Here is a 105,859-nt window from a genome sequence, read left to right on the forward strand (position 1 = left end):
GCCCCCAACTAGCAGCAATCATGGCAATAACAAAAGCCGCCAACTACAGGTCACACAATGCATTGTTGCTCAATGTAGATTTGGTGTTGTCTTTGTTAAGGCTTGGAGTGTAGTCAATGTTGGAACCACAAAACTGGGCAAAATCAACTCTTATTTCAAAGGGTGATCTTTTGCAGTTAGGCAAAGTCTTTAGGAATACATGCTCTGGCACAAAAATAATCAGTCCCTTTTGTTAATATATTTATTTAGAAGTACAGAATCCAGCAACCACAAATGTTTCAGGAGCCATGCTGCTTCAGTGCCCACTGGATAGACAAAGGGATTCAAATTTGAATGGAAAACAAGAACCATGACAAGGTGTTTCGTATATGTTGGGAGTGTGGGCAGTAGGGGGGTGGAGCAGCAGGGTATATTACAGCAAATGACAGCAGCCATGGGTAGGTTTGACATATTCACACTTCTGAATTTAAGTCCAATATTCTTTTTCCAGAATCTTCACCTCACTATTTCCCTGAATCCTTCATTCTACCTACCTACCAAGTTGAATCACAAAATCCACACACAAGAGGTGGGCTGAACTAACAATTGATCTAACCTAACATCCTGTTTCCCACAGAGGTCAGCCAGATGTTTCTGGGAAGACCACAAGCAAGACCAGAGGGCAACCCCCGTCTTTTGTGGTTGCTTGTCCCAGCTCTGGTGCCTAAGGCCTCCGAACATGAAGGTCCCATTTAGCTATTTCTCCACAATGTTGCCTCCTGAGAAAACAAGGCCTGTGGTCACTGTTTTTGACCAGGCCTCTGTTTTCTTCCAGTGTCTTGCCAATATCACTGAATTCCCTTTCGCATCCCTAGTAGATTCCTCATAGCCTTTCCATTGCCACAGACGGCTCTCTCTGACTATAGTCTAACAACCAACCAACTTTGCTACAGCTTTTGTAGAACCTTTGTCTAGCATTTCTGCTTAGGACGAAAATAATTTAATTGTTAACTGTAGCCTTCAAGAAAAGCAAGTTACCTACTGCTGAACTCATTTTCTCCCACCCCTGCCCCTTGGTGGAAGTGTCTGTCTGAGTAATGAGTCATTTAATTAGATTTGCACTGTTTGGTTGTCATTGTGCATAAAATACAGGTACAGAAGACTATTGAAGGAACTGATGCTGTTAAGATGCAGGGGGCTTCTGCCTCCCATTAGTAATACCTGTTAAGATAAACGGCATTTATGTATATACATCAAAGGAGATCAGTTCCTCATTTCTACTGGGGTGAATCAGGGATGGTGATCCATTGCTTATTAACAAAAAACAGTATATACATATCAATATATTTTCCTCACATACCAGTAATTTAAACAACACACGCCTATCTCAAATAGTGGTTTCCAAACTCTGTTCCTGGGCAGCTGGGGGTTCCTTGAGAGTTTATCAGGGATTCCTCAATAGAAACATTTGTGACAACCAAGGATAAAGCGTTTGAAGGAGAACTTGTCTGCCATTATTTATCATCCTGGTAAAATGCTGGAGAAGTGCTGAATGTGTCCTACAACATGTCCTCGTTTCATGTGGCACCCCCAAATGAATGGAGTGTGCTCTTGAACATGCCCCAGACTCTTCTGCAAAGAGCCAAGGTTTGCCGCAAGGTTTCTTCAGCTGGCAAACCAGTTCAGAAGGGCTTACCTGAAGGAAGTTTGAAAACCGTTCTTCTACATCTACCCAAGTTAAAGGGATTGCTCCTTCCCTACCAAAGTAGACAGGGATTTGCTATTTAGGCAGATTGCTTCAGATCCAATAGAAGGACATCCTCATCTTTTGCCTCCTGCTTGAGCACTATTTTTTCAGGAGTAATCACTATCTTCTCTTCGGCCTGAGAAGGGCCTTTTAATCCACCACCTTTGTCTTTCTTCACTTTGGTTATTACCTCTGTGTAGGAAATTTCTTCAGAGACTGGCTCGGCATCCCCACTGTCAGCTGTTGTTGTTGTTGTATCGCCGGTAGCCTCTTGGGTTCCATCTTGACCTTCAGCCATTGCCTGCTCTTTAGGTTTCTTCTTCTTCTTGAAGGTCTCCTTGGTTGGTGCGGCATTGGATATATTTTTCTTAAATCTTATCCCAGTTTGCCTCAGCCTCTCTCCTGACTGCCTTATTCGCTCTCTCCTCTCTGGCGTTACTATTCTCGTTCGGAGCCTGTCCACCCTCTTGCCAAAATTTTGCCTTGTCTTCTGGAGGTTCTCTCTGGAGAAGGCCTTTTTTATATTGTTGATACGTCTCATGCCTGACTTCTTAAACCGGGCTGCTTTGCTTTCTTCTATGTAATACTCCTCATCGGAAGAGAGATCGTCAGGTGGGCAGAAGGCATCTTCTAGGCGTTCCCCTTGTGTCCGGTCTTTGATAACTGACAGAGACAATGGGCACGGAATGTCCTCCTGCAAGTGAAAGCACAATGTGTCAAAAAGGGCTTATTGTTGAAGGAGGAAAGGAATAAAGGTGCTTCCAGATGGCCAGCTCCTTAGCAATTGCTGCACCAAAACAAAATATACCTCTAAAGGGCTTGGCAGGCAGAAGGTCCCAGATTCAATCCCTTAATAGCCACAGCCAGTGTAGACAAAAGACTCAGTACTGTATAAGCTTCCTGTGTTCATTATCATTGTTTTATCTTCTGTGCTGCCTCCTATGCTAGCTCCCTGCCCCACAGCCAAAAAAAAGGCATTAGGGTTGTTTTGTTTTTTTCTCCCTGGACCAGGCAGATGTAACACTGATGATCAATAAGAAGTGGACCATGGCATCGCATGTTTTCTGCCATCTTCAACTCGTATCCTCCTCTTGGGCACGAGCCAAATTCCTGGTTAGTCTCTTACAGACATTTAAGAGTGTCACTGTCACCCTCAACCATGGCTAGGAGAATCGGTCCAAAGAATCGATCCATTTGGTAAACCATGGTTATGTCACACATAGTACAACAGAGCAGCATGTCTAATCACACCTAGTGGGTTCAGTGGCTCAAAAATGCAAGCAGAGCAGCAAAGCCTTAGAAGGATAAAGTAGGCAGAGGCTGGTGGGGCATTTTGATGTAAGTAAACTGAATATATTACACACAGCACCAATATTTTATTTATGCTTGCAGGGGAAGTGGGAGAGGGCCTTCTTGGTGGCTGCTCCCAGAAATTTGACTAGCTCCCTCCTTGTAGAGGATGGACTTTCTTGATCCAACAGGAACTGACTGCTTTTAATGAAAGGGCTGGTGTCATGCTGTTTTTATTGTAATTATTACTTTTATAAATCAAAGTTTAATTGTTTTTTAATTAATGCTTCCCCCCTCCAATGTTTTTAGCTGCTATTACTTTTATCTGTAAGCTGCCTTGAGTGTCTGTCAGAGAAAAAGGTGGGACATCATCATCATCATCATCATCATTATTAAAATTTTGATAATCTGCCTTTTGGTCTCCAAGGACCACCTTGGCAGCTATTGCAGTGTGCAATGGGACAAGCTATTCCTGTGTGCCCATCCCAGTTTTAGTAAATGCCATGCACTGATTTTGCTCCTGTCCTTTTTAGCTAATGCTAAAGTCACTCCAGGCCTCCAGTGCAAAACAGGGAAGCCACTCTGTAGACTTTTGCACATTCCAGGGCCCTGCCCTGCTGCATACAGCATGAAAAACATCTGAATAGATTGCAGGAACTGGGTGCAGCATCAGCTAAGAGGTAAAAAGAGAATGCTGGATACTCTTTTTGGACTGTGAGGGAGTGGATGGGGTGTCATTCACAAACCTGACTGTTTGTATAAACATTTGGCTAAAAAAAAATCACACGGCATAGTCTGTGATTACTGATCACATTTGATCAATAATCACATAAGCACATTTGATTTATCAATGTAGTTTAATTTTTTCTAAACATGACTGAGGGAAAATGTGATGTTATAAATGTACCAAAGGGCCATTTCACACATTGTATAGCCCAAAAACCTGTTTGGCTACTCAACCAAGTGGACACAGCTAATACCAGCGTTCTGGCTGGTATTTGTGACTGAACACCCAATTGCCACATCAACTCATTATGGCAGTTAGGTGCACATTATTTTAAAAAATGCTCTAAAACATAAATGAAACTAACAAAGGCCTAACCATTGCATGGAATATTAAAGAACAAAGATGTCAAGTCGCTGTGTAGAAACAAAGGAGAAAAAAAATATACAGGAAGATTCAGAAACATGCACAGTTCAATCCTATCGAGACTTCCTAAGGAGTAGGAGAATCTAGTTCCAAGTAAACATGTGTAGGAGTGCCCTGTAAATTTCCCTTTGGAATAAATGGAACTTTAAAGTTTTGATCCTATCAAAAGCCAGTGGTAAAGTTGGGCAATTTTAGACTGGCTGTAATGGTTTAAGGGAAGGGAGCTCTGTAGATGGCATTTTGCTGCATGGGGCCCCCAAACATCTGCCCCAAAGTCCCTCTGTGACTGAACCACTATCAGAATCCCTCACCACAGTAAAGAAATTGCATAGATAGACCATTCACTCGCATATATATATAGTACATTTAAGGGAGGGAGGACTATATGTCTTGAGGATCTCAAGTCCTTTCCCTGAATGTCCAGTTGTCATATTTGTAAGTCTCCGTTCCCTTTACATTACATAAGAAGATGAAAGGGGAAATGTGCAACTGCTTTGAAAATCTGCACCTTTCTGGTGTTCTAGCTAGGGATGGCAAAATTGTTGGAGATGAATGACAACAAGCACTTGGCACCTTGTTCACAGCCTACTATTCTGCAACTGGCAGTAGCTCCCTAGGATCTGGGGTAGGAGGTTTTTCACAGTCAGCCCTGATACTTGAGACCCTTTCCACCAGAGAGACCAAACCTGGGATCTTCCTATGCAAAGCATGTGCTTGGCAACTGAGCTATGGGCCCATCCCAAATTTCTGGCCAGGCAGCTGTTTTTTTCTACAGAGAACACTTCATTCTCCACAGGCACAATCTACTGCTCGGGGATTGGAATAGGGAAGGAAGTGCCTCCAATTAATTGCCTGCCATTAATTTTGAGAATATTTCCAATATTTGCAAAAATATCATAGGTGGTAGAATCCAGATCATCTCATCTGAGATCTCAGCAGGATTATACACAGGCCTCATTTGCATGTGACACTAAGCCATAGTTTAGAGCAGGGGTCAGCAACCTTTTTCAACCGTGGGCCGGTCCACCGTCCCTCAGACCATATGGTGGGCCGGACTATATTAAAAAACGACGACGAATTCCTATGCCCCACAAATAACCCAAAGATGCATTTTAAATAAAAGGACACATTCTACTCATGTAAACACACGCTGATTCCTGGACCGTCTGCAGGCTGGATTTAGAAGGTGATTGGGCCTTAGGTTGCCTACCCCTGGTTTAGTGTGTCAAGAATGTGCCACATAGTGTCCTTGCATAGTTTCCCATCAGAGCTGGAAGGGGTCCTAACAATCATCTAGTCCAACCCCTTGCAATGCAGAAATTTGCAGCTGTCCTATATAGGGATTGAACCTGCAACCTTGGCATCATCAGCACAACTCTTTAATCAGCTGAGCTACACCCACCACTCCTCCTCTGGGGTAGCTGCAAGGAGTTCACTTCTGCCACAGTCTAGTGTGTCTTCTGAAACCTTAATGGAGTTTAATGTCAACTTTGGTTTGTTTAAACAAGCCAGCCTCGGGACCCATGCTCTGAAGTTGGCTTGAACCAAATGACAGCTACCCACAGCTAGTGTGTGCTATAAGTAGCATGCAACGCTCTCCCCATCAGTGCCCCATGTTGCCAAGTTTAGCGGAAGGCAGGGATGCAGCAGGCTTGACTCTGTGCCAAAGCTAGGCGCATAGACCATCCTGTCCAGTGAGCATGCTGCACATTGGCTATGTACTAATATAGTAAAGGTTGCTCTTGGTCTCCAAACATCAGTTGATCCCTGCACCTCACAGGAGAGACATGCCATTGGGGTGTAGAGCTACTAATATTATAGGTTCAGTAGTAACTTAACTATTAGACTAGAAAATTCACACTACTTTCTTTTGCCTAATGTTCTACAAATATATTTTCAAGTACCTGTAGTTTTTTTGCCAAGCTTGTGTGTGTAGAAATGACTAGAGTCTGCAATAAGCTGTAATGTGAATGGATGATTTTAAGAGGATTTTTTTGTCAATCACTTTTCACTTTTCCCTTAAATGGCTGTTTTTACAAGGAAGAAAACTGATGTTATGATGGCAAGATGCTAAATATTCTCAGTTCTGGGTGCCCTTATTGAGGATCCTGAATATCTCTTAAACACAGCACTGCAGATGCAGGAAAGATCACTTCTGTGCTCCTGCATCTGAGCACAAAAACTAATCATTTGGGCACACTCAGTACATGAAATATTTGTGTGTGCATCAAACACCTTCATTCAGCACAATAACTTTTCATTCCTTTCCACTTCACACCATTCTTGGGGTAAGTCATTTTTAGATAAGCAGTTCCAAAGAAATCCTGAGAATGATATGCAAAAGAGTCACCCCAGGAAGAGCTTAGAAGTAAATCACTGGGGTGGGGGGTCACAACTTACAATAAGGTCCAACAACCAGTAAGCAAAATATAAATCACCTTTTTGGAAAGCACAATTAATGGAAGGACTACTTTGTGCAGAGAAATTCAGAGGTTTAGCACTCTAGTTAATTCTCTGGAAAAATAACAGGGATGACAGTCAAGCATGGAATACTCTGTCAAGATGCCCAAGCGCCTGCCTCAGATTGCCTTTCACAGAGGCAACAAATAGTCCTTGCTGATCTACAGTTAATCTTATGCTGGCTGCCGGAGAAGCCTCTTGACACTAATAATAGACCGAGTGCTTTGCCACTGGCAGATTCATACTGCAACACGTTCAGAGGCAGAAATCAATTTTTTTCTAAAAATTAAATAGATCAAAAGGGTATCACACACACTTGACATCGGAAAGTCTGCTTTTACCTCCCTCTGGTTTGTTAAACAAACAACAAGGATGTCAGAAACGGTGATGAATGCAGCAGAAGCGATTGCAATTAAAACAAAACCCAAACCCCGTTTACCTGATAAATGACAACACGAAACTTGTTTTTCCGCAGCATTTCCTCTTGCTTGGCCTCAACCTTCTGCACGTTAGTGTTCTGCTTCTCGACACGTGCCCGCACTTCTTTGACACGAGCGCTCACTTTGCGGGTTTTCTCCAGCAGCTTGTTGACTGTGTAGCCAGTGTTGCTGTGGGCCTGAGCGAGCTTCAGAAGGTCTATCTGAATGGTCTTGATGGCATCCTCCATTTCTCTGTGCCTCTCTTCGATGCGTTTCTGACTCGCCTGCACACTGTCCACAATGGTCGCCACTTTGTCCAAGACTCTGACAATGGTAAAGGCGGCATCTTGCTCCTCCTCGTCGTCGTCCGTGACGCTGGGCAGGCGATTCTGGTGGATTTTATCCGCCTCCAAGGTGGCTTCACGGTGATCCATACTGTCCGCTCTTCGGATCGCTCTGCAGGAGCTGAAATATAAACGCCTCGCAGCAGCTGCAGCTCCAACTCCAGCGGGGCAATACTGGCACTGAAGCAAGAAGGTTGCTCGACAGCTGGTTTTAGGGGATGTTCAAAAGCAGGGTCTGAAACTTCAGCCCAGGAGACTTGTCAAATATTTATAACCACAAAACAGCCTCGCAGGATTGTTCAAGTGCTTTCTGTATGCAACATGAAACCTCTAAAATTAGGAAGCAAAGTTGGGGAAGGAACATACGTTCCAAGAATCACATATTTCTACCAATCAACTTTCTCGAGTTAATCCAGGAATAGTTAAGCAACTTACTAATTAAGCCAAAGAATGAACCGGCATGCTGTTAAAATCCACTGTTGCTTTTGTTTTAATTAAGCTCTTTTCTTGGGTGCAGGTGACGGGAGGGCATTCAACGTTTTCCAATGGCCTTTTGGCAACTGAAACGGAAAGTGCTGCCACTATCTTCCAAACCTTCCAGTAAAGAATAAACAGACTCAGAACAGATTAAATATCGTGGGGAAACATTGTATTGACATTTCTTTCCAGTTCAAATATTGAAAGCCTTTTTATTGAACAAATTATTAAATCCTACATGCAGAATTGGAAAGCCTAAAACTACATGTTGAACAGCTGGAACACACCCTAGTTACATTTTAGCTCTGGATCTTCCAAACAGCTACTAACATCCTATTAATATAATAACTACAACCAGCAGACTTTATATGCATGAGACACATTCTTAGCTCTTGAAAAGTATTCTAGACAAGAGCTCAAATCTTTTATGGTATTTAATTTTTTTTTCTTTTTTGCATTTTAATCACAAAGACTATACAATTTATTTGTTGATGTGAAAACAGGTATCCTCTTTAGAAAACTGTAATAAGTATGAAAGCATTTTAAATAGTGACCAACACAGGCTTAATCCCAATCATGTGAGTTTTCTTATTAAACATAACTTAAAAAAAATAAAAAATACACAAGTCTACCGAGACCTGTTTCTGCAGGGCAAATGACCTTTGCTCTACTGGGCAAGCTTTCAAATTCAGAAATGTATATTATTATCATCATCATTATTTTACAATTTAAAAATAAAGTGTCAAATATTTATGAAGACGGTGGTGCTTTGACCCAGTCTATACATATTGGGCTGGATCTAGACTAAATTAGTTGCACTGAAATCGTAATGACTAACTTGTTCAACCGATTTCAATGAGAATTAAGTGCAACTGAATCAGTCTAAATTCAACCCACTATAAATATGTAACAACTACACACAAGTACACATCTTCACAAGTCATGCGATTGGCAGTGTCTAAAAAAATCAGTTACTAACTTTCAAAAACATTTAAATATCTACGGTATTTAAACACAGTGTCTTCTAATTCCTTGTAAGAAAAGTACGTTGTAAACATCTTTACCCTTATGTCATGCCTTGTTTGCTAAGAAACAGGATGGGATCCATTTTGTTTTTTCTACAACCATTGGTGAAATGTCTTGGTTCTCAAAAATGTTACATTCCGTAAGTAAAGCACGAGTCTATTATTATAACCATGTGATACAATACAGGAAATAAACTACCGTATCTTCCAAATCATGAAATGAGAAGTTACTAGAGCAGTCCGTCGCTGTCAGCTGCTTTTGGAATAAAACAAAACAGAGCTACACTAAAAAAAAAATGTCCAAAAATAAGGCCTCTGAAATAAATATTTCCATTCTTTTAAAAAAAGATAATAAAATTGTACATCACATGGGCATTGTAGGTATAAAAATTGCTCTAAACCATTCTGGATGACGTATCTGAAGTAAAGTGGCCTAGATTTTGCTTCTGCCGTCGTCCTCTGTTGTTCTTTGGGCATTTCCTGTTACGGGAAGCAGAAAAAGGGGGAGTGGGGGGGGATGGGATGAGGGAAGAGAAATGATTTATTAACTGAGTGTATTTTAAAAGACCACTTCACGATTAATTCACAGACAAAAGCCTCCAGAACATTAAAGGCTGCATCATCCATCATTGACATTTGCTGCAAAAGCCACACATGTTGTCCCTTTGGGGTTTACACACCAGAGGCACTACTAAGAATCACACTGTTTGTCATTCCCCCTGCTCTGCCTGAAGCAGAGGGAGCTTGTGTTTCAAGTTGTACACTACAGGATGCTTCCGCTTGCACATTGAGCAGCATGGGAGCCATACCCTCGCCAACATTTCTTCGATGAACAGGGACGTCCTGAGGAAAAGCAGGACATTCTGCGATAAAATCAGAAACTGGGACGGCTTCTGTAAACCCATGTTTGTCCCTGGAAAATAGGGACTCGTTGAGGGTCTGTGGGAGCTGCTGCAGTGTTACTCCTTCCTACTCAATAACACTGCAAGTATGCAGTCACATGGGAGGAATCTTATACAGAAACTGAAAAATTGTCATCTAGTACAATGGTGACCCACAGCAGCTGCCCAGGTTCTCAGAGCCAAATCACACCCTACATTTTAAATTCCAGTACGAAAGATACCATAGCTAATATGGCAAAATACGCATGCTGTAACATCAATCGTAAATGGGGCAAATGGGTTAAATGGCTGCTTTCCCCTACAAGAAAACGTGTCTTAATTCCTTCATCTCAAATCACAAAAAGCAGTTCCAATTTAACTCAGAAGATGCTACAACCCATTTGTGGTCTGATGTAGGGCTAAGTTGGCTGTGATAGAAGTTGTGTATATATTTATTCCATTAGTCCACCCTTCCTTCAAGGAACTCTGGGTGACATAAGAGAGGGTGCCCCCCCTTTCCTCTCACAATAACCCACGTGGTAGGGTGGCTGAGCAGAAGTTACCATTTTGCCAAAGAAAACAGTAGTCATGGTTTAGCTGCAAAGTTACCAAATTCTATTTGGTAACAAATACAACATTGTGCCACTAATGGCACTGAGCTTGATGCACCAAGATTAAAATGGTCTCTTGGCTATTTGGAAGTCACATACAGTGGTACCTCAGGTTACATACGCTTCAGGTTACAGACTCCGCCAACCCAGAAATAACACTTCAGGTTAAGAAATTTGCTTCAGGATAAGAACAGAAATCATGCTCTGGCGGCGCAGCGGCAGCGGGAGGCCCCATTAGCTAAAGTGGTGCTTCAGGTTAAGAACAGTTTCAGGTTAAGAACGGACCTCCGGAACGAATTAAGTACTTAACCTGAGGTACCACTGTATTGCCCTAGCTAAGGCATACCAATTCCTTGGCCCTCTGGCTCAAGAGACTAATGTGGGCAGCACCTGTTGGAAAACGCCCTGGGGTGCCCCTGCAGCCCCCGGTATGCGCAGCTCTGGAAAAGTCATTTCCCTTCTCCTCTAGTGCGCTTCAGTGACATATATCAAATGATATATGCACACTAATCTCCTAGCATAACACAGCAAGAAGCAGTTACAGGTAGGTAGCCATGTTGGTCTGCCATAGTCAAAACAAAATAAAAAATAAAAAATTTCCTTCTCAGCCAATCACCCATTCCCACCACCCTTCTGAGTCATACCCCTCCCCACTCTCTCACTATATATGAGGGTCTGGTGACTTCTGTTTCAGTGTATCTGAAGTGTGCATGCACAACTTAGTTGGTCTCTGAGGTGCTACCGGAAGGAATTTTTTTATTTTTTATTTTGTTTTGACAGCAAGAAGCGTGAGACTTCGTAGAGCTAATCTACGTATTTATTTACACACTATGTACAGACAAAGGAGTCATGGTGCCCTCTCTCTCCAGCTCCGAGAGAAGAACAGACAGAAGTAAAAACAAAAGTACAGTACAATAATACATTCAACGGAAGAGATAAGATTGTCTTCTGTTCCCACACTCTTCCCAGACAGGCATGTGATTTACACCAATCTCATCTGCAGCATCGGAGACGTGAAATACTAACATCCCCCCCCCCCATTTCAGGTAACCGATGCTGCATAGGCTAACGCAGCAATAAGTGAAGTAAACATACAGTTGTCATACACATAGTATACCCCCTGTAGCACCTGTCCCACCTGTGGGACTACCCGCAACTGGCCTGGCCTTGTGCCTGACCACCTTGTACTTCGGGTTACCTTCCTTCCATGGGACTAGAGCCCTAGCTCTGTTCCTGTCTGAGGAATAAGTGTTGACCCTTGCAACCTTTGGGCGTGATTTCGCGTCCTTTTGAGGACAAACCCTGTACCCCTTGCAAGACCTCGGGTTTCAAAACCTGTTTCGAGCTACTAGCCACAGCTATATTTACAAGAGCTGTGTCAGCATACTCTCGAGCATACCTAGTGGGTGGCTTACCCTTTGTAGCATCGGAGGTGTGAAATACAGCAACATTTGCCTCTGACTCAAAATTAACAGCTGGGGAAACAGGAGGGGGGCCATTCAGAATGAGGGCAAACAAAACTTTTGAGGGATGAAAAATCAAGCACCTCTTAGCCAACGAGCCACTATGAATCATGCTGAACACATTTTAAACATGATTATCAGCACAGAAGCTTAACAAAACATCCTTCTCTCTCCCTTGATAACCATATGTGGCCGACAGGTTGTGCCAGATGAAGAGCTGGATGAAGAAACCTAAAGACCGGTATGAAAAGCAGAGTGAAATATGACATACTAAGGCTGTATTCCTAAGTGCAGTTTACTTGGGACTAAGCTGCATCTTTTCAGTGGGCTCATAAACGTGGTCTGAGAAAACCTACCTATGATGTACCTACACAGGAACTATTACTGGAGTCTTTCTGGATTCATTTTTTAGTCTTGATGACAAAGATCAAATACATGTACTTACTGACTTCCGTATGATTAGGCAGCAAAATACATCTAAACCTTTTACCTCTAATCCGCTGAAAAAAACAACTCAGGATTGCTTGCTCCAGGATTCATAGGCTGCCTCATTAGACCCAAGCACTCAAGATTTCAGCAGAGTGCAGCAGCAAGCATGATGTTATCCCATTTTACTCAGCAGCTGGTATGCACTTCCGAATTTTTTCCAAACTCTCTGCATTTCATTTCTTTATACTAGCCCGTTTTGGCTTTGCTCCCAGAATGCAGTCCACTCCTCATATAGTATTAAGAACTACAAGTTCCAGCCAAATCTTAAATGACGGGTGGGTGGGTACGTTTCTGCCTAGCTGCAACACTTCTACTGACTGATATCATGTTGATTTCAATGACTGGAGGTGTAGACTGTCTTAGGCCATTTGTTGCCACTTTCAGGCCCTGACACATGATACAGCCAACTGTGGGGAAATGCTCCATCCCATCCTGCAAACTTAACAATGCCAAACATCTAGCAGCCTTATGATTAATTCACCAAGACCTTTTGCTGTGGGACATTTCCTTACGAGGTAACGAGCAGAATCTTATTTTGAGAAGTTATCATCCTGTTGGCTACCTTGTTTGTGGGTTTTAGTTTTTCTTGGTCTGGGAGGAACCAATAAAAGTAGCATTGTTGAAATCGTAGACCTAGTTACAAAATTACGTGGATGATTAGGACCAACCCAATGCTCCAATCTCCATGATGAGAGGCATGTCCCCCCACTTCTACCATGCATGTACCATTGCATGTGCGGTGAACACGATGGCTTGGCTTTGAATGATCCTTCAAGAAGTGGCATCATGCATAATGGCCTATATTTACAACCCCAGCCCCATACTGGCATTACATTCCTGGTGACACGTAGGGACTCAAGGTGTTCCTCCACTGTGAGAACTGGCGCTAGTTCAGTGTAAGCCAGTAGACCATAAATGCAGAGAATGCTATCTTTGATATGGGTGTGGATGAGCAGGAAATGGTCCTGTAGAAGTATTTTACGCCATGGCATGTATAACAGGAGAAAGGAGAGGTGTATATGAATATCATATCCCAGAGGAAAGATTGCCTCTCTACCTCTCTGCCGTGTCTAATCCATCTCTGGAGCTGAGCCAGAAGGAAGCAGCCAACATTCCACCCTGCTATGGAAAGATATTCAGCAGATTTTGTGGTACATACAGAGTTGGAAGGAGGGGACATAATGAGAAAGTTTCATACTTGGAAGGCTCAGAATTCAGTGCCAAAACACTACATGTGATGTCAACACTTGTACCCATAGTGGCAAATACCTTAGAGATAGGCTACCTAGTTTTTCGGGTGTTTGAAGCATTACTTTATCTTAGCAATTCTTACAAAACATCCTGCAAAGTATCATGGCTTCTGTGTGACAGATTTGTATGTGTGCACAAAGAACCGTGTCTTTCCTAAGACCATCTTGTGAGTGTGTGATTGAGATTTGAACCAGGAATATCCAAACTCATCGCTCACACAATTAGCCACTACATCATAGCAGCTCCCAGCCTGAAGTCTTCTCTGCTATCCAGTGCATCACCTTTCAAACCAGAATCCTGCTGAATCAAATTTGTAAGCCCATAAATCCCACTGGAAGCTGAATGAATCAGGGCCATAAAAAGATATGGCAATAAGATTCCAACTGTGGCAGTCATGAACTTCTAAAAAGGGCGAAAAGCACCCCTTTGTACTTTCCCCCCAAGCAACTTACCGAGTTATGCACATCACAATTGCAACAATAATGGCAATCTGGACAGCTCCAATTATTGCTGCAATGAGGACATGTGTGAGTTTTTGCCTACTCGGGACAACATAAAGTATGCTAAAGTCCGTCTTTTCACAGTGCTGTCCTGTGTATCCAGATTCACACCTGGAAGAGAAGAGAGAATGTTTTTGGAGGAAGTGTCTATTCAAAGTTCAGGCCATTACACAGACAGTGCTGGACTGCAACTGTGAGACAACAGTGAAAGACTCAAGACATCGAATCACATATTCTCAGAAAAAGCATGAGAAAAAGCACACAAGGATCATCTATAAATTGTAAGATACAGAGCTATGTGTTATAAATGGTAACAGTGGACCATTACCATTTAAAATGCTGGAGGCAATGTTTTTAGGGTGTGCCTACACTACTTGTGCCAGTTTTATACCAGTCTGATTATCATGATTATCTTCTCCTGGAGCCTTAAAAAAATATATCCTGGGAAACATTGCTTTCTATGTTGTTAACATTTTGGCCTGACATTTAAGCCAAAAATTTAAGCCTGAATTGCATACGATTTAACAGCTTGTTTGAGTCTTTTAAAGTTTATCAAAATAAAATGCAGTTCCACTACTGCTTTGAGGACCAATCTGGACACAGATGATCAATCAAAGAGCACAATGAAATGTGCTCCAGTGTGTGTACAAGGATTTCTCCTCCCTCCTCCTCGTTTCCTTTCAAAGCAGAATCAATTCTGCTGCAGAAATCCGTATGGGTGCACAACTGGACCCTGTTTCCTGTCCCTTTTCCCAACCCTCCTCTTCACTTGCTGAAGGTTCTTAAGCTGCCCCAGATAAGGTGCCTAAAGACTTCTTGTTCCTGGAAGGGGTGGGATGAGAATTTAAAGCAGGGGTGGGCAGTACGCACACGCGGAAGCAACACAGGTACACCCACCTCAAGAAGGTTGTACGCATTGATTTTGCTAGCAGGTGTTGGGACAGCTGGGGTTCAAAGCCTTGCAAAAGGACAAGGGCAAAAGAGACACCTCATTGTGGGGAAGAGGCAGCCGATGAGAGGATCTGAGGGCACTTCCTCCATCAGAGAAAGGGATGCTGGGCAGCATCTTTTGCCACTGGGTCAATCTACACATCCCCAAGATCCCTCGCGGGAACTGATGCATCCCTTTCTCTGAAAGAGGTCCAATCTATGGACCTCGCCTGCCTTCATCAGAACTCTCCACTACAGCTTTGTTCTTCCTTCCCCAAAGTGGCTTCCTTGAGGGAAGGGGGTGGAGTAGTAAGCAATAGAAAGCTGGCATCAGTTGGCCCCCTTGTGCATTCAAAGGGAACACCCAAAGGGGCTGACTGATTTTCGGGGCGAGCACCAGGATGTTCAACCATTCCTAGTGCCTAGCAATGCCTTGTCATGCTGTGGAGGGTGGGGAGAGCAGGGAAACAGCTCTACGGAGGCTCACACAGAAAGCTGCACCAACATGAAAATGAATTGTGTCATCTTGTATTACATTTCCCTCTCATTTTGTTTTAATCATAGGGTTTACATTGTTCACTTAGCAACAGACAAGAACAGAACAGAGGTTAAGAGTATAGCAACCTATATTTAGAGAATATTGGTATAATTTATTCATTCAATATTAACAGAAGAATGTGACACTCTTTTGGCTCCAGTGACAAGTTGATAAATAGTTAATAAAAACAAGAAGAACAAAAACTGGGCTTGCATAAACCCCATTTATTTCATGCTCACTCGGAAAGGGGACACTTCAGATACGGCTGTTTCTGCTTGGATCATCGTGCATGCCACGAAGAAATTATACGCTAATTGTGGAGTTGAGCACAAATTTCCAATTTCCAAATCTTCTTGGTCGATTGACTTACCGACAGGAAGCCTTCTGTGTAGAATAAATGAATTCACATTTCCCGTGGATGCAGTAACCACTAAAACTTTCCGAGCAAGGAATATGGTTTCCAATGTAGATGTCTTCTCTTTGATCACTTGCATCTTTGCGGAAAAACAGAAGAATGGTAGAAATTGAAGGAAGATTAAAAGCTGCTTATCTTTACTGATTTCGTTGGTGTTTTGCCTGCTTTGGTTTGGGGTTTTTTGGGAGGGGGGCCTTTATTGCTCTGTTATTTTTTTATTATATTTTATTGTACTTAGATTATTATTGTTTGCCATCTTGAGTACCTTTTGGCAGAAAAGCAGGCTATGATGTCAACAACCAAATAATTTTTTTTCACTCACAGTAGTATATAACTACTGAAAGGGGTCCATAAGTTCAAATTTGTCCCATGAGGATGTTTCTCCAGAACAACACCCACCTGCCTCACACCTCATGCCATATGTGATATCAGGGGCAGGGAAGATAGAGATGTGGCTGCCAATGCAAAATTGGGAGCTTCAAAGTGTATTCTCAATTGCACATTGACAAGGGAAAGGCCCATAGGATCAGTTGCGTGTGTTGCTTCAAAGCACCTAGTCACTGGGCATCATTGTGATGTCAGGCAATTGAAAGGTGGGCAGCCCTACCCAGATGTCAAATTTAGTGCGATAAGGATTTGGCTCACAGAGCCAAAAAGATTCTCTACCTGTGCCTTCTGCCATATAAACAATAGCCATAGATGACTCTGCAGAGAGTTTACAAAAGTTAAAATTAATTTATATACAGTATATATAATAAGGGAGGTGGGTGGCACTGTGGTCTAAACCATAGAGCCTAGGGCTTGCTGATCAGAAGATCGGCGGTTCGAATCCCTGCAACGGGATGAGCTCCTGTTGTTCGGTCCCAGCTCCTGCCCACCTAGCAGTTCAAAAGCACGTCAAAGTGCAAGTAGATAAATAGGTACTGCTCTGGCGGGAAGGTAAACGGCGTTTCCGTGAGCTGCTCTGGTTCGCCAGAAGCGGCTTAGTCATGCTGGCCACATGACCCGGAAGCTGTCTGCAGACAAACGCCGGCTCCCTCAGCCTATAGAGCGAAAGGAGTGCCGCAACCCCAGAGTCGTCCACGACTGGACCTAATGGTCAGGGGTACCTTTACCTTTATATATAATAAACTAATGCCTCTCTTAGAGCCCTCTCCCCAAAGGAATATTCCTAAAATACAAAAGAAGGACTTTGGATAATTCAACAGAGCAATAAATGTTAAATGTGATTCAGGTTTTAAAATAATATAAAATCAGAATAGTTTACTGTTAGAATTATGTTAAATGTTCACTCAGCAAATGACATCAAATGAGTCAAATACATGAAGAGCAGCAGGTTAGCTAGTGCTGCTCTAATCTCTAATCAATATTAAGTTCCACCAATGAAAAAGTAGAATTTACGAAAGTACATTGATGTGGGCAGGATAGCAGATGTTCTCCTAAGCCAGAAATGTTTGTGAACTTATTTACAAAGTTGCCTTAACATGTTTTCTTAAAAAGCAGCAAACTCCAAAGTCAATTGCTGTGACCACCTTAAAGTTTAACAAACTATTTTAAAAGCCTTGGAGACAGAATTGGATCTCATAGTCATTGTTGCTATGTTCTGGCTGATGGAAACTTTGCATTCTCTGCTGTCCCCTCCTCCTCCCTGCTTGAGTGCCTGCACAACAGATGATAATTACATGGTAGGCAAAACAATTTTCAGCCTGGTTTGTGTTTTGGGTTTTATTAAGAAAGGTATCCCCCCACCCAAATCTTGCATAACAGTCTGTGTCTGCAATGTGAACTACCTCCTCCTCCGCCCCTCACCCCCAAGCAAATGCCTCTCAGGTCCCAAGGTTTCTATCTCAAGCAGAAAAGGCAAGGAGAAGCTAACTGGGGCAGAACGGAAGAGAAACCCAGCAAAAAAATCATTTCAGTTAAGTTCCCAGGAATTACCGACATCCCAAGGCTCCGAAATAGACCTTGGAGGTCAAACTTCTAGATAAAAGAGAGGTTGACAGGTTCTACAAAGTAGCTAAACCACTGAAGTTTCAACTTGTACTGGCTCTGAATGCTGATCCTTCAAAAGGAAGGCGTTTTAGCTCAGGAGATACAAAGGCAGGCAAACCAAAGCGGCCTGGAAGCAGAGAGAGCCAGGAACTGCAGAACCAGAACCAGAAAGGTGCACAAGTCAGTTTTATTCTGGTTTCATCTATTAGGTTCTCCTATCTTAAAAAATGGGGGGGGGGGGTTTTGCAATGGAAAAGGCCACAATCTCAACTGGCTTGAAGCAGGGATGGAAAAATTAAGAGCACTCCCTGGCAAGAGCAGGGAATTCCAGGCATGGTAAGTGTGTGTGATTTTTTTCACCTTTTAGTGTGAACTTGGGGAAATAGGAGACGAAGTGAGAGTGTTGTTGTCCCAGTGATAAATGCATACTTGTATAATTGGTGTGTGGATCTGGTAGTGTCTGCTGTGTTTCTACGTTTTGGATCTCCTAGTAGTTGTTATGGTCCCAAAATGTTAGTTATTTTTCATTGTACCTAATCATTCTGCTCAAAACAGTCGAACGCATATTCTAGCTTGCTTAAGACAGGAAAGTTGCTCCTTACCTGTTCTGATACAAGACGGAAAGTCAAAGAGACTAACACTTTCAGTTTATGGACAAGGTGTAATAATTAATTAATCCAGACTGAAATAATCAGAAATTGGAATGATTCGTTGATGTGCCCACACAGAAATGTCCCTCTATCCACAGCCCCAAAATAAGTTCAAAAAAGCCCAGAGGCTTCTCCTTTAGCACAAATTTATCCAATAAACAATAAAAGGGGGAGAGAGAAAATATCAGAAGGAGGAAATTGCTTTTCTGTAGAAATGGTTTCTTTCCTTAGTTTCTGCCAGCTTTAAAAGTCACCTTTAAATCTGAAGTGCAGAACACAGGAAATCTATTTTGTAGGAATAAGTCATCCTTCAGAACAATACATGAAAGCTTCCTCTTCCGTGTTTAATAACAGGGGAGTGTTTAGCATTAATGTAAGAAACACATGAGAGCTTGGGCACAATAGAACAACATCATAACTCCATTCATGGAGCAAAAGGAACACAACATCAGTTCATTTAAGACTATTTATATGCTAAATTTTCCAGAATAAATAAAAATGGCTTTATTATACAAAATGTCTCGTCACACACAGTGCAAAACTGCCAAGGCCATCAGAAGTGCTTGTAAAATGGTATTTGTTCAAGCAAAAATGCATTACTTTGAAACAGATTGGATGCGGCAAGTTATTTTCACAGGTTTAACTCAATTATTGAAGGATGTCTATGCCCTTTCCAATAAATATTTTCTGGAGGGAAGGAAATGCTTCTCTCTGTACTTAAAGAACAGCAATGTACGTGTCTTCATCAGGACCTGCGAGAACTGCCATCCTGCAAAAGAAAAACCTGCTTCGACAACCTATCTAGTCCAGCATCCTTGCTAGCGCTGCAGACAGAAGGGCAGTCCAGTGTTAGAATCGTACCTTTCACATCCGGCCGATACTGCATTCCATCATCTTTTTTCCCCAATAAGCTTGTGTCGTCGGAGTCTATTTGAGGAAAACCATAAAAAGAACCAAAGATATTTATTGCTTTGTTGTATTATTTTGATACCTAAGAAGGCCACTGAACAGCAAGTAGGTGGTGAAACACTGTATTTTTTTCGTGCAGCTTAAGAAGACAATATTGTCCAGAGTTGCCCTTACGTATTTCTTGTATGTGGGTTAATGTTTGAACTCCAGGAGATGCAGAAAGGGGAAACTAAGCAGCAAAACGTTCCACAGATTTGGTACGTCTCCTTAGATAAGGGGAGTCAAGTGTGGTGAACAAATGTGGCCATGGTATCATGTTTTAAGGTTAGTTGTGATACTTTATCTCAGTCCCAAACTGAATCAACCCTCCAATTATGATGCCTGGACAACATACACACTTCTTCCTCTTATTACCATAATACTTTCATTCTCCAAGTATCACAGCTTTGTTCTTTCAAATCTCCTAGCTGCAGAAACAGCCATTGGGGAAAGATTATGTTCAGTCTCCAAAAGCAGGCTATAAGCTGCATGGGCTTTCTCTGCAATGTAACCCTCTGAAAAAACTCCACCATCTGAAATCTCTCTCTCTGTGTGTTAATTCTTCCACCTATCTTCCTTTCACGAAGAGGGAACCTTGTGGCTGTGTCAGATAGCCTGGAGGACCCTAGACCGTGAGAACATACCTCTATTCTTTTCCAAACCATTTTGATAGTAAATGCAGTTTTCATTGTGGAACACTGGGCCTTTATGTGTGGGCATTGAAGTGTACCCAACTGCATTTTATCCTTGGATATTCCTCTAAGCCCTGAACCACCAGCAAATGTTGTGGGAATGTGAAAGGAAGAGGAGCCTTGCTACTCTTTGCAACTTTTGCTGGATGAGTGCTCCAGTGCTCAAACTGCACAGCAGGAGAGCGTAGAACCACTAAATTCTTTTTGTTAAAAAATAAAGTTCACACAACAGCATGTGCTTCGTTCTCAATGGTGTCACGGACATTACCCAATCAGAGCAATGTTGCCTGTCTAAAAAAAGGTTAGATCCCTGCAACAGAATCCAGTCTGTCTGGAAAATCACCAGCTGAGGGCAACAAATCACATTTATTATGCAAAAAGAACTTATTGAAAACAGGGTTGTGTGTATTCTGCACTTAAAATTGGGGTGGGTGGGTTATCACAATTCTGTACCAAAACAAACTGAAATTTGTGAACTATATAAACTGCACTTTAAGCAGATTTACGGTACATGATTTCCCTTCTTTTGCAGACTATATTCTCCATTTTTAATTTATTCTGCAGTGGGTGGGACAAGGTGCTATACAGAAATGCACACACACATTTGATGAAAATTGAACCTCTTAGGCAACTCAATCCCTCACATCTTTTCTGTGCTTCTGCAAATCCCTAATTCAGAACCCTATTTCTAACTCTGATGTTAAAAAGCTGTACAATTTGCTGGTGGACATCATTTTCTACTGAAAATAAAATTTGGAGTACCTGAGCAATGTCCAAGGTGTCTGATATCAATCTGTTCTTGTCTCAGGCAAGATGCTTCTCGAACAAAGCATGGGTTGTTATAGGAACTTCCGTCAGATGCGCAAACAGGATTAAAACTGTAGCCGCTGCAGTCTATGTTGCAGACGCACCTATTGACACAAACATGCACTTGGATGAGGACCGATTAATTCAGCACTCTGCATTTTGTACAAGTGGCACACTTGTATCTGCACGCTGCGTATAAAAGGCAACCATTGTACTCATTAACACAAATACATACTTTGTTTAATAATATTAGTGTCAAACCATCTAAAATGCACCCTTGAACCCATGGCCCCAGGCCCCCAACAGCACAGCACATAATACTCACAGCCACTCTCACTCCTGTGGCCATCCTTCAAGAGATGTCCACTAGTTTGCACTGACATTAGAACACCAGGCTATCTGTGATTTCAAGGCCAACTTGCCAGTCACTTTGGTGATCAGTTGAGAACTAAAGTGATACAGGTGCCAGGGACAGACTTTGGTCATCTTCCATAATATGGCGCCCTGTGCAAGGCGAAAATTTTGTACAAGCACTTCAGATGAGGACTGGACCGTGTGAAAAATGAACGTAAGATTTTAGCTGCAGTTCATTCACTTTCAGCTTTGCATTCTTGTCATAAAAAAACGCCTCTAGACATTCCTATTTCAGTTTCTAACACTGCTGGTATTCAAAGGCAAATAGGGATGGGACTACACAGAAAAACCTCTTAGTACGCACAAATTCCTTCTGTGGAATCAGTGCTATCATCTTTCAATGTCTAAGAAATGGTCCATTTAGTAAAGCCCATCTAGTCTCAGAGTGGCCAATCAGATGTCTGTTGGAAGCATGCAAGCAGATCCTAAGTGCAACAGCACTCTGTCCATGCACAAGTAACTGCAGTCCCATTGGTTTCAATGGAACTAAGTGCATCTGGATCATAGGGTTATATTCAGAGCACATTTGGGGACAATGTAGGACGTGGGGGGGGGGAGATGTCCCATTATGCAAGCAAAAGTTCTTCTGCTCCCATATTTTTTTACCTGAATACCAGCCATAATAATCAAACGTAGACTGAAAAATGCAGCTTTTTTAAAAAAGAAATGCAACACATTTTTTCTTGTCAGGGTGGCACTATCACTAGGCAACAGACAAAAGGTACCACTAAAAAGCTGCAAACTGTCAATTATTTAGTTTTCTCTTGTATTCCCCCCCCCCAACTAGGGTAGATGGAATCTCTGTCTTGTCTCCCAAGTGGCTTTTCCTTATGGGACACCTCAGATCTTGCCGTTGCTGAAAACCATTACGAAGAAGATACAACAGTATAAACTTCTGTTCCTTACTATAAGTCAGGAAAAAAGTTGTAGTGGTTGTTTTCTTTTAAAGCAAAATAAATAAATAAATTTATTGCTGCAGGGCGGGGGGAAAGCTGCAGTAACAAAAACATTCATTCATGCTTTTCAAAACCCTGTCACATTGGTTTGATTATGCTGTTCTGAAAAACAGGATTATGCAATCTGGATTATTTCCTATCGCATTCAGCTAAACCACTAGAAGGCTTTTCAGCAGAGTGTTTCATCTCACAAGCAACAGAGAGTTGCAAAAGAGAAAGCTTATGCATCCAGCATCCTGATGTAGGGGTCAAGAGTGCCTCTAGTGCAGCCTTGCACAACTTCCGACATTCCCCACCTCCTCAAGAATGCCGAAGACTACTGTATATTGCATCCTGGCAGGTAACTGAGACCCATTCAACCATCTCAGAGGGGCACCAAAAACAGGGATTATTCAGGTGCTGCAGAGCCACCATAGCTATGCAGGCCTGAAGCTATGGACAGGCAAAGCAAGGTCTACTCCATTTTCCAGGAAATGGGTTGAGGCCTGGAAGTAATCAGCTTCGTAATAAAGATTGCATTATCTAGCATTGCTGGACATCTATGGGAGAAGAAAAGGCTCAGGAGTAAACCTTGCACAAATCCAGAGTCTCTCTAAGACGGATGGATGGCGTCTTGTACGCCTCCTCCCAACAATTCCTGAGCCAAGCTGGTGCCAAACGCATTGCCCTACTTTCCTTCAGACCACATCAGCAAAGTTGAAAGGGGGGCCTTGTCGTCTGGGCAGCCCAGGACCTCCATACACACTGTCCAGGCTTGCGCCCCTGGAAGGTAGTTTGACTTCGCACACTGCATTGTTTATCGACACTACAGATGCCAACAACAAGCTAGCAGTGAAGGTTCACGGTTGCAAAGTATACAGGAGCTCCATTCAAGTACTCTGAATGGTCCTCCCCTCCACCACCAACCTTCATATGTTGAGCAGGAAGGTCTGAATAGGGCTGTAACTGCATTTGGTTGGACACAGTTACAGTGTCCCCTGCAATGGTGAGACCTGATTGTACAAGGTTCCTATAAACACATCTGAGCACATGTGTGTACAATCTACTTTCAGTCCTTTATCCTCCAAGTGGGAGAAGGGGCCAGAGCACATAGTTTTCTGCTCTCTATGGGACATAATTTCAGAATGCCTGGATGGGAAGATCAGATCAGAAGAATCTTTGTTTGCATCAGCCACTAGCCATAGCAATAAAATAAAATAAAATAAATGTACTGAAGACAGAGGTAAAAACTTAACTATACAAAATACATTTTGGAGGTTTACATCAATAATCAAATAATAGATCTTATTCAAATTGCCCCTGCTAAAAACCTTGCAGTTTTTGCTGTCACCTGATTATCTTGATCTGCTAGTAGAAAGGACACAGTAGCAATGGTTGAGTGACCTGGTATGGACAGTAGCAGAAGGGTAATAATCTCACTCCTCGAATCTTTATAAAGAGTGCAGGCTAGTAGTACATGAGCCACTGACTCAATACTATCATCTCCATATGGGCATAACCGTCTTTCCAGTGAAATTTTCCTGGATGGGAAGCATTGATGACATGAATGTTTGCATATTATATACATAATTTAAGAGGGAGGTGCAACATGAAGCTATGGAGTACTGATTTCTTACCTAACTTGAAAACATTCTTTTGGTGGGGTCAGAAGAGGCCAGATAAATGCTCTGGGGTCATATCTAGCCAGCAGCCAGCCAGCTGAATGTCCCTGGTCTAAACAATCAGAGTAGAGTGTATTGGTCTGGACTGATACTGCTCCAAGGTATCATCAGAATCCATATTTGCCCTCAAAGGATTTGCAACTTGTGGATCAAGAGAAACTGGTTAAGTTGCAGGAAGCAGAGAGTAGGAACAAATGGACAGTTCTGTGAAAAGCAAAAGAAGCTTTGGCAAACCCCTTCCTTTTTATCCCCTACAGGAAAAGTTTTGCCAAATCCTCTGGTGCTGTTCAGTGTTGAGGAAATGGGGCTAATGAGCATCGGCTGCATGTACACCAAACATTTAAAGCACCCCGCCAAAGAACCATGGAAGTTATAGTTCGTTAAGGATAATGGGAGCTGTAGCTCTGTGAGGGGTAAACTGAAGTTTCCAGAATTTGAATGTGTGCACTTTAAATGTATGATATGTATGAAGTCTGAGTTGCTGTGGGAGTCAATAAGTGGGTGGGGCAAACTTTGCTCACCATTCAGTCCTTGCTCAGTTGAAAAGATAGCTGCCCACCCTCCAATTAAATATTAGTTGCTGACACAGTTTATGAAGAAAAGAAACCTGAGCTAGATCTGACGGGTGTAGCTTTCCCTCTGTAAAGACAAAAAGCCACATATCACAACGGTGTCAAGTGGAATTTCCACAGCAGGCTATCCTAAAACCACAGCGGCTTGTGACTAGAATATCGGCTTCTTCCTCTCAGTAGGAAACCAAAGTTGCCTTGAGAGAGGTGATGTTCCATCCCAAGGGTTGCCATGGATACGTCCAGTCACAAGCTTCCAGCTGTGGCGTTCAACCCTGTCAGTGTCATTTAAGGGTAATTGAAAACAACAGGTCACTAAGCAAAGTGGCACAATTTGTTCAAATGCCCATTTGCAGGGGGTCACTCTGGCTAAGCATGGAAGAAAGCTGCCTTGCTCATCTTCATGGACCTCGGCAGAGAAACATGTAGCTTAAGAAGAAGAATATCTCTCAGGAAACATACTTATTCGTGACATTTGCATCCTTCCTTAACCTCCTAGGAGTCTGAGACAAGAGTCAATCCTTCTAATTAATCCTCACAACAATTTCGTGAGGTAAATTCAGCTGAAAGGGGATTAGGTGACTGAAGGTCACCCACTCAGCTTCATTACTGAAGGGACATGAGAGTTCAGGTCGACCCTTTCTGGATAAGGCCCCACAGCCCTCTGTCAGGCAGAGGGGAAAGCTACATTCCACACATGGTACTTCTAGTTCTAACAAACTGGGTGCACCCCCCCCCCAAATATCGAAATGTTTAGCTCTGACAATGCTTATCAACTTGTTTTGTGAGTTTCTTGCTCCATATTTAAATGGAATTGCCGATGACTCGAACGAAGCCAAACTGAGATACCTACTGAATGATGAAGACCCTCCAAGATCACTTACGGTTGCCAGATTTCTGATCACCGTCCTATCCCAAAAGAAGAAAAACGGACTTCTGGGCGGATTGGACATTCCTTTTAAATCATGACTCAGGATGTAATTATGTGTTACCTTAATTGATGTTTTTATAATTTTATAAATAGGGGGTGATGCTTTGTGTTGTAAATTTACTGCTTAGTCTGTTACTTTAAAGTCCTTTCGAAGTTCTAAGTAGAAAGGCTAAGTATACATATGTTGTTTGAAAAATCGTGCGTGATGGGCCAATGGCCGAAATAATAAATATCTATATCTATCTATCTTGTTTTGTGGGTAGAAGTCTTGGTAACTTGACACCCTCACCTCCTAATGGAGTAACACCACCAAAGCTCACAGCACCCTTCCATCCCTTCGGCAGGAAATAGCTATGTGAGAGGATCTCTGAACAGATGCCAGCATGACTCAAGTCCTTGGGTTTCTGGGGCATCCCAAAATCTGTGATTGTTTCCCAACTGACCAGAGAAATCTATGGCGTAGTTCACATACAGACATGCATGCTTTGATGACTGCCCTCTGGTATATCCAGTGGGATTTCTGGATCCCACCCCTTCACCACCCTTTGAACAAGACTCCCATGCCATATCATATTGCAAGCTTCTTTTGCAAGCCTCCTCATTTTCAAGAAAGATCTTATTAGCCGACATTGGTGTGTGTGTGTGTGTGTGTGTGTGTGTGTGTGTGTGTGTGTTGGTGTTGGTGTTCGAGAAACACAAAGCCCAAAGAGACCTTTCACATGTGGAATTGTTTGCACAGTTCATTGGAGCAGAGCCATTTGTTTGGCTTTTGTATATGTCAGGCACTGCACTTTTTGCTTTTGTAACCAAGCCAACACTCTACATAAGAACATCCAGGGACCCTCACAAAACTTAACATATTTACATTGGTGTTCAGGAGTGCAGTAGGAAGCTGTAATGCCATTGTTCTTGGCACAGCTGGTTTTTTTTAACTATAGATGCAGAAAGCAAACAAAATCTCAGTGGCTCTTATGATCCAGTAATGCTTTAGCAAGTCTCTATCAAGTGCCATTTGTTTCAGTGATTAAAAAAATCTAGATCATTATCTGCTCAGTCTGTGATAATGTTAATCATATTTTGAAAAACCTCCTTGCACTTGAAAAATAGCAAATCAAATATCTTAAGACAATTTTAGGGCATGACTGGAAAATAACATGTGTCAAAGCAAAACAGGGAAGCACCTGATTTACCATGATACTTTGCTTAAAAGGTAAAGGTAAAGGTACCCCTGACCGTTAGGTCCAGTCGCAGACAACTCTGGGGTTACGAGCTCATCTCGCTCTATAGGCCGAGGGCGCCGGTGTTTGTCTGCAGACAGCTTCCAGGTCATGTGGCCAGCATGACTAAGCCGCTTCTGGCAAACCAGAGAAGCGCACGGAAATGCTGTTTATCTTCCCGCCGGAGCGGTACCTATTTATCTACTTGCATTTGACGTGCTTTCGAACTGCTAGGTAGGCGCCACCTGCGTCCCAATACTTTGCTAGGAAACCTAATTCTTAGGATACACTTCTGCACACATTTAAAGATTTTGTCACTCTAGTCATGAAATAGCTCCTCCCAAAACCTCTACTTCCATCGAGGAGGTAGAATTCAATGCAGGTAAGGGACTGAGGGAGAGCAAGATGCTCAGACCTTATTTGTAAGTTTCTTCCTATGCTGCTCTGCAGAACACTGGAAGGCCCAGAAAGATGGGTGTCAATGGCATGCTTGCATCCTATGCTGTTGTTATACTGCCAAAATAACCACATAACCACCAGCCTCATCCACATGTTCCTTCAAATGTAATTAGAGTTGTGTAGCAGCAGCTATACCACTGCTGGTAATGTTTGAATAAAGTTTCTGTTAACTATGCTTGAAGATCTCTAGATCAGGAGAAGTTGGATTTAAGTGCACCTAGTTGTGTGTGTGTAACCACACGAATTACTAGTACTGCCCTACAGCTCCAAACCCAGGTCTGAAACATAACTCTATGTAGGTCACCTAAAGTGGAAAAACAAAGCTGGCAGGAGACAGTTTCAGATAAATACCAATTAATGAGGAAACTGCACCCTCTCCACCCCAATTTGAATGGGACAAGCAGGAGCTGACCTGTGGGCACATATTATGGTTGAAATATGGTTGGGAAGGCTGAATTTATTGATCTGAAATGACTAGCCATGCCATGGGTAGCAGACAAAGCTACATTACTTTACTTGCTGGCAATATTTCTCTCCCAATTTTTCTTTCCTGTTTTCATTATCAAACTCCACTTGGAAAAACTCACACCTCTGCTATCCCTAAATCCAAAATTCATAGTGTGGCCCAAGGACAGCTGTCCAGTTGTGGTACATGCTATGGTTGGAATTGTTATGTAGGTTGATGTGGGTATGCAGCTGGAGGGGAAGGGTTCTGTTGGACTGCACTTAAAATAAACGTTATGAGAGTGATGATCTGGTTTTCCTAAAACTGAAAATAATGCAATCCAACAGTGAGTCCAACAGTCAAGAAGGTGGTTTCTGCATGTGGTGTAGAGGGAAGTGAGGGGCAGATGGGGCTCGTCCACGTGGGAAGGTAGCCCATCTAGAAGGACAGCTCTGGTCCTAAGCCTCTGCTGCCTTGCCAAAAAAAGCTGAGGAGTAAACCCTGGCCTACACAAATCCAGAGTGGAATCTCTAAGACTGTTGGATGGCCCCTCACATAACTCTTTCTGGCAACTCCTGCAGCCAAGCTGGTGCCAAATGTATTGCTTTGCTTTCTTTTGGAACACATCAATGAGTCCGAGAGAGGGGTTATTGTCTTCTGGCCAGCCCAGGACCTCCATATACACTGCCCAGGCTTGTGCCCCAGGGAGGTGAGTTTGGTGCTAAGAATGCAGAGGTCTGACTTCAACCCTGGAGGTATACTCCATTGTCTCTCAAGACAGATGGATGCCAACAATAATAAGGGAGATTTTTTAAAGAAGTACACATTATCAAGATGCTTCTTCTGTGTATTTGAGGATCTCGAAGCAAGTTATTTCCTTTCTCCCACATTATCATTTATTTATTTATGAAATAAAAAAACAGGGATGAATTATAATTTGGAGATATTTTCTCAGCAGGAATCGCTCACATATTTATATGCAGGAATGTCACATACTGTACTAATTTGAATCTATCCAAATGTTAATTTTCCAGCCGTGCTGTGCAGCCCATGACAACCACCTGCTCAAAATTCACATCTTTCTCTTAATCAGCCCAATAAACATTAAAAGAAAGCACCAAAAGAAAAAGAAAAATCTGCCGAGATAATAGAAGTGATAAAGTTGTGTATATTTCTGTGCTGAATGTAATATGCTGTGGTACCCCTGGCAGTCTAATTACAGAATACTGCTTAGGATGAAAAATGCAAGTTTGCAACCTTTTCTAAGGACGCTTTTAAAGCCCAGAATGCAGAGCTGAGGCTGCTCCACCATAATGGCTGCACATTTCAATAGACTGTGGGAAAGCATATGTTCTCTAAATACAGGTGAACATTTTACTTTTGCATTGCAGGAATAAAGGTAAGCAATTCAGCCATTTCCCACATCCACTTAGCTCTATGACCCCCGCCCTCCCCAAAAAAGTTGCCTCAAGGACGTATGGCCGTGCAGCTACAAATGGCTCCCCCAACAAACCGCCGGCTAAGAGTCACTTGTCCCCCTTCTGTGTGATGTTCTGTTGTGTTGTTGTTTTTCTGTGTTTTATGTTGGAAGCTGCCCAGAGTGGCTCAGACAACCCAGTCAGATGGATGGGATACAACAAATACACCATCTACATCTAACCCTTACTTACCCAACATTTTCTGCATCTTCATCACACTCAGCCCTATACTTGCAAACTCCACACTTGGAATGTTTTCTTTGAACTTCAGTTCCAGATCCTTCGTATTCTAGAGCAAGATCAAGTCAACACAGAGTATTGTTTAATTAAATAAAAATAAAACAACAACAGAGAACACATTTTCATATTATTGACACTTTTCCTTGAAAGCGGCTTGCATGGAGTCATCCTGTTTTGTCCCCACAAGGTATCCTATGGGACTGAGACATGCCAACTAACCCACAGCCAGCCCGGTGAGCCTCATGACCCAACTGGGGAAGCTGACCCCACACCTCTCTACCCCATTGCTCTTTCCGCTATACTACACCAGCTCACATCATTAGCTAAAATATTTGTATACTCAAACTTTTTGCCAATGGAGATTTAAAAAAAAAAACCTGCATGCTGGTGCATAGCAGATGCAATTTACTCTACGGTAGCTACCTAATCTAAATATCTGAATTTGCTGCCGTTCCGAATGACAAAATGGAAATGTTTCACATGCATATATTACTGCAAATTGATCGTTATACTGAAGTTTTCCTCTGCAGTCAAATATCCAAGAATACAATGGAAGCCAGGTTATTATTATCCAAAAGCAGCAAGCGCTTTTGCTTTATAAACCAGGGGTTGGGGACAGAACTAAGCTTGGGCATGCTGAATGAAACCACAAACACCTGAGGAGGTCTTTATGCAGAAAGCACCATGCAAATGCCAGATTTACACCAGCACAAGCATGACTGATAAAAACTGGTATTTCAATGTTTGAAATTTTTATTACTGTCATTGTTAAACATCTTTGAGTGCTCAAAATGTTTCACATAAATTATCTTACAATACTTACAGCAATTTTGTAAAGTAGGCAAGTGGCATTATTCCCACGTTACATTTTTTAAAAAAAGTTATTTACAGTGGTACCTCGGTTTACGAACTTAATCCGTTCTGGAAGTCCGTTCTTTAACTGAAACCGTTCTTAAACCAAGACGCACTTTCCCTAATGAAGCCTCCCACCGCTGGTGCCCTTCCACCGTTCGGATTCCATTCTTAGACCAAGGTAAATTTCGCAAACCGGGACGCTACTTCCGGTTTTGCCGAGTTCGTAAACTGAACAGTTTGTAAACAGGGCTGTTCTTAAACCAAGGTACCACTGTATTTGTAACATTTATATTCTGCCTTTTCTGCAATGAGCTTGAGTTGGCAAACTGGGTGGGAGCCTGAAAGTGCAGCTTGTCTGAAGCCACTTAAGTGAGTTTGTTTGCAATGGCACATTTTTGAACTGGCAGCTTCCACATTTGGCACTCTTGGCCACTGTACTACACCAGCTCCCCTATACATTACTCTGAGGCAGTGATCACATGTCACACTAAACCATGGTTTAAATTGTACTGGAATGTGCATGGGCTGCAGCGAGCCTCAGACTTGTGTGTGTCCTCTCTCCTCTCAAGTTTCTAAAAGGAAGAATTCAGAAGCTTTTGCAGTAGCTCATTGGTACAGCCACAGACTACAGTTCACTGGTAGAGAATCTACTTTGCATGCAGAATGTCCCAGGATAAATCTCCAGACCCCTGCCTTGGGAATGTGGCACTGCAGGTCAATATAAACAATACTGAGCTATATGGATCAATGCTCTGATTCAGTACAAGGCACAGCTTCCACATTTAGTTAACCACAGTTTGCTGTTTTGTCTGGATCCAGAATTGCGGTTAACCCTAACTATGGTAAGTTTCAGGCAGTCAGCTTCAGAATCCACAACTGGAAGTCAGCTTGCTTGAAACTAAAAGCAGTTAATATTAGTCACATTTTTGTCACATGAAACAACAAAACAAAGTGTGAAAGCGAAAAGCAAGCACCTGAGCCCAGGATGTACTGTGGCTCATTCCTGCTCATGTACATCGCACTAAATTAGCGGGATGTACAAATCTGGCCACTTGTATCACTGGTTCAGATTCAAAATACTTTAATAATAGAATTATACAACTGATGTGGAGGACACAGTGAAAAAGGTACAATTTCAAATTTGTATATATGCTTGGAATTATACCAATCCCAACCTGTAACTGCCACAATCAACTGTTGTGTGTAACAGACAGATGGCAGTTAGCTGAATAGTGCATACTGATTATCAATTTATTAATTACTAAAAGCAATCTGCCAGGGACTTTAATCACCACCATACTTTAACAACCAAATTTTGGAAAGAGGGACTCTGAAACAAATTATTTCAATAATAATTAACATGACGATCTGTATTGCAAGCATGCCATTTCCCTAGCTTGAAAGCCTAGACTAATCAATTGCCATCTGTCCACAATTAAATATGGGTACTGTATTTTTTTAAGTGCCTAATTTAAACTTTGTTTAGGTAAACAAGCACTCACTGTGGTTAGTGTTAAACAAAAAGAATAAGAAATGAAACTGCATGGCAATTAGCCATTGAGGAAGCACTGAACAGGTTGCATCCTGGAGATTCATCCTCTCTTAACAGCCCTGCAGCTGTGAAAGAGGCTTCTGTCCCATCATGCACACTCCTTCAGCCTGCTGGGAGGAGAGAGCTGCAATTGGACTAGGATGATTCTCTGAGGTCATCTGTAACATTTAATGCACTGTGTTCCTTGTTGTTCTGTGCTTGGGAGAAGTCTGATCAATATAGGTTAGCTGTGATCAGTCATGGCTAAGTCTGATCAATATACGTTACAGTAGCGGTGAGCAGTCTTGGTTAAGTCTGATCAATCTAGACATTACTTGTGGCTGATCCTTCCTCAGGATTGCAACGTATGGCTTTGAAGCTGCCTCCTGCTCCATAATTTCTGGAGCATTTTAGAGTTCCTGGGCAATACCAGCTGGGCTGATCTTGATGATCTAACTCAGACGGTCTCTTACCACAGTGACGTGAGGTGCTGCCCTGCACTTCCTTACCGTGACCAGCGTGCCTGAAAATAGCTACGGTAAGACTGGAAATAACAACTCCTGGCTAAAGGAAGGAAGGGCTGGGAAGAGTGCCAATCATATGACTGCCAGTGAGAAGAGAAACTCCCATGTTGTCCCATGGAGACAAGAGTTTAGTAGGTGCTCACTCTCTCCCATCATACCTCACTCACCTAGAGCTAGAATATTAGCTGTGTACACCAGCCATGTGTCTACGTAACTCTCCTGATATTGAGGAGGATTTTTGGCATTCCTTCCCATGTGGTAGTGGTAACGAACCTGCCAGCGCCTAGTTGATGAGTATGGGCATTTGGGGACTCTCGTCACTCCCAAGGTTCAGAGGCACTAGCTATAAACCAGAGCATGACCTGGTGACGTCACGCCATCAACTATGGAAAGCAAAGAATTAAAGGAGCAATCCACCCCACAGCAGTGTGACTGCTCAGGCAGTGCTCAAGGCACTCACTCACCTGATCACAACAACAGCAAACACTAGCAAGACACCTGGCTAGTGAGCTACTACAGAGTAGACCCATCAACAAACATTAGCAGTTTTGCAGGCCATTTGGAACACCAACAGCACAAGTTTACATGTCAGACGTAAGGCCCACTGAGCTTAGTAGGGGCTCACTCCCAGGAAGGGGGTAGAGAATTGAAGCCCAGGTGAAACGTCAGCTGTTTTATTTATTAAACTACTGAAACCTTCATCCAAGGATCATAGGGCAGTTTACAATATAAAACACCAAATACATAAAATTGTAACAAGCAAAACAATACCCTACAGGCACACAGTTTAAAAGACCACAAATTGTTTAATTGTGGTTTTTAAGAAACAAGAAGACATATCCAGGTAAAAACGGCTGCAGGAAAACCCAGACACACACAATAATCATTCATACCTTCCTTAGAAATATACGAACTGACAACTTAAACTGAGTTAAAGTATCAATCCATTCTAGCCTATTGTCTTCTATAGCTGGCAGGGGCTCTCTGAGGACTCAGCTTTCCCACCTCTGCAAGCCAAGATCCATTTTAAATGTAGATACTCTGATTAAAGTCATGCAACACATGCACTCCTCCGCTGAGCTGTAGGCTCTCTCAAAACAAAACAACCTAAGAAGTTAATTTGCTCTCTCATCCAACAGAAGTTGAAATTCCATCCATTAGAACAATACGGAGTTAAGAGGTACCACTGATTTATATCTGAGGTTTTTCTCATATATCGCATCAGGGGCAAATTGCCCGCTAGTGCCCCTGTGATGGGGTGGTGGGAAAACTCCATAAGGGCAAATCTCCACTGGCTGCGGGGGAGGAGTGTTTTTTCCTCCCTTCATTAAAAGCCAGTGCAAAGCCCCCCACCCAAAAGGCAGGCAAAACTGAGATGCAGAACGCTTCCCCTCTCGCAGACTTGGCAGGAGGGGGTATTCCGCAGAGCTCTGCCAGTGGCTCCTCTACCCCTAAAGGCTGGGGAGACCAGCTGTGAACTGGGCGGTGGAACAGGGGTGCTGCCCCTTGGGTGGGTACCGCCTGAGGCAGTTGCCTCGCCCTACCTAAGGGGGGGAAGGGCTTTTTAGTACACATATTGGTGCATCACTGATAGAAAAACAAAGGGCAGAATCCAGTAAAAGTTATGAAACTTTTGTTTTAATGGGAATAATTTAAGCAGGTGCTTATTCTCCCATTGAACAAAGCTTAAATTTGGCTATTGAATGACATAACTTTTTTTAAAAAAAATGTTAAGGCTCCTGACTTGTCTTTTTCAAGGAAATGGTGGAATTGTTCACAAACTTTTCAGATATCACCTTTTGCCAAGGAAAAGCAATCTATGTAGTTGTCTTTTTCTGCAGTACGTGCAAACATTTCCAGCTAGGATCCTGCATTCACACAAAAGAACAAAAATATCAGCAGTACTCACCCCCTTCTCCTGATCCAGAACCATTATCTGAAAAGAAAAAAAATAGAATTATCTGGGACTGCATTTTTTTAATTTTAATTTTCTTTATTTAAAAGCCTTTATAAACAGCTTGATTGTGTTGAATGGGCAAGACCAATTGAATGGAGAGGAATAACAAGCAGCACTGGGAGGCAGGGAAGATAAACTGGTGTGACTAAATACTCTTCAGGTTCATAGTTCTTACTCTGTTCCCACTCCTATATGATAATGTATTTTCTTGCTGAGAAAAATCCCATCAGCAGCCTGATCCACAAAGGCCAGGAGCATTATCACAAGATGCTCCAGGTTGTTGAGTGCTGGATTCCATGAGGCCCATAGTATCCACCGGCAATTACCCCCCGGACTCTGTACTTCTTCTGCCTGCTTAGACTGCCAACCAAAGCCTTATGTAAACAGCTGCAGGGATCTAGAACCCAGGCCAGCAAATTATTTAACATGGATGCTTTCTGAATCAGCCAAGTGCAAAGAGGGGTCAACCAGCACTGGCTTTACCCACATGAAGCAAGACTCAAGGTGTTCTTCAACCTCTTTCTATCTGCTTTGGCAGAATCTCTCCCTTTACTTACCTTAGCTGCTCATTCGAATTTCCTGCATCTACCCACCTCACAGAAGACAGCAACCAAAATGCATATAGGAAGGAGTCTGACAGCAGCTAAACTACTTTTTGCCTAGATCTCGGCCCAGGAAAAAGAGGCTTAGGAGTATGAAACGGGTAAACTGTCCTTCAGAAATTCCAATATGATAAAGGAGCAAGGAAAATTAGAGTTATAAAATCCTAGTACGGTAGATGATGTCTGAAGTGGGTCAAGAGGCAAACAAGACTAAAGGAGACGGTATGCAGGCATTTCTTTGTGGCCCCGGTACATTTAATGCCATCAAATAAGAAACTTCATTTCATGTGTGTATGTCTGAGTTCAGTTCCCTAACACAACCTTCCCCAGTCGGGTGTCCTTTAGATGTTGTTGCAGTACAACTCCCATCATTCTTGGGTCACTCTCTATGCTGGCTATGGGTGATGGAGTTGAGATTCCCAACATTTTTAGGACTCACCCTGTTCTTTGGACTGTAAATGGTTTTAACTGCTTTTAATATAGTAATTCTATATCGTTGTAACTTATGGTGAAGGACAAATCTGAAGACAACATCTGGTTGAAGAAGGTTGCCCTTACATATGGCCCAGAAGGACATATATAGCCTTAAAGATGGTCCAATCAGTGGTGAAGGATGCATTAACTCATAATGGGATAAGTGGGGGAATCCCAATTGGACCATAAAATGACGGCCATCAATCTCCTTACTCCTTTTAGAGCCACAGCCATGACTTGATGGATGTAACCCAATGAAGCGATGGCAAGTCACTTAGCTCCCCTGCTGAATTTCTTCCTGCCTTCCTCCCACATATTCCTTTTCTCAAATTCTCTGTCCTGATCCTCCCTCATCCCTTGCAATTTCCCCTCCTCTGAATGCAGGGCAGAGCATGCCAAGGAGTTGCTTACAGTGACTTTAAAATGAGTCAGTTATTTGCAAAGAATAATAGAGACATCATAGCCAATCCACTACAGAGTCAGAAAACGCAGCATGAAAAGAAAAATTCTACATTTGAAGAGCAGTTCACATCAAGCAACTTAACCGGCTGCACACAACGACAACAAAGCACTTCGTATGTTGCCTTGCCTTTCAGAATTACAAGATTTAGACATGTCTGGTGAATTGGTTTTAACCTTAGTCATCTTATGACACTCTGAGTAAGTATTAGGGCACTAAATTTTCTGCAAACTGTGTAATGTCCTCCTCTCCTATTCTTCCTCATTCTAAAACAATGAAAATAAAACAGCAGAGCTGGTGAGAGGGGAACGGACTCAGGACCTTGAATGAGAACTATTGATTGCAGAATACAGAACATGCCTCCAGGGTAGATGCGCAATGGAAAATGCTGGTATGTATTAACCCAAAGTGCCACAAACACAAACATGAGTCAATTCCAACTTTTCTTTGGGGAGTCAATGAAAATGGGGGGGACGGGGACGACTTCAGTTTGTGATTTACTTAAGATTAAATTCTTCTCAATTTCATTTTGAAAAGTGAGTAAAATACAGGGAAACAAACTGTAGGTCCCCTGCCCCTTTTCTTTGTACCAGGCTTGTTGCATCAAATAGTAACGGGAAGACTAGAAAGCGGTTTTTACGCTTGTCTTTTTCTGCCTTTGGTACCTTACATCGTGCTAGCTTGGGGACTGCTTGAGACCTGTCATTTCAACGGGTTAAATGATCAGACGTTAGAGACATACTGTCACCCCTTCCCTCCCTAAATACTGAGGGTGGTTTCTGCCCAAGAGCTCTTAAAAACTCAAATGTGAAACGTCTTATCTTCTAACAAAAATATTTAACCTGTCCCAAAGAATGGCATCCATAGAAGAGGACTGGAAAGGGGTCAATGTAACAGTATTTTTAAAGGGGGATTTCATACCCTCCAACATTTCTCCAATGAAAGTAGTGACTTCTCATTCCATAATGATTGTTTTACTATTTATACCCCACACATCTTACTGGGGTGCCCCACCCACTCTCGGAAACTTCTAACATATGTAATAACATAATAAAACATTAAACATTAAAAAAAACTCTTCCCTATACAAGATTGCCTTCAATTGGCTAGGGGGCTTGATAACTCCAACATTTCTCCATGAAAACAGCGACATCCTAAGGAAAAGTGGGACATTCCATGATCAAATCAGAAACTGGGATGGCTTCTCTAAATCAGGGACATCCCTGGAAAATAGGTACTTAGAGAGTCTTGGATTTACGGAAGATCTAAGAAACTACAGGCCTGTTAGCTTAAGGTCTGTCCTGAGTAAATTGGTGAAAAGCATTATTAAATATAAAATTATCACGCATACAGAAGAACAACATGGAAAGCCAGTGTGGGGTACAGCAGAAGCGAAGGTGTCTGCACAATCCAATTAAGCATTTTCCATATATAAAAGTCTCTGTAAGCTAGAGCCTTGCCTTAAAGAGAGAATGAACTGTCCACAGTCAGTATCAAAAGGCTATCATGGTCCACAATGCTTTCGGGTGGGTTAAAGATGATGTTCTAACTCAGGAAGTAACTGTGTTTGGTCGGTTCCACTGCAGATTGTGGCTAGTGGAAGCACATTATGGAATGCTCCCTCCCCAATAATTTGATGTACACAGAAACTAGGTGTCAGATGAAATATATTTTTGCCTAGCCTTTATCCTGATTCTTAGCACCACTTTAGTCTTCTTCCCATTGTCTTTATATCTCCACCGCCTGTTTAAAGCCCACTGTGTCTGCCGGCAATTACCCTAAAGTCACAAGTGTCCTCAGGAGGGTTGCTACCTAATTGCCCAGAGCGGTGCAGACTCAGATGGAGCCTTAAACTGTTTCTTGGCAGGATACAAACAGTAGCTGATCATTCTTTCATCCAAATCTTGGCAAAGTGTTCCAAAAAATTCACTCTGAATGCTTAAAGCACAGTAGCTTGCTGTTCAGTTGCAGGAAGCGCAGGCCGTGTTAGGTCAAGCGTAAGCTCTTTCCATAATACCCAAGGCCATTTCACACACTACACAGCAACATACCTGGGCTAGTCTCTGAGAAGCATACCTGTATGATATGTCTTTTCACAGTGTTTTGTTGCGTTCCTTTTCCTAGATGTGCACTTGGGGGGAAATCTTAGACATATGCCTTTTAAAAATAATACGTGAAGAGACCCTCATCTACACACCCTGCCTTTATCATGCCTGACAACTGTTTCTGCACCCAAGGAGAGATAACTATATTAGTTTACAGGTATATGGGTTAAGTCAGAAATGAGATGTCTGCCTCAGAGAGAGGGAAGGCCGGTTCACAGATTATAGGAGCAAGTTTTTTCTGCTGCATTCACACTGGTGTCCCTTCTGGGGGGCAAGTACAGTGGTACCTACGGTTGCAGACGGGATCTGTTCCGGAGGTCCGGTCGGATACCGAGGTTTCCGCAACCTGAGGACCGCTTCTGCGCATGCGGCGAAACCCGGTCAAATACTTCCAGGTTTGTCACTTTCGCATCCTGAAGTTTACGTAACCAGAGGGTTACGTAACTGGAGGTACTACTGTAATGTGTGAAAACACACCACTCTGAACATTGAGGGGCAATGCAGAAGGTACATATTAGGAAGTCACAGCTGTCTTCAGCATTGGGGATGGCACCAGGTTTCGGACGAACTAGGAAAAGTGTCCTTGTGGTTCCCACTTTACCACCACTCCAGCAAGTCTGCGGGCAGCGGTGTAAACTTTAACACACACACCCCAGTCCAGCAATGGTAGAAGTACTCAGTATGGTGGCTGCAGCTCCAAGTGTCTCTGTTTTCTGGGCCCTGGTTTCAACTTGGTCTTTCATCTATCGGCTACAGGACAGTCAAAAGAAGAAGGAAAAGGGTTGTTGTTTTATTGCTACCACCTATCACTATAGGCCATGCATGGTGGGAGAGGCACATCTTCCATGTATACTTTAGGTGCTCCCTGTGAGAATCAAGAGCACAGGCACAGCAAACACTCCTGCAAAGTGTGACCAGCTCTTGGGCAGAAAAGAAACAGGCAATGCCTGTGAATCAGAGCTCAGCACACATATGGGGCTCTCATTTCCGGACTGCAGCCTGAACTTTAGAGCAGATGGTGACCTGAGAACACATGGGGCACCTTCCCCTATCACTGCTGGCAAAAGGGACATGTGTGTCTGTATATAGGGGCTGCTCTGCTGGGCTGAGGCCAACAAGGGTCCTGTCTCATTGGCAAGATTTAGATCCTGGTTTGGTGCTGGTTATGAACCTCTCAGCTATGGTAGGAGGTTTGATAAGCAGAAAAGCTGATATCTGGAACCCCCACCCCATTCCCATTTTATTATTCCAAAGGCAAAGTACCTAGGATTTCCTGCTTAACAGCGATGAGATTAAATTGCACCACTGACTTTATTTCCCCCTGCCACCAAACACAGTATATCGTTGTAATTGCATTTCCACTACATAAACAAACAGAGACTGTAAAACCCCGGCTGCTCAAGATTCATAATAAGGGCTTGATTACTTCAGATTGAGGGACACTAGTTCAAAATTAAATGTAGCCTTGAGAGTCTCTGCCTTCCCTGCAGTGAAATGTGTTATGAAAGGAACGAGAGAAGCTAGCAAACACCTGACATCTCACAGAGCAATGGTGTTTGCTCTTAATAATACAAATACAGCACGAAGGTTGGTTTGTTTTCCCCCCCCCAACTTAAGAGTTTAATAAGGGAGCCAAGAGGTGGTACTTCCCAATAAACAGGTCTCTCTGAAGGTGCAGATTCAGAAATCCATTAGAAAATTAAGCTGCATGCCCACTGTGCATGCTTAATTTTACAAATTTAGCAGAAGTCAGTCCTGGGAGCAATTATATTTGCTACTGTGGTTAACAGCAACACACTGAAATGAAAATAAATCAGAAGAGTTTAACTTTTATTGCTAATTTGCCAATAAGATATGTAAGAGAAAATGGCTAAGGGCCTATTTCAGCTATGAGAACGGAGAAATGCTAATGTTGTTTGTGCAACTAGGTGCAGTAATTTTGGAACTACTGGATAGCAACCACAGAATTCACAGAGGGCAGGTATTCCCAGTATCTTGTCTATGATGAAGTATCTTATCTATGATAAAGTGGAGCAGACCAGTGAAGCTGGAACAACTGCAGGATCCATTGGCACAAAATCCCTGCAAAATTTAGCTCAGTTTGGTTGTTTATTTTATTTCATAAAATGTATGCACTGCTTGATAGTTTAAAGAAAAATCGCTCAGAGTGGTTTACAAAGAGATAAAAATCAAAGGGGGGGGATTACAGTATTTTAGAACATACTTTGTCAGCATTTGAGACTTGGGTCTGAAAACAAAGAGGTTACTGCAAGTCTGCACACTCACTTCAGAAAGAGAGAAAGAGAGAGAGAGAGAGAGAGAGAGAGAGAGATGGGGTTGACCCAGAACATGATCTGAGGGCATGAGATGTGCCCACCCTGAGCTCTATGATGGAAAAAGGCAGGATGTACCAGTGCTGTACAGGGTGGTGCTGTGGTCTAAACCACAGAGCCTAGGGCTTGCTGATCAGAAGGTTGGTGGTTCGAATCCCCGCAACAGGGTGAGTGCCCGTTGCCCGGTCCCAGCTCCTGCCCACCTAGTAGTTCGAAAGCATGTCAAAGTGCAAGTAGATAAATAGGTAGGTACTGATCCGGCAGGAAAGTAAACGGCGTTTCCATGTGCTGCTCTGGTTCGCCAGAAGTGGTTTAGTCATGCTGGCGACATGACCTGGAAGCTGTCTGCAGGCAAACGCCAGCTCCCTTGGCTTATAGAGCTAGTTGAGCACACAACCCCAGAGTCGTCCACGACTGGACCTAACGGTCAGGGGTACCTTTACCTTTACCATTTGCAATGGCAAGTTTTCTCCTCAGCATTTGATGAAGTAAGCCACAACTTATGAAAAGTCATGGCACAATAAACATGCTACAGTTTCACAGACCCCTTTGTTGTTTCTGCTGCAACCACTCAACCTATCAGTGCTTCTGAAAACCTCATCCCAGAAGCCCATGAAAAACAAATGCATCCTCTCTCCTCCCTAAAAGCAGAGTCAAACCGCCTCTGAAAGGTCACTTTCCCAAGAAGGTTGTTTGAGCCGATCTGCCTGAGGCAATGGAACAATTTTGTACTGGCAGCCAGAGATGCTAATAGTCACAGCCTCCAGCGTTTAACTGTTACTTTGCCCCAGCAGTGCCCCTGGGGACTGACCCTATCCAATATCCTAGAAAATGCATTGCCTGCCTGAGTCCAGATCAGCGATGTTAAAACAAAAGCTTGCTAAGCTTCCTCTACCAGCTGCACAAATAGCTGGTCCTTTATGTCAGGGATGGCCAACATGGAGTCATCCTGACCACTGGCTATGCTGGTTGGGGCTGTTGTTGCCCCCTGTTGGCTACTTCGAACCTAGAAAGCTGCAAGTTGTGCAGACTTACTTGGGTGCTTCAAGGAAGCCCCTTTGCTTTTCAAACAAAAAGGGCAAAAGCCAACCCAAGCTGAGCATTTTAAATATTCAACATGGCTGCTCACACATTTTACAGGTCTGCACTAACGTGTAACAGTGTTCGCTGGTTTAAAAATAAAAATGATAAGTCATGTAGCAATATAACACTACATTATCGTAAGCATTCTGAACACTGAAATGGCCAAACAACACAACAAGGAGCTACAATAAGCACTGGGCATTAGTGTCCCATTTTTCCGATTCACGTTTAGGCATTAAAATAATTTAAGGGCAGTAACTGGATTCTCAACTTGCAAAACAACCCTTGGTGTCCCACTTGCTTTGCCCCACCAGTGTGGTGAATAGCTGGTTTGCCCATAATATGCTAGGCTAAAAGATGGCTGATCTTGTCAATGAAAGGCCTTTCAACATTCCCCAACTATGGCTAAACCAAAACAAGGCAGCTTAGCGAACGGTGTGGACTTGGAATAAAAAAAGAAGGTCCCTGCAGGACCAATTTACTACTAGTAATATTACTATTGCTGCTATTCATAGGTCAGCCAGCCAGTATTTTGCTGATTCAAGTGGTGGTATTCAAACTCCTTCCAGCCTCCAAACATGGCTCACCAGATTCTGCCTTGGCCCCTCCACTAACCTACCAAGTTCCTCCAGGCTCTCAACCAAGCCCTGAAAGTTCTGCCCTGGTCTCATCCACGAAGGGGCAATATTTCTGAAATCAGGAGAGGGCAAAGGCTGACATTCTAATCTAGGCAGAGTTCTTCCAAGGTTTATTTGCCTTTGTTCATGAAAGCCCTAGAAATGTGAAATAGGAGCTTTGTCTCCAGTTAGAGGAGAACAGCAACAAAGCCTTCATCCAGATACAACGAAATCCAGAGCCACCTACTAACTCAACTAAACTGTATGATGACACTATCTACACAATCAGGGCAGACCTTGGTGATACGGCACCCTGGGCAAAGGCAAAATTTGACACCATCTCCAGTCCTTGACCCGCCTTCCCAAAACTAGGTAAGAGGCACTGGGCTTTGGGAAGAAGGTGGGAGGGCTCTGGCAAGGTACTAGAGTTCTCCTTTCTCCTTACCAAAGCCCATTAAGTGCCTGCAGGGCTTTGAAAAAGTGCCTTGCTTGGCTGCATGCCCAGTGTGGGCACTGCCCTAAAATCGCCTCTGACACCATTACCTAGTATGCACACACCGTAAGCCAAATTGTGACTTACTGGGACATTGCAAATGGACACGCTTGTGAAAAGGAGTTTGCCACCACTTTGCTTCTGCCAGGTCACCTTTTGCTGACATACCACACTGTTCCTAGCTGCACCTCGTGTTTAGCAAGGCAAGAGCTTGGCCACAACATTAAACCAAACCTTGACTTAGAAAAAATGGCGATGCATCAAAAAAGGACTGTGGTGTTGGTGCTTACCATGTCATGCAAACCATTGCTACCACAATACAAAGTTTTTAAAGCGTATTAGCTGATTCTCAGTCTCAAAGGGGTTTTTAAAATCAATATTTTTTATGTGACTCGCAAGAAGTTGAAAGTGGAATTAAAAATAGTTGTTGCTGTTTTTAAAACAAGATTGGCGTTTTAGTTCTGCACTGCAACATTATATGCAGAGATGAGCCCAGTTATTTAATGGATGAAGTCAAAATAATATTTTAGAAGATCTTGTATTTATTATATTATATTCCTCAAAGGCTACAAAAACGTATCAACTTCCCATGGCATTCTCCTGCAAGGAAGATAATATGAGGTGCAAGGACGATAGCACAGGATTGCAAGGAAATAATAAAAAGCACTAGGCAGATGTGCTTGAAAATACAAAAGAGGTAACAGGGTATAAATCACCAAGAGAATATCTTGTTTGCTTTTAGGCAAGCTCAGTGATGCGAATCATATTAAGAGCTGCAAAATAATAGGTAAAATCTTGATTGCAGTCTGCTTGCTAGTGGCCCGATATTGAAAGAAATATCAACTACCAACAAAAGAAAATCATGGCATAGAGCGATGCATCTATCCACCAGCAAAACTGGCTTCCTCTTGTGCAATGGGACTACCCCTTCCTCTCCTCCTTGCTGCAGCCCCTCAGGCCCTTGGATAGGATTTGGAAGGGGTTGGAGGGGCTGCAGTTGGGAAGAAAGGAAAGAGAATACTTGCGGTGCATGTGGGAACCTCCTTGTCCTATGGTGAATTTCACCCATAGGATTTTAATGTAAGAAATAGCTTACTTTAAGAGACTTTGGGAGAAGTCTAAAACTAAAAAAGGACTCTTTAGATAGCTGGTTTACATACTAAAGGGGGGGGGAATGCAGAAAATGCCTTGAAATAAGCCAACTTAATAGGTTTATTACTGGCAATTGTTGAGTTGATTTTTAATGTAAGATTCAAGAGTTCTTATTTACATTATGACCTAATAAGTATTTCTGAATGGTTATGTGTTTCTTAAATAAAAATCATCTAGTTCCTTTAACACATATGACTTAAGACTACTGTAATGAACACTTAAGGCTAAGATACCTTATTATTGATTCTTAATTGCTATTTTTTGTTTAGTGCCTTTTTGACCTTATTAAAGCTTTACCAACAAAGAAATGAAATGTTGGCAACCCTTATCAATCAGCAACTCAAGGAGGGACAAACTGGTGCCTAGCATTTTATCCATACAGGGGGAAAGGCCCAGAGAGAGGGGGACACACACACACACACCATGGATTCATAAAAATGTGGGGAATATTGTGTTAGCTTCCCTGATTATATTGCTAGTGCTTCTGCCCCATATTCTAGTGTTTTTGCACAAAGTGGTACCAGTTGCATTATGGAACTGTAGCTTTTTGACCAAAATACCAGAACATTGTGCATGGTGTGGCACAATCATGAACATCATTGGACAATTTTGCCACTCCATCACCAGTTCCGCACATGATCTCCCAAAAAAACTGAAGGAAATAACTGTGTGCCGGTATACTGTCCCAAATTTCATGACTTTACTCACACAATTTTCCAGGTTATGAAGGCTGCAGACTGTTTTTTTTTCTAGAGTAAAATAACATGTCAGTGCATGTTAAACATGCACTATATTCTATTAGTTTTCTAAAGTGGCTTTCATGTCACATGAACGCTCAAATGTAATGCAGAAATGAACAAGTTAGGGGAACATTGGGGAAAGAAAACATCCAAGAATAGGGCTAAGCAGAGGTAATGGCAGTCAGAGGAATAGTTCAGCATCCCTCAACGGCTGCCATTTTATGTGGCCTCCTGCAGTGCCGACATGCAGTTGAAAATTATGGGTGTTTCACCATTGCATCTAGCTCCTCTAGCCCCTAGAGACTGAGGGATCATGTCCAGATTGGGCATAACATTTCAGTACAGAAGTGGGCCCTTGATCACTGAATCCTGGTCCTAGGAAAAACACTGAAGCATCCAACAAATGAAATAAAAAAGGCTGTCCCATTAACTGCTGTTTACTCACCTGAGTAACAAGGCCCTCTAGCCACCACTGTTATCTCTTTCTGATGCTTGCAAGCAGCTCTCCTGAGAAAGCATTCATTTTGGTAAGTGTCTCCATTTGAACCACAAACAGGAATATATTTTGTGTGACACTGCAAGGGAGAGGGGGAAAAACAAGAAAAAGAAATTATTTACGCAACCCTGTGTATAGGTATTCAGCTGGGGTGGCAAAGGTGCAATCGGAGAGTTTGATTTCGTGGCTCGTGGCTTCCTTCCAGAGGCCCATTCCATTCAGCTGCAAAAACAAACCACAGCAGCCCAAGGAGGAGCAGCTACAGCAGCGAGACAGAAATGCACAAGCAGAAATTGGTATTTTCATGTCCCCAGGATGAAGAAAGCAAAATACAATCGCTGCAGGCTGCAGCAGGACTGCATAGAATGGCAACAATGTACAGAAAGTTTTTTGTTTAATATTAAAGTGCCTATCCACAACACACTGTTGCAAAAAAATAAAAAAGATAAAATCTAAATATACCATTCATGGTTACAAGTCACAAAACAGTTTTTCCTTCCTAATGGCATGTGTTCACAAATATGGTACCAGGTAGCAGTTTGCATTTGTTGGAATTTTCATATTTTAGTTTTTTGCTTCGTTTCCACACTTAATAGCTCTTACTCCCCAATTAAAGTGTAGTGGTTGTTTAATAATAATACAACAGTAAAAGTGAACAAATAAGGCCCTCAGGAAATGGCTGCACAAAGGACATGCAGACCACACATTTCAAAAGAGGGAATTAAAAATGGGCAAAATATTACAGATGCATCGTTTGCATTGTTTCTTAAAGATATAATGAAAACCTGAACACAGAGTATTTTCTTCCCTCCAGATGCTAATGGAATGAAGACTGTTTCTTGGCACTGTAACACAAAGCAGGCGTGGACTTTGGTCTTTCAAATTTCAGCAGCACCCTGTGCAAGGCCAAAATTCAGTGCACCTCTCGCCTTCTGTTGTGCTCAATTCACTACTGGCCAGTGGGTGTATAGAATGCTGTTGAAATATGCACATTCCTTGGGGCCTCTTAGAGGTTTTATATATTTGATCAGGAAATGTGTACAATTCCCTCTTCATGGGCAGATTATGCACACCTTTTCCATGAGGCCCAGAGAATGTGCACAACAGTCAGTTGTTATGCACATTAACTGCTCTATTCAGCCTCTGAAGAACATGCTACACCAAGGCTGGATCTAGACACATCAAAGAAGTGTTTCAGTTAAGCGCGTTGTAAACTCATGCAGGGAAATCCAGTACGGAAAGATGGGACTTCACAGTGCCATCTGGTGTCGCAGTGTTATATCGCATATACAACGCATATAAAACGCTTTTTCTTTACCAAATTAGCTGAGTTCCAGATCATACAAATGGGTACACGAGTCAAGCTCTCAAACTGACAGTTTTTCAGAGGACCTCATTATTTTTGATATTAGATAACAAAGGTGAAAATTCCTTACCAGAAATTGGCATGCACACGTCAAACTATCTCCTTCTTCCTTACAAACACCCCCATATTTACACGATGATTCATCACATACTCTCACATCCGATTCCTTTACATTTAGTTCTGAAAAAGGAAAGATTTAAATAGATTATGTGTTATGCTTTTCTTTAAAGCAAAGTCAGTTGTGCAAAAAGGAACTTGACAGCCCCCCGCCCCTTGTAATAAAAAGCAGCCCTGGGAACTTGTTTTTTTAACAGAGGAATAGATGACGGAAGTGCTTAACTCTCCCCCTGCATGCCATTTTGCTGCTCAAAACCAATCTGCTCCAAGTTGCTCCCATCCCCATGTTCTAGAGGCTTAAGCACAATTTTTAAATATGCACCTGAAACCTGTGGGAGGGGAGAGCAACTTGGGAGGAAGAGTTAATTTGAAATGGAAAAATGGCTGGCAGGAAAGTGCTACGCACCTGATTCCTTGCTTGAAATTGTTTCCCAATATTGCTTTTCATTTAAACCAAGCACAGTGGATGTTTGCAACCCGCAGTGCCTGCAACCCGCAGTGCCGCGTCTGCGCATGTGCAGGTTGCGATTCGGCACTTGTGTGCATGCGCAAAGTGTGGGTTAGTGCTTCTGCGCATGCGCGAGTGCCGAAACCCGGAAGTAACCCATTGCGGTACTTCCGGGTTCGGCGCAGAGCGCAACCCGAAAACGTGTAACCCGCAGCATTCGCAACATGAGGTATGACTGTAACAAAAAAATACATTTGGAGATTTATTGCACATATTTGCAGATAATGTGCTCTTTGCCCCCACATAAAGAGAAGAGCCTAGCTCAGTGGTAGAGCATCTCAAGGTAGGGCTGAAACCCTAGAGATATGCTGCCATGTGGTACCAACAATCATCAGCTAGATGGACCTGCGGTCTGACTTGGTATAAGACACCTTCCTATGAACTTCAGTTCAGTTTGTTCATTGACTAGCAAAAGCACTGAAGCAGGGTGGTAAAGTAAGCTGGGTGGTAACTTTTAAGAAGCAGGCACATTTCATGCTGCAGGAGAGTAGAAAGAGAGAAGGCCAGGAATATGTGCAGCCATTCAGTTCCATGTCTATACAAGCAAGATAATAGGTCTTCCCATTTCAAAGGAATACTTGAAGGATAAAAACATTAAAAATTGACAAGCTGCCAAATACTGCGGCTAATGAGAACCAGAGACGTATCTTACAGAGACAGACAGCGCCTGTTAGGATTTGAAATGTTACGCACAAGTTGCATGTATAAAACATTCAAACACAACGGTTGCCTGTCAGTTGGCAATGCACTTCCCCCTTTGACCCTCAAACCATCTGGAAAACCCTCTTTCTCAAACAGAAAATATCAATAATGGCGAACACTCTGCTTCAACCGTCAGTTGCTCTGGACTGCAGAAGCCAAGGGGGAAAGAGCACTCGGGTCTCATCTATCAGCCAGCGGAAGAGCAGCCACCAACCACTTAGCCAAGCAAACACGCCTGTAGTGTGACAAACACTTATCTGGAAAACCCAGGCGTGGGGAAAGCAGCTGGGAAGCAAGCTTTGCAGGTTCCCAATTTTGGTTCTTTCAGCTTCTCCTTTTTCCAATCTTGTTGTATTCTTGTTTTGATGTTAATTTTATTGAATTTGCTTTACACTGCCATGAACAGTCTTGGGAGCCTCAATGAAAGGTGACATAAAAGTGTTTAAAACAAGTAAGATGCAGTGTTGCTTTAACAATGGGAACTATACCAGCAGGTAAGTTACATAGGTATTTGCTAGCCAGATTTTAGCCTGACCAGATGATAGGGAATTAGTACCAGTGTCTCAAAGTGTGCTTGAGCTGCTACTAATAAGGTACAGGGAGGGGAGAGGGAGGGAACTTAAGTGCCTTGAAGGAAGATGACAGGGAAGAACAAGGCAAAGGGAAAGGCACTGAAGAAGTCCTCAAACCTAATGATGTGACTGCTGGTGTTTTAAATGCAGAAAATTAGGCTACCATGAACTGCCTTTCCGCAGGAAAGGCCTCCATTTACAAGGAAGAAGAAAAAGGACAGATTTAACAAGCTAATCCCTCAAAGACTACTCCAGGGTCCTTTTGAAATGTATGTAAAGCAGAACCCAGCAAAATCTTCCTCGGAGATTAATAAAGAGCAGCCCCTGAGTGGTTTAAGACATGCCGCTACAGCTCCTGCGTGCAGCAGGTTCATATCTAATTCGCTCTCACAAAGAAGAGCAGCCTTACTCCACACATATCAGGAAAAATGGGACCTGACCTCCCTCTGAACGTGGCTTGGAAGTCACATTTCGGTGCAGAGAAATGAGTTGCGCCATCTTAGCTCAGCTCTCTAAAACAACGCTAGACACTGTAGTCTTGAGAGAGTGGTGAAAACCTGTTTCTTTGGCTCCAGAGGTGGGATAGTATAGCCCATGCCAACAGCTCAGTTGAAACAAAACTACCATTCACTGCCATCTTGCCCTTGCTTCTTTTGGAAGCCATTCCACCAGGCTGCAGTAGAGGGAGATGCATAAAGACTGTCATCTTCCACAGCTGTTGACCCCATCCTCACACCAACTCCAAGCTCAGAAGACAACCTGGATTGAGGTGTCTCCATCCCCACTACCAGGGCCTTCCAGACCAAACACAACTTTATTGGACTCACTGGGTTCAAAGAACTCTTCCAATGCAAACCTTGTCGCCCCCTTGCTGAAAGGGCCAATGACTATGGAATATGGCAACAAACTTATAAGATCCCAAGTAGCATCTCAGTTGAAACGCAGCTAATAGCATAGGCTGGCCTTTATGAAGTCTCAGAAGGCATTTGCACCCTGCTGAAACAACAGCCTCCCTTGCTACTGGGTGCGGAACCTTAAACCAGTGATATTTCCAACATCCCGAGCAACAGTATAGTTAATAGTTTGAATATGCTCCACCTGCTGAGTCCAGAGCTGATGAAGACTTCGGTTTGTCCAAACGTATCTTTATGTTGCCTACCAGAATCTGACTTCGACCTCTGTAGGAACAGCCTTACTCTTGGTGCCAACCATGGTAACATGCCAGAGGAGGGCACTACCCCAATCTCTTGTACTTCAAAACCAACATGGCAAGTGGCTACTGAAACAGAACAGGCACAGAGGGCATCCAGTCCAATTAAAGTGCTGATTCTGCCCCGGCTCCTCAGTCTGAACAATGAGTTGCTCAAACAAAGACTGAGCTGCTTTTGTATCACCTTGCCTTACCTCCTGACTGACATCCCAGTGCTCAGTAAAAACCAGTGTTGTCACCCCGGGTACACAACCCGGAGAGAAAATGTTACCGTACTTTGTCTTCAAACAGATTGTTAGTTCACATTTTTACCCTAAAAACTGATAACCAGGGAAGGACATCTGATTAGCAAAGTGTCAGAGGGTTAGCTTGGCATCTTTATTCCAAAAACTCAGCAAACAGCCAGTCTGTCAATTCCATTTTGCAATGAGAAAGTTTGACAGTTCTTCAGCAAAGATTTGCAAAAAGCATGTTCTGGGAAATTTTCCAATGAGTGGAAAACTAGGCCAACCGCACACACAAAAGTAAATAAAATATGAGGCAAAAATATATCCAAGCAAAAACAGAAAGAGGAAAGCACTGCTACTATTTGGAAGTCAAGACCAGGTTTTACAGCACAATCACAAAACAATGCTCTCGTGTTTCCCCAGTGACATATACGGATATGTAATGCAGTTAAGGAATGGAGAGTCACAGGTCCTCTAATTCAAGGCTATGAAGACTATTATGGCTTCCCCAAAGTCTGGTAATTCAAAAGTCTGGTTCACATACACACCCCAAAAACAACTCTTTTAAAAATGTTTTTAAATTAATATTATGTTTTAACAATATGTAGCAAAACCACTGTACATCAAACATGCTTGCTTCTCATGTAAAAAGAAGAAAACAAGTCAAACAAAAAAGAAAAGAAAATGAAATGAAATGAAATGAAATGAAATATAAAGGAGAGGGAGTGGAGTGCAAGAGTCTTGGGGGGGGGGAATGCTTTGTGTGTCCACTTGCCCCTTTCTAAAATTTATTTATTGGTGTGTGTTTGGTATGCCCTTTTGGAAATTATCAAATAACAAAATAAAATCAGGATTCAGAGGTGGTTTTTTCATGGAGGGTATGTGTGCTGTGCCCTGTTGGTGTAGTGGTGATGAAAATGCTGGGGGGGGGGGAGAGCAAAAATGGGAGATGGGTCGAGGAGGGTCTGTTGGGGGGGTGAGAAATGTCCAAATTTATACCTCAAGAATGTTGGAGGGTATGCTGATGTCTCCCTTAGCCATGGTTAAGGTAAGACGGAGGGATATACTACTCCTGGAGAGAGAAAATGCACCAACAAGGTAGGACTTGGTCCCAAAGCCTGCTCCCCTTTCCTTAACTGCAGTTACAAGAGCCCCAGTATTATGTCGGCCCCTCAAGTACAGAGAGAACATCAAGGCTTCAACTCAATGCTCACTATGCTTATATATTACCAAACTGATGGGAATTAAAGGTAAGGTCCGTTAGGTCCAGTCATGGACGACTCTGGGCTTGTGGCGCTCATCTTGCTCTATAGGCCGAGGTTAAAAGGTAAAGGTAAAGGTACCCCTGACCGTTAGGTCCAGTTGTGGATAACTCTGCAGTTGTGGTGCTCATCTCGCTCTATAGGCCAAGGGAGCTGGCGTTTGTCCGCAGACAGCTTCCGGGTCATGTGGCCAGCATGACTAAGCCGCTTCTGGTGAACCAGAGCAGTGCACGGAAATGCCGTTTACCTTCCCGCCAGAGCCGTACCTATTTATCTACTTTCACTTTGATGTGTTTTCGAATTGCTAGGTGGGCAGGAGCTGGGAACGAACAATGGGAGCTCACCCCATTCAAACCGCCGATCTTCTGATTGGCAAGCCCTAGGCTCTGTAGTTTAGACCACAGTGCTACCCACGCTGAGGTTAGTGAGTGCCAAATAGTAAAGAGAACTGTGAAGTTGCTAGTGACTGCTATCAGTGTGCATTTGTGGGGAGAGGGAGAGAGACGTTGGTTTCAACACAGCCACTTGCCAGGGTTATGAGGGACTCTCCTTCCCTTAATAATGGAGCTTTCAGGTTTTGTGTCAGATTAGTCTGATTAGGTCTAGAGACAGAGGAAGCTGAGCCAGTCTCTTGGTAGGATAATACTTGTTCAGTTAAGATATTTATATTGACCCGTTGGAACAAGCAGACTCTCTTTGAGTCTGCAACTCTTATGGTCACTGACAAAACTCAAGGTGCTTCTCCCCTGCTGGTGTGATTCCTTCCCCAGGTTAGCAGATTAAATTGTAATATTGTTTGCATTTCTAATTAAAAACTAAAGGTTGCATTACCACTGACTAAAGAAGACACATCATTGAAACTTAAATGTGCTTTACTGGTGAGACCTACACATTGAGAAGGAAGCACTGCGGACTTCAACGGAGCTTATCCCAGGGTGCATAGGATTGTAGCTACGTCACGCAAAGAGGTTTAGGGTGCTAAACAGCTTTAGTTTTATTCAGAATAGACCCATTTTAATTAATGGACATGCCTAACTATTGAACACTTTCCAAAATGATAACGGGCAATCATATTATAAAGAGCTTATAACCCACCTACTCTCAGCAGCCGGAAGCATCAGGGAGACCTGTCAGGAGTGAACTGGTACCAAACTGTATGGAAACAGCCTTACTGGAAAAGCTAACCAACAGACTGAAACAGACACTGGGACAAATAAGAGAGAACGCCTTCACCCCAGTATTGCTCTCCTTTATTACATACGTAGCCCAACAGGACAACAACAAGAATTCACCAAAAGCATACGAATCAATATTCCTAACTTGACCCAACTATCTCTCTCTCCCCTCCACCCCAAACACACGTAAACAACTGTCACTGCAGTCAAATAAAGACAACCAACCATGCCTTGGCTCACTCCACTCAACTTCTCTCACTGCCAAGAGAAAATAATAAATGAATAGAAAGAGAACCTACCCAAATGAACTGACACAAAACCCCCCAACACATACAGTAACTCAAAGAATATAAGTTTTACCAACCCACCCCCTCTCTTTCCCCCCAACCTTATACTGCATCAAACACTAATGCAGGGATCCCCAAACTAAGGCCCGGGGGCCGGATGTGGCCCAATCACCTTCTAGATGCGGCCCGCGGATGGTCCAGGAATCAGTGTGTTTTTACATGAGTAGAATGTGTCCTTTTATTTAAAATGCATCTCTGGGTTATTTGTGGGGCATAGGAATTCATTCATTCTGCTGAAAAAGTTTGCTGACCCTTGCACTAAAGTCTCACATCAAATGTAACTGATTTGTAGAAAAGACTCTATGACCTGAAAAAGGAGACAAAGCACGTACTTTTGCAACCAGACCCGTCTCTACCCTGTGGCGCAAGTGGCGCATTGCACCAGGGCGCCAAGCTCCGGAGGGCGCCTGGTTGGGAGTCCGGGCTGAGTTGGAGTAGACCGGGACTCCAGGGATCAGCCGAGTAGACCGGGACTCCAGGGAAGAGCCGAGCTGAACAGAGCTCGGAAAGAGCCCTGCAGTGCCCGAAGCTGCCACTGGGGGCGCAGGGAGTCCTCCGCCGGCGAGCGGGGCTCTTGCTCAGCCCCAGCATAAAATCCTGTCAGTCGGCTTTTATTCCCACGGCAGCAGGGGTTCACAAACAACATCCTGCTGAGGTTCAGGATTCCACCCGGAATCAGACCCCTTTAACGGGTAATATTCCCATAAATTCTTATAACACTTTACTTTTATGTTTTTGGAAAGAGGGCTAGTGCAAAGTTGGTGTGTCTTTTTTATTATTATTCTCCGCGCTAAGCGTGCATCATTTATTTATTTATTTATTTATTTATTTTTGAAGCCGAGAGCTGGGGTCATTCATCGGTTTGGAGGAGGAGGAAGTGTGTGGGGGGGAGCCTGCTTGGCCGCCCTGTGGCTCGCTCCCCTAGCAAAGAAAGGTTCTGGAAACAGACTTTGATGAAAAGAGAGAAATCTGGGTCTGCATGAGCCATTCCTCCAATACCAAAAGTCAATATTGCAAGCCGTTTCTTCCAGGTTTCTTTTTCTTTGAAGGATGGATTTGTGTGTGTGTGTGTGTGTGTGTGTGTGTGTTTTATGTTGCATTGGGGCTTGACCCCTGGGAAGCAAGCCATTGGCAGTTTTTTTTAAAAAATGGCTAAGTGTACATTTTCCAAGCTACCTCTCAGGATCTCTCAAAATAAGAACAGTTATTGCCACCATCACTTGTTTTTGAAGCTCTGCTTGTTCCTTTGTGGCCCTTTGGAGAAGGCTCAGCCATGTTGAGAATCCCCAAAGTTGGGCTTCCTGCCCCTGGATGGGCCCCCTCTGCTCTTGTACACCCCCCCCCCCCAGCAGCAAAAGAGAGTCATGCCTGTGATCACTTCTGCAGAACTGTGGTCTCCAACCTCAGCAACCCCCAGATGCGAGCTCTCCCAGTCCCAGCTACCTATTTCACCTCAGACTGCTGACCCCCCCCCCCCATGGACCTGAGATCGAAACCATGTGATCCGCTTCCACTGGAAAACTGCCAGTAATACCGCTTTCCTTTTTTTCTTACTTTTTCTGCCGGTTTCTTTACCAGTGCATTGGCTTCTGACACCACTGTTGTACCTTTATATGGACGCAACAATGTGAGTAGGATTGGGGGGGGGGGAGAGACGGTTGGCACTAGGTTGCACCTGGCTGTGCAGACCCAAGGAACACGGTGTACTTTTGCCAATAGCTCCAAAGCCAAGGCTACCTTAAGAAAACCTCGATTGCTAGGTGGGCTTTGTTGGGTTATGCTGTATGGGGGTGTGCAGATGGAGGTGTCCTTTGGGCTAATGCCCAAAGATACATGAATCTCAATACATTGTGGCTCATGCCATTTCTTAACTTCCCTGTACTTTGCCCTCGTCTGCCTCCGTCATGCCGTGCCGCCATGCCTGGGGGTGGGGGGCGCCGGAGGGATCCTTGCACCACGGCGCCAGATAAGCTTAAGACGGCCCTGTTTGCAACCAAAGAAAATATTTAATAAAATTTTAATAAAAAGAATAGACGTGCCTAACTTAGGTCCATTAATTTTATTGTGTCTACACGGAGTAGAACTTGGTTGGATAAATGCATAATCGTTAAAGTGCTACTAGACTCTTTCTTGAAAAATTAACCATCTTCCTTCAATTCTCTAGTAAAATATATTGGACAGAAAATTAAAATTGGTTATCTTATTAGCCAAAAATTGTATTTTCCCACATTTTTATTATTAATCTAGATTTTCAAGGTAGCCTGCAAAAGAGAACCATAAAATATAAAATATATAAAAAACATCAGAAACAAAAGCAATTATCATAGCAACAGTAAAAATACAAAAAGCAGAACATTTTGATGAACATGTTGTTCATTTTCTTTTCTGATTTATGTAAATTTGTTTTAATATTTGAGCCTCATGAGACACATGTTTATGGGAGAGGAATGGATATTTCTAAAAAAGAAAAAAACCTGTCAAAATCTGTAGAATTGAAGGTTTAATTTTTTTTAAAAGGGGATTTCATAGGTTCCTCAATTTCATTAGACTCTGTGAATACAATCCAGCACGTGCCTTTCCAGAAGTAAGCCCCACTAAATTAGAGGGCTAACTCCCACTTGTGGGTATAAGATTAGAACCCAAGTCAAACTTTAACAGTCAATATCTGTGTTGATATATGCATATGGTACTGTTGCCCTACCATAAAAAGGTAAAGGGACCCCTGATCATTAGGTCCAGCCGTGTCTCGCGTTACTGGCCGAGGGAGCCGGCGTACAGCTTCTGGGTCATGTGGCCAGCATGACAAAGCCGCTTCTGGTGAACCAGAGCAGCGCATGGAAACGTCGTTTACCTTCCCACTGGAGTGGTACCTATTTATCTACTTGCACTTTGACGTGCTTTCGAACTGCTAGGTTGGCAGGAGCTGGGAGCTCACCCCATCGCTGGGATTCGAACCGCCAACCTTCTGATCAGCAAGCCCTAGGCTCTGTGGTTTAACCCTACCATAGTGGGACTCAATTTCTAGTATCTGGCTGTGAAGTCAACACTTGGCTTCCAATTTTTTTGGGGGGGGGGCAGACTCCTGTATATGTGGCAAGGGCGCCCCAATGTGCATCCCTTTAAACCTACTTAATGTGTAAAAGTTGTTGAATACAACATCCACTGCCTTCTTCATTGCTTCCGTGTAAAAATATCTCAAGACATGGAAAATATGTCTTCCCAGAAATGCACTGTGTGATCACCTATTTCTGTGCAACCAGAATGTGTTGTTTCTGACATGCTTTTTAAAATGGTGTGCCTTTTCATTTATGCTCGTATCTAAATGCTTCATTTGCCAACTTAGACTGTGGAAGGCAATTTAATTCCCTTCACTACTGCGGAGAGGGAATAATTTGGCTTGATTCTGGCTTGATGTTTCTCTGAAAATACAAGGCATAAATGTCAGACTCTGCACTCTTCAATTCATATTCTTAAATACATGCACGTAGCTCCCAGTAAAGCCAAGAAGACTTTTATCTTGGGAAAGTATTTTGGCTAAGAGCCAATAATACCTTCTTTGCTAAAGTAAATCTTGGAACATAATACTGTATCATTTTCGTCCTCTTAATCAGAGAAAATGGCATTCATATTTTCTTCTTAATCCTAATAATCTCCTTTTAAAGAATGAATTAGCCACCTTAGCAATGGTCTGGTAGGAGAAAAACTGAAAGCTAAATCTGGAAGAAGTTAAACATTCTTAAAGGACCAAACTCCATATTATGCTATATGTATAATGGACAGCTACATCTTTGCTTTTTCTTTAATTATAGGCATGGGGAGGGAAGAGTCATGGAGAGTACAGTCTGAAGGGAGCTTCCTCCAGCTACAACTGGAATGAAAATACCCCACTCCTGCACAGCTGTGATGCTTAGGAGGAAAGTTCTTGATAGTGTCAATGGGAACCTTTTTCTAAACCTCAAGGCTGTGCCTTGCGGGGTGGGGGGGGGGGGGTGCGTGGGAGGGGCAAACCTCTCCTCCCTGCATGCTGTAATCCCCACTACTCCCCCAACCACATCTGAATTTAGTGAATTTAGATGCTGCTGAGTGCTATGCATTCACTGTAATGTGTAGTTTGACCCTAAACCCCACTAAATCAGCAGCGCTTGAAGCACTTAGGTTCCTTTGATTTTAATGGGATTGAAGAAGCATGCTTAACTTGCTAATGAGCAAGTCTGAAGCCTGTTGGAATTCCCAGACTCTGTGCAGAAATTATAGCATGCCATGCTGAAGTACAGGATCCAGGGTCATTCCTAGCCCATTGGTAGCACAGGCATGTGAAGTACAGTGGTACCTTGGTTTGCAACTGTTTTGGATTACAACCGTTTTGGATTACAACCACGTCAAACCCAGAAGTGTGTGTCCCTTTTTTTGGATTACAGCCCATTTTTTTTATTACAACCATTATTTTTTTTTGAGGCCCTATTGGCGAAAGCACACCTTAGGTTACAACCTGTTTTGGTTTACAACCGGACCTCTGGAATGGATTATGGTTGTAAACCAAGGTACCACTGTATCTGCTAACTGGTTACTGGGTCATGCCCAACATGTGGGATGTGGCAGAAGCAGTAAACTAGTACCCAGGGTAGCAGACCTTCACCTTCAGTTCATCATAGACTTTACTAGCTAAAGCCCTGTTAAGGGTGGTGGGTGGGAAGATGATTTCTAGATTCCCCACCCCCCACCCCCGCTCTGTTTACCACCATAGTGGGTAAGTTGAAATGACTGTCCTTACCATGACAATGTTCATGAGGCTGTGGCAAAACATTCCCTGTTCTACCTGATGAAGAAAATTCCATGAAGGTTGACATCTCAAGTAGCTAGATCTCAACGAGGAGAATTGCCCTTCTAATGCACTGCCCTATTACCTCCCTACAGACCAAATAAAAAAATAAATAAAAATCCTCCTTGTACTATGGGTCAACAGCACCAGAGGAAAAGGAAGGATTTTCTTGTTAAAAGTCTCTAGCCATTTTAATTTCCTCCTTATAAGACTATGGAACCTTCAGTGACCAAATATTATCCACACACCCACAATCTTCTTCCCAATTTTACTATGGTCCAAAACCCAGGAAATCACCAAGGAGTTTTCCTTCCCTCTACCTCTTTATTTCTTCTTCTAGAACATCATCGACAGCCATGCTAACAGGAAAAAACCCAGGTTAGATTTTTCTTTGAAAAAGAAACTCCCCCACCCCCACATGATTATATTATGTAAGTAGTTTATATATATGTGTGTGTGTGTGTGTGTGTGTATAAATAATTTGCAAAATATGCATATTTTCTATGATGAAAGTCATTCTTTCCCAACCTGGTGCCTTCCAGATGTTTGGGACTACTACTCTTAAGAGCACCTGCTGGCTGGCAGTCATAGGAGTTTAAGTCCACAACATCTGGAGGGCACAGTTAGGGATGGCTGCTGCATGTTCTGCTTCTTTTGGTCATAGTTTGCCACCCTAACAGAGTGAAACAGGCTTTCAAATGTAGATTATGCTATTTTGCACAGAATCATAGTATTGTAGAGTTGGAAGGGACCCTGAGGGTCATCTAGACTAACCCCCTGCAATACAGGAATCTCAACTAATGCTTCTGTGACAGGTGGCCATCTGATGTCTGCTTAAAAACCTCCAAGAAAGCAGAGTCCATCATCTTCTGAGGGAGTTCATTGCCCTTTCTTAGGGCCTTTGGATGAGATTTCAGTTTTCTTGGGCTACCTCTGACAAAACATTCTGGGCTACCTCTGTCATGTCTAGCAAAGCTCTCCCACTGGATAAGGTGTGTCTCCTGAGCTCTCCACAAGATCAGTATCATAACATCAGATTGATAAAAGGGTTTTAAGAAAGGCACATTCTCCAGTATCACCTTTATCCAGCCAGATTTAAGCAAAATTCTGGCCACTCAGCTTCAAGTCTCTTTCACAGGCCTTAATACGCCTGTAAAAAGCAACATCAGTACTACTGAAAGATGCTTTGAATACTAACAAAAAAGACACCTCTGGGCTCCTGTTATGTCCTAATGTACTTGTATTAGCAAATGTTCCAGTACCTTAATTCAGTTCAGAGTTTTATTGCTCAGAGCTTGGTATTTCCTGCAGAAATAGACCCACGTACATAAACACTTCTGCACTGAAATACTTCTCACAAAGCTGGCCATTTCTTTCTCTTCTAAAAGAACAAGCAAAGCATCACATGCAAGCTAAACTATATATGAAAATTCTTAGGTTTCTTTTAAAAATAAAATAAAAGTTTCTAGGGTATTTATCGCTTCGTTTTGCAAATTTCTTGGCAGTCTCTCTAATTGGAGCATGCAAAATTGGGGAGGGGGTGTATTTAATAATCAACAACTCTGCCTACCCGCCAGAGGCTTCAACAACTGTCCTGACTCTATTCAAGTCTCCCGCCCAGCCATCGGAACTTCATCCTAAGAGACTGATGCCCTCTGGACGGCTGTCTCCAGGCACTTTTGGGCTTTAATGTATCTCATCTGTCTGCAGTGCCGTAACCAGTCATTTTGATCCCAGAGGCAGGCTCTCAATTCCACGCACATAAGAGCTGGCACGAGTTAAGAATGGCTTATGAACTGTTGGCGAAGCTTGCAAGATTTCATTGCTGAGGCTTCTCCTCTGAAGCTCCTGTGCAGAAAAACAGCTGGCTATAACCTAATGTTTAAACTCCAATTTTCTCCTCCCACAACAGCAGTATCTGTGTACTTTAGGCTGTGATCCTATACCCACGTACCTGGGAGTAAACGCCACTGACCTCAACAGGAATTGCATGTGAGTAGACACATATCCATGTATCTATTGGCACAGGACTATCCCTTGGCCTAATCTGCTATCCCTACTAAACCTCAAAGCTGCAATGCAACTTGGAATAGCTTTATTGAACCTATAAATAGAGGTGGTACTGGTCAGAATTCTCTACAATCCACATTTTTGCCAATAAGTAATAATCAGTAGTAATGTACGGAAGTAATGTTCCCAGTAGTAATGTACGGAAGTGAGAGCTGGACCATAAAGAAGGCTGATCGCTTTTGAATTGATGCTTTTGAATTATGGTGCTGGAGGAGACTCTTGAGAGTCCCATGGACTGCAAGAAGATCAAACCTATCCATTCTCAAAGAAATCAGCCCTGAGTGCTCACTAGAAGGACAGATCCTGAAGTTGAGGCTCCAGTACTTTGGCCACCTCATGAGAAGAGAAGACTCCCTAGAAAAGACCCTGATGTTGAGAAAGATGGAGAGCACAAGGAGAAGGGGACGACAGAGGATGAGATGGTTGGACAGTGTTCTCGAAGCTACTAACATGAGTTTGGCCAAACTGCGAGAGGCAGTGAAGGCTAGGCGTGACTGGCGTGCTCTGGTCCATGGGGTCACAAAGAGTCGGACACGACTGAACGACTGAACAACAACAAATAATCAGTCATCTATTTGGTTTCTGGGTACAAGCCTCAATAAGTGGTTTCCTGAGGGTACATGAATCAATATGACTTGCATGTACTAATGTTTTGTTGGTTCAATGTACAAGATGATCCTGCACTGGTTTGAATAGTTAGTGTTTGGTGTTTATGGGTGGAAGCTCCACTTATGTAATGGAGCACAAGTAAGGATCTACAGGGGAGATGAGAGGAGAGGGAAGTGGGAGTCCATTTCACTTGTACAAGGGCAGCTTTAGATACAAGCCTACATTTGTCCTGCTATTGTTACAAATATTATCTTTAAAAAAAAACTTTTCATCTACTATTCTGTATTGAAAAGCAAATGTTACACAAGTTTGCTTCATTCTGACAGCTATTACTAGATGCTCACTTTGCACCCTTACCTAGGTTGTGTCCAGGACAGGTGCTAACTATAGCCCCACTCTAGTTACTCAAATGCCAATCTGCCGCAAAAATCCTGGAGCATTTATTCATAGTGTGGATAGACGTTCCTGTTGGCCTTTATGATTTCCAGTGATCTAGAAGACATGCAAATGAGACTGGCAAAATCTCTGGAAGCAGTAAAATAAAATCAGGGGAGGGAGAGAATCTCCCTCAAGAAGAATATGAGCGGTCTCAACAAATCAGCGGCCATCACCACACATCTTGAAGTGGTGAATTATACGAGTGCATTGTACATTGTGTGATGAAGTACTTCCTGTTGCTCGTACTGAACCGACTCCCAATCAGCCTCATTGAATGGCTTCCCATTCTTGTGTTATCAGAGAGGGATAAATTCTTCCTGCTGCTAATGGAGTTTGCGCTGCAAGAAGAGAGGAACTGTCAGCCCTCTGAACATCCCCTAATTAAAGCAATGGGTGTCCAAGCCAGAAACTAGAACTTAAGAAACTCAAAGTGGCTTTCAAGAGGCATCTTTTCATATTCAGCTCCTTCCGTTATGCCGATACCAGCTCCCTGCCTTTTCTTATTATCAGAGTCTCACTTTATTCCTGCTCATCGGTCTTGCTCTCTCTTCTGGTCTGATGCATTGCCATTATTACTTGTTCGGCTGTCTCCCACGTGTAACGCTTCAAGAGCATTAGCTAAGTAGCATATTCTCATTGACTGGCAAAGACATTTACCTCCTGAAGAGGTAAAAAAAAAAGCTACATGGAAATTGATGAAGGACAGAAATGGCAGTGGAAAAGCTTGAAAGCCATAAGGGGGGTGGGGGAGATAAACCTGCAGATGGGCACAGTGGCATTTATAAAGATGCTCCTATGGCTTAAAGTGCATTTTTCTGCATCAAGGGAGCCATGAGCCTCTCTTTCTGTGAATGGTGAATTGTGGAGGTACTGTATACGGGTTCCCATTATGCAGACGTTTCACATATGAGCTGGAAGAAGATTAGCAGACTGAACTATGAATCAGGAAGGCTCGTTTGCATCTTGCTTCTGGTATTAATTCATTAGATGGCTTTAGAACAAATCTGTTTTCCTCAGCTTCCCACACCACCACTACTATTGGGGGTTTGGGATAATGGTATTGCCCAACCATGCAGGACTGGCATGGAATCCTTGCAAGAATTACAAGATAATGTGTGCTAAGCACTTTGGCTGCAATCCTATACTCACAAAGCCAGGAGGAAGCCCCACTGAACTCATAGAATACAGTACTGTAGACACATACCAGACAACACTTTTTGAGTGTGCTGAAGCACCAGGTGAACACAAATTATTGGATTGTTTTTAGGACCAAAGCAAAATAAAATGGCAAGCAAAAATTATAGAATTGAGGTATAACAAGAGAGCCAAATGACAGAAGCAGCATTTCCTTGCTAATAAAAAAGTTTTTAGTTTTTGCTTTATAAACCTACTGTTTCTGTTTTCTTAAAGGAAGCCAACAGAGCAATCCAAACCTTTGATCCTGCATGTTGGAGGAAGTTTGGAGGCTATAGATATGTCCTTCCAAGCCTCTCTATTTGTCCCTCGGGTGTCTCCCACTGTTCCCAGACCACATCCTTCACCAGTCCTGTGCTGTGTTCTTCTTAAGTGTGTTTACCTTACTGGATTGCTTAACTGTGGTCATGCATCTTGCTTGCCTGAGTCCATAGGGCCCTAGTCATCACCTGTGTGAAGTCTCAAGAAGGTTCCCCATATAGGAATGCTGCCTCTGGACTGAGAAAGGTTCCCCAGTCCTGGCTCAAATCTTTTCCTAATCCATGTAAAGTTCTGTGGAAATTCTAAAGGCACGTCACTCTTTCTCCAGATATTTTTTCCCTACAGAGAACCATTTGTATGTCACACTGAATATGGAGTAACTGAGGTTCTATTAGGCACCCTAGGGCTGGCAAGTATCAGGCAGATGGGCAGATGACCAGCCACACCAAGATGGAAGTCGGGCTGGGACTCCCGGGGCAGACAACCAGTCAAGTATTCCTGCAGCAGATGAGGATAGCGTGGTGGCTTCCCTCAACACGCTGCCCACATGGAGCAGTAATTACCAATCTGGGGGCTTTATTCCACACAGGAAGGACTTACTGGTGTCCCCTGATTTTCAGGCCCAAGAGGATTCTCTATCTGTGAAGATAGGATCTCAGCTCAACTACCTCCAGTTCCATCTGCAAACAGCAGTCTCACAAGTCTCTAGTGCCTCCAGACCCCATTCTATGCCATACATGTGAACAGGCCTTAGACCAACAAATTAACAGATTTTTATGAAGACGGAGAATAAAGTTTGTGCGACAACTTAAAGTTAAAAGTGGTCAGTCTGGAAGCTCGTTTGACAACTCTGCTGCTTAATAATGCAGACATGTCTATGAGGAAAATGGATACAAAAATCCAATTTTAAATTCTGTCTGCTACATATCCCAGTGAAGGAGCTGTTCTTTTAGCTGAAAAAGGTAACAAACTTTCCATCTTATGTAACTAACCCTGTTTCCCCCAGCCAATTCAAGTCAAGATGAATAGAGAATAAAAGAGAACAAAACCTTTTGAACAATAGTGTTCAATCTCTAAAAAGAATATTAAAATGGTAATTCAAAACACAATGTGCTTCTTCTACATTGTATTCCAATTACCCGAAAGTACTAAATTATAACTTCTGTATACATGGGAGGCATATGTAATTAAGTTATTCTCCTGACAGGTTTATTCATCTATAATATCTAAATAAAGGCCAGTTTGTCACTGCTTTATATCATATGGATACAAATGGTGTTATTTAGAACAAGACTAATTTATCTGGATAACTCCCTCAATATTTTAATGTAGAATTTATGTATTCTATATAGCAGTAACTCTATGTAGCAGTGATGGAAAACCTCAGAAAGTAAATCTTTTCACAAGCCTTTCTTCTGCCTCACTTCATGACATGGTAAGTATCTCCCTGAGAAATCCCCCAGTGTCTTTTGGGCTTTTATACATTTACTGACATGACTTGGTTGCTTTTAAAAAAGCTGACCTGTTTGCAAGTTCCTACTGCTCCTCTGCAATAAACACACAGTGACCAGCCCAAAGAACAGGTTCCAAATATAGTATTGAGAGTCAATACAGACTTTTCTTGCATCACAAAGGCTCTGAATAGTGGTAAAACACAAGCAATCCATGTCTAAATGGCAAAAGTATCTCTCGACATCAAACCAGACTGCTTGTTCACAAGTACACAGAATCCTAGAATTGTAGAGTTGGAAGGGAGCACAAGGGTCATCTAGTCCAACCCCCTGAAATGCAGAAATCTTTTGTTCAACATAGGGCTCAAACCCTGAGATTAAGAGTCTCATGCTCTACTGACTGAGCTATGTCTTGTTTTCCTTTAAACCAGAGGGCCTGTTGATGTTTTGAGTGTGCTTGAGATTAAAAAAAAAAAATAATTTACTTTTGCTTAATTAAATGTAGGGATTTAGGCACCAATGCTATACTCCATTAGAAATTAAATTCAGTCCACATTTAAAAGGTGACTCTGTCAGATCTGCACTTTGCAAAATAATATGCAAACTGAAGACAGAGCTATCCATTTAAATCCACACTTAACCAAATTTTGTTATGCAGTTCCTCCAGTATTTACAAAAATGCATATATTAGGGGAAATAACTTTCAGGCATTGAGTAAAGTTATTCCACCTGACACCCTTAAGATGAAAAATATTAACATCATTCTTGATTTCTCCCTCAGATTACATGCAAGTCATCACATTAGCTGGCATGAGATTTTGTAGGTTCTGAAGACAGCCTAGGGCAGGGGTCAGCAAACTTTTTCAGACCTTGGGGAGGGGGGGCGGACGGACTATATTTTGAAAAAAAATATGAACAAATTCCTATGTCCCACAAATAACCCAGAGATGCATTTTAGATAAAAGGACACATTCTACTCATATAAAAACAACAGACAGGCCCCACAAAAAACCCAGAGATGCATTTTAAATAAAAGGACACATTCTACTCATGTAAAAACATGCTGATTCCCGGACCATCCGTAGGCCAGATTTAGAAGATGATTGGGCCGCATCCTGCCCCCGGGCCTTAGTTTGGGGACCCCTGGCCTAGGGGGCACCCAAAAATGTTACAATCATTTATAGACCTGTGCCCAATCTAAATTTCTGAAAAATGATTCTGCTAACCAGAGTTAAGTCTGGTTCATACATGCACACTTGTCACCTGATGACCCTACTATCAAGCGGTGACTTGCATGTGGGAACGAGCCCAGGACCGAACCACCTCACATCACTTCTTTTTCAATTACGTTTTTCCTGTAGTGACTATGAGTCTTCAAGTGACAAAACATACATGTGTGTATAAACTTCTTAGTTGTGTTCAAATGGAGTCTCTTAGTTCAGCCTCTCCTCAGCCCCTCCCCACCAAACCACAAACACAACCCTTTCCGCCATAACTGCTGCCTTTCACTCTTTGCAGCACTGCTGACAGGAATCCCGATCAAAGAGGTACACAGTGTTACATGTCACAACATCTCAGGCACTTAATAAGGCACACAAAATCTTTTCTGTTTGCGCATAAAATAATCTGTAAACCACTTATCATGGTTAAAAAGAGGAAAACCAGCTTCAAGCACCTCCTCAGAAACAGAAACATCATCATCATCATCATCATCATCTCAATCACTTGCCCATTTTCCAACTAAAATATGCCAGGAACAGAAGGCCTCTCTATCTGGCCCCCAGGACTATTCCCAGGCCCCTCAGGTGGGGGGAGGCCAAGCCAAGCCAACCACCAGGGGCTCATTCACCTGGTCATCTTTCAATGTGCTAACAATGCCCTTCCAATGTCTGCATAGGACCAAAAAAGTCTGCACAAAAGGAGTGGACATGAATCTGACCAAAAAAACAACAACACAAAAAAAACAAAAAAAGGCAAAAATGAAAATCCCCCATGAGAACATTTCAGTCTCCTAGGATACTCAGCTGCTGATATCAGGGTAACAATACTTCTTTCGCCATGAAACCGTAAAACTACCATTCTTCATAAATATTTTTTCCATGCATTTAGTTCTTAATCAGGGGCATGGGTTCATCATAATTTTTTATTCTGTGCTGGGTGTTAAATGAGCATAGCATAGTTGGTAGAAATATTTATCACCACCACCATTACTCTTAATTACCGGTAGATTTATATAGCTGCTCCTTAATAAACACATCCTCAGTGGATTACAATAAAATATTAAAAACACAGCATACAATAATTTTATCATTTTTTTAGGCCAGCAAAAGAAAAGAAAAAAACTTCCTTGCATACAGGGAACATTCAATAATTTACAAACCAGAATTAAAACACAATTTAGAAGCCTGGGTGAATTTTTAAAAGTCCTCCAACTGTTGCTGAAAGGACCATGGAGAAGGTGCCTCTCTGGGGAGGGTGTTCCATGACTGAGGTGCCAGTACTGAGGAGCCCTTTCTTTGGCAGCCACCTGCCTCACTTCATGTGGAGAGCAGGACCTCCAAGAAGGATCTTGAATTCAGGAAGGCATACTGCATTACAATTGTTGCTCTTTTGGAATGGGTCACCATTCTTTTACTGTATACTTCGGACCTTTGCATGGAAATATCAGAGATAATATGGACTTTTAGCATTTCCTAGCCATCTACCCTCACTGTTTTCATTTTCTTCTTTGTGCCCCTGTGCAGATCTCCCAAGCTGAGAATAGCACTCCATGCTTCCGATGGTTGTAGTCTTATGAAAACTTATGCCACAGTAAATTTGTTGGTCCTTAAGGTGCAATAGTACGCTTTGTTTTTCTGTTGCAACAAATGAAATACAGCTACCCAACTTGGAATCAGCTTAGCACTGAATTTACTGCTGAAGTACAGTATTCCTGTTTGAAATCACTAACTGTGAATATGCCCTAGGTTTCCTGACAAGTATGCTAGAGGCGTAACATGCTTTGATTTTATTTTTACTGCTTTGTATCATTTTACAATCCGGTTTATTCTTCTGTTAACTCATTAAGGAGTTTCTCATGTAACCAGAGCTCTGAATCTGTAAAAGTATTTCAGTAGCCAATTGGTAAGTCTGTTCACACAAACAGACTGATACAAGTAAGACCAATAGAACCTTATTCTACAGGAGGGATCTAAAAGTGATGAACAAAAAACTCTTTAAAAAAACACATTTCTGCCAATAAAGAATGACAGAAGCTGAATTTACTTAATGCTCAATTTGGACAAGCTCGTACAAAACTGATATATAAAGTATTATTTGGTCTGTTGAAGCCTGCGAGGCTACAGCAAATTTGCCAGGAATTTCAGAAGCAGGTCCCACTGAAAACATATTTAGCATTGGTTTCATAATGGATGGCATAATGTTATAGATATATGATCTAGTTCTTATTTCCAAAACACTTTAACATGACAACACGAAGTGGAACATGTAGAGAAAGAGGTCGGGATATGCCGACAGGAGCTGGCTTATTTCCAAGTGCCTCTAACTCAGTTCTGTGGGTTATAGTTAATAGGTTACAATCAGGAACATACTAGGGTAAAAAGAAGGTAAAACATTATCTTCTTCCCAGACACTGGCATCTCCAGCAACAAGAATTTCTCCCATTTTAGAGAATGCTTCCATTCACTCCTATGGGATGGGAGAAAATGAGGCACCACTGCATTAGGTGGTGGTGTTAAAATAATAATAGTAGTACAAAAACCCACCTAGTATTCCTGAAAAATGGTAGCCAAGTTTCCACTGAAAAGGCTCCAATATGTTGCTGGTAGCAGCAGCCTCTTTCTAGGTAGCCTGCAATTTCTACACTGTCACTCTCATGCACCCTCTGTAATTTTGATCCTGTTTGGCTAGTCTGTTTGGTTTTTTCAGTCTAGACTGCATATCAGAATTATGATCATGCTTCAGAATAACAACCAATTAATAATTCCCACACATAATCCAACCGATACTAATGCATGATGAGGTTTTCAAGCTGAAGGGAAGACTCCTTGCAAATGAAGCTGCTTGATTGTTGATTAAGATGTTTCCCTAAATCCTGCACTTAATAACAACTTGTGATCACTTGCTTGGATAACATGTGATAACATGCTTGCTTGGCAAACTCTAGTCCAGAATAAAAAGCACTGAGCTTGTTTTGTACTCTGCATGGTAAGACACAGCCCAGAAGAAAGCTTTCCAGACCTGGCCTATTGTGAATTTCCATTCAGTCCTAGACTACAGCTGTAAAATTTTGCCCAGACATATTTACTCTCCAAAACCACTCAATAGTTTGATGGCTTCACAATGTGTCCTCAGTTGCTCTGACTTTTTAGTTGGCATCCATCTGTCCTGAGAGACAACTGAGTGCATCTCCCAGGGTGAAGTCAAACCGCTGAAGAATCACAGCATTTTCTTATTCCAAAGATGTCCTGCAAGTCAGCAGGTACAGATTTTTCCTCGGGGTTTACTCCTGAAGTCTTTTTCACAAATGAGTATAGCCACAAGGATCAAAGTTTTCCTTCTCTTTGCTGGGCTACCTTCCCAGGTTGATGAGCCCCATCTGCCCCCACTTCCCTCTACAGCTCATGCAGAAACTGCCTTCTTGATCGTTGGACCCACTATTAGTCTCAATCTGCCAGAGTCTGTCTTTGCATGCAGGAGAAGTCCCTAACTCACCAAGTATTTGAGAGCCATCGGCTACCCTCACCTGGTTTAGCCAGCCATTCCCGAGGTATGGGTTCTGTTACATGCTGACGGCTTCTAGGAGCCACAGGTGAGAGCTGAGTGCAGGGTGGGGACCAAAGGTGGACAAACTACCCCAGAAGAAGCACAACATGTCCCCCACCAGAGGCACTACCCCTCCCCTAGCACGCCATACACATAGTTGCTCTGACTACTGAGACACAAACTAATTTTAATATACATTGAATCCTACTATGGCAGTCAAGGAGGTATGAGATCAGGAAATAAATACAATATCTAAATAGACACAGAGTAAAGTTGTCACTGTGGATTAAATTACTAATCAATGAGCAAGATACAGGTGAAACTCGATAAATTAGAATATCGTGGAAAAGTCCATTTATGTAAGCAATTGTTTTCATTAGCTACTAGAGTTTAATGTAAGAGATAGACTCATGACATGCAAAGCGAGATATGTCAAGCCTTTCTTTGTTATAATTGTGATGAATATGGCATACAAGTTGAAATTGTTAATTTGGGGTTCTCATCAGCTGTACGCCATAATCATCACAATTATAACAAAGAAAGGCTTGACATATCTCGCTTTGCATGTCATGAGTCTATCTCATATATTAGTTTCGCCTTTTAAGTTGAATTACTAAAATGAATCTTTCCACGATATTCTAATTTTTCGAGTTTCACCTGTATATCTGAAAGTACTCTTTGTGTTGTTTTAGATTAGCTGTCCTCTTTAAATAAGCTGTCGTGCCTTTTCTCCCTGTTGTTCTTATAAGCCTGCAAGTTCCCATTTTATGCCTACCATGTTTTTCTGAGGTCTTTTGAAAGGCTCAGAATACCACTTGCTGACAGGAGAGGGAAGGAGGAAAATTTGCATGGAGAAGTAGGCAAACTGCATGTGGGGCACTTAACAATCCCCTCGGCTGCTGTTCCTTGGCATGTATTTCTTGCATCATACAGCGAAGTAGCTGGGGGAGGGAAAGGGTTGCAGAGAAAAGCAGTGAGGAAGGGAAGTGTTAAACACCCCTCTCCTGTCAGTGCTACCCAGCAAATAACACCCTTTCCCTGCTACGTGGGAATTTGCAATTGTTTGGCAGAGACCGTGGTTCCACCGCCTCTGTTTGTAGCAGAACAACTCTTTCAGCTGAAATGTGAACCCCAGAAATAGTTTGCAATTTCATTTGAACTATAAATGCTTTCCAGCATGTCTATGGTCAAGAAAAAGCAGGTGCAGGCTAATGGAAGCCCATTCTATGACAGTAAGCTGGGGCTACTTGTCCATTAAGATGATCCATGTTGCCTTTGCATTACTGGCATCATCTGTCAGCAAAGCTCACGATTCCCTTACTTCCCATCTTCCCTAGTATTTCATTATTATGAGACCTATTTCATTACTTTTATTTCCCATACGCCATTACTAATACACCATTGCAGAAGGTCTCCTCTTTTTTGCTTCTGTTTCCATGCATTTGCAGGGAGTGGAGAGAGATGTCTGAAGTGTTATAATGGGTTTTTATGATTCTTTCCATCCTGGAACATTTGTCAAGTCCAAGACAAGTGTTTAGTGAAATGAACGCCATCATTCCACCCACACACCCACTTTTTGTTGGGTAGGCAGAGAACCCCCTTTCCTACAAAGAGCAGCTTCCATCAAAGGGGGGGGGGATTTGTAAGTGGTTTCAGAGCAACTGATGATGCTGAAGATAAGTAGGTGTGGACTTAATCAGCCCTTTGGATGGGAAACCACTGGATGAACTATGTAAGAACAGCATACAAAATCAATTATAAGAAAAAAATAATGAAGAAGAAAGGCTTTCAAGAAAATCTGGGTAAGGCTCATAGCTGAAAGGGCATAGGCTTTGCATTCAGAAATTCCCAGGCTCAGCCAGCAAAAGAGCCACAATTGATGTGGCTGGGAAAGGGTTCTGCCACAGAGTTAGTGCCAGTCAGTCAGAGCAGACAATATTGGGTTAGATCAGGCATGTTCAAAGTCGTTTCGGGGGCGTAATTCGGCCCACTGGTCTGTTTAATCTGGCCCCTGTGGCAGTTTATTGTTGTTGTTGTTCAGTCGTTCAGTCGTGTCCGACTCTTCGTGACCCCATGGACCAGAGCACGCCAGGCACGCCTATCCTTCACTGCCTCCCGCAGTTTGGCCAAACTCATGTTAGTAGCTTCGAGAATACTGTCCAACCATCTCATCCTTTGTCGTCCCCTTCTCCTTGTGCCCTCCATCCTTCCCAACATCAGGGTCTTTTCCAGGGAGTCTTCTCTTCTCATGAGGTGGCCAAAGTACTGGAGCCTCAACTTCAGGATCTGTCCTTCTAGTGAGCACTCAGGGCCGATTTCCTTGAGAATGGATAGGTTTGATCTTCTTGCAGTCCATGGGACTCTCAAGAGTCTCCTCCAGCACCATAATTCAAAAGCATCAATTCAAAAGGTCACCAACTTCAATCCTTAAAAAAAGGTCAACAACTTTGGTTGGCTCTTTGGTCAGCCCTCATGGCTCTTCACTTCATCCAATCTGGCCCTCTTTGAAAAAAAAGTTTGGACACCACTGGGTTAGATAACCTGACTGCATGCAGCGGAGTTTTTTACACCTCAGTCCACCTGGTCAGTGGGGGGAGGAGTTGTTACTGGAATTTAGCATTCAGATTATCTGTGGCACCTTAGAAATTAACTAACCCACTTATTATGGGATACATTTTCATGGAACACAGTAGTTCACAAATGCTTATACCACAATAAATTGGTTACATTTTAAGGTGCCATAAGACTCTTGGTCGTTTTTGTTACAACCGTCCATCATAGCTAACCTTCCGTTCTGCAACTTGTATAAAGTATCTGCATTTTAAAATGCCCATGATTACTCTTGCTTTGCATAATTTAGTCTTCTTCCATTAGGCAAAAGGAGGGGTAATAAGCTATGCAGAACATTGACTCTCCTTGTAGATGGGCAAAACCAGGGTCTTATTTTCAGCCAGAATCCACTGGAACTCAGTTCTGGCACCTCTCAGGTGGGTGCAATTGCCATTATAAGAGCACAAGGAAAAACTTAGTCCCTCCCTTTGGCACCCAAGATTCTCAAAGAGGTTGGCATATAGATACAGAACATATAACTGCTGAGATACTTAGGAAACTGAATTCTGCTACCAAGGCTACATTTTGCAGCTTTTCTGCAGTTTTGCTGTTCGATTGTTCCTTGGAGACCAGCTGCCTCCTGCTCACAGAACTGGTGGCAGAGAGACATGTCTCATGTGTGCTCAAAACAGTCGGGGGACACTTCTCTCTCCCTTCACTCCCACTCCAATCCAGCATGAAAAAAAAGAGGGCCTTCTGGCTGAAAAGCACAGGGTGAGCCAGAAAGCAACCTGAAGCAAGGGAGGAAATGTGCCTGGCTCCAGCCATTGGCAGGACAAGAAACAGATGCAGCGATTTTGCTTTCCAATCTGCCCCCTGCTTCACTAGAAAGAACTCTGCTTCAATTGTCAGCTGCCCTAGAGGAGAAGGTTGCACTGGTCTGTTACTGGCCAAAGAATGAAGAACAGCTAGGGATGCTGAAGCAGGGAAACTGAATTCATACCTAGCAAGGACACAGGCCTGACCCCTACTGGATGTTAAGGACCATGAATTCTTCTCCTCTTCTGTTTAGAACTCCCTTCTTTTTCTGCCTTTTCCTTCTCCCTTCCTTGTGTCTTACTTTTCTATAGTTGGGAAGTTCAAGGGTAGGGCCTGTGCCTTATTTTCATTTATGTACCAGTTAACACAAGAAATAAATAGCAGCAGCACAGATGCCGTGTGAATGATCCCTACAGAAGATGCCAATTTTGTTTAAGTAATTATGAGTGCAGGTGAATGCAGATGCCTTGGGAGCTGGGAGCTTGCCTACCACACCAAATCACTCATTTCTTTAGGATTTTCAGGACAATTGAAGGATGTCACCTAGTTACACCTAGGTAACCAATCACCTAGTTACAAGCAGGTCACCATGCTGGGTTTCTATGTCTGTCTCATTGCCCCTTTTTGTTTACTAGTTGTGCCCCCATGCACTTAACAGGAGCTTGACCCGGAGGAATTCTGTATAGGGGAATCTCTTCCTTGTGGAAATAAGTGGCAGGGGAAAACGACACCTGCTAAATTTCTGAGAGGCTGACTTCTGCCGAAAGACAGAAGAGCAGAGTTATTAAAAGCAAAGGTGGTTTCAGTGGAGAAGGAACTCTTATGGCTCTGAGCTGAAGAGTGAGGCTAAATGCAAAACCAACTTCATCCACCAGATGCACAAGCAATGCACAAAACAAAGCTTCCTATATTGGGATGGGAACAGTGTGGTCCTACCTGTGATCTGCGGTTGCCATCATCCCTGAACATTGGCCATGCTAAGCTGAGGGTGGTGGGAGTTAAACATCTGGTAGGTCACAGGTTTCCCACCTCTGTCCTAAACAAAGCAGGCAGGTCCACATTCTGATGCACAGCATCTCCACCTGGATGCAGCAACAGAGCTGAACAACAATCTCAAAATGAATACATGGTCTTGTGTCCTTAGATAATATGACTGAAGTATCCTGACCACTTCTTCCTGCTGCAGCAACCTGCATGCCTCTGTGAGGGTGGGGTGTCCTCCTGAACAATGTAGGATGGGGTACAGGTCAGAGAGGAATAGATGGGAAATCTTCTTTGCATGAACTTCCTTTAAACTTACATTAGGATCTATGCCACTATATGAACACCTCTCTATCCCATTCAACCAAAAGCTCAGAGAACAGAGGATGGGGATGAAGCATCCACAGCTAACTTCTACCTTATTTTCTTTCTGTTAAAGATCCAGTTAATATGTAACTATTGTGGTAGGATTGTCTGGTGACTCGATCTCACAGCAAGCCAAACGATGTGTGAACGAAAGAACCACACAGGATCTCAGAGAACTCATTAGAACTGCTTGTGCCAACATCAGCTGGCTTTTACGGGAAAAGAGTATCAATGTGGGTTATACCTATGTAATCCTAGCGAGGTTACGTGCTTCTGTCATTTGATTATTACAGGTACAGGGAAGGGAGACCCATACAAAACGAGTAATAATGGGTGTTTCAGGTGCACATGGACAACCTGGACAGTAGTTGCAGTCAAATGGCACCAGTGTGACATGGCAGGAACACATTGAAGAAGCAAAGTGGAAAGATGAGAAACATGGTTCCCACAAGACTAGTTTATCAGTTTGGGGAAGTAGAGGCCGCACAAAAAAAGGTCAGCACTTAAACCTTGAAAATAGCATCCACACAGTGGCACAATCCAGATGAATTAATTAGGCTTGGAAATCTGAACTGTAGTCAAACGAAGTACTGTATATTCCGGCGTATAAGACGACGGGGCGTATAAGACGACCCCCAACTTTTCCAGTTAAAATATAGAGTTTGAGATATACTCGACCACAGATTCTCCACCCGGCGTATAAGACGACCCCTGACTTTTGAGAAGATTTTCCTGGATTAAAAAGTAGTCTTATACGCCAGAATATACAACTTTCAATCTAAGGAAGAGTCTGTGGAATTGTGCAGGCTGAAGATCCTGGCTTGTCAAAGAAAATCTTCACCTGAAAAAAGCATAACAACACTGCTTTCCACTCCCAGCTTCTACTGGTTCCCACCACTCTGCATGTTTTGTATGGTGTCATTTCACCTCTTTGCTTTTAGAACACTATTATTTTGTGATACAAAGACATCGCTTTAATATTCTACACTTCATTCTGGAAACTAGATTTGTTTGCTAGTTTTCTAAAGTGAATCTTACAGAGTTCCCCACGTGGTAATATGTACCTGTCAAGTAAGCTGGTATTTGCCAGTAGCACATTAACCTACTAATCTTTCTTTGCATAAAACTCAGTCAGTCATCTCAGGGGATGCAAAAGGGGCAGGAGTCAAGGATGGAAGAACAGTAATTTACTCCCCAACACCAACAACATGTCTGGTATTGGAGCATGAAGAACCCAACAAGCGAACAGAGAGAACAAATAAAGATGAAATTTACATTGTGACTTTTGCGTCATGTGCCTCTTTGAGAAATTTGCTAATCAATATTGGCAGAATCTACAGGGTGAAGGTATTCTAAATTGAAAGTACTATAAAATGATTGCTAAATATAAATGAAGAAGGAAACTCCCAGCACAAAACTGCCTTAAGACTGCAATCCTCAGCACACTTGCGAGGGAGTAAGCCCCACTGGAAAGAGGTCTGTGCTTATGGTACAAAAAGGACCACATTGCATGAGGTGCTCAGAGGCTGCTTACAAAGTGGCAACTGCCTTCATCTCACAGGGAAGACAATGGGTTTGGAAGACACCAAGTACCTCTCATGAATCTCTCATCAATTTGGCACTAGCAGTTGCACGTAATTTCCACTGGCAATCATTTCAGAGCAATCATCCATGCTTTTCAGATGAGAAAGGGAGAAGAAACAGCTTGAACGCTTTGAGGAAGGTAAAATACCTAGTCTAGAGGAGGAACTAAACATAAATATCCTTAAGAAAAATATTGGTTTAGAAACACAATCCCAGTTATAAGCTTATGTATTTCTTAAGTGTTCCTGTTTAGATTTCTATTATTTGGTGGGGGGGGGAGATTTCTTACATTTTTAAAAAGAGTATTGTGACGTTTAGACAACATATGGAAAGACAGGATAAAGCAGCCAAGTGACATGGCTCTAATATTGTTTTAAATATATAATATTTTCTTTTGATTCTAATGCATTCACAGCAACAATCCTTTTTCTTGGTGACCAGCTTCACAGCACGGGCAACAGATTTGATTTTAGGATTTGTATTGTATTTAGGAACACTAAGAAGCAGACAAAAAGCAAGGTGACTACCTAAATAGGTTACAGATACCTGAGCACCTCTGCATTCTCTGCTTGTCACACCATTCTCTTAAGCAAGAGAGGTGGCAAAAGGGGGCGGTGGGGGGGGGGGGAAAGAAAGGTATGGGTTGCATTCATTAGCTGGGGTGATGGGCCTGAACTCAGGAGACAGAAACAAAAGAGACAATTCCACCTCCTGATTTTGGGGCTGAGGGTGGGACTTCGCTCCTACTTTCAAGAAAAAATATTTCCCTCCTTGTGTGACAACTGAAGTAAAAACACATTCTGAGACCAGGGCTGCAAGGTCTTTGTTCCCAGAAGCATGAAATGAACTGGCACCCCCTATCGCCACCAGTTCCGGATACATGAACTGTTGACTCCTCACTGCCCACACAAGGTCAGTGCTCTCATTCCCGGATTTGCTGGACGCCTCCCTATTTTCATGACCTCAACCGTGCACCGAAGAGATCAGATGCATTGTATGGATGTATGCACAGCAGTCCTACATGTGTGTCTGCACCAGGAAGGAAATGCATGCGTGATAATATGTATGTATGGGAAACAGATATGCACAAGGATGGAGAATTTGTGCAAGAGGAGAAGAGAAAGAGTGCTTGTATGTGCATGCGGTTATACAGCCAGTGTTTTTCATATCACATTTGGAACCAGACAGCATCAATTTCTGAAATAACTGGTACTGGGGCTTGAGAGTCCCCGTGCTCCCCCCCCCCCCGCCCGGAATTCACATCCTCCAAGTTAGGAAACTGTCCTAATTCATGTCCCATTAAACTCTGAGGAATTTATTCTGAGTAAACATGCTTACCAGCAGGTGAGAACTACATTACACTTCTCTGATTTGATGAAAAGCCTCTTGTGGATTAACAGAGCAATCCTACACATACTGTATCTCTATTCCATGTAAGGCATACTGAATTTAATGAGACTTGCTCCTGGGGTCTGCAGCCTAAGGCACTCCGTTATTTAAAAGCACAGTCTAGAGTAGCTCAAGGCTCTGAAAGTAAAGGAAACCTGGAACCTTTTTTTTTTTTTTTTTAAAGTCCCTGCTCACCCATAAAACTGCCTGGTTCGCCTTCCACAAGTCTCTCAGACTTGTCTGCCCCAGTGGGCGCTACTAAGGTTAACCTGACCCAAACTCACTAAAATAAAACAAGCACGAAGGAAGCAAAGCGACGGTGGGATGTGTGTGTGCGCGCGCGCAAGGAATCAGAGGCGCACGCTCCTTGCCACGACACCTTCGATCCTATGCACGTTTCTTTAGAAACAAGTCCCACCAAATTCATTCTGACCAAGCACGCGCGCAACATTGGACTGGGGGGTGGGGGGAGAGAGAGAAAGAGAAATAAATATGTGCACGAAGGTTTTTAAAATGAGCGACCGACAGCGAGGCAAAGATGGGGCTGGCGATGGAGCTTGGAGAGCAAGGGAGGGGGAAGGCACACGAGGCGCGCACGGGGGGAGAGAAAGACGGCGGGTATTGTGAAGGAGCCCATGTGGCGAGAGGAAGCGCTCGCGGGGTGGCGCGGGAGCAAGGATGCTGAGCGCCGCGGCCCCACTCCGTCCGCCGCCCACTTGCCCAGCCCTGCCCGCCGGTGGGGGCGTCGTCGTCCTGGGCGCTTACCTGAGCAGTTGCTGCCCGCCTTCCCTTTGCCGGCGGCGCAATCCGCAGCCGGCGCAGCCGGCGAGAGCGGGTTGGACGTCCGCGCCGGGGCCAGAGCGCACAGGGCCACCACGAGCGCCAGGATGGCGGCGCCGCTGCAGCAGCCGGGCGAGGCCCGGGGCCGGGCGGGGGCCGCCATGGCAAGGGCTGGCGAGAGGCCGGGGAGGGGGCCCGCTGCCGCCGCAGGGCCCAGCTGGGGATCAACGGGCGCCGCCCGGAGGAGCGCGGACCCGCCGGCCTTGCTGCTGCCAACCAGCCCTCCGCATCCCGGGCCGCCTCTGGGATCTTCGGAACCGCGGCGGCTGCTGCTGCTGCTCAACCCTCCTCCTTTTCCCCGGCGCCCTGGACGCCGCCTGCCTCTTCCCAGAGCCCCTTTGTGCGCTTCGGTGGCGGAGGCTGCTCGCTGCTGCCGTCGCGAGCGATGCTGCCGCTGCTACTGCTCCGGCTACAACAAAGGGATGGGAGGGGGTGGGAGATGGAGGGGATGGGAGGGGAAGAGTAAGGGAGTGGGGGGCCACGTGACGCTGCTGCCGCTGCTGCCGCCAGCCTCCTCCCCCGGGACCGTGGCAGGATAGGGGGTCCGGCGCCGGGTTGCCACGCCCCCCTCTTGCGGACCGCCGGCCACCGTGCCGACACCCCCGTGGAGTCGGGGCGCGTTTCTCCGCCTGCGCGCCCGCCTTGGGAAAACGATCTCTCCCCACCCGCCGCCGCTCTGTCAATCGACGGTAATCGGGAGACCGGCTCTCCCACCTCGTCTTTAGGCACACTTGGGGAGAGAGCAGGAGTCTCACCTCGCGAAAGCAAGCACGCCTGCCACGGGTGCGCTGGAAGAGAAAGGGAGCGATGGCTTGCCACAGACTCCCCCCCCCCCCCCCCGTTTTTGGTTGGTTGGGTGTCTGTCCCCCGCTGCTCTTATTTACTTGGGAGTAAAGAAACGCCGCTTAGCGCTGGGCGAGGAGCAACCTCAGTAGGAAGCCTATCCTGGCGAACTCCCTGCCACGTGCTATTCCCACATAAGCAGGTTCAGGATTCAGGTGTGAGTGCTCTTTAACTTCTTCCTCCTGAAGTTTGGGAGAGGCAAAAAGGTCTGGGCAAACAAGCAGAGACGCAGCTAGGCTCCCTTGCCCCCTTGGCAAGGAGCTGAAGCGGAACCCCCAGTGTGGTGTAGCGATTAAGAGCGGTAGACTCATAATCTGGGGAACCGGGTTCGGGTCTCCGCTCCTCCACATGCAGTTGCTGGGTGACCTTGGGTTAGTCACACTTCTTTGAAGTCTCTCAGCCCCACTAACCTCACAGAGTGTTCATTGTGTGGGAGGAAGAGAAAGGAGAATGTTAGCCACTTTGAGACTTCTTTGGTAGTGATAAAGTGGGGTATCAAATCCAAACTCTTCTTCTTCTTCTTGTTTCCCTCCCCACCACCAGAAACTAAAAAAAAAAAAAAAGCTTTTTGACACCTTTTGCACTCCACCCGTGAAGACATCTAATTGTGCTTGGGTGGGCTCCTAGCCACTCCTAGCACAGAGAGGTGCGTTTTTTGTGACCCCCTAGCCAACCCCGGGTACACCCCTGCAAACAGATTGCTTGCCTGTGGGGGCTGCTTTGGTAGCTTCTGCTTGGCTCAAGTGAAAGGGCACACAGCTGTACTGTACTGTGGAGCTACTATTAGCACAATCAGATGGTCTGAACCATCTACCCTGGCCTCAAATAACCAATACAAAATTAAGCCTGTTGCTTTCAGAAGGGTTAAGGCTGTTCTGTTTTGTCTGTTGAGCCCAGTGCTGGTTTGTGGCCTACAGACTTGATTTTTGTATGCAGCAGAATATGATTCAGGTTGGTAAGATGCTGGTGGTGAAGGAGAAGAGACACAGAATGTAGAAGCATTTGGTTTCAGACAGAGGCAAGGTTTTCTGGGGAGTGTGAGGTAGGCCGCCAGATGTCATTTGTGGCTGAGCTGGGATTTGCAACAAGACCTCCTTGATCCAAATTCAGCTCCTCAGCCATTGTGCCACACTGCTGCATGGTTTATTGGAGGAGGCACAAAACAGATACCGGTCTCTCTTGATTCAGCCAAGAGGTACGGTAAATGCAGACACGCCACATCTTGCCTCATTATCCCAATCAATAGAGCATAAGTGACTGAGTGTCTTGCCAATTGTCAGGGAGAGATGGGTGTTGTTGGAGAAAAAAAATGTCATTCCCTTCCCTGTTGTAGGACTCCCACCTTTGAGCTTCTTTAAACAAACCAAGTGCCTTCCAGTTTCTGTCAGGTGAGCCCTGTCACCTGTGCTTTGCCACCAAGCAAACATTTTACACTGGGGAAGGCTCAAACCATGTCCAATTGCTACCACAGAATAACTCCTTTTACTGCTACAGTTAAAAAAAACAACACAGCCTAGTCCCTAGGCATGTTTCCCTGGAAGTTAGCAAGCTCTTCTTTCAAGGTAAACATCTGTTGAATTGCCACCTAAAGAGATGTTGGGGTAAACAAGTCTACTTTGAGGCTCCTTGCGTTGAATTAGAAACACAAACTTAAACCAGTTGCCAACTTAAATACCTAAGCTTTCCAACTTTTATGAGGGGGAAATAGCCCTGAGTGTTTAAAAACTTTGTAAATATTTTTATTATTAATGAGAAAAGAGACAAAATTTCTGTGCCTTAGAGGTAGTCCTCGCCAGAAACCCCAAGTGGGGCCCAGGACTTAGTGTGAGAGAGAAGTGCCGTTGAACTGATTGGAAACAGTATCCAGTGCTTGGTCAGCATATAAATGACAAGAAAGCTTCTCTCTCCCAATCCTTTTCAATATGCCTTTCCATGGGCAGAGAGGCAAAGGGAAGGCAAACAAGCATGGCACTTCTTAGCTCCCTCTCCCTCTTTTCAAATATTTCTTCCATGGGCTGTGCAAATCTTGCAAAAGGGGAAGAGAACAGAGTTAGCACTTTTTCCATTCAGGGGCTTTTCCTCCCTTCCAACAGGGGACCTTGTGAGGTTGAGCCTGCATTGGAACTGCCTAGTCAACTTTCCATTCTTGCTTTTGGTAACAGCCTTTGCTGGTTAATCATTTGTCACTTCAGAGCAACTTCATTAATAAGAGTTGTCCTTCCTTCCTTTCTTTGATTTTGATTTTTGCAAGTGTACTGAGAAAAGGAAGAATCGTGGTCAGTGATAATCTATACAGTGGTGCCTCGCAAGACGAAATTAATTCGTTCTGCGAGTGCTGTCGTTTAGCGAAAATTTCGTCTTGCGAAGCACGGACGGGGGAAGCGCGGTTTGCAAGTAGATCCCATAGGGAAATTCGTCTTGCGAGTCACCCTTTTGTTAGCGAATGCCTTTCGTCTAGCGAGTTTTTCGTCTAGCGAGGCATTCGTCTTGCGAGGTACCACTGTATATATAAAAATGTTCCCATTGCATGCGCGGCAGTTACCACCTTGCTCCGTAACCGCTGGACCAAACAGCATCAAATTAGGACACAACATTCCATGACCATCAGGGAATATAATCTGGCAAAATAAAAATTTAAAAAAGCACAACTGTCATACCTAAAATAAAGAATAAACGCAGAAAAAATTGGCACGCCTATTAGATGTCACCAGCAACAGCACTGACATCACAACCAGCAACCAATAGAAAGGTGCCACCCAACTCCTGAGGCAACAACTTTCAGCTGCCACCTCAAATGGCTGTCCGCCATTTGCGGCCTAACTTTCAGCCGCCGCCCCAAGGGGCCCAACAACGCATAACAAGCAGGCAGCTGTTTGCAGAGAGGCAGGGGGGCGGGGTGGGGGGACGATAGAGCTGCTACTACATGACCAAACCTCAAGATACAGGAGAGAAGCCGGGCTTTGAGGCCAGGCGGCATTGCGAGGCCAGGTTGCTATGGTAACGTGGGGCAAAAATGGAGGCCACCAACCTCCAAAGAAGTCGTCTGCGTGTGCATGTGCGCCTTCCCAGGCCACAGCAATCAACAGCCGCTTTCCAGAACGTGAGCTCCATTTGCAATTATACAGAAGTAAGCAACAGAGTTTCAGGGTGACCAGGGAAAGTGCCGGGGGGGGGGGGGGTAGCAGGCAGAAACGAGGGGGGGTAAGACGGAGAGGAGGCAGGTGGAAATTCAACAGGAGAAGCTGTGTGGAGGCAGTCAGAAATGGGAAAGACTGAGAGGAGGCAGGCGGAAATTCAATGGGAGAAGCTGTGGGCATGGACAGTTTACATTTATATAGATCTTTCTTTTCCATTTCACAAAAAAAGCCACTGCAACGCGTGGCCAGACCAGCTAGTAAAATAATAAAAATACTCAATTGATTGGGGTGGGGGGTTCTTCCATGAACAGCATAATAATAATAATAATAATAATAATAATAATAATAATAATAATAATAGCCAGTGCAGCTGGTATAGCACTAGGTGAATGTGATCCCGTGGCGAGGCCCCCAAAAGGAGTCTCGCCACGACATTCTGCACCCGCTGGAGTTTCTGAGTCAAAAACAGAGGAGGTGGAATGGCCCCAGAACTTCTCCCAACATCCTCGGAAAAACCTAAAGAGGTGGCATCTATCCTCCTTCTCCTGTCCAACTTTGTGCCACCCCAGCTGCCCAGGCAAACCCTTTGTTGCAGAAAGGAGTGGGGGAATTAGAGTTGCAAGAGCCCCTGTGAAGTCCAGCAAGTGGTCTGTGCTGCAGAAACTGCTTGCATCAGGTTGGGACCCCGGCTTAGATAGTTGCCTTTCCATTATAGATGATGTTTCCCCCCCAAAAAGCTTTAGTGCTCAGATCTGTGATACATATGCAAAAACGCTATTCAAAGGCTTAGCAGGCAACACACACATCTTCACAAAGGTGCAGTTACCCAACAGCACTGCAGGCCACTCAAGCAAAGACGACAATGACCCAACAACATAGAAACCCAGAATTGTAGAGCTGGAAGGGACCCCAAGGACCATAGTCCTACCCCCTGGAGTGCAGAAATCTCAGCTAAAACTTCCAGGAGATGGCAATCCAGCCTCTGCTTTAAAACCTCCAAGGAAGCCTCATCCGGCTTAGTTTCTAGACCCTTGATCATCTTGGTCACCCTCTTCTACACACATTCCAGCTTGCCAATATCCTTATTAAATTGTGGTGCTCGGAACTGGACACAGTACTCTAGGTGGGGTCTGACCAAGGCAGAATAGAGTTGGGACTATTACTTCCCTTGATCTGGACACTGTTCTACTGTTGATGCCCCTGCATCAACAATCCTGCTATAAAGGAAAGGGCCAGCACAGTTTACCGCAGCCTGCTGTTCTTTTCTTTAGTTCTTGCTAATGTTCTGCCTGGATGACTGGACCTGCTCCATCTGTTCACACCTCTGTTCGTGCCTTCAGGACCTAGGTGAAGGGGTCGATGTCATTGCCTCCTGCAAGTGGATGGGGGCAGGTGGATCATCACCCCACTGTGAGGCAGAACTAGACCCAATGTCTGACAATTGACGGAAGAGTGGGTGGCATGATGGGCACCTTGACAGTGCCAGAGATGGACCCTGGCAGCTGTGTATAGGGAGGTGCAGGTGGAGAAAAATATCTCCCCCTTGTACCCTTCCCAGGATCCTCAGCATCAGGCTCCCCTGGATCAGACAGTCACCTCCCCAGCCCGCTGAATCCCTCCTCAGGGTCCTCTGCAAACCACCCATCAGTGCCATCCTGACTTGGGCAGTCCATGACACATAACTTCTTTTTAGAAGCTAGAGAGTGACTTTTAAAAAATGAAAGCTCAGAGTCAGGGGTCCCTGCTGGCATAGGCCCAAGTGCAATTACTTCAATTGCGCCATTATAAATCCGGCCTGGTTAGGATCCCAGGGGTTCCTGTAGCCTGGTGTCCAAACAAGTCACTTATCAATCACAGCACTGACTTAATGCATTGGCTAAACATTCTGACAGGCAGGAGGAGACAGCCTGGCTCATTTAACAGAAATTGCTTAGGTTATGCTTCCTAGCTTTCTCTGAGGCCAACTTATCTCAGAGTCTGGAGCCTTCTTGTGCACTGGGTTGGTGAACCTGTCCTAATTAATCTCCCCCCACTGACTTTAATTAAGGAGCAGGAGAAATGAAGAGCAGAAACAATGCAGCAATTGATAATACTTGAATTCAGCAATGGCAATAGTAGTCATGTTTCAGGAGTTTCGACTTTATATCCCGCCTTTCACTCCCCTTAAGGAGTCTCAAAGTGGCTAACAATCTCCTTTCCCTTTCTCCCCCACAACAAACACTCTGTGAGGTGAGTGAGGCTGAGAGACTTCAGAGAAGTGTGACTAGCCCAAGGTCACCCAGCAGCTGCATGTGGAGGAGTGGGGATGCGAACCTGGTTCACCAGATTATGAGTCCACTGTTCTTAACCACTACACCACACTTCAAAGGTATCTTCTCAGTTACCAGTACATACTAATAACTTGGGGGGCTTTTAGTTGCAGAGCTCTCTAATTCTGTGCATGCTGTACATACATGTAAGTCCACTGATTTATAGCAAGGAAAAAATTGCAGGAGGTCTAAGAAAACATCACAATAATCAAGGTGAGAGAAGACAAGGTTTTGAAAAAGAGTTAGTCATTAGAATTTTGGAAATATAGAAAGAAAATTGACAGTCTTTAAAGCATCAATATGAATGTAGGAGTTGTTGATTATAGTTCTATCCATATTGTACTGACAGGCAATGCCTCTCCAAGGTTTTAGACAGGGGTCTTTTCCCCAGCACTACCTCAGTTTGCCAGGGATTGAACCTGGACCATGTAAATCTACACCATACATTTAAAGCACATGGCTTTCCCCAAGGAATCATGGAATCTGTAGTTTTTTAAGGTGCTGTGAATTGTAGCACTACAATTCACAGCACCCTGAAGGCAGATCTGCCGAAAGATGGTCTCAAGCCTACATTGCAACCTGCAATGGGGAATGTGAGTCACCAACACAAATGACAATCGAACCAAATAAGAACACAGCACAGAATAACCTTCAAAAGTTACAAGCCTGCAAAAAGTCTTACTAGCCTGTTGGGGGCTGGCAGTGGAAAGGTGGAGAGTTGTGTTTCTATGCTGGTTGGAAAGGAGGGAGCATCCTTCCTCTTGCAGCCCACTTGAGAAGGGGCAATTGCCCCATCCCTTCACCATCAGTCCGCTTTCTGTATGTAAATCAGACCGCCTACCCCCGAGGTACAGCCCTTCCACAAGTTCCAAGAAGTTCCATGGCTCCTCACCCTGAAATTTTACTACGAAGGAGCACATGAGAGGAAAGTGGTTTTCCTAAATTATCATCCCTACTGCCATTCTTTGGCTCTGGCTATTTCCCCCCTGAATTTTTTATTGGAAGAGATAGCAGGGATGCCTCTCACCCTAGCAGCGCAGGGATGACAGGTGACCTGTCTGTTTTAGTCTGCTGTCCTGCTGCTCACATATGATGGGCAACTTCAAGGCCCCTGCTCTCCCTCCAGGCCTTCTATTATTATGTTATCTGAATGGAAAAGAAGAGAAGGCTAGCAATTATAATTGTTTTAGGGACATTCTTATATACACTGAACATATCCTTAGAAATAGACATTACCGTCATATTTTCGTGGGCCACCCTCTTCTGCCACCCTCTTCTGGCAGGAGGTATGCAGAGCTTACAGAGACACAAAGAGCAACATGGAATATTTTTATTTTTCAGAACCTCAAAATAGGCATCAGACAGTTACAGAGAGACCTTTCTTAAGACACCTTAGGAACTAATATTACTATGAAAGCAACATTTATATGCTGAATAGTTTTACCTTTTCTGTCCTCTGAAAGAGGAATGTGGAGAGGGAGGTTGTGGGCGAGGGGGAGGTCTCAAGGAGAGGCGAAATCTTATTTCTCCTTCCCAACCGGGAAAACACTTTTCCCAGCCTTGAAAGCCTAGAAAAGAAAGAGGAAAAATGTGAGAAATGAGGCTCACAGTTAGCACTCTCCTGTCCCTAAACTGGTTTTGGCATTCACACATCAAAGCTCAAGAGGAATTCACTATCATCACAGAATTCAGATGCTGAGAGAAGTCCTACTTACATTTCCATCTCCTTTCTCTCACACAGATGAAATGATCCAACCATAGGAGCTCACCAGGCCTTTTAGTACTCTGGTGACCAGAGCCAGCAAAGGGAGGTGCCACAATGGCTTCTGTAAATCTGGGGCTGTCTCTTGAAAAAAGGGACACTTGGCGTGTCTGCTGAGGTGCCCAGATGGGAGACCACCAGGGAATATGTATGTGTGTGTGTGTGTGTGTGTGTATACAACTCCCATAGAATCCAGCTGAATACACCTTAATAAAAAAGTAATATATAGACACTTACAAGCCCCATAGAGTTCAGCGGGGCTTGGGTAACTGAATCCTGTAGCATGAGCACAGGCTTACCGGTAATTATATATTGTTGCATGCCACCCCAATCTCCAAGCGGAGTGAGATTTCTGGGATTCTGGGTGCTTACCCATGGTTCATATCTCCTTTGGCTATGCTGTCTTTAGGATATGTGGTTTATTTACACACACATATATATATACATCCTGAGCCTGCAATGGAGGGGTTCACAACATTAACACCCCAAGAAGGTCTTGCTTTCCCCCATAGCAGCAGCCTTGGATTCAAACAGAATTCCAACGTTCCTCTGTCTCCCTTGGCTCCCAGTTTGCTACTTAGCCTCTAGCTCACATCACTGCAAACTTTCAAGTCTCAACTCTGGCTTTGTCCTTTTAACTATCTGCAAGTTGAGGGAGCCCCTTTCCTTGTTCCCATTAATGGTTCATCAGCACAGAAAGCTAGCCTGGTTTATATTTTAACACTTGCTGGATCTAGTAGTTAGAAGGTTCTTGGCATACAGCCTACTTCCTCAACACTCACCCAAACTCATAACAATATGCTTTACATTTTCTGTGGCTCACTAGTAACGTCTGCTGCTATTCTCAGATTTTGTTTACATGTTCCAGTGACTCGTAATTACTGCCAGGCTCATGTAGATTAGATTATCGACTTTCCTCCCCACAAAATCCATCACATGGCATGCTGTGTGCAACTTCATCGAAAGGAAACAACTTATATTTGTTCCTGCATTTAAAACATTTGCAATCACAAGGGCTTGGACCAGGGTTTCATAAAAAGAAAGCACTTGAATCTGTGTGTCACACATTGGAGCAAAAGACGATTTTCCTGCATTCTCATTTCATGCTTAAAGGACACCCACATGTCTGAAAGACAATGGAAACCACGTGTCTAGGCGCCTTTGCAAATTGATGCTCCTGGAGACACATCTGCCACATCTTTTCAGATAGGCCTTTCAAAACTTACAGAAAAAAGGTGATTAACCACCTAGGGCATGATTGTGGGAGCCTTTGGGCAAAGGGCCCATACATTGCCCTTAACTAGCAAGGGAAACAAAAGAGTTGGAATGATAAATGGGAGTAGTAGTTGTTACCCTCTGGCCTTTACATTGATGTCCCAGAGTTCTCTACAAGTCACAGAAGATTCTGGGACAGCATTGTCCCTTGTTTTCCAGTGGATGGCTAGAAAAACTAAAAGTTGTGTCAGTCCTGCTACTTGGAGCTGGGAGCCCAGTGTAAAGTGAAAATTACTTTGAGTGCTCAGGAAGAGTTGACCTAGGGTCTGTTGAGACATAGCAGGAAACCATGGATTCCTGCTAAGTTCCTGAACCTGCATAAGCCTCAAGGTTGTGCTTCCCCTTGTGTGGTCGTAAGGAGGAAGAGATAGGAAGGTTTTCCTTCTGCAGCCCTCAGCCTAATTTTGTATAGGTAGCAAGGAGGGAAAAGTGGGGGAAGTGGGTGGCAGAGAGCAAAGAAAAGGGGTGGCAGAAAAGAAGAGAAGAAAGGGGGAATGCCATGCTGTTTGGGGGCTCCAGTCCTGCTCACGACTGCCATATAGCCCCTGGTATGTTATTGCTGAAGGAATTACAGCCCCTGACAGAAAAAAAGATTCCCCACTTTGATTTAAACTCTGGTTTGATCCTGGCCTGTTTCAACAAACCACCATTTAAAGAAACCACATGTTCAGAAGTAATGGTGAACTGTGGTTAGGTTAAAAGCAAAAGCTCACCTCTTTTTTTAAATAAATATGTTCATTGGTGGCAGAGTATTCATCAATAAGAAACATCAAGTAAAACAGTAAAGGGGGTGGGACTGTAATATGTCTTTACAGAAGCCATTGGGTGGCTGCTGCAGGTAACTATGTTTTAGTGGAACCCCGAGATTCAGGGAAATAAATCACTGCAGAATGTCAAGTGTAAAGCTCATCTCCTCCTTCTGGGGTGGGGGTGGAGGCAGAGCATACGAGCGGAGGCTCATGCAGGATCATACAAGTAGAAGGAAACCATGGCTCCTCAATAATAATAATAATAATAATAATAATAATAATAATAATTTATTTATACCCCACTCATCTGGCTGGGTCTGCCCGGCCACTCTGGGCGGCTTCCAACAAATATCAAAATACAATACAAAGTCACAGATTAAAAACTTCCCTAAACAGGGCTGCCTTCAGGTATTTTCTAAATGACAGGTAGTTGTTTATCTCTCTGACCCCTGATGGGAGGGCGTTCCACAGGGCGGGCGCCACTACCTGCATCTGATCTTCCCAGGTATCCTGCACAAAGTGAAAATGGCAGTATAAAATGGGCCTCCATTTCCTGCATGGACAGGTGCTAGCAACGATACAAAACCCTGCAAAAGCTATTTACCAGGGGGAGGCATGGGTGTACCCCAGTAGCAGTTATCTGTCCTTCCCAATGCCAGGTGTCACTGCCGGTTCCCAAGCTGGAGAGGTGCAATGTTCAGGGAGCTCAGCATGGTACAAGCACAGCAGCAGGAGTGTTGGATTAGCTCTACCACTGTGCCTACAGTGCACTAAGTCTCTGTCAGGTATTTTGGAATAAAATACTTCCTTTGTGAATTGAGTTTTGGTTTGATAAGAATGCTGATTGGTTTGTAGCAGTAGTAATAAAAATATTTTTTTTAAAAAACGACATAAAATCAAAGGGAGTGAGAGTGGATGTGGATTTGTTTGTAATGAGTTTTGGATAGGAAGAAAGGGTTGCTGAATGTTTAGGCTGGGGGGAACAATTGTACTCCAAATGGGAGGGTTCTGCCTTTATTATTCAGCTGTAGACTGAGTTGTCAAACAGTGTCAAAGGGTATGGGTAGTAAAAAAATAGCTAGCACCTATTAGTATAGGTCAGTTTTTATTTTGATCCAATTAGACATATTATTCAAAATGAGTTTCTGAGATAGATACTGTACCAAACTCCTTACTAGGGTATTTTTAGGATTGCATTTCCTTCTGTAATATTTTATTGAATAATTCATCTGGTATTTACTTATTGCTTTTAAGTGCACACTCTGGCAGCCATCCACCAGCTACATAAAATCTACAAGCTAGACAATGGAATGGAGTAAATGTTAAGATACATGAAGAATTATATCTTTAAAGCCATCATATATTAATTGCTTAGGGTACCTCACTTTTGGCTGTTGCAGTGTTTTGAGGTGTAATTCTTATTACTTACTTTCATTTTGAAGAGAGTTTCCCGTTCCAATTATTCTCTTTCTTTTCCCAGTTCAATAATTGCTCAGGCATGGCTATCACTGCTTTAAACCACCCCCCTAAGTGCCATAAAACCTATATTGCAGCTGATCTGCACTGACTGTAATTATGCTGAGTGCATATAGTAAGTTACTGATGCTAATGGTTCACTTGCTACATCAGATTTTCCATAGCATATTAAATGCTTTCATAGCATGTCAAGAACATAAGAACTAACCTGCAATAATGGCTGGTGCTTGATTCTGAACTCTGCAACCAATCCCACTAAAAATGGGGCGTCTGTGGCTTCATTTTTTGTAAAAATCCACCACACCAGGGATGAGTGGGGATATCGGGGGGGGGCTTGTATTATTCCCTGAAGGACCTTGGAGTGCACCCAGTTAACAGGCATCTCTCTGCAGCTCCAAAAATGGCAATGGGGACCCCACTGGTAGGGAAGAAAACAGCAAAGGCCCTCCTAGCCATTTTTAGTAGTGAAACAGAGAAGCGATTCAAGAAGCAAAAGGAGGACAACTGGAAGACAACACTGCAACCCCTTCAAACCACTATAGCTGACAGAACTGAACAAAAATCAAGGAATTGAGAAGACATTTGAAACTGGGGTCCACCTGACAAACCGGATGTCCAAAATTCTGACCCACAGCAGAGACCTCCTAATGAAACTCAGTATTCTCCAAAACAAGGGGCATTGTCGTAGCTTTTTACAATGAAAAACAAGCTGGCGACAGCTGCCCAAGAACACCAAAAGTTTGCCTATACCAGGGGTCAGCAAACTTTTTCAGCAGGGGGCCGGTGCACTGTTCCTCATACCTTATGGGGGGCCAGACTATATTTTGGAAAAAAATATGAACAAATTCCTATGCCCCACAAATAACCCAGAGTGCATGCATTTTAAATAAAAGGACACATTCTACTCATGTGAAAACACGCTGATTCCCGGACCCTGAGCCTTAGTTTGGGGATCCCTGGCCTAGACAGTATTGGCTTCCTGTTATGATGCTGCGCCAAAGACACATTTTACTGACTGCAGCATCAGTGTGAAACAATGGTCTTTTTGCCCTTCGTTTAAAGAAATTGCAAGCTTTTGTGGAGGCAGATAGGGGGAAACTTCAATATGACACACAATCCAGTCCTGGACCATAGATCAAGATTCAACTTATTTTTATTTATTACCAAATTTGTATACTGTCCTTCATCCAGAGATCACAGGGCGGTTCATAACATTATGACCTATTGTCCTTAAAGGCTTTGCAAACCTATTCCAGCTCACAAAATTTGAAAGATGTTTGATATGCACCCATGACTTCACTTTTCACTCCTGGAGCTATGCCTATTCCTTTTCCAGTACATATTACATGTTTACCTCAAATATTTATGTAACATTTATTTTATAATTGCCTATTAAGAATATTTCCCACTTGAAAAACATAAAACACAGTGATTTTTTTTTAAAGTATGGCTCAGATAAAAGGATTCCTCACATCTTTGGGGATGCATATCTCCTTCGTTTGGCTGTTTGTATTTGGCATTACCATCTCCTTCTTGGTTCTGCTTCACCACCACTAAATATGATGGTTACTCCTACCTGTTGGTATACACTTATTTTCATCCTCACCTGCCCTAAACATTGATTACTTAGCACAACAAGCTATTAGGCTGTACTGCTTTATTAAATACAAATTATAGGTTGTGTGAAGTGAATAATATCTAATATTTATAGCTGCAAATCTGTGCGCACACAGAAGTGTGTGGGTTTTTTTTTAAAGCCACACTTGCATAACTGTGCCTGGGATCATTGTCTGCAAGTATAATTAAAATAACAATATTACAATGTTTTATGAACCATTTCTATTTTATAAAGTATTATAAAAAATATTGATTTTTTTTTTGTCTTTAAAACATAATTAAATAAAATGATTTACAGTCCAGAATGGAATGTATGACAAGACAGACCGGGAGAAAGAATGAAAATTTGATATTATTCAGTTATATGTCAAGGGAAATTATGCTGACATTATACTATGCAAAGACTAAATTGCACAAACATTTTTAGGAAGTGGAACATTTTAAATATTGCTTAGCTTTTCAAAAGCATTCAGTATTGAGATAATTTGTAAACAATATTTTATTGGTGTTGATGCAAAACATTGTACTTGTATAGGAAGACTATTAAAGTAAAAATTAAATACAGTGTTGATTTTTATAAGACTGAACTATTCTTTAATTATGCAAATCAATACCATACACCTCACATAAATAGTCTCAATTATGCATTTTATTCAGAATTCAATATCTGATGTTTTGTAGATGATGGGGATGGTGAGTTGTGTGGTTTTTCTTTTTTGTCAGAAGATGTGTTACCATTGCCGAAGGAGAGTTACAATGTTTTTTACAAGATCAGCTTTCCTGCTGCACATACTTAAAGAAAAAAAAAAATTGGGTTTAAAGGACTCTGCAACAAATGGAGGCAATGATGGAAGGGCATGTGGTCATAACAGAACAAACCCAATTATCTGATGTACATAAAGGCTATAGAAATGTTCCACTGATCTAGTATGACTGCCTTTGCTACCCTGATTAGATTCTACCCATGGGGCTCCACAGAGTTTCTGCTATCTTCAAAGAAGTGGTTCACAATATCCCAGCACCACTAGAGATGTAAAATTTCCAGAAATTTTGAAGCTCGGAAAAAAAAACCCTGACCAGTAGCACCTCCTCGTCCAGCGGAGGGAGCAGTGAGGTCTCCAGTGGGGAGGGGCAGGCAGCTCAGGAGCTGGAAAGCCGAGGCTCTGGGGATGTTAGTCGCCCCAAGTACGCAGAGGTGTGAAACGAAAAGAGGGGAGGCGGAGATTTCATATACCAAAACGCTTATGTTGGGGTCAGAACCGGAAGGGGCCACTCCCGGATTCCGCCGTCAGTTGATACAGACATGAACTTTTAAGCTCTGCACTGTACATAGTATGCACAATAAAACTACCAAAGGAAAGGTCGGAGTCTTGCCTGTTTACTCATGAGCAACTACCCACGGACCTTACACTTACACTCCTGGGTACTTTAAGATCTTCAACTATTACTGTTTCTTGAAGAGCTTCTTTGTTTTTTAGTAAACTTTCAAAGGAGATCACCACTCCAGCCCACCAAGTTTTACTATAGAGCTTCAGTGTTTTATTCTTCACATTTTTTATACTTGTTTCTTTTTGAAAACTGCAGCTACAATATGAGTACCTTTTACATGTTTTATAACTTCTTTTGCTTATCTATAGATCCTTTGAAGGGTGTCCACAGTTTCATAATATCATTAAGAAGCAAGTTTAGCCCATGAGATGCAAATCCTATTGCAGTAATATGTGGATACTTATCCATTATGATCTCCCATGCTGCAAGCCCAGCCCAAGTGATTGTCCCACCACCATGGCTGCGTGGCTTAAGACTCTCCTTTTGCCCGTGAGGCTGGGGAGCTGTCCAAGAGCAGCAAGGGAGCTGTCCAGTACAGACACAGGAAGCTGCTATGTGAGGTGCTGCCTCAAAAATGGCTTGACACGAACAGCTGTCTCTGCTGCCCAAGCACTTCCTGGAGCACCAGCAGGGCTCTGACTCCTATTTCTGGCTTCCTCTGGTCAAATAGGGACCAGGGAAAGACTCATGCTGCCAAATGCATAGTGCCTGTTCTCGTCTAGTCACATCAGCTGCCATCTCTACTCCTGCAAATGGTTTTGGGGGATCCGAACCTGGAAGGTGGGACCAGAGCATGCTGGGTCCCCTGAAAACGTAGTCCTCTGTATGTCAGCTTAAGCCCCAAACACAATGGAGTCAATAGTGGGATCCTCCTCTGAGGTCTCATCTGGTCCTGGAAACTATTGGGGCATGGCAGTGATCTTGACCAAACCAGCTGTCAAGCCCTTGACTTTACCAGCTTCTACCAATGCTTTTTATTACTGTTTACCCAATGCACAGCTCTAAAAGCAGACCTGCTTAAGGAAGGGAACCATAATCCGGTTCAGAAGACCCTACTCTTTGAAAAAGCCAATCACCCTCAGGCCTGGCCTCATCAGTCTCCCCAAACACCACGCTTCCCAGGAAAACCTCCTTTTCTTAATATATACTGATAACTAGTAGCACTACTGGCCAAATGTGCAGGAGAAGGATGTTCCAACGTTGAAGAAGCCCTCTCAATTAAGTGGATCATTTCCTCCTTCCACTGTTACCTGACTTACACCCCCTTCATTGTGGCAAACTCTACTCTGACAGTTCATGTAGAGCACAAAGCTCTGCTCACTGTGCTGTTTTTTGGCTTTACACTCTTAAATATTTACCATGGGACATATAGGAAGCTAACAAACCAAACTGAAGGGCTGTAAAAGGGTTCCACTTTGGGCTGAGACTCTGCACAGGCAACTATTGTTTTCCTGACTTTGGAGTATTCTTAGTTTTGACTTTTCTCCCAGTTGAGCCATTGGTGCTGACTCCTGGCTTGACCCCTCAGCTCTGACTCCTAGACTGACCTCTTGGTTGACCCCGGCGCAACTCCTGGCTCCAACTTGACAGCTGCCCACAGCTCAATTCTGACATCAGTCAATTTTATTTCCTCCCTCCCTTCCTTCCATAGGAAAAAACAAAACAAAACACAGAGGCCCCATTCTGCCAACAGGGCAAAGACCCTTGCTATTTGCCCCTGAGATCAGTAAGACCCCACAGCCACAAAAGCCACATCTTAAGATGTTCACTTTTAAGTGTACAGTACTTCTTTTCCCCCAGCAAGGTGGGCAGCAATAAACAGAAGCCTAAATTTTGTATTCTGGTTCAGATGTTGATAGACCTGGCAATAGCTTTGGGAACATCTGTCACCATGCGTAAGATGTGCTGTTGTGACTGGATCATGCATGCATGCTGACTATTTGATTCTATAAGCTGACATAAAGCTTAAGCCTCTGCATGTTTACTCAGAAATAAGCACTACAGCAGGCATTGGCAACCCGGTGCCCTCCAGATGTTTGTGTTGCCTGTGACTAGTTGGAGTTCAAAACATCTGGAGAACACCAGATTGGCAAAGCCTGCCCTACAATTTCCAACTGAGCTTAGTCACAGGTAAGTGTGCATCGCACTGCAGACAAAATATATTGGTCTTTCCCATGAAAGAAAGAGAGAAAGAAAGAAAGAAAGAAAAAGAGAAATAAATTACTGTCTCACCAGATGGTGACACTAAGCAACAGTTTGCAGTAGAATAGGACAACAGTCCAGTGAGGCTTTAATTTTTTTTTATTCAAGTGTTTATACACAATAGCTACCCTAAGATAGTGAAGTATGGAGCCAGGTTTTGAGAACATGTGTAACACGTTGCACATAAAGTAAAGTGAGAGCTACACATCAAGTTGTACATATATTGCATGTATTGCCTGCAGAATCAATCCCAGACTTCAGGGGGCCCTTGGCAGCCAGCTGCCCATGCCACTCTCAACATAAATCTGCATTACATTTTGGGTAAATTCAATTGACAGATAGCAACTATGGATGGGTGCTAAGCTTGGCTCCTATTCAGAAGCAGCAGCACTGCCCTTCCAGCACTAAATTGATTGTTGGGGACAACTGGGGAGGATGGTAAGTGATGGCACAACCAGGTCAAATCCTCCTGAGCTACTGGGACCCTCAGCCTGCGCCCAACCTAGCTGGCTGCTGGCACCAGAACTGATTGCATGTATGGATTGTCTCAAACATATCCTCAAAGGCAAAACTTTAATCACTGCTCACAACACAACAATCACAATCCTTTTGCGCAGAGTCAGTTTGCATATGCAGCTGGCTATTACAATATCTGAACTGTCCCTCTTACCCAAATGCACACACCTGCAGGGAAAAATAACTGAGTAGTGACTCCCTGTGCAGTTTCGATTCTTCTCCCTGCTTTAATATTCAGGAGGGCCCACCTCCAAGGACAATGTGACAGCATAATAAAATATCATGACCACTTAGTAGTAACTAAACACCTTAACAAAAACTGCCGATCTAATGTAGTGAGCTCTCCCATGTCTTTAGCTCGCCTGTAATATATATAAGCCCGGAGGTAATTGCAGCTTACACATTGAAGATAGAAGCTAAGCACCAACTAAATTATAATTAATGAGAGATTAAGGATTAGTCATAATGACAACTTCAGAATTATACTTTGTCATTATCTGTTTTGGTCACAACGACACAGAAAGCAATCAAAATTTTCATGCAAATCCTGCACTTCTGCATTAAAGTAATAATGAGATTACTTCAGTGGAGCAAACCAAGAGTCAGAAATAATAGATTTATTGAGTTTTCAGGAATTTAAAAGACCTTCTTTGCTGAATAATAAATTCACTTGTTTAATCTGTCTCATATATGTTCACTGCTGTCCTGGAATATGAAATTGTTCAGTGTTAATGAAGTGTGATAACAACAATTTACTTTATATTTTTATGTTACCTGTCGTGTTTATAGTGGGGCCTGAAACTGCTCTTGCTATCTCTTGCCGGCGATAGACCACTTTCCCTTGCCTCCCACTCTCTGCTTGCCTCACCTCACACCACCCTTCAGCTCAGTGGGAACTAGCTCTGACAGTGACATCGAGACATTCACTGCAATGCTTATCTTTATACAGTTACAAGTTGGGTTTATTCACTGGATAATGCACAGAACATTCTGAATCTTTAAGGATCTGCTGTGCAGGTTGCCAAGAAAAATAGACATGACTATTCCAAATAAATCTTCTTGTCGAGAACTTTATCAGTAAAATTAATCACACTCCTCATAACCCTCTAAAGAGAAGAAGAATTAAAAGGAGCAATATATACTTGTAATACAGAGGATCCCACACAAGTGGAGTGTGCTTTATAGGGGATGCACAAACACCACTTGAATTTTAGATTTCCAGTAATCTGCACCCAGCTGTGTAACATTACACTTTCAGATTTTAATTGTAGTTTATAGATACTATGAGAACACTCCAGCCAAAATTAGGAATTATGCAGCACACCTCTTTTATAGTGTGCATTTAGAACCATTAAGCTCACAACAATGTCTAAATAACAACCTCTTCTGATTAGCTGCCTACACCTCTGATATCAGAGATGGAACTTCTGTTTCCATTTGTCCATAGTTCCATCCATCTTCATTAAGAGGCTGGCTTTTACTGGTTATTTTTATTAATTTATTTTGCTGTAATGAAATATAATTACTATATTATTGTTGTTATTATTGTATAAATGAGTCTTCAGCATTGCCAACCTCCAGATGTTTTGGACTACAACTTCTATCAGCTCCAGGCAGCACACAACAATGGTTGGTACAAAGAAAAATTAAAAGTAAAACAGAGGAGACAAGATGGAACTCTGGAAGATTATACAAGGAAGGGAGTGCAGGTAACATGAGCTCTCATCCATCATTACCTTTTGTGGTGTTTTTACCAGAAACAGAATAACTACTCAAAAGCAGTCCCATGAGTGTCCTGTCCCCAATTGTAACCTTCAACTCCCACAATTTAGTTATCAACATCTAATGATCCAAATGCCAAAGAAACGGGGTATCAATAGAGTGCAACTTTCATTACTGACATCTACTGTAAGGAAAGCTCATCAGACAGAGCCACAAGCACAGTCTCAGAAAGAAGATTAATCTTTAAAACACCGAAAGGATGAATAAATGCAACATTTTACAGAAAGCTGAGATCAAGAAGATTGCTTTGTCAGAGAATATGAGCAGTTCTACAGAACGAAGAAGCAAACAGCTTTATGCTTCTGTAAATGACGGTCCTTCCAAGGAATTGTGGGGCAGGGGGGTGGAACTCTTTAAGGCTTCACAGTTCTTTGGAAAACCTGTCAAAAATGTAGTTTCAGATTCATCTAACTCTCCAGTAAAGAAAATGATGGTAATAGAAAAGCTTGTCATTATGACAAGAATCCAAGGAAAGAAAGCACAGGAGACTAATGTGCTGCTTCTAATTCTCAGCTCTCCAAATGTGTGGAGGTGGTGTTTTGAGGGGATTTGTTTTCGTTCTTAAATATAGGGACATTATATGTATTTGTTCTGGACTGGAACAAGTAATTACTTATGTTAAAAAAGCAAACAACAACAACAAAGATGAAGCTGTAGAAATGTATGTGACATTTCCCTCCCTCTGGCAAAAGAAACCTTGCTTTGTTCAGTAATCTCATCCCAATAATTCAGCTGGTGTCCCTACATTTTGTAAAAGAAAATGTGCCCGAGATCTATTATTCTCTTGCTAACTATTATAAATGGGTGGTACAAAGAATGCAGAGCTCTGAAGCTGTTGAGTGCCTGAACATAATCTGGAAAGCCTCCTTGGTGTGATAATACAGTGGCATTAAAAAGCTGGAAAGGAAAATGTAGAGACCATGCTTAAAATATTCACCTTGGAGACTGACATTCATCCCAAGCTGCAAGAAGCTCTTTAAAAAGAAATTATAATGAAACATTAATTCGAAAATGATCCAGTCTGAAATATTAATCACAGACAAAAATAATCACAGCTGTGTAATTTTGCAGATGAAGGCTGTGATCCATAGAAGTTCCCTACTGCCCATGGGTACAGTGCTCCATTTATTCCTCCGCTGTAGCTTCCACAGTTAGCTGAATCTTGTCAAACCCCAGCCACACCTGGGGTTGAGAGATCACAAATCTCCAGTGCTGCATCATCTGGTTGCAACAACTACATCTTCCAGCTGGGGAAGAGGATGCTGCAGGCATCTGGCTCCTCAGCAGGTGTTATTACAACTGGCCCCATCAGTCATGCGGCAGAATTTATTATTGTCATGCAACATTTGGGACGTGTAATTTCTCAAGCTCAGGTATGCCTGCAACATTCCAGGGATCAGGGGCTGGTGGGTCACCTTGCAGTGCTCTGCTGCATGGTCCTTTGGGTTGTTCTCTCCCACCTTTCATTGTTTGTTTTTCAAAGTATGTTTTTTGCAATACTTTAAATGGATTTTTTTAAAATAATAGTAAGAACAAACATTTTGCATATCATAAAATACAGAATACATACCTAAACAAATAAATGGTGTTATGTGCATGAAGGATTTATCCATCTCAAGCTTTTCTGGGTTTTTCCCTGGACTGCAATGGTATTGCATGCTATCCTAACAGCACTGGTGTTGGCATCCGTCTGTCTCGGTAGACAATGGAGGAGTGCATCTTTGGGGGTGAAGTGAACCCACTGGAGAGTTACAGTGCCTGCTGTGGCTGTAGAGACCGATAAAGGAGAATTGCAGTTCTACTCAGTCAGTAGAGCATGAGACTCTTAATCTCAGAATTGTGGGTTTGAGCCCCACATGGGGCAAAAGATTTCAGTATTTCATGGGTTTGGATTAGGTGACCCTTTTTATGATTCTACTGTTAACTGAAGGTGAGGATCTGGCTCATTTGTGAATTTTACCTAGGCTCACGTCTGGGGCAGGAATTGTACAGACTTCCTCTTCGTTATTCATGTATGTAATAAAGTCACCGAAAGCTTTTTAAAACCGATTTTATTATTGTAGTTTTAAAATTAATCCCAAATTGGGAAAAAGGAGGTGGTTACCTATATGAACAAAGTAACATTTGAAAAAAAAAAGTTGGAAATAATAAAAAGGAGGGAGGGAGAAAAAAGTGGACAAAGTTGACCCAAGGAATGTTGGCGCCTGAACCCAACAACAAGGTGGTGCGCCTCCAACTGGATTGAAGTAAGATTCAACACTGGAGATGGGACCAATGGGACCAAATAGTATGGGAAACAGCCTTACTAGAAAAATTAACCAATAAGCTGAAACTGACACAGGGACAAATAGAAGAAGACGCCTTCACCCCATTATGGCTCGCCTTTATCACACACACAGCCCAACAAGACCATGACAAAAATCTACCAACAGCATGCAAATCAATATGGCTAACCTGATCCAAAACACACACCCAACCCACTCACACATGAAAACAAAGACCACTACAGCCAATCACAAATGAACAACCACACCCTAGGCCAACCGCAACCTCTCTCACCACCAAAGGAACACAAGAGAACAAAAGAGAACCTGCACAAGCAGCGCTGACATCAAACCCTACATATATGAAGTAAAATAGAAACATCGTCACCCTATCCCACCCCCACCCATCCTCCCACCCCTGTCCACCTCTTTCCCCCTTTTTCTTCCCAATGTCTCAACAAATGAAACTGATTTGTAAAAATGATACATGTAAAAAATACGAGTGAGAGACATTGCACATACTTTTGTAAATCAAGAAATCTTTAATAAAAATACTTCAAAAAATAACAACACTGGAGATGGGACAACATCGTCTGCTGTAATTGAGGACAGCAGACTATCTTAGGAAGCAGAGGGCAAGATGGACAGCAGGCTAGCTTAGAGAGTATATGACAGACTGTGCAACACATACTTTATTCTGTCCCCCAATATCTTGCCAGTGCTCACTGCCCAAACACCCCGCATCTGCTGCCTGAGGCAGTTGCCTCACCCTACCTAATGGTGGGACCAGTCCTGAAGGGTTGTAGAATTTCAAAGAAGCAACACAGCAAACTGATGACTATAGCAACATAGGAAGCTACCTTGGTGCATCTGTTATTGAGCATGTCTCAATAAAAGCTGAGCAAATGTCTTCACATTTGTCCTCTTTGCACATATGTCAATACTTTGCCAAATCAAATAGGGACAAATAATGCAAATCATTAATCCATTGTTGTGTGCCTTCTCTTTTAACACTGAACCATTCCTGTTGCAAGTGTGAGTCACTGCTCATGACGGCCACACAGATTTATGGTGCAAGCCTGGGCTCTGCAGTTAATTACAGCTGTGAGTATAAAGTGCATTATTAATAGCAACTGCAATGTTATAAAATTACAGTCTTATGGGCAAATGCTAAAAGCAAGGAAAACATATTTATAATGAATATGCTTCATTCACTGTTGCTGCCTGATATGAATGAAACACGTTAAGCATAATGAACTTGCACCGATAGCACATCCTAAGGACTCAGGAATTTGTTCATGGCATCTTAGCTAATGGAACTGAGGAGGAAATACCGTGAAACACTTAAAATATTCATTACCTGTCATGAGAAAGGCACGGTGGGCAAAATAGGCGGGGGAGCAGATTTTCATGTAGGGCCATCATTATAAATAAGAGCGGAGATTGTTCAGTAGTTCAAAACTCAGCTCAGGTTGCAAGCAGAATACATGACCAGCATAAAGGTTATTCTAATTACAGCCGATAATGAAGTTTGAGAGAGTAGGTGATTAATGAAGAATGTTTGTGTTATGAGAGCTAATAATAATGTTTCCAACGATTCACAAATGCCATTAGGTTATGGTGATCAAATCCCTCCTTTGTCTGCTACAAAAGTCTGTGTTAATAATTAGGATGTGTGAGCCAAGAGAAGCTATGAGTTGTGTGGAGATGAAATGTATGGAATAATTTGTGTTGCAATGTTGAGAACAGCCATCAAAAGAAAATAAAAATCTGCCGGAGGTAACTTGCAAACTATGACAAGTATATATTGTTTTGAATGTCAACCATGCAGAGCATATGGTGAAACTGTCCAGTTTGAGCTGAACATCGTGTGACCCTACCCTGAACTAACTGCAGTTTCCAGACCATTTTCAAAGTTAGCCACACTTATAATGTGGTACATAGGTAGTTGCCTTATACTGAGTCTATCTAGCACAGCATTGTTTACAATGACTGACAAAAGCTCTTCTGGGTTTCAAACAGAGGACACTTCCAACCCTATCTAAAAATGATAATGATTTAGACTTCCTAGCCACTTGCTACATACACAAGAGATCTTCTCCAGGGCAGAGGTGAAAGCTGCCTATAAAATATAATGGAGAAGTGTCAGGTACCACAGGTCTATGGAAGTATCTGGATTTAGCATTGTCCAAGGCAACTTTTTACCTTCTTTTTTGAAATAAAAATTTGTAAGTCTCTTTTTTATTTAGACCTTGTAAATATAGATCACGCATCCTTTCCTTCTTGGCATGTTTTATTGTTGACTTAGTGCTGGCTTGGTTATGTGCACAGAATGCTAGGTGGCAGGATTCCCAAGGACATGCTCTATGGGGAGCTGGCTTCTGCACCGGCCTGTTGCAAGACCAACTCTGTGTTACCAAGATCTCTGAAAATATGACATGAAAGCTGGCAACATCAACCCTGCCATGTGGGACTCCCTTGCAGACGACCGCAGTGTCTGGAGACAGGCAGTCAAGTTGTGTATCCATAGCAGTGACCAGAGGAGAAATAACTGCTAGGAGGAACGCAGAAAGAAGAAATAGCATGGTACATCTGCAGCAGCACAACTGGATGCCTTTTTCTGCCTCAGCTGCAACAAAACATGTCTCTCCCTCATTGGTCTCTACAGTCATAGCAAGTCCTGCAACCTTCCAACAGCTTGACCTCACCCTGAAAGGGGCACTCCCCTGAGACAGATGCCAACACAGTACAGTAAATCACATAGCTGTATCCTATATTTCTTTATCGGAAATGGTGGTAACTCATCCTTTTAAAAAACTATTTTTTATTTTATTTATTTGCAACCTCCAGTCATTATTAAAACAAAATTAAACAGAAAGCTAATGATGAAATCCAGGATTTTAGTGTGACCCTGATTGAGCTTCAGCATTTTCCCTTCCCTACCAGAGCCAAAGTAGTAGCTCTTTGGTCCTTTTGCCTTAAAAAAAAAAACAACAATAATGAAATGAGTTTTATGTTGTTTTTAATTGGCCTACCACAAATCCAGAAAATATCATTAAATTCATAATGCACAGGTTGGGGATAGGTGACTGTATATGGAAAAGATTAGTTCAACTAAGCAGAAGTGGGTTTGTTTGTTTTTAAATATACACAATCAACTTAAAGTATCATAGAAAAAATATTTGCAAAGCGACATTTAAGAAGGGAGAAATATACCGTACATGCTTTATATGCCACTGCAGGAAGCCACAAAGCCAAGCTGAGCGAGTTAGATTTTCTCATACTAAAAGGGAATACAGAGCACTTTCACTTTTTCACCCCTCTCGCACTATATTTATGTTAATATATTATCATTATTAATGTGAAAGGGAAAGTGGTAGAGAGGCATTTATAATGTGAATGAGCATTCTGTCTAATGTGGGCTTTACATTCACATCACAAACCAACTGAAGCAATACATTATATATACATTACCAGAAACCAGGCAAGTAAGTGAAAAATCAAAAGAATGCAGGATATATAATCTATAGTACTGTATAAACAGCATTGGCAATGACATGGCACTATATTAAAAACCATGCCTTCTAATAAGTTAGATGAACTCTTCAAAAACAAATTCAAACTCTTCAAATTTCACTGAATTCCTATGCATGGAAATTACAGGTTATATTATGACCCTAAATAATGTGCTAAAGATGCATTTTTATTTCTGTGATATATTAGCCCTGAAATTTTAGAGAAGGAGGAGAAACAGAAAAGCCATATATATATCACAAAGTTACTTCTTTAAGCTTCAAACTGACTAGCTAAACCTCACATGAGGCAGAACACAGGGAGAAAATGTATAGATAGGTACAAAAAATGTTTGTGTCATGGAATTGATGAGAGAAGAGGTGACTATTGATTATTTTCTCCTAAGTCGTGCCATGTTGCAGTTGCTAAAAAAGAAAAAAAAGATCCTAGTAACTGTTCTTTCCACTGGCTCATTTCGTTAGTAAATGATTATGATATAGTTTGTGCCAAGATGTCAGAGAAAAGACCTGTAGAGACTTGTTTGATGTCAGCAAATCGAACAAGATCACAAAATTTCTATATTTTAATCAATACCATTTATTTTAGCAGTTTTGAATGCACAACATTCCTTTGAAAGTTGAAGCTTAAAACAGCTGATGAACAGTTTTTTAAAGGTACACCAGTATCAAACATTCATTTTGGATGGCTGCTTTTGTTAAAGGCTATCATTTACCATTTCTCTGATGGTTTTATCCATAGCCTTGTTAAACCAAATCACTAGAATTTAAGACGATATACTACATCAGTGTAATTGAAGCTCCTAAAATCTAGCTACAAACAATGGACCAAAATTAAGCATTTTTAAGTCCCAGTTATTACAATGAGAAAGATTTAAGCATATGTTTAACTCTCCCGTGGAAATAAATGGGATTTAAAAATGCTTAACTTTACTGGATTACACCTACTGACTTTTGAAAGGCTTTCCAAGAAAAGGCAAATTAAGCCTGCTGCAGAAACTATAATGTTATATATTTTGTGTCTCTAATTATTGGTGAGTACTAACACATCATAAATGCCTTTACTAAAGTTCTGTTCAGATTCAGGGAAGCTAAGGTGATGTTCTGAAATAGGTAAGTGTGAAGCTTGGCACAGATAGGATGCTCTGAAATAAGTAAGATTCCAATATGAGGGTGGGTGAGAAAAGTAATCATTTTAAATTTAAAATAAATGGCACATGGCTACTTTAGTCACTATGTTAAATAGCCTTGTCTTACTGTCTGTTTACTTTTAGTTGTTATGATTGTTGACCAAATCATGCACCTCTTCAAATTATTTCAGGATGTCAATATTGGAGCCATGGCAATCAGGAATGGCAAAGATGGAAGCAGAGGCAGTGGAGACAGATTCTAACACACAGGAAACTGTGGACTATTTGTCCATCTGCTAACCCAGTACTGTCCACTCTGACTGGTAGCAGCTCTCCAGGGTCTGATACCAGTACAGTTGTACCTTGCTTTAAGAACAGTCCTGTTTACAAACTATTCGGTATAAGAACTCTGCAAAACCGGAAGCAGTGTTCCGGTTAAAGAACTTTACCTCGGTCTATGAACTGAAGCCAAATGGTGGAAGGGCAATGGCAGCGGGAGGCCTCATTAGGGAAAGCACACCTCAGTTTAATAATGGCTTGGTTTAAGAACGGACTTCTGGAATGGATTAAGTTCATAAATGGAGGTACCACTGTATTGATCTTGAGGTATTTTGCATGCATGCATGTGATTTGCCACTGAGCAATGAAATCATGAGCTATGAACATAGGAAGCTTCCTTATACTGAGTCAGGCTATTTGTTTACCTAGCTCAGCATTGACTGCACCTGCCTCTTTCAACCTTGGGTCCCCAGATATTGTTAGACCACAATTCCCATCATTCCCAGCATGGCCAGTGCTCAGATGTTGGGAGTTGTAGTTCAAGAACCTCTGGTCTACTCAGTCTGGCAATGGCTCTCCCGGTGTGCAGACTGGGGTGTCTTCCAAGATGGTGGTGATTGAACCTTCTGCATGCAAAGTAGATGGTCTAGCACTGAGCTACAGCCCTTCCCCTTAATAAGGGGTTGGTCAAGTGCCATGGAGAACAGGAGCTGAGGTCTTAGGTTTATCCACAGCAAGCAATACAAAAGAGAACCAGACCTAGAATCAGTAGGTGTAGAGTTAGGTAATCCATCCAAGGGGAGGCTAGAGAACTGGGAAGTAGAAAACACGGGTTGAACAGAGAAGGAATTTGCAGACAATGGCTGGGGACAACACCATACCTTTAAAGCACATCTCCTCCCTCCACAAAGGATCCCGGGACCTGTAGTTTATTAGGGATGTTGGGAACTGTAGCTCTGTGAAGGATAAGCTACCATTTTGGGGATTACTTTTTAAATAGGAGGATGGGTTTTAAAAGTATAGCAGATATGCAGCAAACATCTGGAAATGATTGGGTCAGGAGGAATCAATGAGGCCAGCAGGACAGGGCTGGACCATAGTAGGGTCAGGAAAATTACACATTGCCATATTTTTTTCCTTACTGTGCATTCTTCAGTTATTCATCACACCGCCACGCAGAGTCTCCCACAGAATTCATAATCCTGAAGATACCTTGCTCTGGGATCATTTATATGTGGTTTTTCTGAAGGCAAGATTGAAACATAGTTCGAACCAGTTTCTGAGCTAGAGAAAACACAGTACAGTTAATAACCAAACAAAAAAAAATAACAACTGAAACATTAAAACTACAAATGACAGAGCCTGTGTAGTGTAGACTAGGACCTGGGATATCAGAGTTCAAGTCCCCACTCAGTGTTGAAGCTCGCTCACTAACTGACCTTAGGCCAGCCATAGTCTCTCATCCTAATCCACCTCACAAGAAGGTTGTGAGGATAAAATATGGAGGAGGAGAAGTACGCCACCTTGGGGTCTTTGGAGGAAAGGTAGGATACAAAATGTAAAAATAAGTAAAATTGCAGCTTTTTTCCAGTTGGAACTCACTGGAACTTCGTTCCAGCACCTCTCTGGTGGGCGCCATTGCCATTGTAAGAGTAAAATTTTACTCACAGTAGTGAGTAAAATGAATTAAATTGAATAAAAATTAACAACTTCCCTTCAGATAAAGGAAAAAGTTCCCTTTGTCATTTGCCTCTTAATTTCAACAAAAATGTGAAATTATCCAATTCACTCATAAATGGTGCCAAACAATTGCAAATTCTCCCCTGCAGGGTTTGGAGGTGGAAAAAGCATGTTTTATCATAGACCAAAAAATCAGCCCCCTAACCCACGGAAAAACATTTTTTCAAAAAAAAAAAAAAAATATCCCTAACCTGTGGGGTCACAATTTCACCCAAAATCTGACATTATCCAATTCACTCAAAAATGGTGCCAAACTGTTGCAAATTCTCTCCTTAAAGGTTTGGCGGTGCAAAAAGAACGCTTTATCATAGACCAAAAAAACCAGTCCTCGGTGCCTTAACCTGTGGAAAAACATTTTTTTGAAAAAATCCCTAACCCGCAGAGTCACAATTTCACCAAAAATCTGAGGTTATCCAATTCGCTCAAAAATGGTGCCAAACTGTTGCAAATTCTCTCCTGCAGGGTTTGGTGGTGCAATCAGAAGGGTTTATCATAGACCAAAATAATTAACCCTCGGAGCCTTAACCTGCGGAAAAACTTTTTTTTTTGGGGGGGGGGAATCCCAAACCCACAGGGTCACTTTAATACTTTCCTTCAATATTCCACCACCATTTTGTCCAGTTCAAGTAAGGGAACTACCACAAACCCCAGCTCTCACCACACCTGCAAGCAACACCTAGATATGTTATTTGTATGGGTGCTCTTCAGCATCAGACTGAGCAGGGCCGGCCCACCCATAGGGCAAGATGATGTGGCCCCCTCAGGTAGCAGGATCCACAGGAGCGGCAGATCCTAGTGTCAATCTTCATTTCCCCCTTGTTACTGATGTCTATCTTCACTCACCCCTTCTTCTCAGGAGAGGGAGGGAGAGAACGCCATTTTGTGGTTCACCTCATATGTCAAAATGTCTTGGGCCAGCCCTGGCAGTGAGACTGCTCTAGCTTAATTACTGCAGCTGCCCATCTAAATGGGTTGAGCCAATGTGAGAGTGCGCCAAAATGTTCACTCTTTGTACCAGGCACTGATGTCAAAGCTGTAGGAACGTTTATATATAATATAGCAGGGTTAAACGTTACCTTATTTAAATTTACACAGCAGCAAGCGGATTGCTGACTCGTTTTGAGTCCTTTTTAATAATTATGTTTTCTACCTTCCTGCCTTCTTGGTTGTTAATCCCTTTTGTCCCTCTTAAAAGAAAAATACACATGAATCTGAATGATAACAAAATAAACTAGCTTACTGTCAGATTCATTGAGTACATACTTAGGTTACAAAAGATATAAACTATGTATTAGATATTAGTGAGTCCTAAAAAGACTCAATCGGAGCATTTACTACGTCTATCAGCAGCAGCCTAACCAACCAACGGACCAAACTGACAGTCACATAAGAGGCAGTTAGTCCTCTCTTAGAATGTTGGATTTCATTGATATATCCCACAAAAGCAA

General features: G+C 42.9%; 2 protein-coding genes across 2 annotated transcripts; both read right to left on the reverse strand.

The window, feature by feature from the left end:
- Nucleotides 1-218: 218 nt before the first annotated feature.
- Nucleotides 219-7,929, reverse strand: CAVIN4 (caveolae associated protein 4). The gene is made up of 2 exons (XM_033154353.1): nucleotides 7,066-7,929; nucleotides 219-2,420 (listed from the first exon to the last, which is right to left on the reverse strand). Exons 1-2 carry the CDS (start codon nucleotides 7,477-7,479, stop codon nucleotides 1,764-1,766), a joined length of 1,071 nt encoding a protein of 356 aa, XP_033010244.1. The 5' UTR covers nucleotides 7,480-7,929; the 3' UTR covers nucleotides 219-1,763.
- Nucleotides 7,930-8,058: 129 nt separating this feature from the next.
- TMEFF1 (transmembrane protein with EGF like and two follistatin like domains 1) lies at nucleotides 8,059-76,740 on the reverse strand. Its single transcript, XM_033154352.1, has 10 exons — nucleotides 76,397-76,740; nucleotides 46,287-46,396; nucleotides 44,800-44,929; nucleotides 34,248-34,274; nucleotides 29,381-29,477; nucleotides 21,014-21,162; nucleotides 19,473-19,538; nucleotides 15,925-16,048; nucleotides 14,039-14,197; nucleotides 8,059-9,371 (listed from the first exon to the last, which is right to left on the reverse strand). Exons 1-10 carry the CDS (start codon nucleotides 76,572-76,574, stop codon nucleotides 9,287-9,289), a joined length of 1,125 nt encoding a protein of 374 aa, XP_033010243.1. The 5' UTR covers nucleotides 76,575-76,740; the 3' UTR covers nucleotides 8,059-9,286.
- Nucleotides 76,741-105,859: the final 29,119 nt, after the last annotated feature.

The sequence above is a fragment of the Lacerta agilis genome, chromosome 7 (genome assembly GCF_009819535.1).
Source record: "Lacerta agilis isolate rLacAgi1 chromosome 7, rLacAgi1.pri, whole genome shotgun sequence".
Taxonomy (NCBI): domain Eukaryota; kingdom Metazoa; phylum Chordata; class Lepidosauria; order Squamata; family Lacertidae; genus Lacerta; species Lacerta agilis.

Excerpts from the sequence above, each read along its gene's own strand:
- TMEFF1 (XM_033154352.1), bottom strand. The coding sequence starts at position 76,574 with ATGGCGGCCCCCGCCCGGCCCCGGGCCTCGCCCGGCTGCTGCAGCGGC. Across the intron at positions 44,930-46,286 it reads CGTGTGCATGCCAATTTCTG|TGTCACACAAAATATATTCC; the intron begins GTAAGGAATTTT and ends TCTCCCTTGCAG. Across the intron at positions 9,372-14,038 it reads ATTGTGATGTGCATAACTCG|GAAATGCCCAAAGAACAACA; the intron begins GTAAGTTGCTTG and ends TTCCCGTAACAG.
- CAVIN4 (XM_033154353.1), bottom strand. The coding sequence starts at position 7,479 with ATGGATCACCGTGAAGCCACCTTGGAGGCGGATAAAATCCACCAGAAT. Across the intron at positions 2,421-7,065 it reads TTCGTGTTGTCATTTATCAG|GAGGACATTCCGTGCCCATT; the intron begins GTAAACGGGGTT and ends TTTCACTTGCAG.